The sequence below is a fragment of the Talpa europaea genome (assembly GCF_964194135.1).
Source record: "Talpa europaea genome assembly, chromosome: 10".
NCBI classification, from domain to species: Eukaryota; Metazoa; Chordata; class Mammalia; order Eulipotyphla; family Talpidae; genus Talpa; species Talpa europaea.
Window position 1 is genome coordinate 94,701,219 of NC_140077.1, and position 143,585 is coordinate 94,844,803.

General features: G+C 47.8%; 3 protein-coding genes across 3 annotated transcripts; 2 read left to right on the top strand and 1 right to left on the bottom strand.

The window, feature by feature from the left end:
* Positions 1–14,522: 14,522 nt before the first annotated feature.
* Positions 14,523–27,603, top strand: CHMP7 (charged multivesicular body protein 7; the record flags this gene model as incomplete). The annotated part of the gene is made up of 10 exons (XM_084245404.1): positions 14,523–14,821; positions 16,543–16,714; positions 24,278–24,463; positions 24,599–24,732; positions 25,574–25,622; positions 25,857–25,976; positions 26,281–26,379; positions 26,619–26,679; positions 27,139–27,318; positions 27,551–27,603. The coding sequence occupies 10 exons, from the start codon at positions 14,523–14,525 to the stop codon at positions 27,601–27,603; spliced, it is 1,353 nt and encodes a 450-aa protein (XP_084101530.1).
* A 9,244-nt stretch (positions 27,604–36,847) lies between these two features.
* R3HCC1 (R3H domain and coiled-coil containing 1) lies at positions 36,848–48,695 on the top strand (the record flags this gene model as incomplete). Its single annotated transcript, XM_084245567.1, has 10 exons — positions 36,848–36,905; positions 40,309–40,334; positions 41,953–42,080; positions 42,501–42,638; positions 43,302–43,352; positions 43,479–43,884; positions 44,923–45,095; positions 46,069–46,139; positions 47,357–47,452; positions 48,487–48,695. The coding sequence occupies 10 exons, from the start codon at positions 36,848–36,850 to the stop codon at positions 48,657–48,659; spliced, it is 1,320 nt and encodes a 439-aa protein (XP_084101693.1). The 3' UTR covers positions 48,660–48,695.
* Positions 48,696–50,559: 1,864 nt separating this feature from the next.
* On the bottom strand, positions 50,560–107,862 carry LOXL2 (lysyl oxidase like 2; the record flags this gene model as incomplete). Its single annotated transcript, XM_084245056.1, has 13 exons — positions 50,560–50,639; positions 51,363–51,474; positions 54,723–54,859; positions 55,995–56,110; positions 62,451–62,694; positions 64,737–64,899; positions 66,657–66,824; positions 71,106–71,257; positions 77,854–78,037; positions 81,167–81,389; positions 86,330–86,541; positions 102,346–102,521; positions 107,508–107,862. 13 exons carry the CDS (start codon positions 107,860–107,862, stop codon positions 50,560–50,562), a joined length of 2,322 nt encoding a protein of 773 aa, XP_084101182.1.
* Positions 107,863–143,585: the final 35,723 nt, after the last annotated feature.

A 143,585-nucleotide genomic window follows, 5' to 3' on the forward strand; every position in this document is an offset into this window, starting at 1 on the left:
GACACCAAAGCACATATCTAGGAAACTCAAAGAACACCATATAGGATAATTAAAAAAATATACACATAGTATACTCAATCTTCAGAGTATCAAGGAAAAAAAGAGGAAATCTTAAAAGAAAAATGAAGAAAAATATACCTGACCTATCAAAAAGGAAGATAGGAATTATATTGAGCTTCTTTCTCTTCAGTAACCATGCAAGCAAGAAGAAACTGGATTAAAATATGAAAGGAAAAACCCCAAACTATCTAGGAAGTCTGTTTCCAGTAAAATTATCCTTGAAAAGTAAAAGAGAAAATAAAAATAAAGTAAAATAAATTATTGAAATAGTTTCTAGTAGGCATGCCTTCCAAAATATGTTTAAAATTTTTTTTGGAAAGACAGAAAATTATATGAATCAGAAATTCAGATGTGCATAAAGAAAAGAAGAGCATTAGAGATGGAACAAAGGTAAATCAAAATATTTTATTTTAGTTATTCTTATTTGATTGAACAGATAACCGCTTGTTCAAAATAGTAATAGTAAGATGTATGCAGTGGTATAACACGTGAAATGAGTGAAAACAGTGTCATAAGGGATGGGAGAGAGGAGTGAGGACCACACTGCTGTCAGGTACCTGTACTACCCTTTTTGGTATAACATTTGAAAAAGAACTTGGATTAGTTTTAAATATATTCTGTAATCTCAATAAAGTACTGAAAAGGACTTTTAATAACTTTTTTTTTAATTTTTTTTTATAGAGGCATGTTTTATTTATTTATTTGTTTGTTTGTTTTGTTTATACAAGCACTGGGTACAGTCAGAAGCACGGGAGGGTGAGAGAATTCACCGAGCCAGAGTGGGGAGCAGCGCAGGCAGAAGGACCGAAGTACACTGCTGAGGGGAGCAGCGGGCGGCAGGAGAGGTCTGCGCGCCATGTGGGACCCTCCTCCGGTGGCCGGGGAGCCGCCGGGGATCGAACCAGCGCTGCAGAGGCCGCGGGCAGCTTCGCAACCCAGCGCTCAATCACTGCGCCACCGGGGAGGCCCTGAAAAGGACTTTTAAAAAGAAGTAAAACAGGGCCTCTCTGGTGGCACAAGCGGTTAAGTCTCAGCATTATGAAGGTGTCCTCAGCCACTGCAGCACGAGTTTGATCCCCAGCCAGGGAGCTGACCCACATGGCACAGCAGACCTCTCCTATCTTGCCTGCTGCTCTCCTCAGCAGTGTATTTCAGTCAGTCTGCCTGTTCTGCTCCCCACTCTGTCTCTGGTGAATCTTCTCATCCTCCCTGCACCTCTGGCCTGTACCCCAGTTCTTGCATGCATAAATAAATAAATCTTAAAAAAAAAAAAGGCTTACTTCTTCCCAACTGCCAGTTCTTCCCAACATGATGTAATCATTAAACACAATCCTGCTGTTGACAAAATGAAAAGAAAAGTCACAAAATGGGAGAGAAACCTTGCATAAAACATACCTGATAAGGGACTAGAATCCAAAATACATTAAAGTCTCTTAAAACTCAACAATAAGAAAACAAACAACTCAATTTCAAAAAGGTAAAATATCTGAGACACCTCAACAAAGAAGATATACTAGTTGCAGATAAGCATCATGTGTAATCTGGGAATTAGAATTTAAAACAACAATGAGGCAGCACTACGTACCAGTTAGAATGGCAAAATTCCAAAACATTAAATGCTGGCAAAGATATGGAGCAACTGTAATTCTCATTCACCATTGGTGGAAATGCAAAATAACATACCACCTTGGCAGATGATTTGGCAGTTTCGGACAAGACTATATATACTCTTACTCTACAATCCAGCAATTTTGATCCATAGCATTTACTCAGTTCATTGAAAGTATATGTTCACAACAAACCTGCACATAACGTTTCATGGCATCTTTATTCATAATTACCAAAACTTGCAAGCAACCAAATTGTTTTTCATAGGTGAATGAATAAATAAGCTGTGGTACATAAAAACAGTAGAATATTCTTCATTGCTAAAAAGAAATGAGCTGTAGAGCTGTAACGGGGGTCCCCAGGAAAAGGGGAGGTTCCAAGTTCCCTGTCCCACCCAAAGGAGGGTGGAGCTAAAGAGAAGAAGCCGCAGAGGAGACTAAGAAGGAAGGAAGCAGGATGGAGAGCCAGAAAGAGACCAGGAGGAGGCACATGGAGCAGAGACATGTAAAGAAATCGCACTTGCCTTTTGGTCGTGGACTGGGTGACACAGATGTGGGTGAGAGACCCGTGGGGAAGTGACAATGGAGGCTTTTGTCTTGATTTTGATTTTTTCTTTTCCTCCCACACTTGTCTGGTTGTTTCTAATCCTTTTCTGTGGGTCCCCACTGGGAGATGCTTTAGGCTTGTGACAGGCTTTGGGGCCTTGCTCTGGGCCAATCCTGCTTGGGTGGACTTTTACCCACAAGGGAATGGGTAACTTTGGGTGCTTGATTTAGAAACTATTCTTTGCCTTTCCTGTATTGTTTACTAATTGTATTAAAGTTCCTTTTCATTAAAGTCTCATATGTTTTGTGTTGATGTGGTGGATGGCAGAACCTATTTAGAGCAGGCAGATTTGTGGGGCTGAGGTGCCCCTCTTCCTGCCCTGTAACAGAGCCATGAAAAGATATGGTAGAAATTTAAATATATGTTGTTAAGTGAAAGAAGTCAATTAGAACAGGATATACATTGAATGAGCCCCTGAAGAAACACAAATATCAGATATTCTAGACCATGATTTTATTTTTTTTAAAGATTTGTTAATTTATGCATGCAAGAACTGGGGTACAGGCCAGAGATGCTGGGAGTGAGAGGATCCACTAGAGACAGAGTGGGGAGCAGAACAGGCAGACTGAAATACACTGCTGAGGGGAGCAGCGGGCAAGACAGGAGAGGTCTGCTGCATCATGTGGGTTGCTCCCTGGCCTGCAGAGGATACAACTCTTGCTGCAGAGGCTGTGGATAGCTTCACAGTGCTGTCCTTAACCCCTTGAGCCACCAGGGAGGCCCTAGATCATGATTTTAAATTATCTTTAATATGCTGAAAGAGCTAGAAGAAAACTCAAAGAACTGAAAGAAATCAGGAAACAGTATATGAACAAAATGAGATTAATAGGGATAGTAATTTTTTAAATAAACCAAACAGAAATTATGGCATTGAAAAATAACTGAATTGAAAAATTCAGTAGAAAGCTTCAAAAGCAGACTTGATCAGGCAGGAGAAAGCATCAGTTGAAGATAGGATATTTAAAATTAACAATTGTAAGGAACAGGAAGAAAACTGAAAATTTAACACAGCCTAATGATACACCATCAATTGTACCAATATTTGAGAAGCAAAGAAGAAAACAAATGGGAAGAAAAATTATTTAAATAAATATGACTTAAAACTTGCAAAATTTTAGGGAAAGAGAAGCTAAAAATCCTTGAAGTTTAATGAATTCCAAGTAGAATAAACCTAAACAGAACTGCACTGAAGCACATTATAATCAAACTATCCAAAGGCAAGGAGGAATCTCTAGAACAGCAAGAGAAAAACATTTATAACATGCAAGGAATTTCCATTTCTTAGCAGAGACCTTGCAGTCTAGAAGGGATGATATAATTAAAATGCCCAAAGAAAATAATTCTCAACTGAGAATTCTGGCAAAACTTTCTTCAAAATGATTGAGACTCACAAAAATTAATTTGAAATGGATGAAAAACTTACACATAAAACCTGACACCACAAAACTCCTTGAAGAAAACATAGAGAAGAAACTCCTTGACTTTACAGTGGGCAATATTTTTTGGCTATGATACCAAAAACATGAGCAACAAAAGCAAAAATCAACAAGCAGGACCGTATGAAACTAAAAACCTTCTGCACATTGAGAGAAACCATCAAAAAACCAAAAAGGCAACCTATGAAATGGGAGACAATATCTGCAAGCCATTTATAGGATAATAAGTTAATATCCAAAATATACGAAGAACTCATACAACTCAGTAACAAAAGAAAATCTAATTTAAAAATGGGCAGAGGAACTAAATAGATGATTTTCCAAAGATATCCAAATGTACATGAAAAGATGTTCATGCCCAACATAGTAATAATAGTCAACAATCCTGTATTATAAAGTTTAAAGTTGCTAAAAGATTAGCTCTTAGTTGTTCCTACCACACAAAAAAGAAATTAACATTATGTAACAAGAGAGATGTTAGCTAGCACAACAGTGGTAATCATACTGCTATATACAGTAGATGCACAGTAAATACCGTTTTCTCTCCCTCTTCCTCCCCCTTGTTTCTCATTTATTATCCTCTTAAAGGTTAATTTTTTCACTTCTCAATGGATTAGTGTGGACCAAATAGGGAGAACTCACTGGCAATTTCATGTTTGAGGCCAAAAGTTCCTCTGTGTGTATGTGTTGGGTGGGTGTCTTTGTTGCTGGGTGATAACGTTCGGTAATGTATCATAAGACTTTGTGGTACTGGCTCATTCTAATTCCACATGGCAATGAATCATACTGGATGTTTTTAGCCATGGGTGAGTTCCAGGATGATGAAAGTTCAGAGAAATTTAAAAAGGTGTAGGGAGGAAAGGGGTGGGACCAAGATCTGCTGCAGTAGGATGTACTCTGAAAGGGCGAGTATTGTTTGCTTTTCCTCACTTGGACCAGGGCCAATCTCTTTCTGGGTCCACTGCTGCACCTAATACTCCACCAGAGGTGGACCATTTCACAGCCTTTGATTTTAATTTCCACCTTTTAGGAAACGATAATCCTACATTTTGGGTACTAGCATGGGGTCTACAAGAATCAAGATCTTAAAAAATATCAAGAATGGATGTGGATTTTCTATGATGTAGAGGTTAATAAAATGAGTTAGGAGGCTTCCTTCCCCCTTCAAAGAAGGCTTTTTCCTTAGAAGAAATTCAGACAAAGAAGGAAAAAAAAAAGATATAGAAGAAAGAAAAAGATCCCACAAGGTCTTGAAGCTTGATGAAAAGGGGAACACGAGCATGAGAAAGAAGTGTTTCAGAAAGTAATAGAAGAGTGGGCCTCCCTGATGGTGCAGGGGGTTAAGTCTCAGCACTGCGAAGCAATCCACAGCCGCTGCGGCAGGAGTTCAGTGCCCAGCCAAAGAGCTAACGCACATGGTGCAGCAGACCTCTCCTGTCTCACCTGCTGCTTCCCTCAGCAGTGTATTTCACTCATTCTGCCTGTTCTGCTCCCTACTCTGTCTCTGGTGAATCCTCTCACCCCCAGCACCTCTGGCCTATACCCCAGTTCTTGTACTCATAAATTAACCTTTTAAAAAAAGTAATAGAAAAGAACAACAATTACAGTAAAATGGCAGAAGAGAAACTAACCCACAAAATAGAAGCCAACAATGAGAACCAAGAGGAACAAATGGCTGCCAAACTGGAGTGTTTGAGAAAGGATAAGTTCAGGGAAGAAGCACAAAAGAACAGAGACTCTAGAGATCCTGCTGATAAGTCAGAAGTTGGCTAATTTGTTCTAACTGACTTTCTTCTTCCCCTTCTAAATATCCAAAGACATCACTCATGGTTCAACGAATTAAATTCATTTATTTATTCCGCAAAAGAAGTCTTAAGGCTGTGTGAGGCACACAGAACACAGTCCCTGCCAGTAAGGAACTTAAGGTAGTCAGGGTGTTAAAGGACAGGGAGAGAGGCACCTCAGAGCCCCCGAATCTGCCTGCTCTAAATAGGTTCTGCCATCTGCCGCATTAAGACAAAACATACTCTAGTGTGTAAGACCTTCAATGCAAAGGAACTTTAATACAATTAGTTTGCAATACAGAGAAGGGGAAGAATGGAGAAGAATATAGTTTCCAAGTCAAGCACTGCAAGTTACCCATCCCCTTGTGAGTTAATGCCCAGCCGAACAAGGCTGGCCCAAAGCAAGGCCTCTGAGGCTTGAAAACCTGCCACAAGTCTAAGGTACCTCCTGGTGGGGATCCATATAAAATGGGTCAGAAACAGCCAGACAAGTCTGGAAGGGAAAAAAAAACAAAATCAAGATCAAACTGCCATTATTAATCTCCCCACATCTGTTTCAACCAGTCCAGGACCAAGAAGCAAGTGCAGCTTTTTCACATGTCTCTTTGCTCCATCTGCCTCCTCCAGGTCTCCTTCTTGCTCTCCATCCTTCTTCCTTCCCCAATCTCCTCTCCAGCTTCTTTTCCTCCCTGCTCAGCTCCACTCTCCTTTGGGTTGAGCAGGAAAACTGGAACCTCCCTTTTCCCTCTTGACCACCCTGTTACAAGGGGGAGAGACACATAAACAGAGACTTACAAAACAATGAGAAACATAAAGTGATGGAGAAATGTAGATGGTTACAGAAAGATAAGGAGGGACACCTATCCAGCCTGGAGCAGGAAGGAAAGAAGAAAGAAAGACATCAGGAAAGGCTTCCAGAACATAGTGATGTCTGAACAGAGTATAAACAAGTCTGGCTTCTTCCCTATACATCTCATAGATTACGAACAATACATTTTTATGATTGCTTTTTTAGTCAAGTAATAACAGCTGTGAATCCAAGGATAAGTTTTAGAAATAATTGGATAATACATCATATTTCTACAAAATGATGAGACATCCCCAACAAAATAGGCAGGAGAGATGGCACAGAGGATGATGTGGCATTACACGGGTGTTGCAATGTATGAATGCTCTGTGATGTTTGTAAATTATGGCGGCAGTGAGGCTGCATAGGTATCTGACCAAAAACGTATGGGGGCATTGGTAAATAAACAGTTCTGCCACAACATGTGATGTTTAGGTGATACTTTGTTCTTCCTAGAACTGAAGAGCTTCTGCCATCACTCATACATAGCACAGTAGATAGTACATTTGGGATCAGGGTGAGTGCTAGGAAAAAAACCCCTCAAGATCATAGCATTTAATTGAAAGAGGAAGAATCTGGAAAAAAAACCCAGCTTGTTTGAAGCTATTTACTAACAGAGATGAATCAGAATGCAGGTCTACACCACTTATTCATTAAAAAAAATGGGGTGATATCTAAGTGCCAGGCTCTGTGCTGGGGACAGAAAATAAAATGTAAACTCATTCAATGATACTTCCTTACTAACCCCCAATGCAATCTACTGCCGCAAAAATGGAGTTTCACTCAAAAATACTTCAGATGCATCTTCAAAATGTTACATAAAGACTTGTATGTAACATTGCCCTCAAAATAACTTACTAAATTCAAAGATACCTCTGGTTATTAACTAATTTTGAAAGTATATAATATCACAGATGAGTTTTTAATGATTGTTTGTGCAAACTGGATCCCAAAATATGGCACATTAAAAGTCTCTTTGTTACCATTATTTGTTTAGGAAATGAAGTTACTGTCTAGCCAAATTTCTAGTCTGGACTTTGCTGATTACAATGCCAGCTTTCACTTAACATGTTCCTCTGTTTTCTGATTTTATCGTTTGCCACCATAAACTAGTATTTAAGTCTAGTGCTTGATAAGATTCAGGTTCAACTTTTTTTAGAAAAATACTTCATAGGTGGCTCTGTTTATTTCCTAGTGCATTACTTCAGGAGGTAGATAATATCTGGTTGTTTTTCTTTTTGTGGTGTTAAGATTAATTAGCAGGTGTTGTCACTAATTCATCTATTCTAAAAAGTTAAGGGTGCTATGTTAGTGTTCAGAAAAGACCTTTAAAGGAAGTGCTTTTGAAGCTGTGACCTAAGGATAAAAAAAGAGTGTTGGAAGAGTAGAAGCAGTAGCAGGTGGAAGTGCTGAGGTCAGAAAGAGCTTGCCATGCATTCAATCACCCTTCTCAGCTTTTCATTCCATTCTCCACTACTCCCAGTAATTTTCCAGTCTCCAAAAGGTGAAAGTGGAGAGCCCTCTCCCTAGAAGTGTCAGGAACCCAGTGGCACTTTCTGGTACAGGTTACCATAAGTGTATAATTGCTGCACCTCCCCCTGCAGTGTCAGGGCGAGGTTATGCTTGCATTTTTCCTCAGGATGCCGACTCCCCTGTCTGGATCCCGGACAGACTCATCTGCCACTGCCCACCGGTCTCGAGCACGAGCCCAGGTTCTCCGTCATCGACGGAAGATGGCGCGCTTGACGAGGAAAATGTGTCATCTTCAGCTCCAGCGGGAAACTCCCAGCTGCCTTCCAACATGGGATCACATAAAGGCCCTCACGACAATGGCTGAACATCTAGTTCAACAAAATAATGCTCCACGCACAGCCACATCAATTTTCCTGGCTATCATGGCCATCTTGGCGACTCAATCCACGCCTGCACAGTCGGCCCACTTTTGGGCTTATGTACCCGAGCCACCTTTTCTTCATCCCGTTCCCTGGACTGAAAATTCTGCCATAAAAGTTTACATCAATGACACTAACCTCCTTCTTGGGTTAGCTGATTTTCACCCAGAACATATGGTTTCTTCCCCTATTGATTATGAGGGTTTCTCTGATGACCCTCCACTCTGTGTCTTTACCAACTCTGTATCCCTTCCCGGTTGTATGATGCTACATTATGTTTCCATGCTCACTGATGCACCACCTCTTACCCCTCCGGAGAACCACCGCACGGACAACAGAGACCGTGTTGTCTGGGGCCTGACGTTTATGGCTTTGGACCAACTGACGGCAGACAATGAAATCCGCACCTTCTCCTCACCATCCTTTACTCCCCCTTTTCCCAACTGTGTTCAAAAATACCGAGATGTTGACCAATTCTGGGATTCCCTTATTTCTTTTTTTTTTTTAATTTTATTTATTTATTTGTTTGTTTTTTGTTTATACATGCACTGGGTACAGTCAGAAGCGCGGGAGGGTGAGAGAATTCACCAGAGCCAGAGCGGGGAGCAGAGCAGGCAGAAGGACCGAAGGACACTGCTGAGGGGAGCAGCGGGCGGCAGGAGAGGTCTGCGCGCCGCGTGGGACCCTCCTCCGGTGGCCGGGGAGCAGCCGGGGATCGAACCGGCGCCGCAGAGGCCGCGGGCAGCCTCGCAACCCAGCGCTCAACCGCTGCGCCACCGGGGAGGCCCAGATTCCCTTATTTCTTACCCAGTCTGGCTACATTGTGGTTTTTCTCAGGCAATGCCTATATCCCCTCTCAGGTCTCAGTTTACTGTGTATGATTTTTCATTTGCTGTTCCAGCCTTTCACTACAGAAAGTTTTCTGTTGGATGGGTACCACCTATGTATGCTTTTCATCATCATAATAAGACTTATTTCTAGCCTGAACTTTTTTGCCTTTTCGCTGCTGTTGATACCGTTCACTTCAAACAACCTGGATACAACACAACCAAAGTTCCTGTGCGTGCCTGCGTTGGATACCCCTTTGCTCTGCTCCTGGGAAATGTTTCATCCACACGTATCCAATCCCGCAGGAACTCTTATTCTATCCAATGTTCGGGTTGTGTGGTTACTAATTGTATTACCCCCTCTCTTGCTCGTCTATATCCTGTGGTGGTCTTGCTCAAAAGACCCTCCTATGTTATGTTACCTGTTGATTTACATGATATGCCTTGGTATGATAATACTGCCATGCAAGTTTTAGATGAAGTACATGCTCTTCTTCGTCCCAAACGTTTTATTGCCACCCTTATTCTAGGCATTGCCGCTCTGATTTCCTTAGTTACCTCTTTAGCTGCTTCCTCTGTTGCTTTAATTCAGGAAGCTAAGACAGCTTCTTTTGTAAATGACCTTACCAAAAATGTGTCCATGGCGCTCGCAATACAGCGGGACATTGATTATAAGTTAGAAAGAAAGTTAAATGCTCTGGAAGAAATTGTTATTGCTATTGGCAATGAGGTTCAACTTCTCAAACAACTGTCTACTCGTTGCCATGTTCAGTTTCGTTTCATTTGTGTTATGCCTTTACATTATAACTCTTCCTTACATTGGAATCTTACCAAACATCACCTATTGGGCATCTGGCAAGACAATGACCTTTCTCATGACCTTTCGTTTCTCCAAGCTGAAATTTCTGCTATCAGTAAGTCTCATCTGCACACTTCACTTTCCTCCTTTGCTCATTCTCTAGCTTCCACTCTCCAATCTTTGACTCCTACTCACTGGTATTGTAACAGGGTGGTCCCCAGGAAAGGGGGAGGTTCCAGCTTCCCTGCCCCACCCAAGGAAGGGTGGAGCTGAGCAGGGAGAGAAGAAGCTGCAGAAGAGACTGAGGAAGGAAGCTGGATGGAGCTAGGAGACCTGGAAGAGGCGCATGGAGCCTAGAGACATGTGAAGAAACTGTGCTTGTCTTTTGGTCGTGGACTGGGTGACACAGATGTGGGTGAGACCCGTGGGGAGGTGACAATGGCAGCTTTTATCTGGATGTTGATTTTGCTCTTTTCCTTCCGGGCTTGTCTGGTTGTTTGTGACCCTTTTCTGTGGGTCCCCACTGGAAGATGCTTTAGACTTGTGGCAGGCTTTGGGGCCTTGTTCTGGGCCGATCCCATTTGGATGGAGTTTTACCCACGAGGGGATGGGTAACTTTGGGTGCTTCATTTAGAAACTAGACTCTTTGCCTTACCTGTATTGTTTCCTAGTTTTATTAAAGTTCCTTCCCATTAAAGTCTCATATGTTTTGTGTTGATGCGGCGGATGGCAGAACCCATTTAGAATAGGCAGGTTTGTGGGGTTTGGGCTGCCCCTCTCCCTGTCCTATAACAGTATCATCTCGTTCTCTCCTTTATTGTTCTTTCCCTACTGGTCCTGCTCCTTTGTTTACTCCTTCCCCTCTGTGTCCGCTTACTTCACAGGTCCATTCATCGTCTTCAACGAGATATGTACGCCTTCCAGCTCCGTTCTAAAAACAAAGGGGGACCTGCTGCACCTCCCCCTGCAGTGACCTTTAGGGCTAACCGTCCCTAGGTCCGGCTGGGCAACCAGCGCACAGGGGGAGAACAGCAAAACCCTACATACCTGCTGCACCTCCCCCGGCAGTGATCTTTAGGAATGGCTTTCGCCACGGTGCCTAGGTCCGGCGCGGGGGGGGGGGGGGGGGGGGGGCACACACACATACACACACACAGCATAACACCCTGAAGCAGAGGAAGTTCAGCGGAAGTTCCCTGAAAAGGCAGAAGCTTATCAAAAGATAAGGACCACCCAGAACCACTACAAGAATGCTAAAAATCTTATCCCGTCTTTCTAGAACTACAAACTTTAATCCCTTATTTGTCTTTCTAAACTTCCTTCTTTCTTCTATAATGGTCATTGCTTGTTATGTAGATCACCTCCCTGATGGTGATAGACTGAGCCCATGAGCAAGCTAATTTCATCGATATTCATTCCTGTGCTTTTGGAAAACATATATATATACTGGTCACAAACTCAAAGAAAATTACACTCAGATTTTCACTCTTGAAGAGTGTCTGTTTGTCATTTCTTTCGCCGACGCCCTGACCACCCTGCACGCTTCTCTCAACCCTGAGGTGGCCTCATCGTCTACTGCTGTGCTGGTCCGCGGCATATAATTTTGCTCTCCTGGAAATGCTTAGGAGAAGTATTTTTTTTTTTTTAAGAGTTATTTTATTTATTTATTTATTTATTTATCCATACAAGCACTGGGTACAGTCAGAAGCGCGGGAGGGCGAGAGAACTCACCAGAGCCAGAGCGGGGAGCAGAGCAGGCAGAAGGACCGAAGTACACTGCTGAGGGGAGCAGCGGGCGGCAGGAGAGGTCCGCGCGCCATGTGGGACCCTCCTCCGGTGGCCGGGGAGCAGCCGGGGATCGAACCGGCGCCACAGAGGCCGCGGGCAGCTTCGCAACCCAGCGCCCAACCGCTGCGCCACCGGGGAGGCCCAGGAGAAGTATTTTTACTTAGACTTAGAGACCTAGGTAAGAGAACAACTGGTTGTCTCTCATGACAGAAACCACATGACAGCATGGCAGAAATGTACTGATTAGGGTATAATTTGTTCAAATCACAAAAATTCACATTTTACAAATTTACTCTTTAAAATTTACAAATTATATGTAATTCTTTTCTGGAATGTTCTCCACTAGACTAAAACAGTAGTGGTTCTACTTTCTCTTTTAAAATTGTGATGTACCAAAACTTACCTCACAGGGTTCTGTCAAAGTGTATCTTGGTTTACAAGCCAGACATTAGTTAAATTAGGAAGGACAGGGGCCTCCCTGGTGGCACAAGGGGTTAAGAACAACACTATGAAGCAATCTGCAACCTCTGCAGCACGAGTTCAATCCCTGGCTGACCAGGGAGCAACCCAAATGGCGCAGCAGACCTCTCCTGTCTTGCCCACTGCTCCCCTCAGCAGTGTATTTCAGTCAGTCTGCCTGTTCTGTTCCTCACTCTCTCTCTGGTGAATCCTCTCATCCCCTGCACCTCTGGCCTGTACCCCAGCTCTTGTAATGCATAAAAATAAATAAATCTTCAAAGCAGGAAGGACAGCTTTGAATCAGCAATGTGCTAGCACAATAGAGAAAAAAGTTCAGTGTAAACTTAATTCAAATTCCATGTTTACAGCGGTGACTGGGCTTTTTAAAAGGTGAATAAAGGAATAGGATTAGGGTGAGGGGGTGCAGTAGAGCCAGGTAGTAAAAATGACAAAAAGCAGAAGGGGGAATTGGTCCCCATGAAACTCACTGTTTGCTAACTGGCACTTCTAAATTAGGCTCCTTCTTTTCCACAGAGGTTAGGAGACCAGTGCTATCTTCAGGCTTTGGTTGCAACAAATGGTAAATTTTTTGGACAACCTTGAGTTTTCTTCCACAGATACTTTAAGGGAAGTAGGGTCATCCTAGGGGAGAGGCTTTGCTCTACTAGAAACTATGCGTTTGTTCAAGTCTTCCTAGGCTAAAGTTGACAGACCCAGTCAAGAAGAGCACTCAGAGGACCCTGTCTAGAGTATCCTCAATTGTTAAGAGCAGCAAATGAGATAATGACTGTGAAAGTGCTTTGGGGAATATAACACAAGACATCAGACCATCAGTTGTTACAATCACTCATAAAATCAATCACATCCCTTCTCTTCCTTCAAAATGCTTATTATAATTCTCCCTTACATTGAGTTATAACTACTAAACAAACTGTCACCAGGATAATCTACACTACACTAGGTAATCTACATCCAACATAGTATTGTATTTCCTTCAAACAACCCTATTAGGAAACATTAGTTTACAGAAGAGGAAACAGGCTCAGAAAGGTTAGATACATGATCAAGGTCATACAATGAGTGAGGCCATATTTATAGTCAATGCAGGTAATTGTTACCTGGTTCCATTAAACAAGAAACTCCTTTCAATTTATAAAAGGTTAGATTAAAAGGGAAACAACTTATTCCTACTACACTGGACATGTTCATTACATAAAATTTTTTGTGAGAAAAAAATTTTTTGTGATAATCTTATCGCATATAGGCCCTCTCAATCTAACAAGATAGGAAGGGCACAGGTCAAGTTATGTCCCTTCAGTTTGTGAAATGTCAGCCCTTGTACCAGCCCTTGGAGAAGTAAGGAACAAGACACAGAATAGTTGATACTAAACTCTGCTTTCCAAGAAAGAGTTCAACAACGATTCAGCAGATCCACAATGAGTCAAGACAAGCTGGGGTCTCAGGGAAGAATAGAATTGAGCTAGATCTTAGGATACTGGTGCTGAGAAGGAAACTGAGAACACCATTTTAGATAGGAAGGTGGGAAGCAAGAATTTATCTCTCTCTCAAAATCGCTATATACGCTTGAGCGACCAACAGTTCTATTCGCTGGCATTATCCTGAAAGGCAGCAACGTTCAAAGTTAGGTCTGAAGGGCCCCCCCTCCCTGGTGGCGCAAGGGGTTAAGGCCCAACCTATGAAGCTGTTCGCAGCCACTGCAGGAGTTCGATCCCCGGCCAGGGAGGTGACCCACGTGGCGCAGCAGACCTCTCCCGTCTCGCTCGCTGTTCCCCTCAGCAGTGTGTTTCAGTCAGTTTGCCTGTTCTGCTCCCCACTCTGTCTCTGGTGAATCCTCTCGCCCCCCGCACCTCTGGCCTGTGCCCCAGTTCCTGTATGCATAAATAAATAAATCTTAAAAAAAAAAAAAAAGAAAGAAAGAAAGTTAGGTCTGACGTAAGAACCCCTGGGCTAGGAGCGGTTTACTGCGATGGTTGCGGGAGTCCCTGCGCCCCTAGCGGGACTCTGCATTTCCACCATCTGAAATCACCACAAATCAGGGGCGTCATCGCCTGCCTCTCTATACTGTTCCGTCAAACTCTATGATTGCTGGGGGCGCGCCGCGCACCTACCGCCGCGCAAGACCGACTGGTCTTTCCGCACAAAGACTGCGGGAAGAGGAGTCGGCGCAGGCGCTCTGAGGCTCCCAGAAAATCGGGTCATCGTCCCGCCCCCTGGCGAGGGGAGCACCGCTTGGCACATGCTCCGTGAGGCCGCCCAGGACTTATTTCACGCTGGCGACGGTGGTGACGTAATGACCGAGGAGGCGGTGGTCAAGGAACGGAAGCCGGGAAGGAACTAGGGCGGAAGGGGACCAGGGCCGGGGTTGTGTTCGGTCCTTGGCGGGGCTGGGGTTCCGATGTGGTCCCCGGAGCGGGAGGCCGAGATCCCGGCCGGGAGAGACCCCGCGGGCCTACTGCCCCCCGAGTGGGAGGAGGATGAGGAGCGCATGTCCTTCTTGTTCTCCGCCTTCAAAAGGAGCCGCGAGGTGAACAGCACCGACTGGGACAGCAAGATGGGCTTCTGGGCGCCGTTGGTGCTGAGCCACAGTCGCCGCCAGGGGGTGGTGCGCCTGCGTCTGCGGGACTTGCAGGAGGCCTTTCAGCGCAAGGGCAGCGTCCCGCTGGGGCTGGCCACCGTGCTGCAGGACCTGCTGCGGTGAGGGCGGGCCCGGGCCCGGGCGGGCCGGGGTGGGGGCGGCGCCCTGAGGGCAGGGACCCGGGCCTGTTCTGACCCCGCACCGCGCCCGGTCGCGGTGCCCAGATGAGCAGGTCTGTTTCTAGGAAACCAAGACGACCCGGAGGCTGGGTTAGGGGGTAGAAAAGGAGAGGGGACACGGGATATGGGAGATACTGGGGCCATAGTCCTATTAGATGAGGCTCAGATGGTAAGAGAAGCCAGCCTGGCACAGGTGACAGCGATTTATCTGGGCTGGAATCCTGTTATGTAGTTATTTTGTAGGGGTTAGAAATTTGAATTACCCCAGGAACAGCTGGTTCATGAAATGGGATTTATTGAACTAAGGGAAATGAGAGCTAGGAGGTCAGTCCTGGGGAAGAGGCCTTTAGGGGTCTTGGTAATAGGTTCTAGCACAAGTCCTGTGTCTTGTGCCTATGTTGGCTTGTTGGTGGCACAAGCTGTTTGCATCAGATAAGAGCCCAGGAAGAGGGGTGAGGTCTTTAATGCATCTTTTGGTGCTTGAGAAGGTCCTGTAGGTGCGATGTGTGCAACAGGTGTGTTTTGGAGGTACCTGAGGCTGCACACACCATTTTATCTAACCCATCGGCAGGATCTCTGTCTGCAGTGTCTGTCAACATACTTGGGATTACAAAACTAGTTAGAGGTAATGGCAGGGCTGGACCCCTGGTCTTCTGATTCTAAACCATTTTCATTTCAGGTTGTCTGTAATACTGAGGGCAGCCTAGTGAGCATGTGCCTCCCTCCTATGGGACAACGAAGTCAACTTTGTTGCATTTCTTCAAGTTTGCTTCTCTTCCAGTACTTGGCATTGGCTGATATGCTGGATACCCCTTTTGGACGTTTCTTTTTTCTGAGAAAGTGTGCTGTGGAGAAAGTTGTAGTTCATGCCTGAAGTGGAGAGCATGGGAGACGGTAGCTGAAGAAATCAGTGAGGGAGAAAACAGCCTGGGCTTTCTTACTGCAGCAGGACCACCTACCACTGCAATCTAGGAACCTTGATATCTCCATTTCTCCTCTCCTCCCTGCTGGCACTACTGACTATCCCTGGTGCTTGATTGGGTCTGACACCTGAAAAATTTCTGAGGGAGATATTTCTCTGGAGATGCAGCATAGCTATTACTTAGCAGCTTTGGGGGCAAATCCTGGCTATGCCACTTGATCTTGGGCAAATTATGTGCTCTTTAAACCTTAGTTTGACCAGTTATAAGATGATGAGTGTAACTAGATTTATTGTGAGGTTTTGAAGAGATATTTCTTATAGCCCTTAGCATAGTGACTGGTAAGCATTTAGTACATTTCACCAGTACCATGAAAGGATTATATCTTGTGTCCACCCTAAGTAGGAATAGCTTCTGTAGCTTCGTGTGCCTCTGTAGTATTAGGGGAGAACTTGTGTTTTGGAGCCAGCCAGTTCAGACTTAGCCTCTCTCCTTACCCTCTCGGTGTTCTCATTAGCTAACCCCCGAACTCTGATGACACATCTGTCTTTCCGAGAGGTGAGGCTTAGGGCTGGAACATCAATAATGCTGCTTATAGTAGCTGGCGCAGGTAGGTACCTATTAAATGCTGTCTGTGATGATGGTGGTCAAATCCCTCTTTGGGGGTAAGGAGGCAGGTGGGAACTAGAATAGGACATTGAGTTAAACCTACCACATACCCTTCTCTTTGTTTGCCTGCAGTCGAGGGGAGCTGCAGCGGGAGTCAGACTTCATGGCCAGTGTAGATAGCAGCTGGATCTCCTGGGGAGTTGGAGTTTTCCTGCTGAAGCCCCTCAAGTGGACTCTCTCCAACATGCTGGGGGATAATAAGGTTCCTGCGGAGGAGGTGCTTGTGGCTGTGGAGCTGCTTAAGGTAGGTGCTGAGAGGGGAGAGGTCTGGATGTCATCTGGCGTGATGACAGCATCCTCCATGTTTCTGTGTGAGTTTATCTGACTACTTCTGTACATTGTTTAGTTGTTTGTTAGTTGGGCTTTGACACATTAAGAGTAACCCTTTTTTTAACAATTGTCAGTAACATTCAGTTGATTATTTTCAATATTTATAGGAATTAATGAGAAGCTAAAGTTTAGAAAATGCTTTGCCTTCTGTGGTTTACTGACAAAATTTCTTAGGATTTCTGAGGACCTTGTGACTTTGAGCTTTGTCTTCTCTTAAATCAGCAGACTTGGCTCTGATCTCCTCTATTCTTACTTACTTCCATCACTTACTTCCAAGATACTGCAGGCCCTTGGTACCATCATGCTCTCCTGGTCAGCTTCCTCTTGGCCTATGTTCCCACCCAGCCTAGTGTGTACAACTGGTACTGCCTGCCTCCCTCGCTGGTAACTTCAGCTCTTGTGTAGCTCACTTAGTCCGCACCAGCGACGCCATTAAATCAGTACCTTAGATCAGTGTGAGGTCTGCCATCCCTGTTGGAGAAAATCACCCTGTCATCAAGACTGGAGTCCCTCTTAGGATCCCCAACTTTAGGAGGACCTTCAGAATCATACCACAGCCCAGTCTTGTCCCCTCCCAGCCCCTCATAGTGCCTTCCATTCTCCCTCCCTTCTGCTTTCTGCGGTAGAATCTCCTAAGTTAATGCCTTCAATTTTCTGTTGTTGCATCTCTGATTTAACCTTCTCTGAGCTCTTCCTCCTCAACAAGTTCAGAGGATGAAATGTCTTTCCTCTAAACCACTTGTACTCTGGAATCTGTCCTTACCCTGCTTGTCCTCTTAGTTAGCCTCTTGATCTGTATAGTCCCTCCTCCTCCCTTGATGCTCTCCCCCCTCAGCCGCTAACCCACTTGGAGTATGACTCCTTTCACAGTATGACTCCTTTGTGGGCCCTGGGTCCCTGCTTAGTTACTGCTCTGTCTCTCTCTCTCAACCCTGTTGTCACCACATACTCTTTATCCAATACAAACCTGCTTCAGCCCTAACACCAACAAAACTGCTATGGATGAGGGTACAGTAGCCTTTAAGTATGTGTTTGCACGTGTGTGTGTACACTTATGTATATGTTTACAAAATTGACTGAACACCAGGTAGCAGAAGTATGCTGCAGACAGTAGGTATTTTTGAAACTTGCAGGCCAAGTCCAATCTCAGGACCCTTGCATAGCCCTGGAAGTTTCACACAGGTGGAGCCAGCTCAGAATCCTTATTCCCCCATGCCAAGAGGAGCTCTACTTTCTCCTCACCTCATCAGAGCCCTACACACACTCTGCCTCAGACTGTGGAGAAAGTCTCCAGAATCTACCAACTTTTCCCTTTCCCCCAGGAGTTTTGACTCAGCAGCATACATTTCCTTCCTCCTCTCCCCTCATGCCCTCTCTCTCCTCCCCATAATACAGTTATTTCCCCCACCCAACAGCCTTACTCCCTAGGCTCAACCATGGTCCCCTAGAGACTCCAGAATATTTGCTTGGTTCTGGGCCAAGGGCCGTTCCTCTTCGCAGTCTTTGACCTCATGTGTTCCCCACCTGGAGCAAAGGGAGGTAGATCCTTGTGTCCCCACAGATCACCTTTGGACTCACAATCTTTTTTTTTTTTTTTTTAATAGAGGCATGCTTTATTTATTTGTTTGCTGGTTTGTTTGTTTGTTTTGTTTATACATGCACTGGGTACAGTCAGAAGCGCGGGAGGGTGAGAGAATTCACCAGAGCCAGAGCGGGGAGCAGAGCAGGCAGAAGGACCGAAGTACACTGCTGAGGGGAGCAGCGGGCGGCAGGAGAGGTCTGCACGCCATGTGGGACCCTCCACTGGTGGCCGGGGAGCAGCCGGGGATCGAACCGGCGCCGCAGAGGCCGCGCGCAGTTTCGCAACCCAGCGCTCAACCGCTGCGCCACCGGGGAGGCCCTGGACTCACAATCTTTTGTGAGCAAAGGTAGAAAGAATGTGAGTAGGGAGGAATTACTTCGACCTTCCAAGAACCAACAATAAATTCTGACAGCAGTGTAGTCTAATTCTATTTAGGTGGAAAAATAAATCTAGCTCTGCAGGGGCACTGTACTGTTAAATATATAACCAGTTTACATCACTCAACAGAACACTTAACAATCTCATTCAGTGACATCTGCTTTCAAGTACTTGGTGACTTCACCGTGTTCTTCTGGTATGAGGACATGTTTATATGCATGAAACTAATGGGATATTTTTACAAAATGAAGAAAGCCTGCTTCTTAGGTAAATTGATTTTCCCACGTCTAGAGTCAGAAAGCAGTCAGTAACTTTTTACTTTATTTGAAAAGATGCAAAAAGATTAAAATTGCCCATTATTTTGCTACTTAAAAAAATATATACAGGGCCTCCCCTGGTGGTGTAGGCAGTTGAGCGCAGCTCTGTGAAGCTGTCTACAGTCTCTGCAGCACAGGTTTGATACCCAGGGAGATAGCCACATGGCGTGGCAGACCTCCCCTGTCTTGCCTGCTGCTCCCCTCAGCTGTGTATTTCAGTCATTCTGCCTGTTCTGTTCCCGTTCTGTCTCTGGTGAATGCTCTCATCCTCCCGCACATTTGGCCTGTACCCCGGTTTATTTATTGTATGCATAAATAAATCTTTTTTAAAAAATTAAAAAAATATATACAATGAAATGAAATTTCCCTTCTGCTCACCATTTCCATCTCTGTGGATATGTTCCCTTCCTGTTTGCACCAGTGTGTGTGTGTGTGTGTGTGTGTGTGTGTGTGTGTGTAGATGTATATTTTATTATTGATCCTGTCCAACTCCCTATCATGTTATTTTCTATTTTATTTTCTTATAACTAATACTTTCTGAAAATCTTCTTTGTTTACTTGTTTTTATTTGTCCTACTTAGAAGGAAGACTTTCCTTAGGCTCTGGAACACTGGGAACAGTGCCAGATACATAGTATACAGCCAATAGATATTTTTTAAGCAAATAAATGAATATACAAACGTATATATACATATATACTCCTTTTTTTTTTTTTTTTAAAGATTTATTTATCCATATAAGAACCAGGGTACAGGCCAAATTCACGGGAGGGTGAGAGGATTCACCAGAGACAAAGCAGGGAACAGAACAGGCAGACTGACTAAATACACTGCTGAGGGGAGCAGTGGTGAGACAGGAGAGGTCTGCTGTGCCATGTGGAACCCTCGCCGGCCAGCCAGGATCGCACCAGCGCTGCAGAGGCTGTGGACAGCTTCACAGCGCTGCGCTCAACTGCCTGCGCCACCAGGGGAGGCCCTGTACGCCTTTGTTTTCCAGGAATGGAATCTTACTTACTTGTTAGTCTGCAGCCTGATTTTTTTTTTCTTTCCATTTTTTAAACTATATCATGACCAATGTCGATCGATTTCATTCTTTTGGATGGTTACCAAATAATCTATAGATACGCCATAATTTACAAAATAGTTGCCACATAGATGGGCATTTATGTCTTTCCAATATTTGTTAAGAAGAAAAATTCTGGGCCTCCCTGGTGGCCCTGGTAGTCTCAGCACTATGAAGCCATCCTCAGCCACTGCAGCAGGAGTTCAACCCCCAACCAGGGAGCTAACCCACATAGCACAGCAGACCTCTCCCGTCTTGCCCGCTGCTCCCCTCAGCAGTGTATTTCAGTCAATCCACCTGTTCTGCTCCCTACTCTGTCTATGGTGAGTCCTCTCACCCTCTCGCACCTCTGGCCTACACCCCAGTTCTTGTATGCATAAATAAATGAAATAAAAATCTTTAAAAAAAAAGAAGAAAAATGCTACAATGAAAGTCATGTTCATATATCTGTGTACTTCTTTTATTTTTATGCAGTTATTTCCAGAAATGCATATGGACATTTTAAATTTTAACAGAAATTACCAAATTACACTTTGATCAAGACTACATTAAAGTGGCCAATCCCCCCATATCCTTACCGATATTGTCTTAAATTCTGCCAATTTGATGCATCAGAATAATACGTCCTGCTTTCACCCATCTATTGGCTCTTCCGTATACTGAGTACTCTCAGAGTTTTCTCTGCTGTCCTGGTGTCTCCTTTGAGTTTCAGATTTGTATATCTAGTTACCTATGGTATGGATCTTCTTGGGTGTACCTTAGGCAGCAAACAACATGTTCAAAATAGGGACTGTTTTCTCCTTCCTTTAAAATAATGTTTTTCCTTTTGTTTCCTGCTGTTAATTAATAACATCACACACACCCACAGTTACTCAAGGCAGTTCCCAGGAGTCACCTAGACTCTCCTCTCTCCTTCTCCCCATACCTAGTTACCATGAGCTGCTAGTTTCACCTTCTAAATTTTACTTGAATCCATCCCCACTCTGTCCCTGTTACTATTACCTCTTTTACTTCCTTATAGTCTCTTGCATATATGGTCTCCCCACCTCTGAGCCTCACTCTTACAATCCATCCTTTCACAGTTGACAGCTAGATCTCTCTTTAAAAAAAAAAAAAAAAAAAAAAAAAGATTTATTTATTTATTTATACAAACATTGGGTACAGTTAGAAGCATGGAGGGTGAGAGAATTCACCAGAGCCAGAGCGGGGAGCAGAACAGGCAGACCAACGAAGTACACTGCCGAGGGGATCAGCGGGCGTAGCAGGAGAGGTCTGCGTGCCATGTGGGGATCGAACCAGCACTGCAGAGGCTGTGGGCAGCCTCGCAGCCCAGCGCTCAACTGCTGCGCCACCAGGGGAGGCCCTAGATCTCTCTTGATCTAGCCGTGTCATCTCCCTTCAGTAACTGCCCACCATGTGCAGAATAAAGAAGAAAATACAGGTTGTCTGCACCCATGAACACCGTATTGACTCACACTTACGCTGCTGCTCATGACTGTCCCTCTTCCCGGGATTCCCTTCCGTCCCACTTCACTTGGTAACTTACTTACCCTTCAGAATATTGCCCCGCAACCCCTTTTTTTGCAAGCAACCTCTGAACTCCTTGGTATTCCTTCCCTATATTTTCATAGCTTTCTGTGTAAAAGCTTTTTAATATGAGGTAATCCCAGTTGTTTATTTTTGCTTCTGTTTTCCTTTCTGTAGGTTTGAGGCTCCAACGATATCATTATCACCGATGTCATGAAACATATTGCTGTTTTCTTCCATATATTTTGTGGTTGCAGGTCTTATATCCAAGTCTGTTAGCCACTTTGAATTTATTTTTGTGCATGGAGTTAGAGAGGGATCCAATCTCATTTTATTACATGTGTCCATCCAGCTTTACCAGGACCATTTTGTTAAAGAGACTTTCCTTTTTCCATTGCATGGCTGTGGCTCCTTTTTCATGAATTAAATATTGGTGTATATGTGGGTTTATTTCTGGAATCTCAAGTCTGTTTCAGTGGTCTACTTTTATTCCAATATCATATGTTTTAATTACTATTGCTTCGTAGTATGATTTAAAACTCAAGAAATTTCCATTTCTCTCCTTTTTTCTCAGGATTGCTTTAGCTATTCCAGGTCTTTATTCCATATATATCCTATTTCCTTAAATAATACCATTGGTATTTTATGGTCATTGTATTACGTTTATATATCATTTTTGGTTGAAGAGTCATTTTGACCAAATTGTTCTCCCCATCCATAAAATGTCTTTCCAACTCTTTATGTCTTGTTCTATATCCTATAGTAGAGTCTTGTAGTTTTTATTGTCTAAGTTCTTCACCTCCTTGGTTAGGTTAATTAGGTATTTAATACTTTTTGATGGAATTTTCTTTCTTTTTCTTGTTCTTCTTTTTATTTATATAGAAAAATGCAACAAATTCTTGTATGTTAATTTTGTCACCTGCCACTTTGCTGTATTCATTTATTGTGTCTCATAGTTTTTTGGTGGCATCTTCAGAGCTTTCTACAGACAGTAACATATCGTCTGCAAATCGTGTTAGTTACACTTCTTTATCAACTTGGGATTCCTTATTTCCTGTTGCTGTCGGATTGCTCTAACTAAAACCTCTAATAATAAATTAAATAGAAGTGGTGACGGTAGATACTTGTTCCTAATCTTAAAGGGAAATCTTTCAGGTTTTCACCATTAAGTATTATATTTTCTGTAGGTTTGTTATGTGAGGCTTTTACTATGCTGAGGTCAGTTCCTTTTTTTCTCATGTTGTTTAGAGTTTTTATCGTAAATGGATACTGAATCTTATCAAATGCTTTCTCTCCATTTATGATATTATCATACAATCTTTACTTTTATTGATGTAATGTATTATGTTGGTTGATTTACATATATTAATCCATGATTTACATATATTAACCTATTTACATATATTAACCATTGATAATGATGTATATTCTTCATTATGTATTGCTGAATTCAATGTGCTGGTATTTTGTTGAAGATTTTTGCATCAATATTCATCGGGGTATTGGTCAGTCTGTAGTTTCTTATGTTGTTTTAGTCTGATTTTTATGTTAGGGTAGTATTGGCATCATAAAATGTTTTAGGGACTGTTCCTTCTTCTTGGATTTTTAGAAATAAATTTGAGCAAGAAGGGCATTAGTGCTTCTTTAATGGTTTGATAAAATTTACTTATAAAGTTGCCTGGCATTGGGCTTTTGTTTTGGGGGGAGATTTCTGGTTACAAGTTCTAGTTTCATGATTGTAATCAGTTTATTCCCCTTTTCTGTTTTACACTACTTTAATCTTTGTAAAGTATATTGTTCTAGAAATTTGTCCATTTCTTCAAGGTTATCAAATATATTAGAATAGTTATTCATAGTAATCTCTTGTGACCCTTTGTATTTCTATGCTATCTGTGGTACTTTCTCTGCTTTCATTTTTAATTCTGTTTAATAGTGTTTCCTCTTTTCCTTCCTTTGTTAGTGTAATTAGAGGTTTATCGATTTTATCTTCTCAAAGAACCATCTCTTATGGTCCTTAGATTTCTGTTTCATTTGTCTCCACCTTGTTATTTCTTTCCTTCTGTTAACTTTGGATCATGTTTCTTCCTCTTCTGCAAGTTGCTTTAGGTGTGATATTAAGTTGTTCATTTGTCTTGAGACTCTACGGATTCAGTAATATTCCTTTTTATAGCACTGCCAGTGGCATAAAAATGGAGAGACTAGGTTTGGTAGGGAATTTAGATGTAATGTCATTCCCCCACCTCAGCTTGGTGATACTGGCCCAGGGTCATACAGCCTGGGCTGAAAACCAGGCCCTAGGCCTTGTCCCTGGGCCTTTCTGCCTCACCATGCAGCCTCATTCTGCCCTCAGGAACCATGTCTGGGGCAACAGCCCAGATGAGAGGGCACACTCAGAGCTGGCTCCTAGTAATATCACGTACCTCATTTCATCCATCGTCTCCAACCTCTCCTCCAAGTTTTAAAAAACACAAATCCTTTTTCCTTTTCCAAAGCTGCTACTTTAGGGAAGATGAGGTCAGTACCCCCTGCCTTAGCTTTTGTGTGGTCGTAGTTTTGAAGCACTGGCAGTGGGCAGCGGTCAGAGCTGAAAGCACATTCTGCTTCCCTGCAGGAGAAGGCTGAGGAGGTGTATCGTCTGTATCAGAACTCCCCTCTCTCCTCCCACCCTGTGGTGGCCCTGTCGGAGCTGAGCAACCTCTGTGCAGGCTCCTTCCCAGATGAGAGGACCTTCTACTTGGTGTTGCTACAGCTGCAGAAGGAGAAGAGAGTCACAGTCCTCGAGCAGAACGGGGAAAAGGTATGGCGGTTGAGTGGTTCACTCCTTGACTCGTGATGGTTTATTAAGTATACACTGACGTGCCCGCCGGCACCTGTGCCTGGGGATTTCTCAGCATTGGTGGTAGGGGCAGCAGTAATTTCTCCTGTCCCTCAGATTGTGAAGTTTGCCCGGGGGCCACATGCCAAGGTCTCACCTGTCAACGACGTAGATGTTGGGGTGTACCAGCTGATGCAGAGTGAACAGCTGCTCTCGCGCAAAGTGGAGTCCTTGTCCCAGGAAGCAGAGAGGTAACTACCCCTGAGCTGAATGTCCCCTGCGCTCACCCTGGCTGGTCCTCAGAGCCAGCAAAGCGTTGGTGTCTGTGGGCTTTTTTTTTTACATATTATTATGATTTTTTTTTTTTTACTAATTATTAAAATACTAATTACTCAGTGTAGCAATCATGGAAAGCACAGACTATCACAAAGGAGAAAAACTGAACTGTAGTTCTTCCCCCAAAGATTACAGTTATCGATCGGCATTATGAACACTTCTGTGCCATTATCCATTTAGCTGGTATTTATTGAGCCAGGCCTTGTGTTGGGGACTTAGGGATACAGTAGTGATCAAGACAAGTCTCTGCCTTCCAGAGGCCTTTCTGAAGTATTCCTGTTCTTCCCCTGATGACTGTGCAACGTGTCTCTGCTAAAGACATATCAACTTTTCTGAGAAGTAAGATATAGGACATTGAAGTAGAATGTGCTTGTTGAGTCCATCTTATCGTGGGAGAAATCCTCCATTGCTGGAAGGCAAAGGGATATATCTGAAGTCATTGCTGGTATTAGGAACTGGCTCCCTATTTCCTGGCTCCCAAAGTGACACTGTGTTTTAAAGGTGCCTCCTTGGCATGTTCTCGCCTTGTGGACAGTTTATCATTAGTTAGGTTGCCTTTCCCAATGTAGCTGCCCAGGCTGTGTCTCAGCTCACTGCAGAAGTTTGTAAGTGGAGGGTTGGGAATCTTTTTTTTCCCATTGGGTGGACAGGATGTAATCCTCCAATTTCAGTGACTCTTTAGGGCCCTGTCACCGCCCCCCCCCCCACTCCATCCGATGGCATAGTCATCTTGATCGCTGTTTCTTTGTTACATAGGTGTAAAGAAGAAGCCCGCCGGGCGTGCAGAGCAGGAAAGAAGCAGCTGGTGAGTCCTCTCTGTTCCACTCAGGTGTGTGCCTGTGCCGGGCTGGCAGGGAGAGGTGCCCCAGCAGCTCTGAGAGCAGCCTTCTTGGAACTCATGGGGAATAATCTGCAGGTGGCTGAGGCACTGTGGCTTGGCACTGAGGTCTGGGACTGGCTTGTCATCTAGGGAGGGCTGTCTTCCTTGTTCCTTCAGCCTACCTCGTCTGACCCTGACCTCCTCTCCATGCTCCCTTAGGCACTGAGGTCTCTCAAGGCCAAACAACGGACGGAAAAGCGCATTGAGGCCCTGCATGCCAAGCTGGACACTGTTCAAGGCATCCTGGACCGAATCTATGCCTCCCAGACAGATCAGATGGTAGCCACTGCCCCTCTGCCCCTTTTCTTGGCCAATATCCCCAGCATGTTCTGCTTATCCCCACTGCTGAGGCTTTGTTGTTTGAAGGAGGCCAGGTTCTTTCAGGATGTGCTTGGGATTACCTTCGCCTCTTCTATTGGGAAGTTTTGGCCCCAGTGGGCATGGAATGAATCATGTGTGGGTGGCAAAGGATACCCCAAAGCTGTCTTTTGAAGGTGTAACAGTATTGTGTTGCCAGACGTTCTTCATGCCAAATGTTCTTATAATTCTGAAATTCTTCAGGATGATTCTGCTTTCTCTTTAGGTTTTCAATGCCTATCAGGCTGGGGTAGGAGCACTAAAACTCTCCATGAAGGATGTCACAGTGGAGAAGGCAGAGAGTCTTGTGGATCAGATCCAAGAGGTACAGAAAGGGGCAGGGGAGGGAAACCTATAGAGGAAGGCATTTGGGGACAGATGTGACCAGGTTGCATGTCCTCTTTCCTCAAACTTGACTTTTTAACCATGTGAACTTGAGGAATCTTTCTGTGATTCTTCGATCCCGGCACATTACTTTGTAACCCTGAACATTGGGACCCAGAGTCTTTGAGTTCCACAGAAACACCATTCAGAGTTCAAGGCTCTGTGCTTTTTTTTTTACAGCTGTGTGACACCCAGGATGAAGTTTCTCAGACTCTGGCTGGTGGGGTAACTAATGGCTTAGGTGAGTCCGCAAAGTTACTGTCTCTTCCTAAGCGGACGTTGTTCCTGTACGTGATAGGTTTGATCCGGGTCTGCTTTTCCTGGTGCGGGCTGTGCTTTCCTTCTCCCTCCCCTCCTGGGCTTACCAAACGCCATCATTGGAGGAACCTGCCATCTCCCTGCAAGATTGTATCGATGACCCCTTGATGTTCCAGCACGCCTTACACAGGCTTCTGACTGGAAGATCTTTCTTCAAGGGCGAGGGAAAGCAGGGGCCATTCCAGGGGTTAGCAAAATGCCTCCCTGATGACTGAGCTCTGAGAGTGGAAGCAGAGCACCTGCTTGAAGCCACCCTTTCCCTCCCAGCCAAGTGATTTTGTTGTAACCTGCCAGAGGTCTGGGCATATTTTGTAAAGTTGAACAGGGTTTTATTAACCTCAGTCCTGGCCTTATGTGTCCTTATGTCATCTTTTCTTTCCAGATTTCGACAGTGAGGAACTGGAGAAGGAATTGGACATCCTTCTTCAGGATACCACCAAAGAACCTTTGGATCTGCCTGATAACCCCCCTGAGACGTTTCATACCAACAGTGTGCCTAACCCTAGGATCTCGGACGCTGAACTTGAAGCTGAACTTGAGAAACTGTCCTTATCAGAGGGAGGTACGAGCTGTGTTCCCAGGGCTGCTGCTGGCCATGTGACCCTCTGGGTGAGAGTGGCTGGCACAGGGCTGATGGGCCCCAGCCCAGTTACTCAATGTGCCAGGGTACCGAAACCCTGTAAGGGGTTTGAGGATTTATTATTTATGTTAAGACTCACTCCCTTAAACATTGGGATGCTTTCATCTGAAAGACTTCCCTGGTGTGCAGTGCTTGTCATTTCTTCTCCTTGCAGGTTTGGCCCCAAGCAGTAAATCTCCGAAAAGGCAATTGGAACCGACTCTCTAAAGCCATTGTAGGACCCTCAATTGAAGGACCCTCATGTAAAAGAGAGACCAGGCTTGTGTTTGTGTACATAGTTATTTAAATGAGAAACTTTCAAAACTTGTTGAAGAGGAGGAAGGAGAACCACTCTGATTTATCTGGATGCTACCACTATCAGCAGGACAGATACAACTTTCTGGAAGCGTGCTCCTCAGGCTTGCTCCCAGCTGGTATCATGGACCTGCCTTCTCATCTTTATAGTGCCACAATTTATACAGTCCTGTGTGTGACCCGTCGTCTCTCATAGCCTGCAGTTCTTGCCATTGGCTCAGTTAGGTTTGTCTTCACCCACCAGCTTTGTTCCAGCCAATGAAGGTGAAAGATTTGCAGCTTTGCCAAATCAAAGTCAGTCCTCCTCCCTTAGCCCCACTGGTTTTTAGAGACATTTATTCTGTCTGTGAGGTCAGTTAGACAACTTGTTCCGGTCCTACTCTAGTTGCATTGGTAAAAAAGAAGAATGAAAATTAAACAGCTGCCACTTTATGGAGAAACACACAACATAAGCTCTAGGGTCATTCTCAAATTCTCCAGGTATTCAGAAAAAGAGGTCGCCCCTAGGTGTCTGGGAGTCCTCACAGCTGGTGGCGGGGCTTGTGTGGTTGCGGATGCTACTGTCTCTTCCATCTTATGCAGAAGAAGACCTGACTGGAAAAAGGGTTATTCCTGATCTTTTGAACTTGAATGGAAAAGCCCAGGTGACGTCAGGGCCCCAAGTGTCAGAACCCCGTATGATTTTTTAGAAAGGCACAATCTTTGCCTTGCCCCCATCATGGAATAACTTAAATCTTTGTATCAAAACAAGCTACACAACAACACACCTCCCCTTGAGCCTGGCACACAACAATGGCTTCCTTGTTTGAATTTCAAAAGCATTTTACTTTTTCAGTGTCGCCCACTGACAGGGCAGGGAACCAAGCCAGGCTGTGCAATAGAAGCAGAAGAGGTGGCCTTCTGCCATGTCTGCTGTGTGCTTCCCTGTCCTGCTCTCACCTGTCCTGCCTCCTGAGCCCTGCCTCCCTGCCCCCTTTGGTGAACTGGGGAGGGTGGCATGGGGGACAGACAGAAATGGGTCTGAATGCTCTGGCAATGGGGAGAAGCAAAGGCATCAGCCACGCTGCACCTCTGCTGCCCCAGTACAAATGTTCCAGCCTGGGGCCCCTGTCCTTCCTGCTTGAGGGGGTGTAGAGCAGAGGAGGAATTTGCTCCAGGACAGGAGCATGAATCACTGTTCAACAAATCTCTCTCCCGCTTTCCCTTGGTAAACTGAAATATTGGGGTGAAGAGAAACAATCACTATTTTTTCTTTTTTATCTGGTAAAAGAATTAAAAGAAAAAAACCAAGTGCTGGTCCCTGTCTCTTCTTAGATTGTACACAGTTTCTTGTTCCATCGTGGCTGCCCCCCTCGTGCCCAACATGTGCACCTGGGTCCTTTGACTAGAGGCCTCGGGACAGTGTTGAGTAGCTTCACAGTGTGACTTCTGAGCTGCTGAGGTAAAAGCTAATTGAGTGCTCTTGTGCCGATGCTGCTCTGGGGGAGGATGTGTTCTTTGAAAGGCCTTGATTTTTGGAGTGTACTATTGGTTTTATTCTTTTTCATAGTCTGTTGTTTTTAAGTGACCCAATTTCCCCTGCCCATATGAAAGTACCATGTCTTAGTCTGGCACCAGCATTTACTCAGCACCTGCTACTTACCTGCTGTTTACCACGTCCTGAGGGGAGGCCAGCTCAGGCTGAATGTACTTAGCAGCAGACTACCTACCTGCGCTGGGTAAGTCACCAGGTGAACCACCAGGATAGGACACCACAGGCCACACAGAGCAGAGACAGTTTGAACAAAGTGGAGACAGGCCAGGTTCTCTGAGGGAGGCATGTTGTTGGGAACCCCACTCCCAAAAATAAGCCTCTTGCTTGCTTTTACTCTCACTGTCCTGAGCTGCTGAAGAGTCCTTGCCTAAATGTTTCCGCCTGGTTTTTTGCTGTGCTACAGGAAATGCCAAGATGTTGAGTCTGAGCTTGGATCAGAGTGAGAACAAGGAGCTGCTCTCTGGCTGTATTTTCATCACAAGATCCCCACGTGGGGTCGAGCCAAGCTTCAGGAGTCTCCTCTGGAAGAACCAGACTTAGTTTATTAAAGAGCTGGAGGGTTTTCAGATATGTTAAGCTACATTAGGACCAGATGAATCCAGACACTGCTCTCTGGAAAGTGAAGTGCCCTACAGGTTGCAGATAAAGAGCTAAGAAGTTCAGAAAATAGATAGTGAGGTTGGTGGGCTCAGGAAGAGCCTCACTGTAGGGATGACACCCAAGTTTTCATTTCCCTTGACTATCTCTTGGGTATTAAGAATCTTGTAAAGCAACCTAACAATTTCAGAAATATGCATGATTTTGTGGGGAGCAAGTAGGGAAAGCATCTGAGGTCACATAGAGAATCAGGAACTAGTTCTGTCTGGGAACCTAGCTTAGTTCTAGTTCTCACCACTAAGCGGTGTATGACTTTGGAAACGCAGCTCATTTTTCATCTGTAAAATGGAGCAAACAGATAAGATGACTCCTGAGATTCTGATGGCCTTAGTGCATTTATGTGCGACCCACTTCTCAAATCCCTGTGGCTCTTGATGAGTCAGAGCAGAGCCACAGCAACGTCAAGCCTGGAAGGGCGGCTGGTTACTGCTAGCCAGGGACAGCATGCTGTTTGCAGAGAGCAGGGGTGGGAAGAGTGAATTTTGGGAGGGGAGGAGAAAGGTAACGTCTCGGAATGGCCCAGTGGAAACCTCTGAAAGGGTCTCCTAACCTGGGACCCAGGACCTGAGTCAGCACTGAAGTGACACCATTGTGAGAGGGATGAGGAGGGTTAGACTGCAGTGACAGCATTGCCTGCTTGAAGGGGTGAAAGCGAAGCCTGAACAGGCCTGGGGAAGAGATCAAAATATTCTGGTTCAATCTGCTGGGCAATCAGATTATTGATCTGCTGGCATCTAGGCAATCCAAAAGAGAGAGAAACACCAAGCTGTCAAAAAATATGAGGCCATACCTCCCCGGTGGCGCAGCTGTTGAGTGCTGGGTTGGGAGGCTGCCGCGGCCTCCCTGCCGCCCGCTGCTCCCCTCAGCAGTGTACTTCGGTCCTTCTGCTTGCTCTGCTCCCCGCTCTGGCTCTGGTGAATTCTCTCACCCTCCCGCGCTTCTGACTTTACCCAGTGCTTGTATAAATCAATCAATCAGTCTTTAAAAAAAAAAAGACTACTAAAAAACTAGAAACAATAAATCAGTACAACAAAGTGGCAGGCTACAAAATCAATATACAAAATCTGTTGCAATCCTATATGCAAATGATGAATTAGAAGAGAAAGAAGTGAATTAAATGATCCCATTTAATTACATCAAAAAGAAATACTAAGAAAGAACAACACACGAGTGAAAAACCTATGCAATGAAAGACATTATTGAAAGAAATAGAAGACACAGGAAATGGAAAGGTATCTGTTGCTCATGGATTGGAAGAATTAGCATTGTCATCATGGCTGTCTTACCCAATGCAACATACAGACTCAGAGGCATCAAGGCTAGGAATGCAGGTATTGCAAATAAATGTAAAATTATGGCTGGTGGAGGGGGTGGAAATGGGTTCTTGGCTGCAACACCCTCCAGACACTGGCTGGACACCAAGTCTCATTTAGGGGGAGCAACTTTTCCCATGAAGTCTGCCAGGCAGAGCCTTTGTAATTGCCTATCGTCAGGCCTGAAAGATCACACTTGGGATTTTGGGTTCTAGCCAGACTCCTCACTGGTTGTGACCTATATGTGGGCATCTTGCTGAGGGGTTGAATGAGGCCGAAATTCAATCAGGCTTCGCTGCCAAGCTGTGCACCCAGGCACGGAGCTCTGTCCACCTGGAGGATGGAGTACCTTCTTCTTATTCACACAAAGGTACCATATGGGCTGATGATGGCTCTGATCACATTAACAGATTAAAGAATTAATACTTTACAAAGTATTCAATAGATGCAGTCGAAGAATGTGACAAAATTGACATTCATTTATGATTTAATAAAACTAATAAGCTAGAATTAGAAATTCCCTTAACCTAATGAAGTATATTTAATACAAAACCACAGAAAACATCATATGTAAAAGTATAATCTTGGAAGCATAATTTCAAATTAGAAACAAGACAAGAATACTACTGCACTAACACTAAGAACAAAGTAGAAAAGTCACTGATAATACCATCCACAACAAAGAGTGTGCAGAGAAAAAGAAATAATAACAGCAGATGAGCAAAACATTTGTAAATAAAAAATACACAAGACCAAAATCAGGCAACGTGAATGATTATGACAAGTAAAATAAGCTGGGATGCAGACGGGTAAATGCCACAGGATCCCATCATAGGGTGAATCTAAGATAGCCAAATTATAGATCGGGAAGGTGGTAGCCAGAGGCTAGAGGGAGGGTGAAAAAGGAGGTTTTAGTTGAAGACTACAGAGCTTTGGTTAAGCACAATAAATCCTAGAGATCTGCACAGGCTAGCGCCTATAGCTGACAATATTGTATACTTAAAATTTTGCTAAAACAATAGGTCTTCTGCATGAAATAATAGTAATTATAATAATAAAAATATAAGATGGCAGGGAGAAGCCTTTGGAGGTGATCTCATTTTAACTTAATCACCTTTTTAAAGGCCCTGTCTCCAAATACAGCCGCATTCTGACCTTCTGGGGTGAGGACTTCAACATATAAATTTGAAAGACACAACTCAGCCCATAACAAAGGTTTAACTGCATATAAAGACAGGAAGCTGGCATCAGAAGAAATCTGTTTCGACATTTACATTTACGTTGTAGATGGAGCCACACATTCCTAAAGGTTTAGGGTGAGCCAGGAAGAAAAGGGAGCAATAAAAGTGACTTATACATGAGTGTGTGGATGTCAGTGCCACCTACCAAGATGGTGAAAATTAGGGTGGAATAAACTTGAAGCTTGACTCAGGATGGAGCCTCAAGGCTTTTCAGATTTCAGGCTCTGCATAAGAAATGAAGCCCCCGAAACCAAGACAGTAACTAGTGAGGAAACAGAAGCCACAAACTTGTAGTATCTTGGAAACTGAAAGAACCAGCATCAAGATGTGTTGATTCTCGCCATCTCACATTTCTCAGATTCATCCTGATCTCCACTCTAAGCTGAACACCCAGCCACCCTGCCGCTGTCTGGTGGGAAGCAGGCATGGGAGCTCTCCACCCCACCTGCAGGCGCAAAGGGATACATCATTTGCAGGAGTATAAAAACAATAATAAAACCAGTTTGCTTTTTATTATCACCATGTGCTGACTCTTCTAACTCTTCTAGACAATATGAGTGGCAAAAAACTTGTCTGTGAAAAAAAATTATTATTTCAAGTTCTGAATAATTCGTGTGGTTATGTAAGCCTCAAATGACACATTACTACTTATCCTTTAATAAACCTTGTGCTTGGAAGTTAATTCTAGAAACTTACAGTGATCTATTAGGCTCACAAATTCATATTCAAAGTAAGTTCTTAATGGTTTGGAATCATTAAAGTTTATTTTAGGTGTAACTCCTGTTTCAACCACTTTGATAATACATATTCTTATGTTTAAACAGTAGATTAAAAATCAGCCAGAATAGCATAGTAATTGCAAAGCAGAGTTACAGTAATTATGTCATTCTATATAATAAGTTGGAATTTTATTTATGTTCAAAATTTAATACTGTGAAAGAGTACAAGCTGGGTGGTACAATATTTTTGTTTGGTAAGTGCAAATTTTAGTTCAAATGTGGAATACGAATTTATTTAAGTTGAAATTTAATTTTGAAGTGTTAATTGTTCTTAAACTAAAAAAAAAAAATCAATGACTACTTTGTAATGATCACAGAAAATTATTTTGTTGTATAGAAGAGGAAGGTGTTAAAAAATAACCTGCTCCCTAAATATCAAATACACTATATAACAACAAAACACTCAGTATTTCACCTTTGGGTATAGATATAACAAGACAAAGCTTGCTATCTCCTGGGGATTTCTATTCTTTGTATTTGAGCAATTTGTGAGGACACAAAAATCAGAGTTTCTTCTGGACAGTGTGGAGAAACTCTGGATGCCAGTCTGAGGGACATATCAGATGAAATGTGTCAGTCTTACATTAAATTAACTGATACTCCATCTGTATTTTCAAAGAAACAGCTCATTTGTGGTGTTTTATTTTACTGAGTTTCTTTTAATATTTTCTTTTTTTTTCTAAAACCATAGAAAGTATGGGGGCCTCCCCGTTGGCGCAGCTGTTGAGCGCTGGGTTGCGAAGCTGCCCGCAGCCTCTGCCGCGCCGGTTCAATCCCCGGCTGCTCCCCGGCCACTGGAGGAGGGTCCCGCATGACGCGCAGACCTCTCCTGCCGCCCACTGCTCCCCTCAGCAGTGTACTTCGGTCCTTCTGCCTGCTCTGCTCCCCCCTCTGGCTCTGGTGAATTCTCTCACCCTCCCCCGCTTCTGACTGTACCCAGTGCTTGTATAAATAAAACAAACAAACAAATAAATAAATAAAACATGCCTCTATAATAAATAAATAAATAAATAAATAAATAAATAAATAAAATAAAACCATAGAAAGTAGCAATTTCCAAATATTTCTCTCTCCTCCCCATAAAAGGGGGCTGGTTGAATTGGAAGAAGTGGAATGGGGTGAATTGGAGAGTTGAATTCTGGCTTCCAGCCTAGTGTGACCCAGAAATGGTCATGTTTCCACATGTGTCATTATGTTGGGGGCTAAGCTATAGTGACTCAAAATCCACATGTTGAAGCTCTAACTAACCTTCAGTACCTCCGAAAGTGACTGTATTTGGAGATAGGGCCTGCAAAGCGATGATTAAGTTAAGTCAGGTCATTAAAGTGGACTCTGCCCCAGTGGCTGGTGTCCTTATCAGAAAAGGAAATCAGGTAAAGAGATACCAGGAGCACATGTGCCCAGATAAACAACCAAGTGAAGAGGAATCAAAAGGGCAGCTATCACCAAGCCATGGTGATAGGAGGAGCTACACCCCTGCCAGCACCTGGATCCAGGATGTCCAGCCTCCAGAACCGCGATAAATAAGTTTAAGTTCTTGAAGCCCTCGGTCTGTCATATTTTGTTATGACAACCCAAGGAAACTAATATATCCATGTGGCACTTGTTTGACTGGAGGATTCTGTAACTAAACTATTGGGGAGTTACAAGAATAAAATAGAGAACAGACTTTGAGACCGTTCCTCTGGGTTTGAATCCCCAGATCAGTCGTGGGTCATTTACTGAATACTGGGAGTCCAATTTTTATGGCTGTAAAATGGGGTAATAACCAGTACTTCGAGGGATTGCAATGGGAATGACACAGGGTAATGGTTGGAAAGTGCTAGGTCTAAGGAAATATCATGAGGATGCTGAGCTGAAGCACCCCCCAGTACCCCTGGCTATGTAAACACTACTTTAGCTCATGTAATTTAAATCCTGCCCAAGTGGATGATACTAGGGAAGATCAGGAGATAGGAGATTTTGCAATTAAGGGGGGGTCATTTTTAAATGTCTGCTGAGTTATGACAAGCAACATTATGAGACATTTTTGAGTTGAGTCTGGGTAACTAAAACAAAGTCTAGTGTCTGTTGAGGGTCAGGTGCAGGCACCTCCAGGCCTGTTGAGGAATGTCCAGTCTGCTCAGAAAAGCTGCTTTCTGGAAGGCGCTGGAGCAAAGGCCCTGCCCAAAGACCACCCAGGATTGAAACTGGGCCCATCATGGCTCAACTAACTTTTCACCGAGTTTGCTTGTCCTTGGATCAGTCAGAATTCAAGTGCCTGACTTGCATAGTGGGCCACCCCTCACAATTTGCTGGATTTCTAACTGTGATTTGTATAACTAACCAGAGTGATAACTCTCCACCTGCCTTTTCTATGTGGGTGTAAGTCCTACCCACCCAGGCAACTCATTGGATCATGTCTGTCATGCAGTCCTAATAAAACCCCAAATAAATGCTTACATTTTACTTTTATCTGTCTCCATTCTGAGGCTACAATTATAGAGTTGAAAAATGTTGCCACATTTGCATGTAATGATACTTGAATGACTTGGAAAGATTAAAAAAACTGTTTATAAAAATAAAATACACTTACACATATATTATAGAATTAGGCATAGTCTACGTCACAGAAAATGTATATAGAAGTGGAGAAGCTGAAGGAAACAATCCATAATGAAACCACTTAGAGATCACTGCTGCCCACTTTTTAGTATATTTTTCTTCATTATTTTTTCCTTTTTTGAAAAAATAGATGAGATGGGGAATAGAACAAGCAGAATGACTGAAATACACTACTGAGAAGAGCAGGGGAGAATCAGGAGATGTCTGCTGTGCCTTGTGGGTCAGTTCACCGGCTGGGGATCGGAACTCGTGTTTTTACCCCAGTTCTTGTATGCACAAATAAATAAATCCTTAAAAAAAAAAATAGATGAGATGGATTTTTGGTCCATGTTTTCCCACTTAACTCTGAAACATGGGCACTTAACTATGCCCTTGCAAAGTCCTCATATTATTTTTCCTTCTGTTTCTTGGATCCCACTGAGCAACACGCTCTGATGTGGGAGGACCTTGAACTGGGGAGGTCAGATCTAAGTTTGGAGGTGGACCTGCCCGCGTATGCGGAGTCGTGTCTCTTAAGGAGTCCCTGGCTCGACCTTACAGGCTGAGATGAGGGGCTGAGACAGGCAGTGCGTCCAGAAAGCACCTTACCCAGCTGGGTTCCTACCACTCTGGCCCTTTAAGAAGGCGCTGGAACTCGGCCAGCCCGAGGCGGTGGTCTCCGGGGAACTGAGCGGCAACAGACACCTGCAGAGATTTGAGGGGGCGGGGAGACTCTTCGGCGGGGTGGCTCACCAGGAAGCCAACCAGGTAGACTGGGGACGGGGGAGGAGGGATTTCCTGCAGCCTTCCCCTTCCTTACATTTCTGGTCTACATTTCTGGAAAACAGTTCTTGCTTGTGGGCGTTTCTTCCTTGATTTCCCTGGATTTTTAGGTGGAAAAAATCCAAATATTCTCCCAACAATGATAATTGGATCTTTTCAAGTTCCCAGCTTTCCACTTTTATTTCATACTTTGCTGGCACCACTAAGAAAATGGTAAATAACAAGGGGTTAGTGTATATCCCGGTCATATCCCAACATCAACGTGGTATGGCCATTGAGTGTTTCCCCATTGAGTTAGATATGGTGTTTCATAGAGTTGTTCCAGGTATGAGTTTAGTAATGAATAAATAATGCTATCTTGCATTTTTGATCACTGTTAATGCTTATAATGTAAATCAATCTTCCTATTTGTGGGTTGGCTATAAAAAAATAGTGCTACTTATATCACATCTTTTTTGCCTATTTTTAAAGTTTTTTTTTCTGTGTAATATTTTGCTGTATGTTTGGTGTTTCCATATAAGCCAATGCCCCAGGCCTCCACCAGTTACTTGGGGGAAATGCTGCCTGTTGGCTTGGCCACTCAAGAATGCATTCTGGACTTGAGGCCTAATCTGTTGTGATATCAGTGCCTTTGTGTTTACATTCTACAGCCTTCCTTTCCAGAGTTACAATATTTGTATACCATTTTGTTGTATTTTGGTTGATTAAATGTTTAAGTAAGTTAGATGTTCATGGCAAGGCTTTCTTTTCAGTTTGTGTTTATTTTGATTCATCTTTTTGTTGTCTGGATTTTTGTCTTCCGGTAACTTCCAGGAAAAATAATGCCAAAACATAACTTAGAGACACTCCACCAGTTGGGACTGAACCACAAGTACCCCAAGGAGACAGTCATGGCGTCAGTCGTAGGTTCAGTCTTACCACTGAAAAAAGGCAAAAATAGAAAAAATATAAAAGGATTTATATTTAAAAAAGGGGAAAGAGGGGAAGGTGCTAGTTTAGGAATTGAGGTGTTTCTAGTGAAGGTGATTAGCTGGAGGCTTTCGCGGAGACCAGCCTAGGCACTCTGTTCTGAGGTAGGCTGACTGGGTCACTAGAGAGAAAACAGTTAATTGTGGATTTTCCAGAATGTCTTGTGATTTAAGCTATGCAGGATATGTGGCCGACTCTCTGAACAGTGTCTGCCAGTGTCCTTCTGGCAGCTGTGCCTTGCATGGCCTGGGGGATACCATTTCCCTCAGCAGAATTTCTTGGGAGTTGGTTTCCAGAGTCCTTGTCTATTTGAAAGATTTTCCTGTTATCACAATTTTAGGACTTTCTGGTCTTAACATTTTCCTTTTAAAATTCTATGGATACTGTTTCATTTTCTTCTGGTATACGAAATCTGTAAGCCACTTGATTTTTTTCTTTGTATTTGGTCTAAATATAGTTGTCTTTTTCTTTTTTAATGCCCAGAGAAAATGATTTTGCCCTGATGCTTCAGCCCCCCACCCCCCAAAAAGAATAAACCCTTTCAATCTGTAGATTCAAGTTTTCTGTTGTTTCAACAGAATATTGTTGAAAATTTTTAATTTTTTGTTCCTCTTTCAATAATTTAGTTTTATCCAAAATATCTAATTATAGATATGTTGAAACCATAATGTAGACCTCTGTATTTGTATTTTATTTAATCTCTGAGTTTTCCTTTGAATTCTATGTGGTCTTGTGAGTTTTTCATGTCTGAAAGTACCTTTTTACAAAAATTTCTTTTTTTTTTTCTTTTCTTTAAAGATTTATTTATTTATTTATGCAAGCACTGGGTACAGTCAGAAGCGCGGGAGGGTGAGAGAATTCACCAGAGCCAGAGCGGGGAGCAGAACAGGCAGAAGGACCGAAGTACACTGCTGAGGGGAGCAGCGGGCGGCAGGAGAGGTCTGCGCGCCATGTGGGACCCTCCTCTGGTGGCCGGGGAGCAGCCGGGGATTGAACCGGTGCTGCAGAGGCTGCGGGCAGCCTCGCAACCCAGCGCTCAGCAGCTGCGCCAACGGGAGGCCCTCACAAAAATTTCTTAAATTAAATTAGCCTGAAAGCAACACATTTAAATATCTAGCTATCATGTTTTCAATTTCTATCTATAAATATTGTAATTTTACTTATGTATCTAATATATCTTGTAGAAATTAAAGCAACTTTGATAAATTCAAAATGACAGTATTTTCTGAACAATTTTACTCATATTTATTAAGTTTAATTAACCATTGACTCTGAACTTATATATCTGATTTTATTTTTATTAATTCTAAATTTTTATTGAGCAGGAGTCACATGCAATTTTAAGAAATAATACAGAGGTCCCACGTACCCTTTATAACCTTTCGTCAAAGGTAATTCCTTTCAAGTTGTAGTATAATATCACATCCAGGATTTCGACAATAATACAATCCACCAATCTTATTCAGATTTTCTTATTTTACCTGTACTCATTTTAATGTCTGTGTGTATTTGGTTCCATATAACTTACTACATGGGGTAGGTTCCTGTATCCACCATCAGGGTTGAGGTGTAGAACTCAAGGATTCCTCCTTTAGTATCTTTATCAGATAATTTATCAGATAAGTTCTGGCAAACACTTCTTTTTTTTTTCTTTTATATATTTTTTACATCATTCTTAATTTTTGCACAATGTATGCTTTCTCCTCTCAGGTGTAGCCCCATGAAATTCCCACCACCAGTTCACCTGTGCACCATTACCATAGTCCCTTGTGCTATTTCCAACCATTTTGATCCTACTCTCTCATTTCTGACCTTGTTTTTTTCATTGAGTCTCTGATCTTCCTAGCATGTGGTATTGTGAGTTATTTTTGATTGAATCCTGGACATCTTGGGTGTTATAAGATTCTGGGTCTTACTAAATTTCGGTTGTCGTTTTCTTCCACTCTAGCAAAGGGATGGGGGAATTGCCTTCTCACTGCCAAATAAGGATCAAAGTCTGCTTTTTACTGTCAGGTGGGGTTTAAAGTGTAGGTTCCCTAGTCAGCTTCCATACATCTGAACTGGGGGCTCCTTATTACTTCAGGGCAGAGGTACAAGTTCTGGCTGTCCATGAGGCCTTCACATACACTTCCAAGGCTGGGAGGGGTAGAAGTACCTTCCTGCTGCTCTCCATATAGCCTCCACTGGCACCATGGGGTGAGGTGGCATCTTGCTTGGTTGGGTAGTCATCACAGTTCTCTGTCCACTGGGCAGCCTCTGAAACCACAGTAAGCAAAAAGTAGGTGGTGCAATAGACTTTACTGCTTTTTGTTGTGTTTCCTCACCTCTTAATGGGTAAGGCCTAGCCTCACCTGCTGTCTCTCCCTGAATGTATGGGCTGGTGTGCCTTGATTTCCTACCCCATGTAGGCCTCCCTCCAAGCCCTCCACTAATGGTATGTGTGGCATGCTTTCTGTCCAGCCTCTAAGTTACTGAAGATGGTGTGGTAGACATGGGGCTGGTGGGCAGCGTTTCTCTGTGAGCAGTCTTTTTACTGAGGCTCTCAGAATAGGTTGAACATTTCTATCAGGGGCCAGTTCTAAATAGGTGGGGATGTGGTTTGTGTGCTGGGATTTTTTTTGTTCCTCTATTTAGGGGTGAGATAGCCATGTTGCTGAGAAAGTTGGGCCTTGGTTTTCTGAGTGAGCATGCTGTTTCTTGAAGGTTATACCTGATCCATAGCTGCTAAGGGGGCTGACCGCCCTGTCTTACACCTTCAGTCAAGGACACCTGCTCAGATGAAGCAGTGAGTGTGCCCACTCAGCATTCTCTCCAGATCAGCTCCTGCTTCAGTGAAGCCACTGTGGAGAGTGGGCAGAACTGTTGGGGTTGGAATTCAAGTGTGTGCCCCATCCTTCCTGCTGCCCATCTCCCCCCCTCCCCCCACATCTCCTCCTTCCAGGGCCTGGATCCCCTGTGAGCAGGGAGAGGGAATCTATCAGCCCTTTAGAATCTCCTTTCTCAACCATGCCCAGAAAGTAGGCTCATGTCTTGACTCCCTGAGTTCCCTATGCACTTAGTTTTGCGTTCATTCTACGTCCTTTATATCATGAATGACTATGTGGAAACATAAGTTTTTGTAAATGGATAATGCCCCCTGCTTTTAAAGAAACACTGAGGAAAATTGCAAGAAAGCAAAATACATCTTAATTTTTCTCCACTTTTCTGTTCCTAAGCCTCTTCTCCTAACCAGCTTTTTGAGATACACTCTCCCCCTGACGTCTCCTAACCAGGCATCCCCCGCCCCCCATGCCTCCCATATCCTACTGCAGGGTCTGCTCAGACTGCCCCACCCCTCAACTCACACCTGGGTCTTAAGTGCTATTAGCTTAGGGCCCTGCTTTGCTCTGGGCTTCTGGATTCAGGATGATCAAGGGCTTACATTTTAGCACCTTTCAGGGAGCAGAAGAATTTCAACCCAGGTCTAGACTTTAACAGCCGGATGACGCAGATGCCTGAAATGACAAGAATTTCAAGCTCCATTTCAGTGGGAGTGGGAGTTATTTCTGGATGTAGGGGGGTAGTATAAGATGATGACCTGCAAATCACCATGTTGGTGGCTACCTCACCCAGTTACCCACAAGGCTAATAAACCTTGCTGAAAACTGGGCTTCTTTGCAGGTTCCATCAGCGAGGACAGTGATGGGCAAGAGAAATGAAATACCCGGTGACCAGGGACTTCCTCCCTCCTTATCCCCATGTGATGTCCCTAGGGAGGGCGGGGGCTAGTAGACTGGTAAATCTGACTCCCCGAACCCCCCGCATATAGCTGCCCATGGAAAATGTTGGCTGAACTCAAGTGATCCCGAGGGGGCAGTGTGTAATGAAGGTCACGGGGAAAATCAAGAGCGCGCTTTTTCTACTTTTTCTGCGATGCCTCCCCCGGGCTGCGCGGGGGCGCTGCGGCCTCGCCGGGTGCCCGCGTTCTCGAGCGCGTAGGGGAGCACAGGCTTCTGGAACCCTCAGAGCGGCGGCGGCGGGAACCAGGGGCGCAGCGCGGGTGAGTGCGGGGTGCGAGCGATGGGTCCCCCAGCTCCCGCCTGGTCCTGCGTCTTCCCGGCCTCCGGCTCTGCGCCGGGGAGGGGAGATCGGGGCCTGGGATCGGGAAGAAGCCGGAGCCGCGCGCCCGGGGGCCCCCTAGTCCGCGCGCGCGCCGAGGGGTTGACGAGCCCTGGAGCAGGGCCCGGACTGCCTTGCCTGAGGACCTGGCACGGCCCCTCCCCGCCGAGGCGCTGGCCTGCTCACTTGTGGCGGAGAGGCCTGGGTCGCCATGGTCTCCAGGACCCGCTCAGCACCGACGTTGCGGCGCTGTGCGTGGGCCCAGAGTCTGTGCTCTAATCTCTGCCCTGTGCACCGCCCCACAGGCTCTCCCACCTGTCACCCTGGCCCTTATCTGCTTGGACGGCGTATTCCTTTCTGCAGCTGAGAATGACTTTGTGCGCCGGATCCAGGAGGAGCTGGACCGCTTCCTGCTGCAGAAGCAGCTGTCAAAGTAAGTAGGGTGGGGGGTTTGGTGGTGGGGGGTGGGGGGAGGTGGCGGGGCTGTGACTGCCACTGCCTCTTTTGCTGCTGGAGCCCCCGCCCCAGTGATGCAGTGGAAGTAACTGGTTGGCAGCTGGCTCTGACTTTTAACCTTTTAGGTTTAATAACCTGCTCTCTGGCCTTTTCCAGCTGCATTTTTGTCTGTGTAATTCTGATCATCATCTGGAGCCTAAAGGGGCCCAGCACAGGGATGGGGGTGGGGCCAGATGCTGCCTGTGATGCTCTCTATGCTCTGGCCCTCTGCAGTTGACTGAGATCCAACTGGGCAGAGGGAGCCAAGTGTTAACACCCTTTAAGCTTGGACTTGACCTGGTGGGGTCCAGAGGCTGCACCTGGAACCCTGCTCAGCACCGTTTCCATCCCTTCCCAGGGTACTACTTTTCCCCCCACTCTCCAGTCGTCTCCGGTACCTGATCCACAGGACAGCAGAGAATTTTGATCTTTTGAGCAGCTTCTCTGTTGGGGAGGGCTGGAGAAGGAGGACCGTCATCTGTCACCTAGACATCAGGTGTGTTTACTGTCCTCATGGAAAACCCTCAGTGTTGCTTGTGGGTGGTGGGGTGAGCTGGTTGACCTGTGGGAGGGAAGAACTTGTCCAGAACTGGAGTCAGATACCCTCAGGCTGTTGCCTCAGTTCTTTAAGGACAGTCAGTGCTGCCTTTTGCTTCAGCAGTGGAATAGCTGTGCATTGTTTGTGAAATTCATTTAGCAAATTCCACTATGTACGTTGGACAGAAAGAGAGGCACTTTAGAGAGTGGGCCTGTCTGACATTCCTCTCAGTAAGCTTGTGCCCCAGACATGCCATGGAATGTGAAAGCATGTCTGAGCCTTCATTTGTCGTTTCCGTGTGCATTTCACAGGATTTTTTTTATAATGATATGATCCTTGCGTTTTAGATAGTACTTTATAACACAGTTCCAGAATGCAAGCATTACATTACCTGGTGTGTAACCAAAGACCCAACTGTCTTTAGTACGGTTTACCACCCTGAAGGGGCGCTGACTGCTTTGGGCTTGTTCAGAGGTGGCATTCAGCCTCCACCATGATTCCCTCTTTGGATTTTCCTAATGCTGCCTTGAGAGCCTCGTGCCTGAAAGGCAGGTGGCTGCAGTGAACCATTTCCTTGGGGCCCAGACACTGCTCTCATCACCTCTCCTGTTCTTGCTCCAGGTTACCCAGTTCAGACGGCCCCTGCCGCCCTCCTGCCTCCCAACCTGGCAAGTACCGAGGTCCTCGGCCTGCCTCAAACCAGGCAGTAGCTGCTGGGGCCCGAGGGGCACGGACCGGCCGGTGGCAGCGTGGACGTAAGCCGGACCGGGCTTTGTATGTGCCTCGGGTGCTACGCAGGCAAGGAGAATGGGCCTTGGCGCCTACTCCAGGGCACCAAGGAGACGCTCCAGCTGGTGGGTTCGTGGAAGAGCCTGGAGATGTTGGTGCTAGCGAACCCAGTTCTGATCAGGAACACCCTGAGTTGATGACTCAGGCAACAGAGGACCTAAAGGACCCAGGCCAAAGTTGCGAGAATGATTCGCTGCCGGACCCTGTTGGCACTGAGCCCCCGAGGCCTGAGGACCACTCAGGGATGGGAGACAGGTTGGAGACAGTCACACAGTTTGAGTCCGGTCTGCAGCTCAACGTGGAAGAGGGGACAGGAAGTGAGTTGGAGAAGAGCCTGGCAGCGGAGGAGGAGGAGGAGGAGGAGGAGGGGCCAGGAAGCTGCTCCGAGGATGATTGCAGTGAACTGATGCAGGAGGTGATGAGACTTTTAAGCCTGGAAGAGGGAGGGTGGCAGTGAGGTGGGTGTGGCTGTGGGGGACCAAGGGTCATGGTGTGGAGGGGCCTGATGAGCAGGATTGGTGCAGGGAGGATGCTCGCCCAAAGGAGTCAGGGCTGAGAGAATGGAGGGGGGGAGCAGGACAAGGAGTCAGGAGAATGGATTTGGGCCTCAGCTTCCCCATGCAGGAACTCTGGGACTGTGGGCAGGCCGTTTTGCTTTCTGTAGTCTCAGCTTCCCCAGCTGGGAAAAGCAGGCAAAGATAAACTCCCCAGGTCACAGGGATAGTAGGCACATGTATGTCGGCTACAGACTCTACAGCGTTTCTGTCAGTAATGGGCCGCGTAGACGACAGTGGTCCCGACCAGGTCTGCCGTGCCTCCTGGCGTGTGGGGCTAGGTTTGTGTAACTACACTTGCTGGTTGCACAGTCACCGAAGCATTTCTCAGAACGTGTTCCTGTTGTTAAGTGACACCTGACTGTCGATGTTAGTCATGAAGATTACTCTTTTACTTGAACTTCTGTCTTAGCAAGCCTTGTTTCCTTGGAATTGTGTCTGTTTCCCTGAGGCTGGCAGTGGTGTGCGCTGGGGAGGCTGGGCATCTTTTCCTGCTTTCTAGATGGATGACAGAGACTGGAACAACTTACTTAATTGTACATCCTTAGTAAGGGAAGGACAGCTGCTGGGCTGCCCAGCTCTGTCTCTTGCTGACTCTAACTTTGGGCAATGTGACATAACTCTTTTGACTTAGTTTCCCCATTCATAAAGCATAAAGTATGTAGAACAGAGCTTTGAGGACTCTATGAAACAAAGTGTGTGAGGGCCAGTGGGGACTCTGTAAAAGTGAGCTGCCTCTTAAAACTTCTGCTTCTCATCTTCCGGCTGAGTCTGGGGTCCGGACTCCTGCCCCATGGGCGCTCTTCCTGCCTGGAGCCCACTCCGCTCGGTGTGGTTCAGAGTGGTGGTTAGGAGCCATGTTGTACAGCTTCCTCACTGAAGCATCTGGTTTCTCTCAGATAACGGACAACCTGACCAAGAAGGAGATTCAGGTGGAGAAGATCCATGTGGACACGTCCTCCTTTGTAGAGGAGCTGCCTGGAGAGAGAGATTTTGCCCACGTGGTGGAGATCTATGACTTTGAGCCTGTGCTCAAGACTGAGGACCTGCTGGCAGCATTCTCAGAGTACCAGTGAGTGCTGGCAGGCTTCGGGGAGGCAGGAGAGGCGGGTGCCACCTGCTGGAGAGGAGCTAGGACTTCCCTTTGTAGTGGGGACACTTGCTCACCCTCCCCCATTGCCTAGTGGCCGCTTTGGGCTCTGCTTCCTGGGCAGCTCCACCTGCTGGCCGTGACTGCAGAACAGGAGGGTGGGGTTTGGGTTGTAGACATGTCCAGAGGCCCTAGATCTGGCAGTGCCAACACAGGGTGGCAGGCCTCTGTCCTGCTCGGGGCATGTCCACGTGTCTGCCAGAAACTGGTGGGGACCTTTGTCAGGATGTTGGATGTGGGCAAACCACCCCACCCCCTTGCTCCATGTCCCCTCCACTCAGTCAGTCAACAGACAGGGCCATCCTGTGTGGAAACTATTTCTGGTGAGAGCTGGGCTTGACGGCCCTGGGGTGAAGTCAGGGTGGAGATAGGAACCAAAGGGATATATTGGAGAAACGTCTTCTGTTTCCTCAAATTACTTTGCATCCAACCTTGGAAAAAACAGCTTCCCCTCCCCTCCCTGGGCCTGAATGTAGGGAAGCTGAAGGGACCGCTGGGGAGGCCTAAGGGGTGCTCCTTTCTTTCCTGAAGGTGTGGGTAATGCCCCCCTGACCCTCCCCCCGACCCCTGCACATCAGTCCTCTTGTTTCCAGCGCTGGACCCCATGCCCTTGTCCTGGCTTGGATAGCGGCTCTGTGAGGAACCTTCCCGCACTCAGCATTACCCACTATGATCTCCTTGAGTCCTGGCTTCTTCAGGTCTAGGCACGGGACTCTCCTATCAACAGGGGCGAATCATATGGTGTCTGAGGAAGTGTCCCTCCTTTCCAGGGGAGGTGGGCGCTTGTCTTGGCTCACAGGGTTGGAGGCTTGGAGGTGGGAGGGGACTTCCTTAGGCAGGAAGGGTTCAGCCTATTTGATTGCATAATCATTCTGTCTTCTCTTCCTCGGCACAGAGAGAAGGGGTTCAAGATTCACTGGGTGGATGACACGCATGCACTTGGCGTCTTTCCCTGCCTGGACTCAGGTAACGTTGCTTCACGGTGGGCTCAGCCCTTCCTCTGACTGCTCCTGAGTGAGGTGGTTTCTGTGGGTGGTTGCATCCCATGTCCAGGATGCAGGTGGTCTGCGGGGCTCACTCCCAGCTCACCTATTCTAGATATTGAGGGGGAGCAGAGCAGCTCTGAGCTAGGAAGCTCACAGCCTTTCCTCTTCCTGTTACTGCTTTTAGTTCAAAGGATCCTATTCGGGTAGGTGACATGTACTGAGCACATGAACTTCAACCTGTTAAAATAAACCATGTGAAAATGCTGTTTTTATGGGACACAAGCATTCAAATACTGGTAATTCATTTGGTTCAAGTAGATACATTCTCATTCAGCTTTTGTTGCAGCCTTGGGAGCTATTCAGATAACCTCCATTTTACAGATGGGGAGACAGGTTTTTCCAAAATGACTGTGGTCTATGCAAGGTTTTGATGCCTCCTGGTGCAAAGCTCTAACTCCAGTGCCCCTTCTCCCTCTGCTACCCCACTGCTCACTTTGGGTGTCTTTATAGAGTAACCACCCACCCCACCTGGCTGGGCTTCTCAGAACCACCGCCTCTGAACACTAGAGCTGGGAGCATTCACAGCTAATGGGGCTCAGTGCTCAGGGAACCCTGAGGTTTCAGGGAAGGGGGATGGCATGGTGGGGCCACCAAGTCCAGAGACACCGAAAGGGGAGCCGAGAGGATGCCCAGGGCCATAGAAAGGGGCCTTGGTTGCCACTCGGTGGCATGAGCCAGTCATGTCCTGGTCTTAGTTTCCTCATCTGTAAAAGGGTGGGTTCACCTTAAATTCTGCCAGCTCTGACATCCTTGGGCAGTAGCCTAAGTGCTTCACAGCCCACAGCTCAGATCAGGGAGGGTCTGGAGGGGGAGAATTTTGAAGGTGGGGGCCTGCTTCTATCAGAATTACAGCCTTACTGCTGGGGCTTCTGACGTGCAGGCCGGGAGCATGGAAGCTGGCTGCTGCACAGGTTTTCCATCTGGGAGCGCAGGTGTTCCCTGGCACAACCTTTGGGTTGTGGGGTCGAGGCGAGCTCATGGAGGTCATCTCTTGGCCTGCCGGGGTGGTGTCAGGGAACCCTTTCCTGAAGCTTTGAGCACGCTCATGAAGCAGCTGCATCAATTTTAGGTGGTAAGCTAGTTTTGGGGGGTCTCACCAGGAGGAGAGGATGGTTCCAGATTACTTTTTCCCCACAGCTGCTGAAGCACTGGCCAGGGAGTTCTCAGTGCTCAAGATTCGGCCCCTCACACAGGGAACCAGGCAGTCGAAGCTGAAAGCCCTTCAGAGGCCAAGTAAGACCACCTGTGTGGGGAGGCGTGGGGGTGGGTGTGGTTTGGCGGGGATGGGGGGGTTGTAAAAGGGGTTGAGGGGGGCTTCCTCTCACATTTAGTTCCACTTTTTTGATTCTCTGCTTTAGGATTCCTGTGGTATACAGTAGTCAATAGGGTGCTTCTACTCCCCAGGGGCGTGGGGTTGCCGAGGAAGGAGGGTCCCATCAGGGAGTGCTAAATCCTAGGTGCTTTCTTCTGGATGTACCCTCCCTTCACACCTCTTCTGTTTTTCGGGGAGAGGCTTGCTCTTTTCTGTAAGACCCTGGAAATCAAATTTTGCAGTAGGGTAACAAGAGCCTGGACTTTGGGGTCAGCCCTAGGTGTGATCCGGGCTGTCACTTTAAGTTGACCTTAAACAAGTCACTTGATGCCATTGAATTATTTCTCTTTGTGTAAAATAAGCAGATGGTACAGAGTAGACTCTGTACGAGAAGAGAATAGAAGAGCATGCCAGGGCAGACCTGTCTGGAGCAGTGAGGGGCATACAGAAAGTGCCAAATAAATGAGAGCCCCTCCCCTTTCCTCGTCTCATTCCAGAAAGTTTGATGGGGGCTTTCAGATGCCAGTTTTCCATGGCTGCATAGTTACAGCTGCCAAAACTGACCTGGAAGAGACCCGCTGAGGCTGTCCACACCCTCGTGGATTATATGGTCTTTGTCCTGGACTTTTTGGGGACAGTAAATAGGCCATCAGTCCAGAGTTTCTAGGCGTCCCATCCTGACTTGATTTCCCTCCCAAAGGGCCCTACAAAATGGGGAGGTTGACAGAATTCCGCCCACCCCTACCACCGAAATTAGGTGGGCTTAGGAGGTGGCAGGGCTGGGTTAGGCCTCCATAGGAACCAATGTGGAGAGGATGGACTCCTCTTACCAGCCTCTGGCCACACTCCAGGACACCTGGGCCTTGGGCAATGGCTCTGATGCTGTGGTGTTGTTGGGAGAAAGGCAGCTGCAGCCTTGAATTCAAGTCCCCACATTGTGGGGCTTTCCTTTCAGAGCTCCTGCGTCTGGCAAAGGAGAGGCCACAGACAAATACAGTGGTGGCCCGCAGGCTGGTGGCCCGGGCCCTGGGACTACAACGCAAAAAGAAAGAACGGCCTGCAGTCGAGTGTCTTCCTGCCCAAGTCCCTGAGAGCCCAGCCAGCCCGGATCCGAGCCCTCAGGCCTGAGCTGGTGCCACACCACAAGCCTTTACAGACACCAGAACAGCCCTGTGCTATCCACGGGGGTTCACTGAGAGGTGTGGTAGGCTTTTAGTTTGGTCTAGTGCCAGAAGTTGAGAAAAAAATAAATTTTTTTAAAAATGTTATGCGATTTCTTTAAGATCTTCAACTGTGGGACACTAGGGGGTGCTGTTTGTCTCATTTTAGACATGGGGCTGCTGAAGAAATGGGTCCCTAGGGGACTGCCTAGGGGATCCCAGCCAGGCCTAGAAGGTGTTTTTGCACAGAACCTACAATACAGGAGGTATGTTGCACCTGTTGTGTGACCCCTGCCCAGACCCCCCCAACAAGTCAGGTAGCCTAACCTGCTGCCATGTGGCTGCCCCACTGGGTGCCAATAGCAATGCCTAGGGCCTGGCCCCTGGACCAGTCCCAGCCTGTCTTCCACTGTGGGTTGCAACAGGGCTCCTGGCAGGACTACACGTGGACACAGTCGGGGTGTTGTTGGGAATGCTTCCCTCCCAGGAACACCTGAGGTGAGAGCATCTGAGGACAGGATCCTAGCATGCTCATCTTGAAGACAGGGTGGCCCTGGGCGTTTCTAGGTTCTCCTGGACTGCTCTGACTTGGAGGCCACGGTGTGCCCTTGATCCTAGCGGGAGCTACCGTGTTCCTGGGAGTGGTTGTCTTGGTGTTTACCTTCAATGTGGTCAGCCCAGAGGAGTCCTGCTTGGCCTGTGCCTCTGCTCTGCATCACCGGCCCTTCCCTGCCCTTTGAAAGGGAGGCGTCCTGAGATGGTTTAAATCTAGATGCCCCATCTAGCCCTAGTACAACGGCTGAACACCCTGATAAATTTCAGTAGATCACGAGAGTTCAAGGAAGGCTGTGACTTGTATGTTTGTAAACTTACGTGACTTGCCGATTTGCTTCCCCCAGTGGGCAGCTGCTCCTCTGTGGTATGTAGTGAAGGAGCCCCCCTGGGAACCCCTCTCTGCAGGAGTGAACACTCCCAGCTAAAACAAGAGCCCTGCTGCTCAGAGGCTTGGTGCAGGGGGTTCAAATGAAACACAGATGCATATCATAAGTCTTTTATTGGAAGTTTCAAGTATGTGTAAGTGTCCATGATGACGCATGGTGTTTGGTGAGTGTCCTCATCACCCAGGACTGTGGTTATAGCACCGCTGATCAGTTACCCACAATTGGAACAACAGAAAGATGAGTCACTTACATAGGTGAGTTGGTTTTGCTTTTGAGCTATACTTTCAAAGGCCCAGATGCCCAACATGAAATGCCACGAAAAACACTTTGTGTTTCAAAGTCTTGCAAATAGAATCATGGTATCTTGAAAAATAGGAGCTGGGGACAGGGGTGAAGCACCAACTCTGAGCTCACCTATTCGTATATGTGAGTAAAGTGGAGTTGAGTAGAGGCAGTTTGTTTATCTGGAAGAGTCTAGATATTCAAGTTTGCTGGAGAGGCCCTACGAGGAGAAGAAATGGAACAGCTGGACAACCTTGGGTTGACGAGCTCTCCTTTGCCAACATGTAACTCAAGAGGCTGGGCCCTCCTCATCTGTGGTGGCTGGGTGGGTGGTGTCATTTTCAGGGCAGGCTGTGGTATGGCTGGGACAAGCTGATGACAGCCTTGCCCCTGGGGTCCTGGGCAAGATGGCCCTTGTGCTGTTCCCACAGCCCTGTGGATGAGCCCCAGCCCCTGCAGGCACCACATGCTAGGCAGCCACCCCCAGAAATGTCAGGAACAGGCTTCTTCTGAGCTTGGGTGAGCTGCGTAGGTGGAGAAGGGGCAGATCAGGGCTGGGCAGGGCTGGTGTGGCATCGGGCAGACTGCAATTGCTGGGGAAGGCATTTGCTCGGTGGTCTGAAGCAGGTGACCATGTCGGCTCCTTTACCATGGGGAGAGCTGGTTATTTGTGAGTCCACTGTAGTGTTCAAACTTCTTTTCTGTCTCTTCACTGAAGGAACCACCTGAGGGCGGGGGATTAGGAAGAGAGTTTGTCAAAGCAGATGCTAAGCCCGCCAAGCTAGAGGAACACCTGTCAACTTCAGGGTCCTGGGGGCCACCGCCCTCCACCAGGTGACCTGTAAAGGATCACCTCTATATGAAGCCATCAGGGCAGCAACAAGGGGCTGGTCACATCTGGGGCTGGGTGCAGGTCAAGTGCTCTTTTGATGCTGAGAGAGGGAGTGACAACATAGAATGTATGTCTCTCTGCCTTGGCCAAGGCTCAGGGCCATCACTTCGACGGCAGAAGAGAAACCCTGCCTCCCCTTTTGTTCTTCAGATTGTAAATGCAAGTAGTCTCTCTACTGGGCACCAGAACCAGCAGTGGCTCATTAACTTTTAGTTCCTGACAGGAAAATGATACACAGCCCACAAATTGCTGATGCCCACATTTTTGAGGTCACATGCATAATGAGGTGGTGGCCTCAGCTCCAGCTCTTAAATAACTTTGGGTTCTGTGCCGCCCTCTCTCCTTGGCTGAGCTGGCCGTGAAAACCCAGCCTCCATCCAGGCCTGAGGTGTCTGCTTGTGAAAATGGGAGGCCGGCTGTGCTCCCTAACCCTTCCAATCGAGGAGGCTGCTCTGTTCTTTAAGAAAGTAGGGCAGCTCCTGCCTGTCTCCTGCAGGGGTAGGCTGCGGGGAGCCTGGCAGGCTGGGGGGCAGCGCTGGGGGTGCCAGGGCCTTACCTATGTGGCAGTTGTACATCCAGATGCGGTGGCCATCGTAGCGGGTCCTGCACTTCATGATGTTGTTGGTGTAGTCAGACTCTGCAACCTCGTAGTTGGGATTAATGATAACCTGGGGAAGAATTGAGTCTGAGGAGCTTGAGAGTCTTACCTGGGGGTGGGGGGTTTAGAGGGAAACCTACCCCTAAGACCAGCCCCGCCTCCAGAGCTGGGTGTTCTCATGCCAGGGAACTTGGGGGGCGCTGTGTGCCAAGAGCCACTAAGGGCAGATCTGGCCAGAGACGAGGGCAATAAGGCAAAGGGGCAAGGCCTGTCCCATGTTCTTCATACATACACCCTCTACCAAGGAGGCCCTCCAAAAGGGGTTACCGCTCCTGCGGTAACCCTAGGAGGCTTGAGGTTGATAGAGTAGCATGAATTGGGGTCTGGGGAGCCACAGAACAGGCTGCTGATAGGAGTTAGGAGGGGCTAGGGAGCAGAGTGCATGGTAGGTGGGGACAGGACTTGGTGTGGGCAGTGTGGGGAGAGTTACCTGGGCCCTGGTGTCGCTCTCAGCCTCTTCAAGCCCTTCCTGCCTGGGATCCACGGGAAACAGCCCATGCATCCCCATGCACCCCTTCCTCTGTATTGCCCCACCTAAGAGGGTGTAGCCCAAAGGAGCAGGAATAGGAAGGGTCATCATTTTGAGAGGGTTTCTGTGACAGAAAAGGGAGATTGGGGCAGAGAAAAGGCAAGGGTGGGAGGTGTGAAGAGGTAAGAGTGACATTTGGAGCTGAGGGCAAAACTTTAGAGGTCATGTGTTCTGGGCCTCTCAGGACCCTGCTGCATTGGGGGGGGGGTGGTTTGACCTGGGGCCAAGGGCTGCCCTAGCGAGTGGTGATGGGGGCAGCTGAGTAATAGAGGAATGCTCTCCAGGTTTGGGGCCCTCAGGAGCCTGGACATGACACTTTGGCTGGCTTGGACGACCAAGATGCTGTGGGGAACAGGCCAGCATGGTCCAGCCCTGGGTACTGCCCATCACCTGCTATTCTGGGCAGCCCTTGTATGGCTCTGCTTGCCAGGCCTGCTCTGGGCTGTGTCCCAGGAGTCTCTGCTCCTTCATCTGAGGAGAGTAAATATCCCAGTCCTGAGGGCCTTGCTTTGCTTTGCCTCGTTTCCACCTGCCAGTTGCTGTCCAGTCCCCCAGCCACACCCAGCTCACAGTGGGGGTCACACACACTGTGCCGTGAAGCCTGTACCGCTGCTTGACTTGGATCAGCTCACTAATAGCCACACCCCAAGGGAGCCCCCACGGTGCAGCCCTGAGGGCAGGACTAGGGGTTGAAACACATCATCTCTACAAACCATCCTACTATCATCTCTGAATCTTGTGAGGATCTGTAGGAAGTGGCTTTAGTTTCTTAGATAAAAGATCTGCTGTGACTTCGGGAAATGGTGAGGATGAGGACAAGCAAGGCCATCAGGAAAGGAGCCCACTGAGCCCTGCCTCTGATCCCCGGGGCGCAGGCCCTCTGCCCCGAGGCCACTTCCTCAGTCCAGCTGTCTCCTCCCTGCGCAACTAGTGGTGTCCGCACTTGGTCCACATGGGAATGGAGATGGCCAGTGAGTCCCAGTCCAGGGCTTTCATGCATCTAAAGCGCTGTGTGTGTGTGTGTGTGGTGTGGGTGTGTCTCCCCCAAGGGAAACATTCTTTTCCATTAATCAGAGATAATTACATGACCTATTGAATTAATTTGCTAATTGTATAGTTTAGAGGGTCAGGAACACAGAATGTAGACTTGATGTGGCCTGGGTTTGCCGAGCTGGAAAATGAGGGTGATAGTAATGCCTCTTCGTCAGGGACTAAATGAGACAGTGCACGCACAGACATCTAGGCAGGGTCTCGCCATTGTCAGTCTTCAATGAGCCGTAGTTATTGAAGAGACGGCGTTTGTCAGAATACATGCATCAGATACATACTCACCCAGAGAAGTGACAGCCAACCTCAAAAAATAAGCCACCACACACTGTGTACCTGCCTAGAGACACATTCGTTTTTAGAATAAGAGCCCTCTGCCCTTGGGTCTCTTTGAGCCTGCGGTTCTGGGCATGTGGCTGGAAGAGTTTGTGGCTGTCTGATTTCAGTCTCTGAAGCTGCACAGGGAAACTTTCAAAGCCACTGAGGGCAGCTCTCTGCAGGTGTTGGTTCCTCCCAGAGCTGTATGTAGGGTGGGGACCATGGCCCCGGTTTGGCTAAATGCCCCCTTGGGAAAGCAGTCAGGGTGGAATGACACATTTCTGGTCACCCTCTTTGCCACCCAGCTGAGCAAGCTTAAAAGCAAGATGGGTGGGGATGTGGGGAAAATGAGAAAGCAAAAAGTCTCTGCAGCAGGAATGCACCTGTGTACCAGAAGGAGCCTAAGATTAGGGTCCCCCTGGTCTCCCCCACCAGTCAGTGCCCAGATTGGCGCACACAGCTGTTTGCAGGAAGGTGGGAGGCCGAGGCCCCCTGGTTCCTGCGCAGGGCTGGTCTTGTGCTTGGGCAAAGTAGAGACCCTGAGAAGTCCCCGGAGACACAGGTGCTTCTCTCTGGACCCTGACTTTCTACCATTATGGTATGAGTTATTTTGCCTTGAGGACTGTCCACTCTGCATATCCTTTTATGAGGCAAACTTCTGGGAGAGGCAAGTTACAAACACTTGCCCGTGAATGGCTTTTTTTTTTTTTTTTAAAGATTTATTTATTTTTATACAAAAACCGAGATACAGGCCAGATGTGCGGGAGGGTGAGAAAATTCACCGGAGACAGAGCGGGGAACAGAACAGGCAGATTGACTGAAATACACTGCTGAGGGGAGCAGCGGGTGAGACAGGAGAGGTCTGCCGCGCCATGTGGGATTCTCGCCGGCCGGTCAGGATCGAACCGGCGCCGCAAAGGCTGCGAACAGCTTCACTGTGTGGCACTCAACTGCCTGCGCCACCAGGGAGGCCCGTGAATGGCTTTTTATGAGGCTGCTTTCAGCTTGACAGCATAGACCAAGGCAGGGGGAGGGTGCTGGGACTCTAAAAGCAAAAGTTGCCTTAGAGTCTATGGAATAAATTTCTGGCCTGAGCACCAGATCTGACCCGCAGATGCATTCTGATTTATAAGCACCAGTTATTAACTGAATGGAGTGTGAATGTCTCGGGAAGGGGCCCACAGGCCTCACCCACTCAGGTTACTGTGACAGAGCAGAGGGCTTCTGGGTATGGGGCCCCTGCACTTGAGACAGCCTGGCCTCGCATCTGTTTTGCCTTTGGGCACCAACAGGAAGGAGGCACCAACAGGAAGGAGGCCCCTCCTTCCATCGGCAGGTCCTGGAATCCCCTCCCACCTGCTCACCTGGAACACGTAGTCTCCAGGTGGCACATCAGTGATGTCCACCCACTGGCAGTCGATGTCATGGCGATACACATCCCAGCAGCCCATGGTGATGCCTTGCTCACCGAAGTTGGCACACTCATAACTCTTCTGGATGTCTGCAGGCAGGCACAGAGGGAAGCACAGTCACCAAGCACCTGGACCCCCTGCACAGTCCTTTGCTCTGACCCTGTGCCATTCCTCCCACAGGGTGCAGGCACCCTGCTGGGCTGCCTACAATCCCACCCCAGTATCACACTTCTTCCCTGAGGGCCCCCAAGCTCTGTGTCATCTGGGCTCAGCACCCCATCCCCACTGCACGGGTTTCTGATCTGCTCTCAGTGAAATCCCTCGTGGGATTCCCCACCCGACCCCTTTCCTCCCTTCAGACCTGGGCAAGGCCCTGCTCCTCCACGAAGCCTTCCCTGATCACTTTGGTCCATGCTGACCTTCCGCAGAAGTCATTAGCCTGGGTGAGAAGTACATATTTTTTCTGCAGAAGCTCTGGTGTTTGCTGTTTAGCTTAATTTGGGGGTCATCTTGCACCCCTCTGGAGAATCAGCCCTTCCTGTACACTTGGGTGAGATGTCCCTGCCCCTTACTGGCTCACTCCTTGCCTGGCAAGTGGGTGCTCAAAACCCATTTGCTGTGTGTCTTGGCGGCATGTCAGGGCCAGCCACATCACTGACTAATTGACCACACATTTACTGAGAGGTTGCCATGTCTGCGCTCTCCTCTAAGCACTGGGTCTACCAAGAAGAACCCACGTGTCTCCCCTTAAAGGGCCCAGTGATAGCTGGAGGGCAGGTGTGCCCAGGTGATTATAGTGCAGGCGCCTACCTGCTATGGGCAGAGCTCTGCCTCTGCCTCGGGGGGTCCAGAGGGCCTGGGAACCCCAGAGGGGGGTCACTGGACCTGGGACTTGAAGGGAAGAGCCTGTGGGGGCAGGGTACTTGCCGCCCTCTTGGCAGCCAAGTGGGAAGGGACTGTGTGTCAGGCCCAAGGGTTTAGGCCTCCCCAGGGAGACTGTGCAGACCCACCAGTCAGCATGACTCTGGGGGATCCGGGTGCCTCTATAGACATGTTGCCCACACACCAGCCCCAAGCTGTAGCTGTGGAAGGCCCCGGTAGAGAAAGGTCATGTGAAAGTCATCCGGGCCAGGACCAGCGTCAGGCTTGTGCGCTGGGCCAGCGGGCAAAGGTATGGGAGCACTGGAGTCAGTTTGAATCCACCTGCCCCCCACACAAAGGTACCTCCTTCACATTCCGTGTCCTCCAAGCAGAAGCTGGCTTTGTGGCCCTCTGCCACCTTGGTGCCATTGAGGCTCAGCAGGTCATAGTGGGTGAACACTTCCATGCTATGGTAGTGCCTGGGGGCGGAGAAAGCACATGAAGTCAGTTTCTGGAGCAATGGCCTCCTGCAAACAACTTCCTGGCTGGCACTTTGCCTCTGGGCCACCTTCGGCAGTGTGGTGCAAAGGGGTGGCTGTCGGGGACAAGGCAAGATGAAGGCAGGAGTGGCAACTGTGTACTGTGAGTGTGGGTTGGAGGCCAGCCACTCACCTCCAGAGGCCTCAGCCTCTCACCAGCTCAGGGAATAGTCATGATGTCCAGTGTGGCGTCACAGGAGTTAGTGGGATGAAGTAATAACACAGGACCTGGCGTGCAATAAGCTCAACCAAGGAAGATATTTTCAATAAGTGCTTTTAATAACCCTCCTGAGTGCTAGGGGCTCTCATGGCCCCTTCCTGTTTGGTACACTTTCTGCAGATTAATAACATCAGTTTTTGAAATTTAAAAGTTGGAATATGGTAGGGAAGGAAAGAGAAGAGAAAGAAGCAGGTGTCTGGAGCGAGGGAGCAGCAGGGAGTGCAGGCAGAATGGGGGGCCTGGGTCCTTGCAGATTAGGAGGGGAAAAGATAGCTCTGGAGGTGCTCTGGAAGGAGGGGTGAGTCATTCCTTGGAGAGGGTTCAAGGGAGAGGGGCAGGCTGTCCCTGTGGGCTCAGGGAGAGGAGGAGGGGGCAGCTTGTACAACCTGGCTGCCCCGGCCAGGCTGGCTGTTTACACGATCGATGTCCATCTCTGTACTAGCGGGGAATTGAGAACAGATGCAGGTTCTGGAAAGGAATGTGTTTGGTTCGGAATAATCAAAGGGAGACGTGGCTGGTGTGTGTCACAAGTGCCTGCAATTGCCTTGATGACGATGTTTGGGAAACTGAGAAATCTGGAGACCAAGGTGCCATGGCAGGGGCTAGAGAGTAGCAGCTTTTATGTACGAGTAACCTGAATGGCATCCTCAGAAAGAGGGAATGAGCCACCACTCTCTGGGGGACCACAAGGGTGGAAGAGAAGAAATGCCCCCTACGGGCTACTGAGAGGAGCACTTACAACTCTTCCCTTTTTATTATTTTTTCAATTTTATATTTTTTTACATCATTTTTCATTTTTGCACAATGTATGCATTTTTGGCTTGGTTATAGTCCCCATACAATTCCCACCCCTACCTTGTTTTGATCCTACTCCCTCCTCCCCACCCTGTAGTGTGTCTCTGGTTTGTAGCTGCTTGTTGATTTTGATTGTTACTTTATTATAATTAGTCTTTTTCCTGGTTCCTTATTTAGGTTTTCTAGATTCCTGCTATGAGTGAGACCATCTGGTATTTTTCTTTTTCTTTCTGGCTTATTTCGCTGAGCATGATCCCTTCCAGCTCCATCCATGTTGCTGCAAATTGCATAAGTTTATCTTTTTTTGATTGCTGAATAATATTCCATGGTGTATATGTACCACATCTTCTTGATCCAGTCATCTATTTTTGGGCATTTGGGCTGTTTCCAAAGCTTAGCTATTGTAAATAGTGCTGCTATAAACATAGGGGTGCAGGTGCCTGTAGGGTAAAGAAAATGTCAGGCTTTTCTGCCCTTCCGCCATCAGGATAGATGATGGATCCTTGTCCTGAATGCATGCCTGATGGCGGGCACCTGGAATAGGGTGTGGGCATAGGTAGATAGGATTCAGCTGAGCTAAGACTGTGCTTTTAAGGGCGGCGTCACGGGGACGCCAGCAGCAGCAGCAGTAGAAGCAGTAGAAGTAGAAGCCGAAAGAGAAGCCGAGAAGCAGCAGAACGAACGCACGAGAGCCCAGATAGAGTGCAGACTTGCTGGGGGATGGGAGGCCTGCCAGCCTCCCAGCCCCCCAGCCAGCACCCCTGCCTGCCATATGCCTGGTGAACCCCAATAAAAAACCTGCAAAACTACTGAGGACTCTGACTCCTCCTTTACCCGGTCTGCATGGGATCAGAAAACCTGCACTGTGCCCATTCCTGCCCCTTACAATGCCCTTTTGAATTAATGTTTCTGTATCCTTTGGGTAAATACCTAGGAGTGGAATTGCTGGATCATAAGCAATCCATCTTTAGCAGGTTGAGGAACCTCTACATAGCTTTCCATAGTGACAATGCTTCCCTTCTGAGGACTCCTAGCAGTCAGAGGGTGCTGCTGTCACCACCTCAGGCAGCCGCACTCCCGGTATTTCCAGGTCCCTGCCTCCCACCCCTCCTGCGGTGGCCTCCGGCTCTACTGGGTGAATGAGTTAAAAATCAGGCCTTTCACGCCCTCCCACCACTAGCCTCTACTGTGGGCACCTGTGGTCTCGCACGCCTCCTAAGTGGCGAGGATGCCTGGGGTCGATGGACGTGGGTGTGGGCACGCGTGCCTATGATTATGGACACCTGGACCCAGAGAACACAGGACATGCGCAAGGGCAAGTGCGGGCACCTGTGCTGAGGGGCAGGCGATAAAAGGGCAGCATCACTCTGAGCCGGGAAGACGACGGAAAAATGCAGGGAGAGAGCTGGTCCGTCCCGATTCAGCATTAAAGGCCTGTAAAAATCTACCAAAGACTCCAAAATTATCCTTTCATCTGCAAGAACAATGAACCTACCCGGCCTGGGGTGGCTGCAGAACAGGTCCCACTCCTGGAACATGAGCAGAGTGAAGAAGGGAATTGAAAGGATAGGTTTTCTAAGGGGAAATTAGAGGCTCTTTTTCCTTTCCTCCTGTGTTTGCTTATTCTAAAAATAATGTCAGAAGTTCCTAAGTTGGGCTTCCCCCGGGTCACTCATGTTTCTGGGGAAAAGGCCGGGCCAGGGCCACTGAGAGCACTCACAAGGACGCATTCTGTGGCAGCTCAAGTGATGACTTTGAAAGAGTCTATTTTGGCCTCTTGAAGGGGCAAGATGAGACATGAGGTCTGACTCACTGCCTAAAACATGTCTGCGTCTTCAGAGAGGGGCTTATGTTACCATGTTTACTGGCTGGAAAGACTGAAGAGAAATAGGTTTATGTTCTGCTGTCTAAACAATATTCAGACACAACCCACAGACGGCCTGTTGTGAGGCTGACCTTCTCCCGCTCCTCCTGCTTCCTGTAGACTTGATCTAAGCCTTCCCGAGCTCTTAGTTTTTCCCCTGCACACACGGGAGGGAAAGAGCTGGTCTGGAGCCTCCAAGCTCTAGCTCGCTTGGGTCCTTCCCGGAGCCTCCTTGCTTTACTTCTTGGGCATTAGTGGGATCACCGCAGGGGCCACTCCCTCCCAGCAGGCTGGCTGTAGAGCCCAGGGCATCTCCTCAGCACCCACACATGCTCCCCCAGAAATATAGAACATGGGCAGTGGGGGGGGGGCATCTTGGGAGGAGGGTTTACTTCCTCGCTCCAGGCTTTGGAAGCCTAAGTGGGTGGGGAGCGGGAGGAAGGGAGAGGCTTTGGAAGGCTTGACCCCTGGGGTAGGGAGAGGGAGACTCTGACTTCGAAAGACATCCCTAAACGCTGAGAGAATGACCTGAGCTGGATGGAGGTCACTGTAACCTGGAGAGAAGGAAGGTGCCAGAGCGCAGGGTTCCGAGACAGCACCTTCGAGTAGGGCATGACCGCAAAGATGCACGGGAGGTTTGCTGTGTCCTTTGTTATCTTCAAGGGCCCAACTGAAATCCTCAATCTGAGAACGTGTGCACAGTGTAGAGATGCCCGCACATCTTCCCCACTCCGGCCACATGATCCTGGTGCCTCCACACTGGACAGTCCTGGCCGCTCTCCTCTGAGGTGGGCACAGTGCTCTGTTCCCATTTCAGAGACTACTTGGGGGTGTTTTTCAGTGTCTGGAGGGGCTGCCCTACCCTGCCTTTCCCATGTTCCAGGCAGCAAAATTGGCTGTAATGAGGGCCAAAAATTGGCTTGTGGAGGCCCCATAACACCTGGGGTGTGGGGGCTTTCACCAAACACGGGGACTGCTCCGCACACAGGGAGACGTGCAGTGAGCAGCCTCCCCTCTGTAGCAGTGCCGACCTGACATGGACACTGCACCTGTGCTGGGTCCCCACCTTCCTGCTCCCAGCACCTATGCCGTGGCTCCCCCAAGCCCGGGACTCAGCTGGGGCAGAGCGCCAGGAGGGGCAGGGCAGCTCTGTGCCCACGCGCAAAAGGGCCCAGCTCCGTAAGACCCCCGCCAACACTCTGACCCAGTGTGTGTGAGAGCGCGGGACACTGATGCTGGGGGCATTTTCCTCTGTGTCTGGTTGGCGAGAGGGGACCCCTAAAGGAGGCCATCTTTGCGTCTCACCTTAGGGCTTTTGAAAAACAGCTTGTTCCTCATTGGAGCATCAAATAATTGGGAATGATAGTTTTTCCCTTTCATGCTAATTTGTTCCGTGTTTCTCAACTTTGGCTCTGCAGATAGACTTCAGATTGTCTATAAAATTGGAAGATTGTCTACTGAAATTGGAAGTTAAATCTAGAAATTTTTTTTTTTAATGGAGGAAGAATCAGGTTTCACCAGATTCCCAAAGGAACTCTACAGAGGTTTGGCGCTAGGGGCCCTGTTGAAAGGCCTCGCGCAGAGCCTGGAGAAGTATCCAGGAGCTCTGGAGGGGGGCCGGGGGCCCCTTTTATGTTCCCTGGGTCCTAATGACCATAGGCACTTAGTTATGGACCAGGAGGGGGAGGCCTGAAGCATTACATGCTCAGCCAGCGTGTCCTTACCCACCCCTCCCTCACCAGAGACTGGGATGTCTGCACCCAAAGAAATAAGAGGCCACAGAAGAGCAGGGTGGGGTGTGGGGGGCGCTCCAGATCAGAGGAAATCATTCCAAGAAGTCACCATGTGTTCTCTTAAAGAAGCGGCCATCCCGTGGAGAGCAAGCACATATGATATCTGGGTGGACCACCATTCGGAGGGCGGAGATGTAATTACCTTCTACTTATAGCCCAGGAGGCCGCGTCAGCCTGGCAGGCCAGGCTCTGCCCACTGTCCCCTCAGGAAGTCAGGCCAGGATGCTAACGATTCTGTCTTACTCTTTCCTCCCACCCCAAAAAAGACCCAAAGACTCCTTGACTGATTAGGACTTTCAGAACATAAAGGGAAGTCAATGCCCCGAAATTCTCTCACAGTCCTTTTGAAACGGGTTGAACACTCTATCCCGAAACTGATTTGACTGTGACCAGGTCATAAACCATGACATGCAAAAGCAGCCAAAGGCAGGTTTCTGATGGATCCAGAGGAAGTAATGCAAAGAGCAAACACTTCGCAGTCGACAGGGTCGAGGTCTGTGCCCTGTCCAGCTTTGTGTATCTTGGGGAAGTCACACTCCCTTTCCCATGAACGTGAAGGTCCCCGTGCCTGGCACTTAGAGGAGCAGCTAAGTGTTTGCTCTTGTCTCCCTAGCAGTGCCTACCACATTTAGAGCTGGAAGGACACCTGGAGACCAGCCAGACACAATCACCAGGTGATCTTGTTAAATGCGGACTCCAGGCCTATGGTGTGGGATTCAGCCTTTTCAAGGCCTCACCTTGAAAAGCAGGGACATAGTGCAAAAACTTTGCTAGACAGATGCGCCAAAGTCCAGGACCCCTCAGGGGCTGCTGCCCTGCCTTTTGGATAGTGTGCTCACTTCTCTCCCTCCTGGCTAGCTCAGGGCCGAGCAAAAGATGTGAACAAGCAGGAGCAGTGGGTTCTGGGTTAGAGTAAGAATCAAGGTAAAGAGGAAACAAGGAAAGAAAAGGAAAGACAGAGCTGTAAGGGTGTCTTCTGCTGCTCTGGGGAGGGCAGGTGCTCGCATTTTGTTTCTGTTCTGGCCCAGGATTTGGAGCCCTGGATCAGCCTGTCTGGGGGTGCTCGAAGGCTCCTGGTGAGGTAGCCCTGCTGATCTGACATCACACAACTGGTTAGAGGTACAGATGGGTTGAGGGACCAGGCCTCATGATTTCTGGACCTACAGCTTTTGTTGCCACACCGTCTTCCTGAGGAAATTTAAAATATACACTGGTAATTAAAATATTTCTAAATGACCTTAAAGTCCAATAATTGCAGAACCTTAAGTGTCCTATAGGATATGAACTTGCTGTGGACATACTTGAAAACCACTGACTGAAGGAAGAGACCGGGCACTCCAAATAACATCTGTTTGAGTTTGATACTAGTGATAACGGAGGCAAGAAAGCATGCACTCAGGGAATGGGTGGTGAGCGGGAGCTGGCCATGCAGAGTGGCTTCAGTGAGCATGGAGGGCAATGTGGCAGCCCCAATTCCCTCCAATGCAGGACCACCCTGCCCGCTGGACTAGGTGGCCTCTCAGCTCTCTGGGCGACCCTGTGGTTCTGAATCTCAGCCCTGCAAGAGGTGGCTGGGGCACCTTGGTGGTGATGAAGGGGAGGGCTTACCTGTGGCAGTCATGCCAAATCCACGCATGGCGACCATTCTTGGGCCGGAAGTCTGACTGGCCGTTGTTGTGGATCTGGGAAGAGAAGCGGAGGAGCCGACGGTAGCCTGTGGTGGGGTTGGTTTGGGCGGCCGAGGCTGAGAGGCAGTTCTCCTCCATGGCACACTGGAGCATGAACATGGGTCGGTCCTCCAGGTAGGTGCTCTGCTGGACAATCTCTGCATTGAGGACCAGGTCGGGGGCGGCTGGGGAAGAGAGACATGATGTTGCGGTAAGACAAGAAATTCCCCCATTACACACCATTCCTAAGTATTTGCTCTTGATTCCTTAGCTGGGACAACCACCCCACCCCACCACCACCTCTGCCTAGCTCCGCCTTCTGGAACAAGTTTCAAGGGTCAAGCCTGCCTGGAGGAACACACCCCACCTTTTCTCCCTTCCCTGAGAGTCCTCCTGACACCTCTGTAGTATCAGTGCTAATGGGCAACTGGAATCTGGGTGAGGGCTCTGTGCAGGCTCCTACTCTTAAATGACTGCAGATTTTACATAATAAAAAGCAAACAATAACGTGAACTTTCCCTCACGGAGGGAACAATCTCAATAACTTAGCCTGATTCCTCAGGGAATGACAAAAATATATTTTCCAATGTATGTTATACTGTATATAGATTTTTGTTTTAAGTATGAAGTCTGCTAATTCTGCTTCCCTTAAATACATCTTGGCATATTTCCTTGATAGTAAATATTCATTACAACATTCATTTCATTGATATGTAATATTTGAAAAAAAACCCTATCTCATATTTTTAGATTCATTGGTTGCTTAGAACTTTTCACAGTTAAGAATAAAGCTGTGATCAACATTCAGCAGTAAATACGTGTATGTAACTATTTCTTTAGGATATATTTCTATAAGTGAAATTGCTGGGAGAAGGGGTTGCCTATTTTTAAGGCTCTGATACATATTGCCAAATTACCTTCTTAACAGGTTCTTCCAATTTCCACCCACATGGTTGCTCTACATGCAAATTTTCCTCAGATGCATCTTTTGAAACCAGCTTGATTTATTCAATTAGTACACAGCACATAGCAGGTGTTAAAAAAATGATGCTGCAATCTATGTTTACTAAATTCACAAAAATCTATGTTTACTCGAATTCACAAAAATGTTGCATATGACCCTGTCATCCTTCTTTGTGGCTTGTAGATTGTGAAGTGAGTTTGGTCTGTGAGTGTGGCTTCCCTTCCTTCCCCAGAGCCTGGAGCCTACCTGAATTCTCTAGTCCCCTCCCCAGGGTCCCCAGGCTGCGGGGAGCACAGTGGGTTCTTAATGACAATACACAAGAGCAGGTGGCGACAGTTTCTCGTGGGAGCAAGTCCACCTAAGGGGTTTGGTGTGGAATCCAAGTGCAGGGTAAGGTGCACATGATGGATGTGGACTGGGAGTGGACACTGTGTGGCTCCCACTTCTGAGAAGTATTTCCTCTCCCAGTGCACACCAGGACACAGCATTGCTGGTGCTGAGCATTCTGGACACCTGTTTCTAGAAGGTGTTGTGTGAGTCTCATTGGTTGTCTGTACCCAATAGACAGTCCCTCAGCTTACCTCTGAGCTGAGCAAAAGGGTCTGGAGGGGGCTTTCCTCTTTCTGAAGGGAGGTCAGTCTGCCCCTAGCTCTGGGGTCTTAGGGGAATGTGGTCAACACTTATTGGGTGGCCTAGGAGCTGTGCTCTTGGCATATTACGTGGACTGGGGCTTTGGCATCCCTGACATTCAACACCCTCCAGAAGCTCACGGAGGCCTGCATTCACCACCCATCAGCTGAGTATTACAGCGAATACTGTTGTGGGCTTTCTGGAAGCGCTATGACGCAGACTTTCTATTCTAGCAGAAGAGACAGAGAGAAACTCTATGAATTACTTCATTACAGTTGTGACAAGAACATAAAGGAGAAATAAGGGGCACACGCCGGTAATTATATATAACAGGGGGATCCACTTTGAGAGGTTATCGGGAAGAAACTCCTGGGAGGCAGTTACATTTTAACCGTTCCCTGAAGGATAAGCAGAGATTGGATGCAAAAATCTCAGGGGTGAGGGCAGTGTTATGTGGTTGGGGTGGGGTAAGTTCCTCTTGCCCCTAACTCTTCTCACCTAACAAGAATTGATCTCTGCTTTCCTGTTTTGCTCAGCTCATGGCAGAAGCCTGGAACCTTGAAGGGTGTAACCAGTGAGGTGCAGTCGCCCTGAGCCCAGGGAGAGGGTAGGAGACAAGCCCCAGAGACTCACTTTCTGAACAGGCGACTCCAGCGCCATACTGCACCCCACCCAGGGGGCAGGCCACGTCCTCATCCCGGCGGCAGTGTGCCAGGGACAGCTCTGTGCCCGAGCACTTCACTCCGCTCATCACCACTTTGTTGGCATAGATATTTCCTTGCCAGTACCAGGTCTCCTGGAAAAATCAACAAAATGAAATGACTGGTACATCACCTTGAATTTTCGCTTTCTCATATTTTATCAACTTTAAGCCTTACAAAAAAACCAAGGTTTTATGATCCCATTTTTTTTTTTTAAGCTGGAGATAGTTGAGGCACAGAGTTGCTTATCCAGGTCATACAGCATGTTGGTGGCAGAGCAAGTGAGAATCCAGGTCTTCTGACCCTTGTACTTGTATTCTTCTGCCTCCCCTTGGGAAGGACAGCTAAGGCTGTGGTTAAAGGGTGCATGTCAGGAACTGCCAGCTGGCACCCACAACTCCTGTTGCCTGCTTCCTCGCCACAACCCAGGGCAGACATTATTAATCAATCTTTCCTCTAAGCCTGAATGTGAGCCCAGAATCCTTCTCAACACCGTGCTCCATGAAGACACTAGCCATTGGCAGGAGAGAAATAATCTCTTCACAATCATCAACAGTTAGTTTGATATTCACACATCCTCCTGGTTCTGTCCTACCTCTCATCCACTAGAGAGAAAACTGGGGCCCGCAGAAGGGACAGGGTGTGGAAGCAATGGCAGATTTGGAACTGACGTCAGGTGCAGAGCCATTTCAGGTCCCAGCTGAGACTGAGGTATTTTAGGAAAAAGCTTCGGGGGAACAAAACAGCTGACAAGCATTCTGCTAGGAAGCACTGCTTTCCCACTCCCCTGGGAGAATCAGCATGAGCAGGGTTAGATGCTCCCTGGCCCTGGGAAGCTGAGCTCACAGGGGGCACAGGCAGCAGCATCAGGCCTGCCCTTCTGGAGGCTCAAACTCAGGTCTCAGTACCACCCCTCAGAGCCACGGCACCTCCCCTCAGAGCCACCTGGCCAGGCAGCTGCAGGGGTGGTCAGGCTTAGCAAGGTGTTCCCCACATCTCCCTAAGAACCCCCTCTCCCAAGTGGGCACTGCGTCCAGGAGTGGGAGTCAGGATTAGCAAAGTAAGATGAGGGACTCCGGCCCTTCCCTATTCTGTGAGAAGCGTAGGAAGGTGTTTAATAAGGATGCTGAGGAATGGGACTATTTGTTCCTTGTCACAGGGAGGAATCTGGAGGTTTGAGGGTGGCTGTAGGTCACAGCTGGTGGGGTACAGTTGGGAACAGACCCCAAGTCTCCTGTCTTCTGCCCCTCCACCCCCAGCATTTTAACAATGTTCCACTCTGGGGGTACACTGTTCCCTCAAAGTATAAAGTCCAAATGGCAATGAGGGTTTTTTTTTTTTTTTTTTTTCCCGCTGATGTTCAGACCCAGCTGCCTTTGGCTGCGTCACAAGACAAGACTTGGGGGTTCACTGGCCTATCAACAGGAGCGTGCATGAGCATGGCTGCCCACTAGGAGACATGTCCCACCCAGAAAGGCCTCCAAGGGAGAAAGCACAGGCATCTGGGGTGCCAGGCCTTGGACTGGGCAGTCTCCACTGCTCTGGAGGACTGGGTTGCTTCCCTCTGAAAAAGGCACATCAGAACACCCCAGGATTCATCTCTAGCCCAGAGTGAGTCCCAATGCACAGAGCTGAGGGGACCCTCATTCTGCAGCAGGGAAACGCAGGTAGATAAAGGGGATCACGACCTGCTTAAGGCCCAGCTGTGAGGGGCAGAAGTGAGGCCAGGAGGAAGTTTCTGCCTCCAGGTCTGGGCACTTTGCCCTCTACCTCCTGGGTGGCTGGGGAAGGTCCGAGAAGATGGGGACTGAATAAAGATGGATGGAGAGTGGGATCTGAAGCCACTTCTCACCTGGAATGCATTGCTGGCGAACCCCAGGCCCAGCTGCCGACAGACCACCATGGCCTCCACAATGCCCCAGTTCTCACCACACACTGTCCCCCATACGAGGGATCCATTCCTCTCTGCCAGCACCTCCACCCTGCCCTCGTAGGGGTTCCGGCCTCCGTTCAGGCGCAGCTGTGAACGGAAAGGAAGGCATAGTCACAAGGAGGGTCAGAGGGGAGCTCCGCCACGACTGTCATCAGCCCCGCTTCCCTCAAGCCCACCAGTCCTGCTCAGGACACAGTCAGACTCCACAGCGTGGCTGAGAGCTGACTGTGTGTTCACATGGTCTCACATACTAGTTCTCCATCCACAGGCACTCTAGGGCCTGGCCATTATGACCCCACTGAGCCCTGAGCAGAATCTGCCTCTGTGCCCCTGCTCCCCAGGGGCTCTTGAGCCTATCACTGCGGGGAGCTCTTAGAATCAGACACTTGAGAGGATGTAGTCAAGGGACTCTAACATGTGAGAACTCCCCAAGATTCCTTCCTGGGCCCTTTTCTTCAGCCACACTCTCTGCTCAGTTGGTTCCAGCTCCTGATCTCCCCAGCCCCGCCCCCTGCAGTCCCATGCCGTCCTCTCCATCCAGAACTTTCCTCTGATGATGACTGTATATGTGAGAGTTTCACTTGGCACTTTGGAAGCCCCATAACTGAACTGTCGTGTCTCTCTTGAAATCCATGCCCCATCACTTACTTACTTCATTTCATTAAAGGTACAAACATCTACCCCAGGGGCCAGCAAACTTTATGAAAGGTTAGGTGGTAAATATTTTAAGCTTTGTGGGCTGTATGGTCTCAGTTGTGAAAGCTACCACGGACAATGCATAAATGGTCGGGCATAGCTGTGCTCCAGTGAAACTGTACTGCCAGCCAGCAGAACGGGGGCTGGCTTGCAAGCTACAATCTGCTGCGACCGAATCTATCCTGTTACACAAGCCAGAAATCAAGCCACACATGGCACCTCCCTCTCTTCCCCACATCCTGTCAAATTGCCCCATGGATTCATCTCCCAGGTCTCTCCAGTTCTTTGGCTCCACTCCAGCCCACTCCTCCAGGGTTCTCCTAGGCACTGTCACCTTTGGTACAGCCAGGCCTCCTCACCTCTTGCTGCCTCCCTGGGGTTCACGGACCCATCTTTGAGAACACCCGATCATGTGCTCCTGCTTAGAGCCACTGCTCTGTCCTCCTAAACCTTATCATGTCTTTCTCAGCCATCATCTCTGACCTCCAAGCACACGGGCCTTTTCCCCATTTCTGTGGTTACCTAACTTTCTTGACCATGTCACACAGTAAGTCACACTAGACATGGGAGCTTGCTGTGCTAGGCTGTTGCTGCTCATCTTTCTCATTCCAAAGACACTCCCCCCTCACTGGGACCAGTATCCACTTACACATTCTAGAGCTTCCTATTCATTTTCTTCTTCGCAGCCATGACAATTAGAATTAAGCTAATTTACAATCTATTTAATGTCTGTCTTGATAAGCAGACCAGCCTGCATTCTAAAGCGAATGAATGTATCAGGAGCTGTGGATGATGAATGTGGCTGCACATTGACTCTGAGGCAAGGAAAACATGTGGTTGCCAATGGTGAGCTAGGGCCTCCCCAAGTCTTCAGGCTTCCACCAAGGTTCTTCTAGGAGTTGGCTTGGAGTGGCTTCTGTGGCAGATGTAGGCTCCTTTGCTCTGAAGGCTGCTTAAAGGTACATGGGGGGCTTTTCTCATTTCTAGAGAAGACTGGAGGGCACAGGCATGAAGTTCTAACACAGCCTAGGACTCTGTTTTCCATTCCCAGGGCCCAGTCTGGGGCACCAGCATTCTGGGAATTACGTAGTCCTCTGACATCAGCTCCAATGGAACCTTTTGGAGGCCTTGGAGCCAGGAGCCTCTGGCCTGCACCCGCTGTACCTCATCGCTGGGTGAGGATGCCAAGGAAGGGCAATCCTTCTCAAAGTTTCTTAAAACAACTCAGACATTTGCCTTTTCCTATTCCCTTGGTTCTCAATGGCAGCAGTACAGGGTTTGAAAGAAGGGAGTGAAAAGTGCAGGCAGCTGAATTTTTCTGAGCACGAATAGGGAAAACAAAATACTTCCAGCCAGTGGAGTATGGCAAGGCTGCTTGGTGTTTTGATAAGGCTGTGGTCAGCCAGTCCCACACCTAATTTTGGAGTTGGGGGGTAGGAGTTGTGGTAACTCAATCCAGATGTTAATGTGAACGGAAGAATGGCGCTTTCCAGCTCACATTCCACACAGGGGCTTGGTTCAGCCAAGGGCAGCCCCACAGTTCAGAGGTGAACTGGAGGTCATCAAGAGGCCAGCGTCCTTGGGCGGGTTTGTTCTGAGAAACCCACCTGCCGTTCCCACAGCCTTTTGGCTTTGGGTCCTCTCTCCCAGCAGCGACAGAAATCAGGCTTTTCTGTGGCTGGATGGACTAAACCATCCAGTTCCAAGTCTGTGACCTTTATTAGCCACTCAACAGAAAAGACAATTTCCTAACAAAGCATGTGTGAGTGGGAAGCTGGGAATCATCTCTCTCACCTCATTTTCAGAGGAAGAAAATGACCTCTCAAAGAGACTAACTGAAGAATTAGTGAATGAGTGATTGTTATGAACTGTGCCTCCATCCCCAAATTCACATGCTGAAATCCTACCCTATAACTTGACTGGATTGGAGATGGGGCATTTTAAGATGTAATTAAGGTTGAATGAGGTCATATGGGCAGGGCCCTAACCCACAAGGACTAATGTCCCTGGGAGAAGAGAATAGACACCAGGCATGGGGGTGCACAGAACAAAGGTCATGGGAGGGTACAAAGAGGGCCGCCATCTTTGAGCCAAGGAGAAAGGCCTTAGGATCTTGGACCTCCAGCCTCTAGAATTATAAGAAAAAACATTTTTATTACTTATGCCACCCAACTGTGCTGTTTTGCTACAGCAGCCCCACTAAGTTAAGACAGGGCTAAAACTTGGGTGTCTGGGTGGTTCTGCCCAGTGATGTTGCTGGCACCCTATGGTCTACTATGGCAAGACCACTGGAACAGCCAGGGACATTTCTTTCACAGATGACGGTCCTATTTCCTGCACAGGGGATGGAAAGAGCAAACCCAGAGGGAACACTCTCCCTTGTGCTAATTACCCCCTGGAGCTTGAAGAGTCCTGGGAGGGTAAGGGGCATCTGTGCTGGGAGTGTGGGGACACCCATGGCACGGGTGGCAACACAGCCTGGCTCAGCTCTACCAACCACAAGATGGTTCTGGAAACTTTACTTTCTTTGGTTTAGGTCTTTCATTTGGTTTGAAAACCCCACTCCACCCTACTCTAATCTGAAGTGTGTATGTGCTACTTGATACGGGACCTCTGACACGTAAGCTTTGCTGCTCTAGGAGGCTGGAAGGCTGCCAGCAATCCCAGATGGCAGGACTTCCCCACAGCTGTGGGCAGTATCTTCGCTCTTGCTCACCACAGCAAGTGCACAGCCTCGCTGAGGGCTGTTGTGCCCTCAGCCCCATTGGGCAGTGAATTGCATGAGATGTGTTATGGCTGATCCGTTCAGCATGACAAGAAAAGAGGGACCCATTCGGCAGGACTTTGGCATCAAATGTGCTCAAAAATCACTGTCAGAGCAGAGACCCAGCTTGGGAACCACCCGGCACCCCCATGTGTCCACATTCACTCATTTTAATAAACATCTCAGAGGCTCTTTGAACCTGCCAGCCGTGTGCTGGACGCTGCAGAGCACCTCACCATGCCAGCTGAGTGGAAAGATGGATGGGATCTGCTGGGGGCTGCTGTAGGACTGAACTGACCTCAGCAAGAGTAATTCTTCTCGTTGGCAAGTTAGGGGACACAGGTAGGTTTTGAGAGAACCCGAGTCAGGAAGGGAGGGGGGCTGTCCCTCTGACTATAATGCTGTTAAGTTTCCTTTTCTTTCCCTTTACCAAATCACTGTCTTCCGCCCCAAACACTGACTATACTGAGCTTACATGTGCGTGACCTGCAGAACTGCTGTGGATGTGACTCCTCTGGGTCCTTAGCAAGGGCCCTTGCCCATGTGTCACAGGCACTGGAACCTTATGTCCTCGCAGAGAGGACAGTCGAGATGACACCCCAGTTTAGTCTCAGGGCAGGAGTGCACCCAGTGGATGACCAACACCTGCTGCTAAAGGTGGTGGTGATTCCAAGTATGTCTTCTCATTTGGCACATTGACGGAGTTAGTAACAGTGAAGCAGCAGGGTCTGCAAGTTTTCAGAGCTCCCTACGCAGGGTCCGAGCACTTTGGGGGCTCCCTAGGCAGGGCTGAAGTGCTTTGGGGGCTCCCCATTGCCACCTGTTGGAAACTGCAGCATGAAGCTACCTAGATTATAGTCTCTGGAGCAGCATAACACATAAGACAGTCTCACGTCTGGTGTCCTCACCCTTTTCTGGAAGCCCATGATAGGGATGTTACACCTCACACCAGCATCTTCCTCGTGGTTACAGCCCTGAGACTCGGCATTGAACTTGCAGTCTATAAGGGACTTCTCATTTCCAGTGCACTCAATTTCGTTGAGGTGGATGGGTCCTATCCCTGGTGAAGGAAATGAACACATGTTATGAAAATGTTTGAAGAACACTGTCCAGAATTAGCAAGGTCCAGGTAACAAGAACACGCCTGTCCCATCTTCCACACTCGCCTAGCTGCCTCCCTCGGCACCTCAACAGTCTAGCCCTCTTCTCCCTGGAGACAGCTGGGACTCACTTCTTCCATAAGAGCAAACACAATTTGCCACTAACTTTTGTATGACCTTGGCCAACTCACTCAGCCTCTCTGAATATTTGTTTTCTCGTGTAATGAAGGAATTGGACTGGCAGACACCTAAGTTCCCTTCCCAGAGTTAACATTCCCTGAATCTAAGTCACTGTACAGTCAGGATCCCCACAGGAAACAGATGACATAGCTAAACTGAATGATTTGACTTAGAAAAGAGAGATTTTTAAAAATAAAGGTATGGGCAGAGTGCCTGGAATCACAGTCACAAAGCACAGAATTTAGGAGCTGACAGCTCCGGGGCACAGATCCACCCCTGGGCTTGTGGGGGCGGGGAGGGTGCCACCTGGTAAGAGCTGTTACACCTGATGATGGGAAACAAGAGCCCCAGGGATCCTGTAGGGAGAATAAATACCTGGCCTTTTCCCTCTTTCCACCTCCTCTCAGCCACACTCTGTTGGCCACACCCAAGGGTCCCTCCTGGGCACTGGACAGTGGGCAAGGGTGGAGGGTGGCAGTGCAAAGGCAGATGGAGGACATCCAGGCATGATCTGAGGGAAGCGTGCAGGGAAGCTTCTCTCACAGGTGCCAGAGAAACAAGGGGGAGTGCCTGGCTGTTGGGGAGAGAGAATTTCCAGCCTGGCCAGCATTCAGTTCAGCTCACAAAACTCACTCTCCTCTGTCTAGCTCAAGAGGACCAGTCTCAGGCCACTTGGATTCCATTTTGGACTTTGCCCTCCCCTGACCCTCACCATACTCCTCTCCTTCAGATTCTGTCCCTTGGCAGGCAAACATGCTCAAATCTCCCATGGATGGCTCCCCACACTCACGTTCCCTCTTGCCTGTCACTTGCTCTTCAGGATGAACTTCCTGGAAGAGTGGGTTGTGTTTGCTCTCTCTACTCTGTGGCAAGTGGTAGGGTCTTCCAGGGGCTTCTCTGCCATCCCTCCCTGTCTTAGGAAATGGCAGGTCCATCTGTCATCCAGTCGCTCTTGCCAGAACCCAGAGGTCATCTTTGGAACCTCCTTTACTGCTGACAAGCAATCGGTCACCACATCCTGTTCTGCTCACTCTCTCCATCGGAGTGTTTGTTTTTCAATTCCTGCACCCTGTGACACTAGTGCAGCCCTGCTATCTCTCAGTGGGGTGAAAGCAACAACCCCTCATCTCCCAACTGCTCGCTTCTTCCAAAATACTCTCATGTGGCCGCGCAAGGGATTTTTAATGCACACTGAACCTTATCATTCCCTGTATCAAAATCCTACAATGACTTCTCATTGTACTTAAGGGCAAAATCCAGAGTCTCCAAACAGACTGCCAGGTCCTGTGTGATCTTTCCTCCTACTCAGATCACCTCTGGTTCTCCTTCAGGCCCCAGCTCGGAAGCCACGACCGTGAAGAACCCCCCCGGGGCTCCGTCTAAGTGGCCCCTTGTGCAGCCTCTGTGGGCACCTGTGTCATGTTGCACCCAGGCGGCTATTTGTTCAGTGTCCATCTGGCCAGGCTGGAGGCCCCACAAGGGCAGGTACCATGTCTGTTCTCCTTTTGTGTTCCCCACTGGTGCCTGGTAAATAAATAGCAAGTGCTGCAAATAGCATCTGAATGGACGTTTTGATGTCAGGGTGCTGGTCGTATGGCAGCCTCTGTGCTCAGTGTTGGGGGCGTCCAAATGAATGACAGGTCCTGCTGAGAAGAGCTCACAGTTTGTGGGGGAAGCAGAAGCTTCCACAAAAACTTATAATATCATGTGGAAAATGATAAAGATGGAGGTGGTTGTGATCTGGGGGGCTCTGTTGGAGAGTTTGGAGACGTCTCTAAGTTCACAGAGGCCAAAGCCACTTCCAACAGCAACCCGTTTAGGAGGTACGAGCCAAGTTTCCACTTGCTTGGACGCTTCGTCATGTATGAATTTCCAATTCCTTGGGATTTTATAAAATTCATAAAAACACATCAGTGACTAAGGCTGGCAGTGACGCTGGACTCAGAGTGGAAAGACTATGACAAAACAAATCCTAAGCAGGGGCACTTCAGGGATTAAGATGGGCACAGAAATGGGCATCAACCTCGGATCTGAGCGTCCAGGTAGATGACTGTGAGAATGACAATGATGATGATGGAGATGGTGGTGGTGGTTGGAATGATGGTGTTGGTGGTGGTAATATCTAATATTTGTCGAGTACTTACTAGGTGTTAGATTTTGTCCTAAACACATTGTACGAACTCACTGAATCATCACAACAACCCAATAAAATGAGTAAGCTGAGGATCAAAAATTATGTAACTGGCTCAATGGAGAATTCAGGATTCAAACCAGGCAATCTGAGCCCACAACATGGCTTTGCTGTTTCTGAATCTCATTCAGGAGAACTGGAGGAAATGCTACTCTGTGAAGGAGCCGAGTGTTCTTGGATAGAGCTGGGTGGCAAGTGGTGTAGTGTTCTCCTCTAGGGCTGCTCCCTCTGCCTCCTGCCTCTGGAATACCTGCTCCTTTCTGGCCCCTAAACAGAAGCCTGGCTTCAAGGAGCACCTCCACCTCCTTCAGGTTCACCTTGTCTAACCAGCTGCACCATTTACTTCTCACACCTCTCACAGACGAGGCATAGAGCTAGGCTATCAGCCTAAAATTGGATTCAGCCTGAGTCTCCCTGGGAAGGGATGGGAACTTTCTGAGTTCTATTTTCCCTATGGACAAAAGGCAATGATATCTACCTGCAGGAGAAATTATAAAGACTGAATGGGACAAGTATGTCAGGTTACCAGGGGCTCAGTAAATGGTAGGTATTAGTGTCAGCATTGCTTCTTACATATCACCACTGTTTGCTAATGTAACTTATCTTTGATTGGGGTTATTTCTTATATTCCTCATTTGACCCGAGCTCCCAGATGATGAATAAAAATTTGTGGAAAAGTCAACTCTCCACTCCAGAATTCTACCCAAACAGTATTTGATGAGTGTCTATGGATTTCTAGACTATGGGGTAGCAGGAGAAGAGAGGTGAATGTAAGAGCCTGCCATGCTTTAGACTCCAACTGATAACTGGTTAGTCTCCTGCTGGCCTAACTTATGTAAACTTATGTGACTCAGGCTTCTGGGGATGAGGGCCCTGAAGGTGGAGCAGGCACACTCAGGGTGCAGCAGGAGCAGGCACAGATGGGTGAGCCAGAGCGTCTCAGCCTCTCCCCTGTACCACCCAGCTCTGTGTGAGTCATGTAGGCTGGGAGACGTGTCAAAGGACACTGGTCTGAGTGTCCAGTGGCAGCACACCCTGGAGTGTCTCTGGGCTCCTGGCTCATTTTTGTAACCCCAGTTTTTTCTTATTCCTGAGTTCTGGGCCATTTCCTCAATTGCTTATGATGCCTTGCCCACCTGCACTATGGCCTGACTCTTCTACTTTATACAAACCTGAGCCTGGATGACCACAGGTCTGGGACAGGTGCAGGGTCCTAGGGAAAAGCCATGCCCAGCCTTGAAGCGATATTCTGAACTCTGGATCCACAGTTTACAGTGTTCTCAAAGCACTGAGTAGATAGGTAGAGCAGAAACAATGGCGTGTTGTAAAGGTTAGTATTGTTTCCAGAAGCTTTAGTTTTATGTGCATGGTGCGCTCTATCAGGCATATTTCTTATCAGGACTACAGGCTTTAAGGCCACTGGACTGGGCTGTCCCTGTCTAATGGGGCAGCTTTTGGTCACAGTGAGTGCTTGGAATGTGCCAGGCCAGATTGAGATGTCCTCTAGTGTAGAACGCATCTTGGATTGCAAATATTTAGTCCAGAAAATGTAAACTATCTCGATTTATGCTGATTACATGTTGCAATCATAATGTTCTGGGTATATTGGGTTAATGAAACTATATCATTAAAATTAATATACCTGTTTTCATGTATTTTAAATGATATGTGTGGCTCACATGGTATTTCTATGGGATGGCACAGGTCTAGTGTTGAAACTTCTTCAACAACTTTTCATGTGGCAAGTCCTACTTATGCAACTGGAATGCATTCCTTCAGTCTTCATAAAATGAATATCCTTGGGAACGATGAGCTGAGAACAGACTCAGCACTAAGGACAGAGATAAAAGACACAGGCCTCTCTTCATGCAACATGTAGTCTTGGGGGAGCGGGTGTGCAAATAGCTGGGTCAAGATGTGTACAGGGTGTCCCAGATCACGAGCAGTGCCTGACTCTGGCCCGACACCCATCCCAGTGAGAACAGCAGATCTCAGTGGGTCACAGGAGGCTGAAGCCAGAAGGAGAACCAGAGATCAGGAATCCAGCTACCTTGTTGATAGTGAAGAATCTGAGGCCCAGAAGGTTGGTCAAGGTCACAGAGCAAGTAGGTGGCAGGGTCAGGCGTAGGTCCCAGGAAGCTTGGCTCTATGTTCTGCCCGTCAGCCCCTCACAATAGGTGTGGTCACTTAATCCACCAGCTAGAGCCAAGACTAAGGGAAGACCCCCCTGCTCTGAGACCTGACATTGCATGTGGCCTCCCTCCTTAGTCCACGGGAGCTGACCCTGCCCAGCACAGTGGAGATAACAAATCATCCAATGGCGCTTCAAGTGCAGCACTGAAAATGCCAAATGTCTCTTTCTCCTGGGGTTCTGCAGGCTAGTGTAAGTCTTTGGTTGCTCTGGGCAGCAAAATAAGTAGGTCAAATAGCACACGCCCGAGACCAACGGAATATCTATGTCATCCAGTGCTTATTTACTCCTCAGAATGAGTGGCCTTTGTCTTGTTGGCCTTTGGAGAACGCAAACCAACACCTCAGCCATACAGTAAAATGGGGCTGGGGAGTATTAGATCCAAGGGGCCCTTTAAGAGTTCGCCATTTCCAGGGGCCTTGTCATGTAGCATAACTGAAGCCTCTGGGTGGCACGATGCAAGATGAAAGCCCACCCTAGACCCCCAGGCTTCAGTGCAGACCCAGGAAATCCTGGCGACTGGAGAGCAGAGGCATGTTCTGAATGTGAACAGGGCAGGCATATGGGGAGAAGCAAATCTGAGAGACAGAAGACGTGGGTACAGTCTTTCTCTGCCACTAATTATCCAGGTGACCTCACATTCCTGAGTCTCACATTCTTCATCTTCTGGATACATAGCCTTGAAAGGTCCATGCAGGAGGCTGGAATGCAAAAGCCTACCGGAAGCCCACCTGGGGGGCAGGAATGCGGATACCTGCCTGGAGGACTTAGACAATGAGCCTCCCCTCTCCCCTACGAGTCTCTTCTCAGACAAAGAACCTCTACCTGCCCCACGAACCTTTTCGTGCCCTACAAACTTTTCCTGCCATACGAACCCAACTTCCCAACTTCCCACCTGACCCCTCCTTACCCTATAAAACCCTGCTTCCCCCTAACAACGTGCGTGGCTTCACTGACCCCCACCTTGGGTCGGTGAGGTCCGCCCGGGGCGCAATAAACTTTCCCTTCCTTTGAGAAATGTAGCCTGGCTCTCTTTTTCTTTACCACGCCGAACCTTTCAAGCCTGAGGTCCTCCCTCCAGGCCTGGCTATGGTTCCAGGCCTTTCTCCATTCACTGAACTGTCATTTCCGCCAGGCTATGACAAACGACCTCACAAAATTCCTTTCTGTAGGGTGATGACCTTGTGTCTGACAATATGAAAACATCCTCTTCCCACATGACACCACACACCCCCGCCCCCTCCCAGCCTTGGTGCCCTCAGCTCACAGCAGTGTTCCCTGCTGCTGGTCAACTCTGAAAAGATTCCAGGAGATGCCTGGACATTTCCTGTTCAAGCCTTTTCTCCAGGAAGGGCTGGGCACTCACTGGGCTGCAGACTCTACTTGGGGTAAAGGGTCCTCCTCCTGCAAGACTGGGCTGGCATGGAGGGGTGGGTTCTCGGGGCTGTCTGCTCTGTTGTCAGGCCATGTTAACAACTCAGCTCTCTGTGAGTGACCCCCTGAGAATCTCCTACACTTTTGTTCTTTACTCAAATGAAGGATTGGTTCAGTAAACTTAATCAAAATCAGAGCCCTCTCCATGGCATCCCATGGCATGTGGGGAGGGACTTCGTGTTCTCAGTCTCTCACGGCAAGGACAGAATGTTTAGTGCTGTGCCAGAGTGGAAAACGAGAAGACGTCTGGGATCCTCGTGCCAGGAGTGGTCCGCAACCCAGTCACTCGGGGGTCCTGGCTCACCAGCTGCTAACATGTGGGCCTCCCTCAGACATCTACTCTGCTCTCTGGGTCTCAGCTTCCAAATGCACAAGATAGTTCCCTAAGGCCTTTCCTGCTCTGATGGTCTGGGGAGTGACTTTGAATTGTTTTCAGTGAGCAAGAGCTGCTTTAGTGAGAGGCAAAGCAAGGGCCTGAAAAGCACCAACCAGCTAGGGACTGAACTTCGTAAGCCAAAAGCCGTGAACAAAGGCCACATGTCACCCACCCCACTCCTTACCTTGCCCCAGCCGGGAGCCGGTGATGGCCTCTTTGGCACTCCCAAAGCCCAGCTCTCTGCAGGCCACGCTGGCAGATACCAGGTCCCACTTGTCGTCACAGATGGTTCCCCATTCTCCATTCTTGAGCACCTCCACGCGGCCCTCCCCGAAGTTGGCACCACCTCTCAACCGCACCAGGGGTTGCTGGAGAGACACACGTTCCTGCTGAGTGCAGAAGCTGATGCACATTCAGCAGGCAGTCAATGCCCACTCCCCTCCCTTCCTCACCACCCCCTCCAAGCCCAGGCATCCAGGCTGGGAGTCGACACTGCTGGATTTGTGGGTAACTGAAGGGTGTTCCCTCTGTAGGAAATTTTGTCCTAGACCACTGGGGAACCCACTGAGGACCCTCACTAACCTGTGCTTGGTTCAAGGACATTACCATTAGCACCTCATCACTCCAGAACCTCAAGCTTTAGAGTTATAGAAAGAAACTCCAATGTCTACAGATTCCAGATGGATTACAATTCTGCTGTTAACAGAGAACAGGAGTCTAGCCCTGCAGGAGACTGCACGGCACTAAGCAGATCACTGTTTAGGATTCTACTCTGTGTCCACTGGGAGGCAGGAGAAGACAGGGGGCTAGAGAGTGGGGCCTTTCCAAAAAGGCCATGGCTTTGGGAACAGGTGCTGCAAGAGGATGGGGCGAACATCCTGGTTAAGATCAGTATCTGTCCTGGAGCTGGGCTCACCCCCTCCTGTTCCTGCCACTCCTGATTCGACTGAGGCCAAATCTGCCTGACTCTTCAAAAGGTGCAAGCCCATGAGATATGTAGAGAGGATGTGTGGTTGCAGCTTAAATCCCCTAGTAGTTCTCTCACAGCCTGGGAGCCTTAATTGCCTTATGGGGTTTATTTAATTGCACAGAAGTAAGTCCCACTTTCCACCAGCCTTGTGACCATACTCACTTTTGTCTTACAAGGTGGGAGTTGGGTCACCTGAATCCATCTGCCCAAATTCCATTTTGCAGCAGTTTCTGTGTGCATGCATGTACATGATACATGCATGTATTATATGTATATATGCATATATAAATACACATGTATATGCATGCACATGTCTGCGTGTGTTGGGTGGGGCACCTAGAAGGCTGTAAGCTGAGTTATTGCTGATACTCACTGGACTCAACATAGGTGGGGCAGGTGACAGTGCCACTGTTTTACGTGCACTGGATCAGGCCAGAGTCATTGTTCTATGCAGACCTTTGCCTTCCCCAACAATGGTGGGATATGCAGACCTGGTAGGAGGTGGTATTTTTCAAGTTTTCAGGAGGACCGCTTTGAGGGCCAAGGCATCAAACAAGAATCTGTGTCTCCATCTCCAGCTGAGGGAGGTTCCTACTCAACCACATTCCCTCCCCTGCCAGCTGGGCCTTGTGGCTGGTCTTGGCAGGGAGGGGTGCTGTGACAATATCCAGATTTATAGGCCTCAGGCCCTACCCAGATCCTGGCAGTAGGGGGAGAGAAGGCAAGAGAGACAGGGGTGGGTGTAAAATACCCAACAGTTTCAGGAAACTTTATTCTCGTTTTAGACAAAACTACTGGTCTCAAGCCCTGTTTGCTATAGATAGATCTTGACCTCTCCCTCTCCTAACCTCCCTGTCCAAGCTGTGTATCTGGGTGCAAGGTCCCCTTCCCATGCAGCAGACCATCTGTGCCCAGAGATCAATGTAGGCAGAGTTCCCAGTAACCTTATTCCAGCCTAGCAGTGGCCAGGGCGACTCATCTGGCCTCAGAGGAAAGCAAGAAACTAGGGAAAATGTGATGTAAGGCTTTTTTGCTCTTTTTAAAAATTGGTTTGGTGTGAACTTGATTCCTTTGCTTTGAACCACAGAGTAAGAGGAATTCCAAAACAGTAGAATCTGGCATTCTGGATGACACACGAGGAAAACTCAGGGGCTCAGGCTGAGGCTGTAGAGAGGGTGTGGTCATCAAGTCATGGGGCAGGGAGTGGTGGAGTTACTGGGGTGGGGGCTGTGTCCACGTCACCCATACGATGGGCAGTCAGGTCTGTGCACTTTGGAGGTTCCTGTGGGAACCAGCAGGGGAGGGCCGAGTCTCTGCCAGAGGTGCCAGCACAGCACTCTCAATAGTTCCCCTGGCCTCTGGCTGATGGCTGGGCTGGCCAAATGCGTTCACTTCACTCCTTTTAAGTCCGTGAGAACGACACCCAATGTGGGTTATCTGGTTCTTGCCCTGGTTTTTTTCCTCTGCCCTTTCCCAAAGTGGGCCTTCAGGTGTTGATGGGAAGGGGAGACTGGACAGGGCAAAGGGGAAGATGGTGGGAGCAGGGGGAGGGGAAAAGAGACAGAATGAGCCAGTTGGTTGGGAGGGCCTGCTACCCGCCGCCTGGACCAGGCCTGAATTACAACTCCCCCCTGTTGTATCTGACTCAGAATCGTTCCCCAAACAAATGATCAATTACTTTTTCCTAGTCCTCCCTTTTAACTTCCCATGGGCTAGTCCCGCCCACCAGCCCATATTAGAACTTTCCAGAATATCACAGAGACCTTGTGGTAGATACATGAAAAAAGAAGGGCTGTGATTCCTAGGGAAGACAGGAGAGTGTATTTCTCTTTTCAGAGGCTGCGTCTGGTCATGTTTAGGAGAATCCACTAGCCCAAGAAATCAGTCAAGTGAAGTAGGGGTGTTAGTTTGTGGGAGCAAATTATCAACATTTCTTGAATATGCTCACACATGCTTGCACACTCACGTGTGCACCCACAGGTGCTGGCTCACACACATGCAGTGACTCACGGGTACAGGTGACTTAGACACGCAGGGGCAGGGTTTCATTTTCTGTCAGGTGAGAGCTTTTTAACCCATTTATCCTTTCTGTTGCAGAACAAATGAGAACATGTTTGAAAACATCTTCAGCTGGTTTCCTGTGATTTTCAGAGCCGTGGCTCCTGTCTGGCAGCTTTAGAACACTGCTCTCTTTTGCGAATGGTGCAGGGGCACAAAGTATCCACCACCCCCATTCTGAGCAGGGTCAGCAGCTGGTGAGGGCACAGAGCCTGTGACAGGTCTGGGGGTGCCCTTCTCTCCCAGCTATTTGTCCTTAACAGATGGGTCTCAGGCGTCAGAGTGGAGCGGCAGAGTGGAAGGTGAGAGGGGTTGCTAATGATTCATACCTCGAGGTGGCACCTATTGGTGAGGCAGGTACCCTCTAGGGAAGTGCCTGAGTTAAGGTCACTCTCCTCACTCTTTCGGGGGTCTCTGCCTGTTGCCCTACCTGCCACCCTCATCCAGGAGCCAAGAGGCCCATCCTCACCTCAGGCTTGTAGGCTTTCCGGAATCTTGAGGGTCCATCAGGGCTGAAGACCTGGCCAGGCACACAACTCACCACAGCCGGCAGCCCATTCTCACAGGTAACATTCTTCACTGGGTCCAGTGACACCTGAGGGCCCAGCTTGCAGCTGGAGATGTGGGCCTCCATGCCTGAGCAATTCATAGAGAATGGCCAGTAGCGCTGCTTCTTCCGGGCGGCAAACATCCTGCAGAGGGTGGAAGGGGGCAGGTGACCAGGGCATCCCAGCGCCCACCCCTTGCCCTTCCATCTAGCACCAGCCACTTGCCCTGGGCCTGCCACTCTGCCGGCTGCTGGGGACCTGGCAGTGACACTTGACAGACACAGTCCCTGCTTGTGGAGCTCAGCCCTGCTTCACAGACAGGGCTCTGCAGATGCATCTGCAGGCACTGAGCTTGCTGGGCTTGGGGAACGGGATGGGAGGCCACACAGGCCTCCTCCCCTCAGGCAGTTTACATCCAGGGAGGACAGGGCTGACTCAGCATAGTGGGACAACACAAAAGCCCATAAATACCAAATGCTGAAAAATAAATCTAAAGGAGATGCGACCCCTGTTCCCAGGAAACCCTCAGTCCCAGGCCAACTGGATGGCTGTTCATCTGTCTCTCCAGAGCATCTCAACATGATTTATCGCTCTGTTTTTTTCCCTTCACCAGTGAGCAGTGCAAGCGGATTGTTAAACTTTCTCCCAATGATATGCAAGATTAAAGGTGAGAAGCAATAAGGACAGAATCTAATGACCCCCACTCGCTGAATTAAAGTATGATTTACTTCTTGGTGGAAACTATAACGGTGATGGCATTTGGCCACAGACCATATTTTCATCCAGGGATCAGTGAGGCTGCGGTGGTCTTTACCCCCTATTCTAGGGCAGTTTTTAGCCAGTATTTCATATAAAGTGTTCCTTTTTATATTTTTTTGGAAGTCAGAATATGGATCAATGAGTTTAACTTGTAAAGCACTTAAAAGAGAGCTCAGCACACAGGAAGAGCTTGTTTTCATAAAATAAACCAAGTGTCATGTTCCCCAGAGGAGAGGAGAGGGAGGGATCCCTGTGGTTGCAGTGATAGGGGTGACTTAAAAGACAGTAGGGTTTGAACTGAGCCCTAAATGATGGTGAGCCTAAGAGGAGGAGGGTGGAGAGGATGCTCTGCCTCTCATGCTGTTCCCACTCTTTGGGGTCTAGGTGCCCATCTTTTTTTTTTTTTTAAGATTTATTTATTATTTATACAAGCACTGGGTACAGTCAGATGTGTGGGAGGGTGAGAGAATTCACCAGAGCCAGAGCGGGGAGCAGTACAGGCAGACTGACTAAATACACTGTTGAGAGGAGCAGCGGGCATGGCAGGAGAGGTCTGCGCGCCATGTGGGACCCTCGCTGGCGGCTGGGGATCAAACCGGCGCTGCAGAGGCTGTGGGCAGCTTCGTAGCCCAGCGCTCAACCACTGTGCCACCAGGGGACACCCCTAGGTGCCCATCTTTTCTTGCAGAACTCAGTGAAATGCCAGAGAGAGCCAGCCAGCATCACTGCCAGCTGCCCTGTAGCCGGGCCTCCCAGGGTCAGAAGCCTGGTCCTGAACCTGTTGGCTCAGCAGGACTGGAGGTTTGCTTTGTCTCCAAGTGAATGAGATTTGAATATCATGGAAGGAAAAATCCTACAGAGTCACCAATATTTTCCTTAACCAAAAGCCAAATCTCGTAACAATTCAAGTGTACCTGTGGGCACAACGACACAAAACCTTTGCAAAAGGGGCTATTCTGGAACGCCCATTGTGTGTGCTCACCAGAGTTACAGCCCGGAGCAGAGAACTACGCAAGAGAGCTATTAATAAGCCCAAGAACCACTGCCTTTCCCCACTTCCTGTCCAATCCCTGCATTGGGAAACACAACCCCTGGCTCGTTCCCCACGACACCCCGTCAGGCAGGCGAACACACTCTGGATATCAGCTGCACAGGGTTGGTCAGATCTCACCGGCCTGCCTTGGCGCAGGAAAATCCTTTTGCTTCCAATTTTCAGTGACCACCACCCTCTCCCAGGAACAGAGGTGCTGAGCTCTTAATATAGCGCTAAGCACCCACTGCAAACACAGCTGTCCCAGGGCTGTGCTCCTGCCTCCCCAGGCAGCCCTGCTTCCCTCTCACATCAGCTCACAGGAATGCGCCCTGACCTTCCACAGGCCTCCCTGTGATTCACTCCAGATAGCCCCCAAGGAGGCAGAAATACGAGGCCCTGGGACTGTGGGTGGACAGCCCACTCCAGGCCTGGTGATTGGAGGGCTGACTGGAATTAGGGGACAGCCTTTGTGGGGTGTCTGAGAAAGAGGTATCTAGCTCTATGGCTGTGTAATAGGAAGAACCCCGAGCTGGAATGTTTCTACTAAAAAGGAAAAGTCCTAATGACTCTCCCAGCCAGGGAGGAAGCCAGATTGTGTGGAGTCCTTGCCAGCAGCCGAGGACGTCCATTCCAATTACATATTCTGGACCTGGGGAAGTAACCGCAGGATGGAGTCAGGGACTCCCAGTGATATGGTCCTGAGCCAAAGCCCCACTGCTTGCCTGACCCCAAAAGCCCCTACTCTGACTGTAGGCTCAGTGATGTTTTGGGTCTCGTGGCATCAGCCAGTTCAGAGCCAGGGTCCAGCAGTGCCCAGAGTTCTGAGGATTTCCCATCGCTTACTTTCTCCCAATGGATAGTTACCCTGGTAATAGCTTGTAGGTCTTTTGGGGAATGCTGGGAGAAAGATCAATGGGCTACCTTTGTGGCAGTGTACCAAGTTCCTTCCTCCAGGGGACCCGGCCTCCTTTCATTCAGTGGGGTCTGTGACGGGCTCATGTCTGGGAACCGATTGACAGGCTATGACTCTGCTACACGATTCATGTTAGATCTTTGTTCTCTTATCCTAGAACTTTTCAGCTTATATGGATTAAGTAAGAATGTAGTAAACTTCCCGTCTATTTAATTTCTAGAAGCACTGGGATTAATTAGCCAATGCCACGGACTGTGCACGTCCAGCTGCCCTTTGCTGCTGTGACTCTGCTCTCCACTACGGTGATGCCCCTGCTTTGCCTTTGGCAGTTGAATGATGCCACTTGTATGCCACCACCCTCCCCTGCTGACTAGTAACCCCCCACCCCCATGCAGAAAACAGCCATCAGGGGGCCTGAAGTATGCCAGACTCCCTCACAAATCGACCCCCGACATCATGCTAAGTCTCCTGGACCCTCCCAGGGTGGGTGAGCAGGTCTTCAGGGACAAAGAGCTCTGACCTTCCCATCTCCCCAAGCTTTGGAATCCCTTCCTCTCAGGGGAAATGACAGGAGACTGGGCATTTCCTCCTTGCTTCTGGCAGCCACATTTTGGTCCATGTTTCAGCTAACCAGGCAAATTGCTAAGAGTCCTTCCTAACAACCTGAGCGCCAACATTGGATGCTGAATCTCTGCTTAGTGAACTTGCATCAGTCAGTCACTATCAGTGTTGGCATCCTGTTTTACATTTAAAAACTGATGACAGGCTCCTGGTCCAGCTCACCCCAGAGAGGGAATGCTTTAAAAACATTTCCTTCCTAGAGTGAAGTGTCTCCTTGGAACACTTTGGCAGTTGAATTGGAATAGGGGTGCCAAACACCCCTGCCTCAGGGGTCCAATGTCAGCAACAGCAGGGACACACTGTGGGACACATGGAAGATGAGAGGGAGACGGGAAAGATGCCACAGGAGGCCTCAGGGATGTGCAGGAGGAGGCCCTTTGCTCAGAGTGGGTCTGGGCCCCCCAAGTCTGTTGCCGCTAATCCACAGGCAGACTGAGGGGTTGCATTGAGTGGCCTCCGAGGCTGCCCCAGGGCCAGAGTCCCAGCTCTCTGCCATCAGCTTTCTAAGCCCTCTGCCATCTCAGCCCTAACAGTACCACCCACACTCAGAAACTCCTCCCAGCATGTGTCTATTTTGTCATGTCAGCTAAGTCCCTGATACGACAAATGCAAAATGTCAGAAACAAGAAAGATGGACCTCCCTGTCCCTCCACACCATCTCCAGTGAGGAGGAACTGCTTTCCAGTGGAGTCTGTTCACCATCCCCGATCTTGCCAAGAATATCACCCACCACCACCCTGCATGTTTCCTGGCTTTTGAAGCCTTTTCCTGTGCCCATTTGAAAAAAAAAGAAAGCAAAGCCACAGACTTAGGGGTTGGGAGCAGTAGGAATAGGGTTCAAATCCAGTACTTGGAAGGATCACCTAGGGCACAGCTGCCAAAACTGAACTGATCCTCCTCAAAAGCAGACGGACCCAGGGCCATCTGCAATTTTGGAGCTGGCTGAACAAGCTTCCTGCTGCCTGGATTCAGGGCTGATGGCAGCTTTCCCGGTCTGAGCTGAGACCTGTGGTCAGGCTGGGGACACAGGTGACACCAGCGGGGTAAGGAACCTGTCAGGAGAAGGGTTTGCTTTTCTTGGCTCCAGTCAGTAGGGGAAGCTGAGAAGGGGTGCCCAGGGAAGGAGCTGGCCAGTTGGGGGGAATTCTCCCAAGTACTCAGGAGACAGACTTCCATTCCCAGCAAACAGGAAGACCTGGATCATGTCTGAGGGTAACTGGGGGTGAGACTCATCACTCTGATCACACCCAGGGGTGTTGTGAGCATGCCCAGCTGGGTGTCAGTCCTCACCCAAGTGGTGGGCTGGGGCTGGGAACAAAGGCAGCTGGACCAAGGCTCTAGTGGGATGCAGTCTGCCCTGCACCCCTGCATCTGGAGGAGGAGCAGCGGCTGGACCCGTCTCCTGACTCAGAAGCCCTCATTCTCCTTTCTCCGACTTGAAAGCTGTGAGTCTCCACTAAGAGAGCAGACCCTGTAGCCAGACACCTGGGTTTGAATCCTAGATCCGGGAAGGCAGCCCTCTGCACCTCACCTCTGCCATCACCCTCCCTCACTGCCCCCCTCCTCCACTTGGGGGCTGTCTCCCACAGGAGGGTGAATTCCTGAGACATAAGTTGACAGCAGGCTTGCTGCAGGGACCTGATGGGCCCCCTACATTGGTGGCAGGAAGGAGTCCTCTGGTCTAGGACCCGCTGCAGCGCTTCCTCTCTGCGGTGGCACACACGAGCCCAGGACGCATGGCCGAGCACAGCTCCTTACTTGTACACTTTGGTGTTGTAGGTCTTCTCCCCGGGGAAGCCAAACATGCCGCAGACCACGCGGGAATTCTTGGCTGTCCAGTGCTTGTCACAGATCTGCTTCCAGGCCTTGCCGTCTTTCACCTCCACGTAGCCCTCTGTCACTGGGGTGCGCTTGCGGAAGGTGGAAAGGATGGCTCGGATCCTGATGTCTTCTACCTGGATGTTCAGGTTCTGGAAGGAGGAGGAAGATAGAAGGAGTCACCTTCCCGGTGTGGCCATGGAGAGGCACCAAGTGTCAGGGCTCTAGGCCGCCTCTCTGCTGGCCTGCCTCTACCCGCAGGCCCTGAGGGGTGCTCATTGAGCATACCCCAAAGGCCACAGTTATAACTTACTCTGTGTGGAGCTAGTGTAGCTGCAGGGACCCAAGGAGGGGAGAAGGGTGACCTGGACCAATAAGAGAAGGTTGGGGTGGAAGGAGCAGGCAACAGCTTCTCTGTGTTTGATCAAAAAGATCAGAGAGCAGGAGGCAATAACCTCCTCCTACGGGGATCTCTGAACAAAAGCCTAAGAGAGAAAGCGTTCTTCAAATTTCTGTTTTATATTAAAAATAATTTGGATTTTCCATTTCACTCCAGAAGTGTGTGTGTGTGTATTGTGTTGTCTCCTAATCTTCCAGTAAAAATGAAGTTTCAGGCTTATGAGACTCAGATCCCCTGAGACCAGTGGCACCATCTTGCCTATGACCTTGCACCCCCTTGGCTAGCATTCCTCAGTGAGCAATCCCCGGAGAGCGGGCAGGGAGGAGCTGTGTGCAGGGTCTCGGGGCTACCTAGCTGGGAAGGGAGTCTTGGGGTCTGGGGGTGGGGGTGAGGGGGCCACATGGGATGAACAAGAAGGGAATGCTTTGCACCCCTTGGAAAGTTCCTTCACACCCCCACCCCACACATCTTTCTGTGGCAGTGAGTAAAAGAAGCTAGAGCTTGGCAGGAGGAAATGGGAGATGCTGGCATGGGGAGTTCCTGCCCCTGCAGCCTGGACTCTCCTTAGAGATGAAGCTGCAATGTCACTGTTGCACACCTACTCCCAAGTCCCAGGGAACTGCTAGAAGGCCAGGATGTCCAGAGGCCAACCCTAATGAGAGCAATGCGGGCTTCCCCAGAGTTACAATAACATATGCATTTCCAAGACTCATCCAATAGGGGGAAGCTTCCTCCAAAACCTCTCACTTCCAGCCCCTCCTCATTCTGCCCCTGCCTCTGCCCTATAGGGCCACCACTAGCTCTGGAAAGGCCCCCTGAGTCCTTGCTCTGCCTCCATCCCCCATCCATCTGCCACAGAGCTGACCACCAGAAAGTTCTTTCTAAACCACAGAGCTAAGTCTGTCCTTGGGCTAAGGGCTCTTTGCCTGTGTAGTGATACCCAAATCCCTTAGCGAGGAGCTCACATCCCGGCATGACTGTTTCCACATCCACCTCCAGGTCCAAATCTACACCCCGATATTATGAATTACAGTGCAGAGCCCCACTAAGTACTTCCTATGCATTCTCGCAACCAATCCTCAAACAACAGGCAAGGTGCTTTCCAGCAATTCTTATCCCCATTGTACAGATGAGAAACTGGTCAAACCATCTCGCAGGGCCACCTGGTAGCAGGAGTGCCTGTGAGGCAGTGTGAGACCTCTGAGCTAGGCCAGGTGGGGAGAGGTGGGGCTGGGCAGAGGGCTGGCAGGGAGCCCCGGGCACCCAAGTGTCCCAGTAACTGTCCAGTCAGGATGCAAATGAGCCAGCAGGCAGAACGGGACCATTATTCAGGTGCCTAGGGCGTTGTGTCTCACCACCACTGGCTTCCGGGTAGAAAGCCAGGTCCTGCTTTGCTGGCCCTGTGAGGTGGTGGAAAATGTGTGGGCCAGGAATATTTGGCCCTGGTGCCTTTCCACGCCGAACGGAAGGAAAGCCGACAGTGGCAGGATTCTGTTTGCCAGCTTGGCTCCTGGATCCCTTACAGCCTCCATTCAGGCCACAGGCCTTGTGCCACCAAGACGCGTGGACAGGGGCGAGCCCAGAAAGGGCCTGTGGGCCAGTGCTGCCTTCCTCTTCCCACCTTGGGAGGCAGCAGGCATTCCAGGGTGTGGTGTGTAATGCCCAGAGAGAAAGTTACCCCTGTGGTGTGAGCCCTGTGGCTTCACAGGGCAGGTAGGCGCTGCCATGCCACCTCCCTGAGGGAGATGTGAACCTCATACCCCCCACCAGGGCTGACAGGAGGAAGCTGGCAGGTGAGGGGGTTCCACAGGACACAGTCTTAATGCAGCAGGTATTTCCCCTGCAGAAGTGTGACGGCAGGGGAAAGCCAGCTGGGCCCCTGGACTTGGAAAAAGGGGCTTAGAGAAGAGAAAGCATTAGGACTAGGTGTCATTGTCCTTGTTCGTCTCTTCGACAATGGGTGCCAGGGGTGCGTGTCTATATGACTGTGTGTGTGTCTGAGTGTGGTGAGTGTATCCCGTGGTCTCTGACTGTGTCCCTGTATCAGTATATGTGACTCTGTGGGGATGTCAGTATGCCTGTTTGTGTGTCTATGTGGTGAGGTGTGTATGTCAGGGCTGTGTGTCTGGCATCATGGGGCTCTCTCTATATGTGGGGTATGTGTCTCTCTGTGCATCTGTGTGGAGGAGGAGAGGTCCAGGGGGTCTGATTCCCTCCACAGGCCTTGGGAAGCGGTCAGGGCAGGCTTTAACATTAGTTGTTCCTTCAAAATGGATTATCTTCTGTTCTCCCTCCACAGAAGCAACTCCTTCCCATTCTGTATGCTCAAATTCACTTTACTCATTCACTGATTCATTCATCCATTCAACAAAGCTTGGCCTCCCCCTGCTTCATGGATCCTGACATGCTCACTCCCTAAGGCCTTATCATGAGGTCTTCTCTGATTGATTTATAAGTTCAAGGGCCCTCGTTATCAAATACCAATTCATTAAATGTCAGACTGTCCACAGAACTTTACTTCCTTTCCCTCCCTCCATCCTCGTGACTACCGGAGACAGCTAGTGGTATCCCCAAGTTTCAGGTGAGAGATGAGAAGACTTGGTGAGGTTTTGCGACTTCCCAAGTTCACAGAGCCAGTAGTATGTAAACAAGTTCGGACTCCAGGCTTGTGCTCCAGACTCTGAGTGGTCCTCATTCTCCCACCCACGCCACACCCCATATGTATGGGGTTGACCCACATGGGCAGCTTCTGGGTGGTCCCTCCAGGGCCTGCCCAGTCTGCTCACACTTGAAGTCCACGTTGGCCACCCCAGAAGCTGTGAGTCAGACCAGCGCGTACGTGAGGGGAGAGATGCCCTCACCACCTCAGCTCCTGTACTTGGGCCAGGCCTGCAGGGAAGCCCTCGTGGTGCCCATTCAGCACTCGCTGCTCACTGCTGAGCTTGTGGCTGCTCAGAGACATCTTTGTAGGAAAACACATGCATACCACATAACTGCCTCCTTACTTCACTGCTCTGGAATCCCTTCCATAACCACAAGTGCTAGGATTTTTTTTTTTTTTCCCCAGAAGTTCAACCCAAAAGAGAAGATTTGAAACACTAAAGCACACACACATTTTTCTTTTTTAACAAGGAGCTCTCTAGACTGGCTTGTTTTACATTAAGTCGAGAGCCCACAAGCTGGTAATGCACATGGCATGTTTTAAACTCAAATCAAAGTCTGAATGCTGACCCTCTTGCCAGAGACAATAGTTCACCCAAATATCCATAGCTGCTTCCCAAGGAATCCACAGAACCTTCTGGACTTGTCCTACTCAGGACTCATCCCATATCCCTGGGGGCCTGGGTCTCTGGGAGTGGTTATTGCTCCCTTTCCAAAGGGAAAATCAAGGTTCATTGAGGCCACGACCTGCCCTGCTTCAGCGAGGGGGTAGGTAGGTGAGAGGAAGCTAGAGAGGGAGCACCAGACAGGGACTGTGAGCTTGTACCTAAACGACATTTCACATTTGCAGCATCTGTGAATGACTTGCAAATTCCATAGTCTGGGGCTGTGGCCAATGAGGAAAAATGACCAATTTGAAAGTCTAAGAGGAGATTGCATCAGGGAACAATACGGGGGCAGCAAGCAAGCAAGGTGACAAGAAAGCACGTCACAATTTGTGGGGTGTGCAGCACCAGGAGACCCCCCCCTTCCTCAAGGCACATCTGCAAGGGCCAGACCTTAACCCAGTTACACTCCCCTCCATGCTAGAAGCAGTCACTTCCTATCAGTGCTGGGATTCCCATCTGAGAAGTCAACTCTGTCTGGTGGGGGGCCACGATGGGGAAATAAAGCCAGCATGCCAGCATCCCAACCAGAATGTACACTGGTTACTTCCACAGCCTCGCCCACCCCGTGAGCCCCTTCCTGCTGCTACTAACAGCTTCCTGCATCCTGTTCTCAAAACCCCCAGCTTGCTTTATTTGGCTATTTAAAAAAAAGTCCATCCATAAGGAGATCCACTTTCCCTTCTGCCAGCTTGGCACCTTCCTCAGCTCCTCGAACCAAACACATTCGTGATGCCCCCAATCCTTCTTCGTTTCACTGTGTGAGGCTCCCCTCTCCCAAGTTACAGACCTCAAGCCTCAAGGGCCATCTTTCCTCTCTGCTCCTCACTCTCGGAGCCCGTGCTGCACGGGGACACCTTTGTCCCCATCACATTCCCACTTCTGTTTTCTAGTTGGGTGCAAGATAGTCGTGAAAGTAAAAGAAGCCATTAGGACCTTCGTCTCCTGGAGCCCCTGAGTGTGTCCTAGGTCCGGATGAGCCCCTAATGCAGAGCATCTCATGCCCCACGGCACACTCATCCACCCTGATCACGTGTATTCCGGGATCTCAAGGTCCCCAAAGTCCAGGCTCTCAGTGAAGAACCTTTGTAATCTGACCAGCTATTTCATTTCTTCCTTTCCCTTCTCCCAGTCAGTGAGCTTCTCTCACCACATTTAATGCCAGCACCCACGTGGGGCAGCTCCCTGCAGTTCTCTGTCCTTCTCTCTAGGGATCAGAATCTCATTGACCTTCAGGGGCAATTTCATTCATTCATTCAAAAAGTAATGATAGGGCCTCCCTGGTGATGCAGGGGTTAAAGACAGCGCTATCAAGCCATTGCCAGCCACTGCAGCACAAGTTCGACCTCCGGCCTGCCAGGGAGCTACCCACATGGCGCAGCAGACCTCTCCTGCCTCGCCTGCTGCTCGGCTCAGCAGTGTATTTCATTAGATCTGCCTGTTCTGCTCCCCACTCTCTCTGGTGAATCCTCTCCCCCCCTGCATCTCTGGCTTACACCCCAGTTCTTGTATGCATAAATAAGTAAATCTTAAAAAAAAAAAACAACCAAAAAGTATTCATAGAGTGTGACTGTGCCCTCGGCACCATGCCAGGCCCTTGACACACAGGTCAAGCAGACAGGCTAGTCCCTTAGTCACTCAAGACAGAGAAGGAAGAGGCAGCCCCCTCTCCTCCACAGCCCCCTCCCCAATTATCACAGGATAGGATAATTTGCTTTTTGCACCACTCATTTAGTCCTTGGTTTCTACTGACTATCTTGCACTACGATTTACCTTTCCACGGGCTTTTGCTGCCTCATTGGACAAGGAGTTCCTAAAGGGCAAAACTGTATCTTACTTTTGTATTACCCATGGCTCCTAGTGCCAGACACATAGTGGGTCCTCAAAGATTTTTAGAATAAACCAATAATACTTTTAAAAAATCCAATAACAGGAATTGGGCTTAGCTAGAAACACTGGGCTCCTAAGCCAAAAATTTAATAAAGCCTCCCTTTATTCTTTGTTTAACGCAAAGTAAACAGCTATGCAGCGTCTGCCTCATTTCCCAGCATAAGCGTGGCTTGTGTGACTTATGGACAGACAAGGAGAGCGTCTGCGTTTTATCCACGTGTTCTCTTGTCACTTGAGCTATTCAGCACTCTCCCTTTCCCCCTTGAAATCTGATGCTAATAAATAGTTGTTGAACTGGATTAAAAGCTGATCTGACCCCCGCCACACAGTTAGATGGTTTAACTGAGTGGGTATTATCTGTGAACAGCACGGGGCATGTTGCCATACATACAAAGGTCTGGCTGCACATGTAATGGTCTCCTCTGATGATCAAATAAGGAATTCATTGCCACTAACATTCTCCAGCCACTCTAGCCAGATGAAAGAGCGGAGGACTGTGTGACAAAGACTGGCTGGGGTGGAGGTGGGGGCGCAATGGAGGCCTGAGGTCATGCTGAAAGCACCAAAGGAAAAAGCCAGTAGTCTGTCTGGTCCCTCTTCCTATAAGTCAAGAGCTCTGCACTGCTGCTAGAAAACCGAATGCTCTGTGTTTCATTTTCCAATTGGAAAGTGCTGGGGTAGGAAACAGAGGCTGTTTCTTTGAGAACAGGCAGGCCCTGCTGTCCACAGGAAGCTGGCAGGACACCTGCTGCAGCAGCCAGTCCCTCTGACCCAGCAGGGGTGCTGAGATCACAGAGCATGCAAGTCCTGGACCAGACCATCCACCACACCCCAGAAGGGGCACCCACTATTCCTCATAGCACTCATCCCCATGGTAACAGAGTCTGTGAAACCGTCTTTCCCCACTACTAGACGGTAAGCTCCAGGAGGGCAGGACTGCCCATCCATTCATCAATCCATCCTCCCATCCCTGCCAGTGCCTAGCAGAGACTGTGCTCAATGAAAATGTATCAAATGGATGAACAATACAGCATCCAGTTGCCTTACCAACAGCCTCCCAGGGATGGGATCATGCTGAAGCCAACAAAGGGGAAAAAAACCACCAAAGAGGTGAGGGATTCTAGGCATTGGCCTGTCCGGTTGGGCTGAGGTGATGTAAATGAATCACCTGGCCCCACTGCAGGGCTGGACTGGACGCCACCTGCCCTGCTCTAGTTACATCAGCAGATGACTCTATAGGAAGAATCCCCCCAATCATGGCAGAGAAGATTTCTAAGGCTCAGCTCAAAGCCCCACTTCTTCCATGTAGTCCCCACCCCTATCTCGCCCCATTAATCTCTCCCTTTCCAAAAGGCCACACAAGTTACCATCCAAACCACACTGCTCAAAATCTGAGTACACTCTGTCCACTCACTCACTCCATCTAAAACAAGTTAGAGCACTACTGATTCATTTCTTTCATCTAGCAAGTATGTGACTTCCTTGTTTATCTCATCTCACAAACAATTATGATGGTATTTTTACTTTTTAAAGGATTACCTGAACTTGCTGGCCAACACTCAGACTCCCAGGTTTGCCAGATCTGCCCAATTTCAAATATTTTGTTCTGTTTGCCGCACAAATACCCTTTTGCTTTTCAGATGCTGTGACCTAATTTTTGCTGGGAAAAGAAAAGTGAACCTTAACAGGACTTCTCTTGCACCCCACATGGAGGATGCCCTCATGGAAATTCTCAATAAGGAGAATCAGGAGTTTTCATGGAATCATGGAATGTTAGCACTGGTGGGATCTTACCCATCCTGGTCCCTAAGCTCCTTGTGAGCTGGGAGAGACAAACCAGGAAAGCTACATTTTCTGGCCCAGCTTAACAGCTCAGCGAGACGGGGTCAGAAGCAGTGGGGGCTAACCCCCATGCTTCACTCCAAAGAGTGGGGCCAAGCTGCCCACTTGCTACCTATCTCTTTTCTTAACCATACAGGGGTCCCTCCAGCATCCTGTGACCATCTGGGAAGTGGGTCTACACTTAGACTTGGAGGACCACTGCCTTCTACATTGCACAGAAATGAAAGCACACCCTTTTCTTCCTAAGCCACCCAGTGGAATCCGGGGCATCTAACCGAGGGATGGTCTGAACGCTTGGTCCGGAAGTACCCAAACGTTTTTAGAGTTAATCTCTCTCTTTTGGGTTCCAGGCCTCCCTCCCCATAGCCCCCAAATGCTGGTGAGATAAAGCTGCTGCTGAAAGGAAAACCTGGGAGCTTTTGGCAGCTGACTGTGACTAATAAAAACCTGGACTCCTGGAATTTAGAAAATTCACAACAACCCAGTCTCTGTGGCTGAGAAGAAAGGGCTTTTTCAGGTCTCGTCACTCATGCAGAAGGTGTGAGAGCACAGAGAGGCAGGCTACCATAGTCTCCCGGTTTGTCTCTGTTTCGGTCTGTCTGGCAGACCTACTGGGCTGCCTGTTGTCACAAAGGGGAAACTGAGACTCGGGCCCCTTGAGGGATAGGCGACACCTAAATCTCAGAGTCTGGAGATTTCCATTTGTTTCTGGTAGCCTAAAGGTCCTTGCAAAAGACCCTTTAAAAAATGGGTAAAGAAGGCGGTGGAGAGGTGAAGAAAAGGGAAAGCCCTCTGTGTCCCTGATCTAACAACACAAGGCCCCAGCCCAGCCTGTCCATGAGCACATGACTTAGCAATGCACCCAGCTGCCAGCTTAGAGAGGCTTGCTCAGAGGGGCATCTGGTTTTGTAATCTCCCCTTATCTAATGCTTTTTCCAGTGCATCCACTGCCACAGACAGGAAACACAGCCTCTGGATTTAAGGCCTCTAAATCCTGGGAGGTTTGTTTGGGGCTGCTTCTGAGGGCTAAAAAAGACCAGCTCATTTAGACCCAACAGTATTTCACATTATATTATTTATACCTGCTGACCTCTCTTTAAGAAACTTTTGAGGACTAAGACTCATGTCCTTCATATCCAACCAAACTGCTGCTTCATAGTGGGGTGTCCAGAGACCCAGGAAGGGCCGGTCACTCTAACACAGCTCAAGTCCCAGACTCCGCTGGGACAGTCACGCGGGTCATGCCTTCAACGCGGGAGTCTGAAACACTACACAGCACGATGTGACACTGCAGCCTCTCAGAAAAGGGGGAGCTGAGACTTTGCTTGGTGAGTTTTCTGGATGAGCTGAGCCAAGGCTGGTGAATCTGCAGCAAGGCTAACCTATTTAGTAACACACATTATAGTCTGAAAAGCACTTTTACAGAAATCATCTGATCTTTTTCCCTCCAGAATATTTAAAACTACCTTGTAAATGATGAGTGTGTGCCGTGTCATCCTGATGGCAAAACCACTGCCACTTTGGATTACATACTGTTGTGGCTGGAAGGGGCTGGATTCTCTCACCATAATGAAGACAGTGGACTTGCCCAGTGCTCTGGCTGCTGGCCAACAGGTAGCTCAGGATCCGGACTGTGAACTCTCCCTTGGTGGGGTCATTCATATGAAGAAGATGCACTTTTTCCTTTTTATGAAGTGTCAAGGATCCCCCAAGGATGTCCCAAGCAGATGGAGGAGCCCACAGAAACAGTTAGCTCATCAAGTGAAATTCCATCAGCCAGCCCCCAGGGCTCAATGACTCATGCCTCTGGCATCCCAGAGTGGGATGAACTTGGTCTAGACTGAGGCAGAGTTTCTTCCACTCTCTGCCTAGGGAATTCCAGTGTGTTCCAGAGAAGACATACGCCTGTGAGGGTCATCTCTATTGGTTTGTGATCTGTCCCAATCCCCAAGAGTCAACAAAAATGAATGTTACGGAGCTGCAGAGTAAGGGTGGGAAGAGATAAGGAAGCTGCCCTCATCACATTCCTTAGTCCAGTCATTTATACCGGGGGTCACAAGACATGGAGAAAGCATTAGCTGATGCTTTACTTTGACCACACTTCACTCATGACCACTTTTGAATTTACGTACTACCCCAAAGTGGGGGAGTCAAGGAAGGCAGACAGAGAGCCAGCACCCACACTGGCTATCTGGTGGCACACACACTAGCCAGCCTCCTGTGTGTGTGTATGTGTGTGTGCGTGTGCATGTGCGTGTGTGTGAGACACACACACACACACACGTGCGTGCTGCCAATTCATGCAATGGTGGATGCTACCTATAATCCCATAGTGGGTACCCCCTTCATGGGCTGGGCACATTTCCATGAATGTATCAATAGATAACAAGGAAACTTAAAACATGCCAAGCAGCTCGTCCTACTCTTTCCCTGTACAAGGATCTGGCTGCAATATCCCTGGTCCAAAGACATCCAACTCCTGCTTGAATCACTTCAGTGACAAGGAGGGTAACCCCTCCACCTCGGGACAGCCCTCAGTGGGCAGAGTTTACACTGAACTGGAATCGGTAGCCCATTGCCTTCTCATCCACCTCAGCTCTGAGGGTCAGACTTAATCATAAGCCTTCTGTTCCATGGCAATGCTTCAAATATTTGCAGAGAACCAACATGGCTTGTCTCATATTTCTCAAACAATACATTCACTCCCTCAAATAATATGGTTCCCAGACCTGTCTCCATCCTGCTAGATCTTATATTCATCCCCAACATGTTATTGTCTAACCTATTATTCTTATCTGAGGTCTTTCTGAATCTTCATTCCATAAAGTTATAACTAAATATCCTTTCTTCTTTTGTCTCCTATAAATGTTATCAGTAAAGATTTTAATCTTCATGTAAATTTCTTTTTTATTTTATTTTATTTTTTTGTGGGACCCTCACCGGTGGCCGGGGATCGAACTGGCGTTGTAGAGGCTGCGGACAGCCTCGCAACCCAGCGCTTGACCGCTGCGCCACCAGGGGAGGCCCTCCATGAAAATTTCTGATACATGATGGCAAGGTGGGAGCAAAACTCTGGGATACATGAGTTGAAACCACCTCTGTGTTCACAGTACTCATCAGCAGCCCTGTGGGTATCATTAGTCAGTGCCCTGTGACTCCTCTCACTGCATAGCCACCAAGCCTACATCTCTGCCTTGTGTCCACAAATATTTAATAGGGGACATTTCTTAAGCCAAGAGGAATTATTCCATGACTTCAGACTACTGACATGAGGTATTTTGGAAAAACTTCTCAGCATCCCACAAATATCCCCAGTAGGTGGTCTGGGTGGCTCCCTACCCACTCTGCCAGTAACTTGGCACTTTAACCATGAAGTCCTGAAATGGAAGAATCCCCGGCAACTCACAAAAGTTCTCTTTAGGCATCCTAGGATCAGGGCCCATTCATGACCTTCTTTCAGAGGATACGAAAGGAAAGAGATTACAGGGATCCGCTCATCAAATGACAGTTTCATGGTATCTGTGGCTGAACAAGAAAACACCCAGTCTGGGTTTCAGTAACCAGTCTGATTTGTATGACAGTAAGACAGAAGCCTTCTAGGAAAATGCCACGCATGGAAGGGTATAGAAAGCATCCCACCCTCCAAACCAGATGATCCCCTGGGTTAGCGTAGATTCATTTCAGGTCTGAGCTCCTAACCTTGGAGTGACCTTGTAGCTTTGCCCATCGCATACATCTTGTCTTCTCCAGTTCTATGGGTTAGAGGACAAGAGTCACATTCTCTTTCCCTAATGGGGTCCCAGAGGGTCCCAAACCATGACGTGTTCACAGCAGGCACCCAAAAAATGTCCATTATCAAGACAGATGATAAGCTTTCTTATGATGGAATCTTAGCCCTTTCAGAATAAGCAGTAACTCTCAAACATATATACTTTTGTCATTTTTCTGCCTCATTCATCCAATTAAGTTTTTGCTTTGATATAATCCACCTCATTTCCCTTTCTGAAGCTAAGCATTAGAATTGGCCCTTAGAAGGACTTAGAATTGCCACTCATAGAATCCTTTTTCCATTTTTTTTCCCCTAGTGAGAGATGAGTCCTCTTATTTTTCTAACCCCAAAGCCACTGATATTTGGCCCACTTTCTTTAATTCAAGGCATCCATGACTTTCTATTGCCAAGAAGCCCTGATTGTTGTTTGACAATCCAAGTGCATTATCCTGAGGCTCTCTGGTGAACAGAGGTCCCTTAAAGATGCTACAAATAAGCTCATTGTCCAATGGGCCAAGGCAATGGTATGAAGGAATGATTTGCTTCTATGTGCTTCTCAGTGCTGTTTAGTTTGATATTTTATCCTGGAAAATTCTTCACCTATGGGTCTAATAATCTGCATTCCTGGGAAGAATTTGGAGTTGGATATATAGTTCCCATTAGTTACCTAGAATTATTTCTATTGAATACAATGATGAATAAGGGGTCTTATACTCTAGGAGCATCCAATCTCACTGGAAAGATTTATATATAAAAATGCATGTTAATTATTCCATATAAGGTCATACAAGTAGAGATGGAAAATAGGAAAATGGGTTGGACCAATCCACTCTCCAAATCATAAGCTTCATAAACTTCATGGCAAAGTAAAGTTGCTATCTGTAACTAGACACTAAATAAAGCAATTAACTCTGCAATAACCTCCTCCAGGTATCCTAAGTAAAATAGCAGCCGTTCAAGAGGGTCAACTAGAAGGGGTCTCATCCTGCCAGCTGGAAATCCCTTTCCATGCTCTAATGCAGGTTTGGACGCGTTCCCAGGGCACTCAGCGTACTCTAGGAACATATGAGAAGAAAGCAGGACAGTGTGAGTCATAAGGGGGAAATGTAAAGACCACAATCTGGGCAGAACTTCCTCTGGGACCCAAATATGGCAATTTCAAGCATCCCCTTTCTTCAGCATTAGTCCTGGGGTTAGCTGGAGGCTAAGTCACAAGGAAGGCTCATTGGCCTAGGTGCAGGGCAGGTCCCACAGCTTCAAAAACCATGACATCAATGTGGTTTTTTTGAGGAAGGAGCCATGGCTACCTCCTCCTCCTGTCTTACGTTCCATAAACCTTGCACAAAAGAGTAGTGGAATAAATTTTTATTAATTTCTGTTTGGGTGGAGAATTTGTTGAAAAGGTAAATTTGAAATTTAACTATCCAGAAGAGTCACATCCCTTATCCATTTCCAAATGCTGACTTGGGCCAACTTTGCAACATCAGAATCACCTGAGAGAGTATTAATATGTAGCCGGTCCCACAGTGGGAGACTGTGATTTGGTAGGTCTGGGGCAAGACTCTAGAATCTGCATTTTTACAGTTATTCTGATCCCCTGCTAGATTTAGAAACAACTGTCATGCTATAGACAGCTTCTGAGAAGGTCCCAATGGTCTGATAGGATCTTCTGTATAATCCCCTCCTATACTGTACAGGGTTGGTCTTTGTGGTGAACTGAATTCAGTGGAAATGATGGAAAATCACTTCCGAGATTAGCTCATGAAAGACTGTGGTTTTCTTTTGTGCTCATACTCTCTCATTCCCTTTTGAATCACTGACTCTCGGGGAAAACAACTACTAGGTCTTGAGGATTTTTGGGCAGCATATGGAGAGATCATGTAGATGGAAACAGAGGGTTCCACCCAGAAATAAACCCACACTTATGTGGACAGTGAATCTATAAAAAAGAACCATGAACAAGCAATGGAGAAAGGAAAGTCTCTTCAACAAATGGTGCTGGGAAAACTGGACCACTAGCTCACAAAAGATACAAAATTTAACTCAAAATGGATGAAGACTTAGAAGTAGGACATGAAAGCAAAAAAACACATAGAAGAAAACAGTAAACCAATCTACAACGTTGGCTTCAATGGTGTCTTTGGGGACTCGACTCCACAGCAAGGAAAACCAAGCAAGAATAGGACTGTATCAACCTAAAAAGGTTTTGCACAATGAAAGAAACTATCATTAAAATGAAAAGATGCCCTACTGAGGAGGAGAAAATATTTGCACATCATACATCTTACAAGGGGCTAATGTCCAAGATCTACAAAGAACTTAAACAACTCAACAAGAAAACAAGCAGTCCAATTAAAAAACAGTCATGAAAATGTTGGCGAGGATGTGGAGAAAAAGGAACTCTCCTGCTCTGCTGGTGGGAGTGCAAAATGGTCCAATCACTATAGAAAGCTGTGTGGAGATTTCTTAACCTACTAAAGATGGAGCTTCCATATGATACAGCAATTCCACTCCTAGGTATTTACCCAAAGGACACAGAAACATTAATTCAAAAGGGCACCTGCACCCCTATGTTTATAGCAGCACTATTTATAACAGCTAAGCTATGGAAACAACCCAGATGCCCAAAAAATAGATGACTGGATCAAGAAGATGTGGTACAAATATACCATGGAATATTACTCGGCAATCAAAAAAGATAAACTCATGCAATTTGCAGCAACATGGATGGAGCTGGAAGGGATCATGCTCAGCGAAATAAGCCAGAAAGAAAAAGAAAAATACTGGATGGTCTCACTCATAGCAGGAATTTAGAAAACCTAAATAAGGGACCAGGAAAAATACTAATTGCAATAAAGTAAAAATCAAAATCAACAAGCAACTATAGACCAGAGACATATTACAGTGGGGGGCGGGGGGAGGAGAAGAGGGATTAGGGTCAGAAAAAGGGGGTGGGAATTGTATGGGGAATATAACCGAAATGAAAATGCATACATTGTGCAAAAATGAAAAATGACGTAAGAATTTTATAAAATAATTTATAAAAAAAAATAGTCATGAGAGCTAAACAGACACTTCTCCAAAAAAGACATACAGATGATCTACAGGCACGTGAAAAAATGTTCATCATCTTTTATCACCAGAAAATGCAAATCAAAGCCAGACTGAGAGACCATCTCACACTTGAGACCATATCAAGCGAATGGACCACATCAAAAAGACCAGAAACAACAAACATTGGTGAGGGTGTGATTTAAAAGCAGCCCTGGTATACTGTTGATGGGAATGTAGACTGGTCCAGATCCTATGGAAAACCGTTTGGAGATTTCTCAAAATATTAAAAGTAGGGCCTCCCTGGTGGAGCAGGGGAATGCAGCACTATGAAGCTATCCGCAGTCACTGCAGCATGAGTTCGATCCCCCGCCGGCCAGGGAGCTGACCCACATGGCTGACTCCTGACTCACCCGCTGCTCCCCTCAGCAGTGTACTCCAGTCGATCTGCCTGTATTGTTCCCCACTCTGTCTCTGGTGAATCCTCTCACCCCCCACATCTCTGGCCTATATCCCAGCTCTCGTATGCATAAATAAATAAATCTTTAAAAAAATATTAAAAGTAGGTCTACCATCTGATCCAGCAGTTCCAGAATGCAAGAACACTATTTCAAAAGGATACCTGCATTCCTGTGTTCACTGCAGCCCTATTTACAATAGCCAGGTTATGGAAACAACTTAAATGTTGTTGGTTGGATTGGTGGATTAAGAAGATGTGGTGTATATACACAACGGAATTCCACTCAGCTATAAAAAAAAGATAAACTCTTGCCATTTGCGACAACGTGGATGGAACTGGATGGCATTAAGCTAAGTGAGGTAAGTCAGGAGGACAAAGACAATACAGATGATGTCACTCACATGTGGAATATAGAGAAACAAAACAAAGGGTCAGATAAAACCAAACCAAAACGGAACTAGGACTCTGACTATAAAACTGAGGCCATCAGAGGGAGTGGGGTAGGAGGCCAAGGACTAGGGTGGAGGACTATGAGTGCTTTGGTGGTGGGTGTGGGGTGATAACTTACGTCTGAAGAGGTGCAAACCTGTACCTCTGAATCATGTAGCGCTGTAAACCAAACTTACTTCAGTTAAAAAAAGAAAAAGAAAAAAAAAAGATATAGATATAGCAGATACCCAGAAAGAAACTAAATTCTGCCAACAGCCACGACTCAACGCAGTAGCGGGTTCCCCAGCCCAGCTGACATCAGTGATGGCGTGAGACCCAACAGAGTCAGCTGGCTAAGCTGTTCAGAAACTGTGTCAGATAACAACTGTTTGTTCTCTGAAGCCGCAAAATCTGGGTGTAATCTGTTACACAGCAACTGATGAGTAATACATTTTCCAAGCCCAGAAAACAAACTCCTGCCCAGCGTGCAGAAAGCCTTTCGTGCCACCTTTCCTGCTTCATTCCACACTTCCAGATTCACACTGTCCTGCTGAGCAGTACCTGCCTGCTCATCCCATTCACCTCTGTGCCTTTACCCAAGCTGTTCTCTGTGTCTGCCATGTCCTTCCCCCATGGATGGTGCCCACTCCTCCCCTCAGCAGCTCCTGCTCCAAATCAAGGTCCCCCTCCTGAGTAATCATACGCACTTCTTGGTATGAGTGGGTGCAAAGAAGTTAGGGGGTGAAGGAAAATAGTCACATGAAGGAGTTATCAAGGGCACATGCTTGCCTCTATGTGGTTGATCAGTGAATTGTCAAATTTGAACCCAGGAATCCTTTTGTCGCTGCACACCACACCCACATCTTCTGTGTGCTTGCAGTCGGTGACACCCCAGCCATTGGAGGAGCAGGCTGCGAGGGTGGCCTCTTTGCCAGTGCAGTGGACATTGTCCAGCCAGATGGGTCCTGCAGGGAGCAGAGAAAAGAGCAATCAAGCACCATGTTAAGGTAAATGTGAGTCTTTAGGGGCATCAATGTCTTACATGGGAAGAGAATTTTCCTCTAATGTGGGCAGTGGGATATGGCGATTGGTGGAGTCTTTCACACATGGAGATAGTGCATCTAGCTCTAGGCCTTCTGGATTCCCCTTGGGGATGTGGTGGATGGAACGTGATTAGGATAGAAATCAGGTTTAAGCCTGGAAGTCACATGAGTTAGGGAGAAGAAAAAGGACTTTCAACACTTAGCAGGGTTTGAATGCTGGTCCAGCCACTTAACTGTAGGACCTGAATTTCAGTGATACAGGATCCAGAGGTATTCAACAATGGTGATGATGATGATTTTAATGCCCCCAAGGAACAGCATTCACTTCTTATGCCTTAACCTGATTGGCACAAAGGACCCAATTCAGCAAGCAAGTGCCAGAGGGTTAACCATACTAGGGTGTCACTCCTGCCTACTGGAATAGGTACTACCCAAAGACAGAAAATAACAAGTATTGGAAAGCTGTGGAAAAAGTGCAACTTTGTGCACTATTGGTGGGAATATAAATGGTGCAGCCTCTATGGAAAGCAATTTGACCATTCCTCAAGAAATTCAAAATAGAATTACCATATCATCCAAAAATTCCACTTCTGGGTATATGCCCCAAAGAATCAAAAGCAAGGTCTCCAAGAGATATTTGCATTACAGGATTATTCACTATAGCCAAAAGGTAGAAACATAATCAATAAATTATGATAAATATATAAATATACACACACACACGGGTACACACCACACTGGAATATTATTCAGTCTTAAAAAGGAACTTCAGACACATTCTTCAATACATTGTGCTAAGTGCAATAAGCCAGCAAGAAAAAGATAGATACTATTTGATGCATTATATGAGATATCCCGAGAAGTCGACTTCATGGACACAGAAGGCAGATGGTGGCAGCCGGGCTGGATGGAAGGGGAAGTGGGGAGTCGTAGTTGAATGGGTGTAGTCTCAGTTTTGCAAAAAGAGAAAAGCCTACAGATGGGTTGCACGACAACATGAACAGAATTGCTGAACTGTGCAATTTGCTATATGTCTTTTACAATTTAGAATTTTGTAAGGTGTTAGAGGGTTCTTGAATAATGGTTTTTATAAGTGCCGTGACAGAATGAAAGGGGAAAAAAAAATCAAGTGTTTCATTTTTCTCCTGGCTCCCTTTGGGTCTCTGTAGCACAGGAGAGTCAGATGACCTGGAGTCAAATTCCCACTGCTTCCTTCTTGGGACTGGTCAACTGCTTACAAGACCTATTTCCCATTTCTGAGGTGAAAACAATGATACCCCACACAGGTCACCAAAGAGAGTCAGTGAATAATGAATGTTCAACCTTCCTTCCCTCTGCTTTTTTCCAGTAAGTCAGAAAAACATTGAATTCCACTGCTTCCAGAAATGCTGCAGGAGAAAGCAGATAAAGACACTCCCATTGTAGAGAAGAGAAAACTAGGGAGCACTGGGGCCCCTTGAGGTCAGGGAGGATGCGGGGGTCAGCCTCCTGCCTATGAGGTACCCCTGAAACATGTCTACTTGAGGAATAGCTGGTCCGGTCTCAGATGAGGGGCCTCAGAAAGACTATGGGGAACAAAGAGCTTACAGAAAACATCTGGGCTGAGGTTTTCCAACTGGTTTCTCAATTTGGCCTAGTTTCCAAGTCGTCAAGCTCGGCTGAAACATATGCTCCCTAATCGCTTGCCGTTTCAACAACAAACCGATGTTTGTCTTGTTAAGTACTAGCAACGGAAAAGACCCTCCACATTTGAAGCGGGCCTCTTCCTGGAAACACAGTGCATCAAGGCTGCTGAAGGGCAGATCCTGCAGGCCTGCTCTACTTTTTGATAAAGGAACACTTGAAACCAGCACCTTGCAGTGCCAATGGCCCTAAGCCACCCCAAGGGCTCTCCCCTGTGTGGCATCAATAATCTTTTCTGTATTTCTGACAGTTACTTTTTCTTAGGAGACCGAAATGCAAATTTCCACTTGGCCCAGGCTAGAACCACTGTGTATGGTATACTTATTCGGCCTGATTTCAAGGCAATTTTTTTGGCTGCACGATGCCTATCAACTATGGTCCTGGTTGCAAGGCCCGGCTTTGGGGGTCTGCCTGCCGGGATGCAAGCTGGTTCTGGGCTCGGGGCTGCTAGGAGAGTGGCACTGGCACAGCTGGGCTCAAACCCAGGGCACAAAGAGCCACCCAATCAGAAATTATCAAACTCCACTTTACTCTGTCACTCATTTACTCCAAGAAATGTCTCTCCTGATGAAAGGGAAAGAAGGCATATCAGGGCCTTTAGAAGATAAAGATCACAGCTGAAATTCCATTTGAATGCCAAAGTGTTCCCCTGGGCTGTGGTGGCAATGAAAAGTGTTCAAGTGAGAATCCTCAGGGCCCACTGGCTTTGTTCCTCAAACCTGAAGACATAAGGGTGATCAGTAGTGGAGTCAGAACTGATCTCAGATCCTGAAGAGAGGTAAAGGAGACCACCTTCTGAGGCCCACCTAGAGGGTAGAAATAGGGTGGCTGTCCCTTTAGAGCCCTCTAATAGGGTCCATGACTTCCCTGAGCTCAGAGATGTTTCAGGAAAGGGACCTGCTGACAGGCGAGGCTGGAAAACCCAGAAGGACTGAGGGTGCCCACCCAGGCTTCATTACAGTCTGAACTTGAGAGGAGCAGATGACAGTGAGGAGGGCCTCCTCCCAGCTCAGCAGCCACCATCCCCCTTCGGCAAGACTTGCTGGTTCAACCCCATGGGAGCAGACCCAGGGCATATTCCCTGGTCACTATCCACCTATTTTTAATAACCTCCCACATCAAAATGAATAACTCAGTGCCCACCATGTACCATGTACCCAGTGCTAAAAATTCTAAATTGACGCTGATGAAATAAAAATTCACTTATATTTAAAAGTGATGTAAACCACTTTATATGGACAGCATAATCATTCAAGCTCTGGAGACAGGACTTTAGTGATTTTTAGCATCTGTGTCTCCCTTCCTCTCTTTGGTATTCCTTTGCCAGGTCTTGATGGTTTCAAGAGCCACGCATACCTTAGCCTTTACTCACTGTATGTCTCCTCTCTGATGAATTTCCGCTACCTACCTTCAGTCATCTCCCAAGGTCAGGGCTTAGATCTTGTCATCACCAATAATTGCAACACCTCTCCAATCTCCATGCCAGCCCTCTACCCTTCATCCACCTCCCCGCCCCCACCAGCATATTCTTCGTATTGCAATCTCAACAGGGACCCATAATTAATCCATTCTAGCAGCTTCCACAGCCCGTCACCATCTCCCTACCCAGTTTGGACCCTGTGGACTATATTTCTAATTTATCCTTTTCACATTCCCTCTTCTCCCTTGAACTTTCTCGCTTTATCAACCCGGATGGCAGTCTGCACCATGGCAGTCTGCACCAGGTGAACCCACCTCTCCAGCTGCCTCATGCCTGCTTCTGGGCAGATGAATATGGGATGGGGAAAAACATACCTACCTGTGTCATGACAGGTAAATTTTAAGTTTGGGAAGAAATAAAGTTGTCACTGAAAAAAAAAAAAAAACCTCATACACATTGGAAAGCACTAAATATAATTAGGTTTAGAGAACCTGGAATAGAAAATATCTATCTGACGTTATCCCTGGATAGTTCCAGTAGCAGAATAAACAGAGATGTGGAAGTATGGAGAAGAGTCTGGAATTTTTGTGAAGAAGACAGGAAATGGTTTTAAAGGCCCCACATGTTAACTCATCTTTGCTGTTTTTGCTCTTGTCACTGCTAAGGGACCCAGAGCCAGTTTCAGACAGAGAACATTCTACTCGAAGCGTGGTCTCTTAATTCCATTACTCAAACAGGAAATATTCAGTTGCACAGAAGTGAGACGTGTACAATGTCATTTCCTTTCTACTATAATTTTCTAGAATAACAGAAAGCAAGGGTTGGAGGAACTGTAACAATGATCTCTTCCAATGACTCCCAAACTTGGCTACATTTGTAATCACTTGGGAAGATTCCAAAGTTTTAGAGTCTCAGACTCCAGTCCAGACCTTTCCAGCTGGACCAGTGGGGGTTAGTATTCTCAAGAGATGGTTATATACTTGGCGGGGCATGACTCTGTTAGCCCAGGATGGGTTTGGTCACCTCTGCAGCCAGACTCAGGCTAAGCAGCAGCCCTGCCAGGTGCAAGAGATACTTGCTTTACTAACTTGGAGTTGGGGGGACTCTTAGCTCCTGGATCTGTTTTTAAATATTTCCCCTCACACTTAGGGCCATAGCTCTGAGAGTTTCAGTAGTTCTTAGAGACTTCAACTTCCATGCAGGAAAACTGAGGCTGAAGAGGATAAGGGTCTTCCTCTAAAGCAACAGTTAGGTCAGCACCAGGCCTGAAATCAAGGTTCTGGGCTCCAACACCCACCCTCCATCAAAGCACTTAATAAAATTATTTTTTTAAAAAAAATTGGAACTTGACAAGAGAGGAAAGACTAGGCCAAAGGTGAAAACCTCAAAGCAACTCTGCATAGCCAAGGTGGAAACAGCAAGTCAGCGTTGTATGAACTCCGCACAGGCAGAAGGGCGGGAGAGCTTGCCTACAGGCAGCCTTGGTGACATAGAGCAAAAGGTACACCTTGCCGGGAGTGACTCGGGGAAGCAGAGCTGAGCACAGATTGCCTGCAGCCCCCACCAGGGACCACCAACGGGGGCTGGGAAGTCCAGGGCCACACAGGAGGGCTGGGCACTGTGCTCCTCCCTAGCACCCCTCTGCTCCAGCTCCCTGCACAGACACAGGAGGTTTCGCAGAGGGCGTATTATCAAAATTCACTCTTGACAGTAACCATAGCTTGCTTCACCAGGTCGCCATCAGGTAAGACTGTTCCCGGGCGCCCTGAGGGCCATCAGCACGCAGTCCAAGCACAGGGTTTTACCTTCCCCCTTGCCATAGGAGGAGCTGGCGGTCCAGGACTTGGCCTCCACGTAGCCCAGCTCACGGCAGACGACGTGGGCGGCGTGGATGGTGAAGTCGTCGTCACACACGGTGCCCCACTGCCCGTTGTAGTACACCTCCACCCGCCCCTCGCTGTGCTTCCTCTTCTGCCCCGCCAGGCGCACCTGAATCTTGACGATGTCTGAGGGCACCTGGGGCCGCTGGTACTCGGGCACGGGCTGCTGGAAGTACTCAGGGTAGTGGGGCCAGATCTCGTACTGTGCCAGGCTCAGGCAGGGGAGGAGGGAGAGCACAGCTAAGCAACTGCAAAGGCGGAAGCCCCCACGCCTTTCCATCCCTGCCCTCTGCTGGAGGCTCTGACCGAGGGGCGGGCGCTGGGCAGCTAGGTGGGACTGGCAGGGGTTCCTGGAAGAGAGGAGAGAGGCAGGTTAGAGAGTCCACAAAGCCTCCTGTGGTCCCACAACCCTTTGTTTAATATGGAAAGTTCTTCACCTTCTAGACTCCAACCTCATCTTCTCCCACCTGGCCCTTCAGCCAAAGAGATCCGTGAATTCCCAGATCTCTGAAATGTTTTTTTGGGGTAGGACTCCTGGCAGGCAACAGAGTCTACCTGAACTTCATTTGAGAAGAGTTTTGAAGAAGACAAATTTACAGAGGTGTGGGCAGAGCACAGGCGAAGGAACGAAGGAGAGTGTAGACCCCAAGGCTGGCAGAGAGGAGAGCCCGCCCCTCACAGCCTGCAGGACCCAGAAGAACATGGATACCAGAACAGAGGGACGGGCCACTGCTGGGAGCTCTGGTCTTCAGGACCCCAGCAGGGAAGGTGGGGAGTGAGGGGTGGAGTAAATACCTGACCTCACCAACCTCTGGGCTTCTAACCTTTTTTTGATGCTATTTGTTGGGCAAACCCAACCTGAAGCCAAGACTGTGGGTGGAGTCCATCCAGGTTGGCTTCCTGGGGCCCAGCGGGTGGTGGAGAGGGAGGACAGGAGGTCGAAATGGAGAGCAGAGGGTGTCTAGCACACCTGCAGCTCCTGTGAAATCCTACCCGCTTCATGCAGCCTTCGACGGAAGCACCTCGAGATCCTTCACCTCAAAAAGCTCTCGGGTGTCACTGGAAATCCAGCCATTCCTATCTTCAGACACACAGACAAAGCCAGGAAGTTGGGGGGTGGTCTCCTGTGCTAGCCCCCTCAGACCACAAGGAACAAACTAGTAAGGAGCCTTTGAAGGGAAGCATCATGGCCTCCTCTGCCCTAGCCATGCTGAGTCAGCCCAGGTGAGAGCCCAGGTGAGAGCCTACGTGAAAGAAATGGTGAGCCAGTAGGATGAGTTGCTCCTGTCCTATTTGAATAGGGGGACTAGTTCGTGTACCGGGAAGCCCTGTCCAAGCCCAGTACACTGACCACCAGACAGCTTGATAGACAAACTGTTAGATCCTGACTAATGATTATCCCACAGTCTCCTGGAGGGAGAAGGTGGAGTGTCCACAGTCACAGCTGGAATGTAACCCATCTGCGCATGCCCAGGTGTAGCCCAATCCAGACCAAGCTATGATACTGCTCCCCTCCCCGTCTCATGTCACACTCATCTTCCTGGATTCTCCAAGAGCACTGGAATGGCCAGCGTTCAACTTTTTAATCTTTCCTAGAAAAGAGTGCCTGGATTTTTTGCTTATTTAGTGGAGTCTCCTCCTACCCCTTACTCTGGGGGATTATAAAATATTAGACCCAGATGCTTTTCTCTTTCTTTTAAAAATAACTTTTATGAGTTTTTTATTGTTGTTTCATATTGCAGAAGTTATACAAGCTGGTGATAAAAATCTGGAAACAAATAAAAGGAAAGAAAAGAATTTGCTATCCGCTGTTAGAGGTAACCATCAACAGTACTGTGGTGCACACCTTCCAGTCTTTTTTCCTGAACAGTTTCTTTTAATAATTGGAAATGTTTTCTATATGCTGCTTTGTAAATTACTTTTCACATGTAACGGTATGACATAAACATTCTACCTCACTGACTATTTTTTTACAAGATTTTATTACCCTATATTCAATCCTATGTTTGCACTATAAGACTGAGTCATCTTATTGCTATAAACATTGTTGAAAATATCCTTGTAGCTGAAACTTTTCAGCTTTGGGATTAATTCCCAAAAGTATAATTGCTTGGTCTAAGAGTATGTAAAAAGTCAACACTTTTGCAAAACTACTACTGCTCCCCAGAAAGTGTCAATTTACAGGCCAGCCAGCCATATGTAGGATTCCCCACAACCTCAAAAATTCTAACTATGGCCTTCTTTTCAAACCTTTCTCCATCTGATAAGCAAAAGAGGTGTTTTATTTTAACCGGTGTTTCCCCTATTACTAGTGAGGCTGAACTCCCCACGCCCATGCTCATTGGCCACCAGTATTTTTGTTGGAGATATTCTCTTCCTGTTTTTTAAAAGTGTTTATCTTTCTCTGATTGCTTTGTACAATTCGATTTTTCACTGACATTCTTCTAACCCTCAGGAGCGGAAAAACTGCCAGACAGAAAAGCCTATTCCAAAGCAGAACTTGGGGATGGACAACAAATACCCTGAGGTTATGCCCCTGCCATCTGTAGGGTCAGGAATGGGCCACTGAGCAGGTTTTCTGATCCAGCAGACCGGGTAAAGGAGGAGTCAGAGTACTCAGTGGTTTTGCAGGTTTTTATTGGGGTTTACCAGGCACACGGCAGGCAGGGGTGCTGAGGGGCCGGTAGTCTGGCAGGCCTCCCAGCCCCCAGCAAGTCTTATCTCTCTCTCTCCTTCTGCTGCTTCTTTCTTGGCTTCTCTTTCGGTTTCTGCTAGCGTCCCTATGACACCACCCTTAAAAGCCCATTCTCAGCCCAGGTGAATCCCATCTACCTATGCCCACACCCTACTCCAGGTGCCCGCATCATCTATCCTGATGGCAGGAGGGCAGAAAAGCCTGACATTTTTCCTTACCCTACACCATCCTTCTTCACAGGGGTGCCTTCAGTCTGCCACCCTCTTCAGAACAGAGGCCTTGCCTGCTCCTCTCAAGCACCCTTTAAGGTCCTGCACTTCAACTGTGGGTCAGGCCCCAGCTGGAGCTGCCATTCCCCGCCCACACAGGCCCCAGGGCCAGCACCTGTGAGCCCAAGAGGACTTGGGGCATGCATGCTTCTCGGGTGACCAGAGACCATGCATGGCCTCGGTGACTGGCCATTTCCAGCCTGGCCACAGCCCTGCTAGAGCCACTCAGCAGGCCCAGCTGCCTTCTGCTGCTCTCTCCACGAACCAGCTCTGGTCAGGATGGGGCCTACCAGGCCTTGCCAGGTTCTGTGGCAGATGTCCCCTTTCTGCTCACATTGTTCTGGTGGAGGAGGTGCCTTTGGTGAAAGGGTGGGGGGAGACTAAATTAAGCCCCGGGCCTAACACAGTTCCTGGCACATGTTGGGTGTTTAATAACAATGGGTTGGATAATGACAGGGTAGTGATAGCTCCCAGTAGACCCATCCTCATTCCTGGGGGAGGTGGGGGAGGCGCGGAGGGGGCTCAGTAAACCACAGGCCCTGTGAATAAGAGTCACAATTTTGCTTATCAACAACAGCACAAAAGCACTGGGACAGAGAACTGGGCAGAAGTTTGAACATGTGTGGTTAAGTTGGCACATGGGTGGGCTTTATTACAACTAGAAAATAGTATTTTGAATGTAAAATAGACACTGGATTCTGACCTGTGATAAAATGTATTCAGCTAATGAAAAACAGTGGCAAAGCAGAGCAGAAACCTGATTATTTCATTCTTTTCCCTGGGATGGGGAGCCCCATCTTGGTCCCCTGTCTCCCCCAACCCCAGCTCATCCTATAGAGCCACAGCTTTGATCTGTCTTGAGTGCTTATGTGAATTCTCAGTTGGGAGAACTCAGAGGGGAGAGTGATAGACTTGCAGTCAAACCTCCAATGAGAAAGACCCCTCCCTATGCTTATTGCCCTGTCTACAAATAATGTCTTTTATACACGTTTCTTCCAGAAAGGATCATTAGGACATATGGAAGCCATTTTTTTTTCATGGAACAATTGCAAGGTTGTTGACTTACTTTGATAACCTGTGAACTTACCCTCCTAGAGCAGGGGATTAAGGTAAAGGGAGCAGAAAAATGTCCTTCATTCTTGTCCCACAAGAGTGGAGAGGCTAGGATGACCTCCTAACTCCTGCGATCCATCTCCTTGGTCAGTTCACAGAGTCATTAAAAACTGTTATGTAAATAAGAAGTAGTAGCATGATACTTAATGAGTATTTACCTAAGCATGTACTATGCAGTCAAGTAGAACTAGCTGCTGTGGGAGGGACATGAGAAATGGGAGAGGCATGAGAAATGGGAGGCACTCACATCACTACCGGCTGGTCCTAGCTCCCCACACAGAATGTAAATTGTGTTCATTATTCTCACTGCTCTCCTGGGTTGGCCCTATCTCCATCTGGAATGGCAGACTTAGTAGGTGAGAATTTACTCAACCCCTAAATAGTGTGCTCAGACTATGGGTCATGGACTTGAGAGGTCTGTGTGAGTTGGAGCAGAACAGAAAGGACCATCCAGAAGGGAATGGGTGGTGCCATGGTCACATGGTAAGGAACAGCAGGGATTGAACCAGTGTCTCCGAAGTTCAATCCAGGACTCCTCCCACATCAGCACAGATGTCTGGAGAGACTGTGGAAGGAAGGTAGCCTTGAGCAGGGCTGTGAAGAATTAGGGAAAGGTGGAGACGTGTGGGCGAAAGAAAACAACGACATTACAGCAATGGATGTGGGAATGAGCAGTCAGTGCAGGGACAGGAAAGGGATGATGTTTGGAAAACACTGAGAAAGAAGGGCAGGTGGACACACTCTCAGAGTAGGAGAGGTGTTCCGCCAGCAAGTGCACCACATTTTACTTTACAGGTGAATGAAAGGGGAACTGAGAGTTGAATAAATTGACCCGTGACCAATAAATAGTTCAATGGCTGATACTTGTTAGTCTCCACGTGACCTTCCGATTCGGCCTCCTACAGCAGGCTGTCTGTGCTATCTCCTCGTTCTGACTCTAAGTCAGGTTCCAAGTTCCTGGCCGAGGTCAGCTTGCAGGGGACAGGGCCACAAGATGCACTGAGGGGCTGTGACAGGAGCTGAGATTCCTAGTCTTACCCGACCCCTGCTGCTCCCAATCTCCACTCCTCAACTGTGTCATGAGGAGGTGGGCTAGGACAGAGAAGCCAAGAAAATGTCAATTTGTAGGTTAAATTCAACCCACCAGTGACTGCATCAAGACCCAAGAGGCAAGAGTGTGGGCAGGGGCTTGCGGTCTGGGGGTGATTAGGGGGTGGCAGCAGATCTGCTGGGTATTTGCCATTCTGGACTCTGAACACACTCTTAAGGACCTGCTGGTTCTAATATTTGATGAGCCCAGAAGTCCTAAAAAGTCCCTGATGAGGAGACTGATTTTACAGATTGAACTGTGTCCCCCTTTTTTGCTCCGGTTAGTCTTTCTAGGGGCTAATCATAATTATCCCAGTCATGATTTTGCTAAGAAATCTCTGTAATGCTTCCTCCTTGGGCCTCACCACAGCCAGCCCATGCTCTGCTGCTGAGTCAAACCCAAATACAGCTCTGACACCCTCCGTGTGTGTGTGTGTGTGTGTGTGTGTGTATTTCTGCTCTGCTCCAGGGCTGCTACACCCACATCCAGTTGCTCTGAGCTAATGAGTGTATGTGTGTGTCTGTGTGTGTCTGTGTGTGTGTGTTTATTTCTGCTCTGCTCCAGGGCTGCTCCACTCACATCCAGTTGCTCTGAGCCAATGATTATCTTACATTGATTGGCCTCTTTATGGTGCTTTCGAAACAGTGCCACCCTATGATCACAGGTCCAAGGGCTAGTGAAGCAGATGACTCCTCCATCTTGCATGTGTGGGGACTCTTGTCTCTTGGCACCCCTTCCTCCTGATACCTGTTGGCACCACTTGTCCCTGAAGAGGTGACATCAGTATCTTGGAATCACAACACAAGGGTCTGAATCCTGTTTTCACCACTTCCAAACTCTATTGATTTGGAGGCAATTCATTTCAGAAAGAGGCACCGCCTCTTTCTTACAGGTGTGTGTAATGATTGCATGAGCTTATGTGGGACTCCCTAGCACATAGCACAGACCCATTCTCATTAGTTTTCTTTTTTCCTTCCAGCCAACTCAGAGCCCCTGACTATGAGACTCTGCCTTGCAGACAGTAGGAACTCAGCAAATACTTCTTGAATGTATGGATATGCATTCCCATTGATATCTCTGTACACGATCAAAACTACCTTTTTTCTTCTGATCTAAATCAAAAAGCCAGGAATTAATTGATCATATTAAGGAATTGACGACATTAAGGAATAACTATTTTCCCATCTTACTTTTAACAAGGAACTCTAGCTATGAATTCTAATTGGCAAATTTGATATATTTGGCAACACTGGAAGTAAGGGCAATAGGATTTTTTGTGAGTAGGTGGACCTTCCTTGTGCCCATTAAGCCAGCTGATGTGAGTGCTTGCTTATCTCAGAATTTCTGTGTAATGAAGGGGGGATGATGGGGTTACTTAATGGAATGAAGACACTCTGGGATCATAAAATTTCACCTAAGCAAAATCAATGTGTTATCTAGACAGGAGTGAGGGTCTCAGGGGTCTCGGGCTGAACCTAGGAGAGCAACGCATGACCCAGCCCATCAGGCAGATTTCCTAGGAAATGTGACACTTCAGCAGCTACACGTTTGCCCTCAAAGAAACAGGCTTCCAGCTGAGGGTGGGCATTATGTCCAAAGACCCCAGCAGGTCTGGCGCTCTGAGGGGCACCCTGCCAGCAACTGTGTCTGCAGCGCCCCCAGCCAGGCCCCCAGGGAACAAGTTCCACATCCTCTGAGGAGCAGTAATGTCTATCTTGCTTACTTCCCACAACCTTGTAGTGGGGCTCAGGAAGCGATGGGGCCTGTGCATCATCTCCTGCTTCATGTGGACTGGGCACCCAAACCACACTCCAAATCCAAACAGATGCCAGTCTCAGGCAGGCAGAAAGAAGGAAGGTTTATGGAGATAGCTCAAGAAGCCCCACCTTTCAACATGATGGTTTATTAGAAGGTGCTGAAGGCAAATGAGCTTATGTTGGAGGCTTGGTCATTAGGCTGCAATTCCACAGCAGTTGCTCCATCTGTGGATGTAAAGACTTTCTTATTCTCTGCCTGTTTTATGTATTCACTCACTCACTGCCCACCTTGTTCTGAAAGGGTGACCTCTGTTCTGACCCAGCAACCTCAACACCATGTGGGCTGGTGTTGAAGGTGGGATTCTACCAAGAGAAGTTGGATTTTAAACAGACTACATTTACTAATTACTCATTCTATCTCAATTATTGTGATTGGGTACCACGGTGAGTTCATACCTGTAAAGGCTTTTTAGCATTTCTCAATAGAAACACAATGCAAGCCACATTGAAAAATAAAATAAAATTGGTGAAATTAATGTTAAGGAGCTATTTTATTGAACCTGGCATATCCCAAATATTATCATCAGTATGTAATCAACATAAAAACTAATGAGATATTCTGCATCCTTTTTTTCAGTAAGTTTTTGAAATCTGGTGTGTACATCACACTCACAGCTCATCTCAGCTTGGACCAGCACATTTCAAGTGCTCATTGGCCCCATTTGAACAGCACAGCACCAGGAGAGATTCAATCCCTATTTCTCTGAGGAAAAAAACCAAGGGACAGAAAGGCTATATGATTTTCCTACAGTCATGTAGCCAAAAGTGATCGAGCTTGGATTTGTATCCAGATAGCCAGATACCAGAGTTAATACCTTTATTCCCTGATTGTCCTTATCTCCGACCCTGAGACAAGCTCACTCTGGTATTTCCAGCATTGACCTGAGAGGTCTGTTGAGAAGACTGCTTTGGGTTAAAGGATGAGTCTCAATAAGAAATGTACTAAGGTCCAATAATTTAAAAGAAAAACTTGCATTTCGACTTGGATAAAAAGAAAGAAAACTAAGCAGAAATGAAATGTGTCTCTTGACTTTTTGGTGCCCAATCTTAAACCAGTGTGGTAAATGTCCTCTCTACCCTTCTGGACACCTGATGATATCTGGATTGATGGAAGGCAATTTCTCCCATCTATTCTTTTACAGAGGTTTTTATTTCGTTAACAAATCCACAGAGCGTGGTGACACATCCATCTGATGGGAGAGTTTTCGGACATTCCGCATTCACCTTTGAAGGCCACCAACGTCACCAAGAGCCTAAGAAGAATCTGCCAGTGAGTTTGCATCACCAGTCATGATGGAAATTCCAAGAGCATCCTCTACCCTGAAGGCAAGCCAACTGGGTCAGCAAAACACTCACACAAACCAAACCAAGCTCAGGTTTCCCCAGCCTCTGCAGGCACGCAGAGGAAAGTTCCATGAGAATAAGGTCCCCCTTGGAGAGCTTCCTGTTAAAACCTCATCTGAGTGAGGTCTAGGAACCACCGCAGCAGATGGTCTTAATTATTCACACAGTTTGGCTCAGGAGTGGATCATCATCAGAGGGTTCAAGGCAAGATGGCCAAGTGGCGCAGTCCTTGACTAACTGATTAAGAGCCTGTGTGTGCCGAAGAAAATTGGCTATGACTGTAGCTTATCGGAAAGTGGCATGTTATCTCCTCCAGTATTTTCTCACTGGCTAAGCAGTTGAGAACATTCTTACATTCAACTCAATCCATTCAAGGTACAATGTTCAACAGCTGACGCTAGTATCAGCTTTGTGGATAAGAGGCATTGTGCCTCCAAGAGGTGTCTGGGCCAGAAGGAGAAGCTTCCATCACGTCACAGGGACAAAGGACCCCAAGGATTCCCATCAAACAATAGCAGGATTCTGTTCAGCTTCTCACAGGGCCTTTAGCGACCCCTGCATGCAAGGACTGTTCAGCCAGCCTGCACACTTCCACCTCAAAGAATGGGCTGGAAGCACTGTTGGCTCCCTAATAGCAGCAAGGACTGCTAGTCATCTAGAACTCCTGGTTCAAATCCCATGTCTATCACTTATTAGCCTCGTTACCTCACGTACTCTCAGATTTTCAGACAGGACTCTACTGCACAGATAAGAGGGGGAAACACATTGTAAAGATCATACACTTGTACTTAGTGCACTTAGCAAAAAGCCCTGCTCTACACAAGCTCATGCCCATTACCGTTCTCCTACGGCTTGACTATCTGGGGCACACAAACCTCCTGAAGACACTCTTGGGAATCCAGCATCATGTGACTGGCTCCGCTGTTTCTGCGGCCCCTGGGGTGTAGGGAGAGGAGTCACTCCCCGCCACACTTGCTCCACATCTGCGCTCTTCACCTCCTGATAACCTTCCTGCCTGCGCCAAGTGGAAAGCATCGAAAATACATGGTGCCACTGCCAGCCAGGAGCGGTGGGCCTCAGTGCCGTGGGCACTCGCCCAGTGGGGCTGAACAGCAGGGCACAGAGCTCAGCTGAATTCTCTCACCCGGACAGAACACTCTGCTTGCCATCTTCATCAGATGTCAGCATTCAGATCGGGGGTCAGGGGTTGGGGGGGGGTCTCCTTCATCAGACCCTCCCAGCCTGGGATTCCTGCTTGACCAGCAGGAGCGATGAATGGCCCTTATTCACGGTCCCTGAGCGCTCACCAAAGAGGCTACCCCAGGCGTGGTCCCCATGCTGCTCCCACCCCACAGGGAATACATTCTTTTGTGGAGGGAGGCTGTCCTGGGTGAATGGAGCGTGCTCAGAGAATGAGGGAAGCAGGCGGGACACAAGGGGCCCTTCTGAACCACCTCAGACAAGAATGCAGACTTTGACACCAGGCTGGGCCAGGGCTGGTCCTTCTGGCCCCTGGCCAAAGATTCCACCTCGGTCCCGTCTATTTCTGGCCACGGAGCGGGAATGTTCAGGGCACGGTGAGATGGTGAGAAGGTAGGCATACAAAGCTGATTTTTTTCAGCCTTCAGAAAGAGGTCTTTGTCAGGCATAATTTGTTGTGACCAATTGGGGTTCCCCACAGTCCACCTCCGGCTGTGGGTGGATTCTCATTTTGACCGGACTGTTTCCTGGGGCGGCTGGAGGTTTAATTTCAAAAACTGAAATGGGCCTACTGGATTGGGCCTAGATTGGATCAGAAAAGTGAAAGCCAAATACATTGTGTCTGTAAGAGACCCATCTTATCTCTACAGCAGGTGGCCCATAAGGAAGGGACAGGGGAAATATGAAGCGAGGGGTGACCTTAGGTTCAAGTTAGCTCACACCCAACCCCTTAAAAAATTGGCAACATGATTTTACAGCAAGAAAATGTAATAGTTGAGAGAATGGGACCTCCCTGGTGGCGCAGCGGTTGAGCGCTGGGTTGCGAAGCTGCCCGCAGCCTCTGCGGCGCCTGTTCGATCCCCGGCTGCTCCCCAGCCACCAGAGGAAGGTCCCACATGGTGCGCAGACCTCTCCTGCCACCCGCTGCTCCCCTCAGCAGTGTACTTCGGTCCTTCTGCCTGCTCTGCTCCCCGCTCTGGGTCAGTGAATTCTCTCACTCTCCCTCGCTTCTGACCGTACCCAGTGCTTGTATAAATAAATAAAGAAATAAAATTAAAAAAAAAGATAATGTAATAGTTGAGAGAACACAGCATCACTTGTGGGAATGGTTTCAGGTTCAACTCTGACTTCTGTCAATGGAGAAGGGTTTTCGTGGGCTACAGAAGTAATATTAAGTGCCCAGCACAGTGACTGGCTCACGGGGATGGAGTGGCAACTATTAAAATCATAAAACTGAGAGCAACTGAGAAAAATTCCAGGAGTTTCCACCTAGGGTCCACTCTTATACATCACTTGGATAACAGGTTTTACCCATACTCCCAGCTCGTCCCACACCCATCCTCTCAGACACAGTTTGCTCAGTCTGACAGCCAGTAGCCAAATAGGTCTGCATTTCCATGCCACGTTGAGGGAGATAAAATCCATAAATAGGTAGGAGGAAGAGAACAGAAACTAGGTCCAGCATGGAAAGGAAAGCGATGCAATCACTGCAAACACGCTGGCTTCCGGCAGGAGAGATGGAGTTAGGGGGAGGCTGTGCATGCAGAACCCTGGAGGGGAGCTGCTGAGAGTTGGTCCAGGCACAGACAGGGAGGGTGGGGGGTCAGACAATTAGGGGTAAAGGAAGAATACCAGGCAGAAGGTGGAGCTCTGGGTGGGAGGGAGTGTACAAGCAGTTTTTCAAAAGAGATGATCCCTCAAAAGCCATTAGGGGGCCTCCCTGGTGGTGCAGCGGTTGAGCGCTGGGTTGCAAAGCTGCCTGCAGCCTCTGCAACACTGGTTCGATCCCGGGCTGCTCCCGGCCACCAGAGGAGGGTCCCACATGGTGCGCAGACCTCTCCTGCCGCCCACTGCTCCCCTCAGCAGCGTACTTTGGTCCTTCTGCCTGCTCTGCTCCCCGCTCTGCTCTGGTGAATTCTCTCACCCTCCCACGTTTCTGACTGTACCCAGTGCTTGCATAAATAAATAAATAAATAAATAAATAAATAAATGAATAAATGAATAAATCTTAAAAAAAAAAAAAGCCATTAGGGAGGCACCTCCTGAGCTCATTTCCTAAGTGACATCCTCCCCAGGCCTCCTCATTTAGTGTCCCTCTTGCTTAGTTCCCTAGTTATAGTAGAACTTGCGCTTGACTTTGTGTACATGGTCTGTGTCTCCAGAAGCTTCTAGACCAAGCTCTCATTCAAGTTATGCACCCTGCACCAACAGTCAGTTCTTCGGGCCTGAGCTCATCAAATGAGAACAAAACCTGGAAGCCCCAGCAAAGGAAGGAGCAGCTGGTACACAGACCAGTCACATCTTTGTCTTGTCAAGAAATGTCTGGCTACATGGGGTGAGGGAGGGATGGGGTGGGGCAGAAGTGCTGTTCTGAAGTTCATTAAAAGCCTGTGATCTGGGATTCTGTCCATAAAAGCATTGCTTCTTCCAGAAACTCAGTGAGTAATAGCAGCAGGCACCAACCGCCACATCACCAGTGCTGGCCAGGCTTGGCTGCATGATGCCAGCTGGTACTGAGTCAATAATAAGCATTCCTGTAGATGATGCCATCCAGAGAGAGACCCACAAGTTCTCGCTCTTACTGTGGGGGGCAGACTTTCACAGCTACCTATGGTGCTGATCATAAGTCTTTACTGGGCTTCCTTTTAAGAATGATTCCAGGACTCTTCCTGCATCTCTGAACATGGCATAGCTCCCACTGGCAGCTACAGGATGCCTCCCTCCACTCCTTGGCATGACCACATGAGCTTCAACCCACAGCCCTGAGCTCTAGCCAGAATGACGTGTGTGTGGTCCCCCAGGAGACACCTGCTGCCACATTTCTCTGCCTTTGGATATGTTGTTCCCTGTTCCAGGACATCATATATTCACCTCCTGAACATCCATTCTTTGTTTAAGAATCAACTCAATGTGTATATAAAAATCCCAAGGAATCTACTGACAGACAATTAGAGCTGATAAGAGTTCAGCAAGATTATAGGATATAAGTCGAGATTATAAAATTAACTGCTTCTATACATTTTCAAAGAATAATCCAAAAATGAAATCAAGAAAATAACTCTATAATAGCATCAAAAAGAATAAAATACATAGGAGTAAATTTAACAAAAGACTTGCAAAATTTATACTCAGATAATTACAAAACGGCTGAAACTAAAGATCTAAATAAATGGCAAAATATGGTATATTCATGGGTTAGAAGACTTGATAGTGTTAAGATGAAAATACAAATTGTTACACTGATTCATCACAATCCCTATCAGAGTCCCAACTGACCTTTTTGTGGGAATTGATGAACTGATTCTAAAATTCACATTGGAATTACAAGGGACTCAGAATAGTCAAGACAATTCCAAAGAAGAAGAAAAAGTGGGAGGACTCACATTTGCTGACTTTAAAGATACTACACAACTAATCCTGCAGCCTTCCTGATTATAAATTGTGTTTTTCAAACACCTTTTCCAAAGCACCTCATGGTAAATAAAATCAACACCCAATTGGAAGATCATGAAGTGTGGATGAACAGCAGTATGCACACATAAAATGTGCTGCAACTCCACAGCTTTGCGTTTAAATTTCTGCTCTCTGGGTAGTGGCCTGTTCTTAATCTTGGTAGTAGTTAGAAGGGCATGTTCATTGTGTAATGTACACTCAGAAGAGTTATTTGTACATCATGTCCGTACTAGCATTGCTTTCAATAAGCAAAGGGTAGAAGCAAACCAAATATCTATCAATGGATGAATATTATAAAGTAAATGTGATCTAGTCGTAGTGGAATATTATTCAGCCCAGAAAAGGAAGGAAATGCTAATGCATACTACAGCATGGGGGAAACTTGAGGGCAGTGTACTAAATGAAATAAACTAGTTATGAAAGGACAAACACTACATGATTCCAGCCATATGATGTACTTAGCACAGTCAAATTAACAGAGACAGAAAGTAGAATGTTGGTGTCTGGAACTGGGAGAAGAGGAGGATGGAAGATATTTAATAGGGAGTTTTAGTGTTTAAAGGGGACAGAGATTCACATTGGCAAGATGAAAATGTTCTAGGGATGGGTGGTGGTGATGGCTGCACAACAATGTCAATGTACTTAATGCTACTGAATTGTACACTAAAAATGTTAAAATGTTGAGTTTCATGTTATATATATTTGACCACAATAAAGGTAAAAATGTTTGTCCAGGTGTATGCCTAGGATTAGTGCCACCTTTTACCTACATACATTGTTTCCGGCAGAAAAAATTTACTCTAAAAATGTACTTCACTTAATTTTATATTTAAACTTGTTTTAGGAAGCTGCTTAGAAAAACCTTTCTTGCTAGGTCTTTTAGTCCTGCAGGCCTCTGGAAAACTGTATTTATCCCAGTGCATGGAAACCAGGACAAGGTGGAGGGTAAGGAAGGTTCATGGATCCAAGTTCAAGAACAGCAATATAAACAGAACGAGGAAATTAGCTGTTCGTAAGTTATCAGCATAAGCTACCTTATAATGCGTGTGCTGTTTAGGCAAGTGACACTTTTTTTAGAAGACACTCTAAGCATTATGTTGGCAATATGTCAAGGAGGACATGGGGGGCTGGCCACAGGACATCTCAGGCCACTGTGTCTGCTGATCTGACAGATTCTAATAGTAAAAAACGAAAAAGTAAACATATCACCAGTGTAATGTTGTGATATAATTTTAAAGGTATTCCAAGAGCAAGGGGACCAAAGAACCTAGGACAAGAAACACTGTGATCTCCTCACACCCTTATCTGCCGTCTTCATTCTTGCTTTACTCTGGTATTTGCCACACACAACCTGCCTGGTGGGCTTCATTGTTTCTGTCAAGGGAGGTGCAAAAGAGTTTTCTAGACTCTGGACAGCTCTCTTATCTAAATTGTCACTGGCAGACTTTATCACCCTCACACAAGTGGCTATTCTGGCAGGGTGGCCCAGCTGTTTACAGACACTCTGATGCGGGGGTGGGGGCTGAGGGACAGTGCCAGGAGAGGGTGTGCTATCCCTGCTGAGGATGTGCCGGCACTACAGCAGGAGTGCAGCTCCGAGGTGATGAGGGCAGGAAGGTCTGAAACTTCCACTTAGCCCTGCTGCAGACTTTGATGATGAGCAGGGCACCGCCTCAGCAGAGTCTCTATAACTGTTCGCCTCTCCTCTCTCTGGCCCACAATTGCCCGTCCCGCTGGTCATGGGTTTAGTGGCTTCATCTGAGGCCATGCAGCCCATCCAGGGTCCGCAGTGCAGGGGTGTCTTGTGTGACACAGTCTTGAGACTGACCCTGAGGGCCCTTCTCCAGAGGGAAACGAACCAGAGTCATTACACATTGTTCTTCCCAGCCCAGGCACGCGGCACCTCCCAGCCCTCCCCAAGCTATAAAAAGGCAAGAAGCAACTGCAGCTGACATGAAATCACCTAGAAATTTTACCTTCAGGGAGACAGCCTGTTAGTTAAGGGGGAGAGAGAGTGTATGGTTACCAGAAGATAGTGAGAAGACAGTGTGATTTATGGGTCTAATGCTTTGCTCCTTTTGAATTCCTTTTGAATAATGCGATGGCTACTGTTTCTCTGTTCCTAGTTGGTAGTTCAACTGAGGATCAATTACTCCTTGTTTATATGAGGGAAATGAAAGTAAGTGCAACAATCTAGGAATCTAGTCACGAAGAGTCCTTTTCCCCACACAGTCAACCAAGGAAGAATTCTGACATGTGTCTTTAATAAAATGTAAACATGATTTCTTTAGCACCCCATTTCAAAGCAAAGAAACACAAGTAATGAAAATGCTAAAAGTAAAAAGCTCTGAGGTTCTATATCCTCATCAAAGGCAGAATAAAGTAAACAAAGGCCCTCCGAGGGAATCCTTTCTCCATCATAGAATTTATGAGCAGCCAGATGCCATGTTCTTTGACAACTGTTCTCAATGGCATTTCCTTCTGGGGTCTTTGTCTCTTCCAGGAATGCTAATCATTTCACTCATCCTACTTTTAGACCTAGGAGACTAGAGAATGTGGGTGAAGGATGCTTCTTAGTTTAAAAAGGGCCTTCATACCTGGAAGGTAAGCTGCTTTCATACAGCTTTACAATAAGTTGGGAAATAAATTGAGGATTCCTGATTTTGCAGCTGATTTATCTCCAGCGCCAAATGTCACTAAATATTTACACAAGAATGGTTGATAGCAGGTGTACAGGAAGTGATAAGTTCAGGATGAAGCCAGAGCCAAGATGAACTCTGCAGAGCTGATAGACCCTGTGTAGCACAGAAGCAGAAGCATCACTGCCCGGGAGTGAGGTGCTGGGTCAGTCCTGGTTCTGCCAGTTGCCAGCTATGCCATCTGGACAGTTTACCTGTTTTGCCAGTTTACAATGAATTCAGTAATACCCACTCCACTCTTCAGTGTGATTATGTAAGAAGCAAATGCCACAGTGGACAGAAGAGTGGTTTGAAAACAATTCCATATGATGTGAATATAAAATATCAAAATCAACAAAACTCAGATCACCTCTAGAAGGCATCTGGGGGAAAACTGGTGAAAAAATTTTGAATATGGACTAGGTATTAGATCATACCATAGAATTATCTTTAATTTTCTCAGGTGTAATAATAAAATCCTCTATTTTTAGAGATGACACTGAAAAACCTAGGAGTGAAATGATTTAGGGTCCAGCATTTTCTTTCAAATGCTTCAATGAAAAAAGGAAAAAGAGAAATGTTTGGCAAAATGTTACTAACCACTGGAGTTGGGGGAGAAGCATGTAGGGTCTTCCCACTACTTTTGCACATACTTGAATTTTTCAAAATAAAAATAATTTTTAAATTATGCAGAACTGCCTAGGACATTAGAATGCATCACTAATGGCCATTACAGAACAAAGACCATCCTGCTCCCGTCACCAGGCCCCTTGTACAAGGTCATTCAGAAGTCAGATGACTTAGTCACAGTGAGAGATTAACAATAATTAAATAGAACAATAATAAGACACTAATAAAATGTAAATGAATGTGGTCTCTCTCGCTCAATATTTTGTTCTATATATTTTTTCTCACCACAGCTGACCAGTGGCCACTGAAATCAGGGAAAGGGAAATAAAGGGTTACTGCAGAGGGACAGGATCTCCTGTCTGCCATGGTGAAAATATCAGCCTGTAATGTCATGTCTGTTTCATATTCCGTTTTGTCACTTAAAACTTTTGACTTTAGACCAAGTCACTTTTTTTTAAAAGATTTTTTTATTTATTCATACAAGAGCTGGGGTACAGGCCAGAGATACAGGGGGTGAGAGGATCCACCAGAGACAGAGCGGGGAGCAGAACAGGCAGATTGACTGAAATACACTGCTGAGGGGAGCAGCGGGTGAAACAGGAGAGGTCTGCCATGCCATGTGGGTATCTCCCTGGCCAGCCAGGAATCAAACCCATGCTGCAGAGGCTGCAGAGAGCTTCACAGTGCTGCGCTCAACCAGCTGCGCCAAGGGGGAGGTCCTAGACCAAGTCACTTTTAACACAAAATCTCAGAGAGACAAACAGACATGCTCATAGACACACTAAGACGCGAACCCCTTGGGTTGGTGGGGTGTGTGCCACTGGCCATGAGTTTGATGGTCATTCCAGGGACAGACACGATGGAGCAGGAAGGGGAACTGGACAAAGCAGGGGAAGAGATGAATCATTTAGCTGAGGCAGGCTCCATGGAGTCAGTCACTGACCAGGGAAATGAACACTTTGCCTTTGTCCCCATTTCTTACCACTAAATATACAATACACCGTAAATAACCAAACAATTTCACTAATGGTGACAAATGGGTTTCTGGGGTTCCAGGATACACTGGCAGTGGTGCAGGGGAGGGACTTGGAGTAAAGGATGTGGGTCTGCATCCTCACACCGACTAACCCAGTGGCCTGAGTTCCAGCACTTTCCCTCCTCAGCAAAAAGAAATAGCTGGATACTAAGATCTCGGTTCTGATTTTAGAGGACGAAAATAGCTTGGGCCATGTTTCTGATTTCCATGCATGTTTTCTGCAGGACAGGACTGGAGGTTTTCTAGCCATATTAGTAGCTAAGTGCCCTGACCCCCCACCCCCTACCCCCTCTATTTTTTAGGTGGTATTTGTAGCTGCCAGTGGGGGGTGACAGAGAAGGAATCTCTGGTTTTCTTCTAATCGCTCTGTCCTGGCGCTCCGCCAGAGGGCCCTCGAATTTGAACGCGGGCGATGGGGCGATGCGGGGCAGAGCCCAGTGGCTAAGGCGCTTGCGTAAAGTCGCTGGCATCGAGGACAGGGCACCTACCAGCTCTGTACTAGGATTAGCCCTACCCCGTGAGATGCGGCGTGCACCGGGAGCTACTCGGTGCCGGTTCTTTCCTACTCCACCACCTCTCGCTGATAAGAGCGAGAGGGTTTCCTAGTCCCAGAGGAGCCAGAACCACTTGGGAGGGAAAGCTTGGGGACCGCGCCTCTTCTCCCACCGGCCTCAGGACGCTCCTGCGCCCGGTTGGGTCCCGCAGGCTAGGGAGAAAGCCCAGTTGAGGCAGTGGATGCCAGAGCTCCCGGACTCAAGCCCATGGGTCTCCATCCTGAGTCTACACAGCCCTTCGCGCTGCGCATCCCCACGGCTACAGCCGAGGGGACACTCCAACGTACCCCCAGCCCCCCGAGCGCTCCACAGGCTCAAAAGCCAGAACTCCCTCCGCGCGCCGCTGGCCCCGCGCCGCATCTCCAACGCGCTTAGCGCGCACCGAGGCTCGCCAGCCAGGCTCTGTCCCGCTTGGCCGCAGGCGCCCTTGGCGAGCTGGGAAACCCGCGCCCCGCTCCCCCGGGCTTGGAGGCTGCAGCGCCTCGCCCGGCTCCGGCGAGTGGGGCTGGGTGGGTCCGCGCGAGTGGGGAGGGAGGTGTGTGCGTGTCCTCGCACCTCTCTAAACGGGGAGCCTTCTCCGTGCGCGCCGCCGTGGTCCCGGGAACCCCAACCGCAGACTGAGAGCCTGCCCCGCGGGGAGCCCGGGGACCCCGCGAAGACGCCGGTTTTCCCCGCGAATGGCGGTGGGGAGGGGGAGGCGCAGGGAGCGGGCGCTCTTACTTGGCAGCTGGGGTCCGCGGCGGCTTGGGGGGACTGGTTTTCCGCGGCGGCGGGCCCCTCTTCGCGCCCCCAGCCCGAGCGGAGCCGGCGAGCCCACTTCTCCAGCCGTGGCAGAGAGCGAGCTCCAAGTTTAGGGAGCCACGGCTCAGCCGCTCCTTTACTGTTTCCCCGGTACTTTTAAGGGGAGTCCAACTGCAAACCCCTCCCCGGGCCCACCCCCTTCCCTGAAGGCCGCGGCCGCAGCAGGCCCGCCCCCCCGGGCACCTTTTGTTGTAATTCGAGAGCCGCGGCTCGCGCGCCCGGAGACCCTGCGGGGGCGGCTGCGCGCCGGCCTGGCCGCGCCCCTGACTCCTCGCGCCCAGGTTTCCTGAGCCCGAGAAGCTGGGGAGGGGGTTTTCCTCCGGGAGATTCCTCTACCCTACACGCACCCTTCCCCGCCTCCAGCCCCCACCCCGCGCCGCTCCCAGAATTTAACCCTTCCATGAGCTCATGCAGAGAACCCGGCACCGGATTCTGGGGGGCACATAGTAGACGCTCAATAAAAACGGAGGCATGAAACAGCTGCAATCCTGACTCCCTCTCCCGGGTTTCCCTTCTCTTCCCTCTTCCAGAGAGAAAACATTGAGGTAATTATTCTAAGTGAAATAAATAAGTGAAATAACTCAAATTACAGGATGAGTTCAGTCATATGCGGAATAGAAACAACCAAAGAAATCAAACTGGCACAACAACAAAAATGACCTGGACGCTGGAAACTGCAGGGGTTACCAAAGGGGGGCTGAGGAGGGGACAGGGGGAGGGGAGGTGGATGAAGCATGTGCACACGTTGAGGTGTGAAGTTTTACTCCCCAAATTAAATCATTATGTAAACATATGGCAAATCGTAAAATTTGATTTTAAAAAATTATGAAGAGAACATGGTTACTTGAAAACAAGCAGCCCATTTCTGGGCTGTGGATCACTTCTATGACTTGGCAGACTTAAGCCTCACTCCACTATGCGCATCTGTTTTCTTCTCTCTAAAGCTAAGGCTTTGGGGTCACTGACCCCTAAGGTTTGTTGTTCCCCCAGGGCAGAGCCAGAATGAAGAAGCCCCAGATAAAGGGAACTAAACAGGACACAGCTAAGGGGAAGTACAGTGCGGACATTGAAGGTGATCCTCCTTGCTGGGTGCTCCACCCACTCCCTAGGAAACCCACAGCTCCGCTGAGGTGGTGGCTCCCAGCTCACCCTCCAGCTCAGCATCTTTCCTCCCCATCCACTTATCAATTAGGTGGCCTCCAGGACATCCCCGTTTGGCTTTCTGGACAATCCCACGGCTACAGCTAACCTAACAAGCCCCAAATTTAGCATTACAACCCACTGCCCACTCCAACTCCCATGTAACAGAGTGGTCCCCAGGAAAAGCGGAGGGTGCCCCTCTCCCTGCCCTGTAACACTACGAGCTCCCAGGGGCAGAAATGAGGTTTTCTCAGGTGCCTCCCCCTTACCAGCCCCCACCGAATCAATGCCCTGGTCAGGTGGGTGGTGAAGGAAGGGGTAGGGGTGGCACCTTGCTGTGAAACTGTCTAGTATCTTGATTGTCGAGCATGTATGTTCCTGTACGACTGATAGAGTTGTATAGACTTGATACATCCACACAAGTAAAATAGGAGAAATCAGATCAAGATGAGTGGAATGTATCTATGTTGCAATCCTAGTTGTGAGCTTGTCCTATAGTTTTGCAAAATTCACTGTTGGGGAAAATAGAGCAAAGTGCACAGATCTCGCCGTAATCTTTTATTTTTGCAACTGCATATGACTCTACAACTAGCTCATTAAAAGTTTTAACAGGGAAAAAAACCTCAAACCCCACAGTGGCTCCAGGCCTTCATGGTGTACTCTGAAGCCCAGATGCAGGCCCTAGGGGCCCCCAGAGGCACTGCCAGTCTGCCCATCTCCCAGGCACATTCCCACCTGGCCCCCTTAGTCCATACTTGCTATTATCCACTCCTGCTGTTTCACACCCCAGAGCCTTTGAATATACCATTTCCTTGCCTTTTCCGTCTTGCAAGTTCTGGTTCTTAGACATCTCAGTTGGTTGTTGTGTCAACCCCCTACCCTGTGCCTGAGCTCAGTAAATGGTCAGGAAATAGCAGCAAAGCTGAGCCTCTCCCCCTCCCTTTCTCTGAGCCCTTTAAGTCCCACCCTTTCTGCTAAAGCATAAACCAATAAGGTATAAAATGAAGGAAATTAACTTTGTAAATGAGGTTTTATCTGATTATGAAAATACTACTTGTGAAAAATCCAGAAAATATAAAAAGTATGAAAAAACGTGTCACTCCGGTGTCCTATCACACGTCGGTAAACACTTAACATTTTTGGATTATATCCTCAGGGCTTTTTATAATCAAATTTTATAATTTAAAAAGTATATTTATAGAACTATGTATTTATAGAATTATGTAATTTCAGGAGTACAGCTTCACAACTTGACTTGTGCATAGGATTCACTCACCTACCACCAGAGCTTGCTTCAGGGTATTTTTAAAACCAAGTTGTAGATAGCTTTTGAATCCAGCTTTTTTTTTTTACTATGTTAGTTTGAGTGTACTTTTCAATGTACTTTTTAATAGTTTTACACTATTTCAGTGTCTCAAACACTCTATGCCTCTATTTTAGATATCAAGTTGTTTGCAACTTTTTACTAGTATGAATTATAGCATGACAGTGATCCTTGGAAAAGTAAAATTTATTGATCACCTACTATGATTCCTATTATATGACTCACTGTTACAGATAAGAAAACTGAGCCTCAGAGGGGCTAGGTAATTTCTCCAGCGACACAGAGCAGACAAGTGGTCAAGTTGGGGTAACTGAAGGGTACCTGCCCCCTCCTGCAAGTACCAAATGGCCACATCAGATGCTTAGTAAGTCCATCTGTGCCTCACTCCCAAGAGAAAATGAGTATTTGAGGCTTGCACAGAGTAATTTATTGGTGCAATTTTGTTGAATTGAACTGAAGACCCGAGAGAACATGCCAGGAGGGAAGGAGACCCCTGTTGTAGATTAAGCAAAATGATGACTATGTGCTTTCTGTTTATAATTCCTTATGTGCCACCTCCTCTCCCCAGGATTCAGAGCACATTTCTGCAGTCACAATATAGGGGTTCAGGGCCTCCCCTGGTGGCGCAGCGGTTGAGCGCTGGGTTGCGAAGCTGCCCGCAGCCTCTGCAACGCTGTTTCGAGCCCCCGGGCGCTGGGGCGCCAGCTAAGGGTCCCACATGGCGCACAGACCTCTCCTGCCGCCCACTGCTCCCCTCAGCTGTGTACTTTGTCAGTCTGCCTGTTCTGCTCTCCACTCTAGCTCTGGTGAATTCTCTCACCCTCCCGTGCTTTTGACTGTACCCAGTGCTTGTAAAAATAAATAAATAAATCTTTAAAAAAAATAGGGGTTCAAGTTCTAACTCTACCACTTATTGCTTGAAGGCAACTCCCTGCCTCATTGGTAAGAAGCACCTCACTCAGAATGTTTCTGGAGGAGAAAAAGGGCCAAGTGCACACACGTTCCTAGAACAGTCCCAGCCATGTGTCTCTGTGCAGTAAACCTAGTGTTTGGCATCTGCTCCTGCTGTGCGCAAGGCTGCAGGGTGGAGGGCATTGTACAGCTGCTGACTGTCTGTGAGCCAGAGCTGCAGACCCCACGCAGCCAGATGGAGGCCAGGAGGCCATGGGAATTGCTTCCGTAGAGCACATTCCCAGGATATGACGACAGAGTCAAGGGTGTGGACTGTTCTCTCTCTTTCCTTTTTCTTGGCTCTTGAGTTTGATTGCCAAATCATTTTCCTAACAATCTGAGCATGTCCCAGAAAGCAGAGCGTCAGTGAAGACCCAGCAATGTCCTGGCCAGTCTTCGCTCCCATGCAGCACTTCCCAAGTGTCCAGAAATTGATAGACGCAAATTCACAAATAAAAACAAAGAAAGTTGGGAGACAGGCAGTAACTAGCACTATGGGAAAACTAGAGTTGAGTAAGATAGAAGGAGAAGGAAGCATTGGGCACTAGTAGTTATTTCACCCATGGTGGCCTGGAAGCTCCATCAGACAGACAAGGTTGCACAGGCAAAGGCTGGGAGGAGGAACATGAAGGCATTGGGGGTGGAAGACCGTCATCTCCCCTTCTCCCAACATAAACACAGCAATTTACTTGTTTCACTCCTGAGCTATGATATGGATCACTTTCTTCTTGTGTTACAGGTGTTGACATATTCTGCGCATCTCCTTTATAGGACTATTATCCGGCCTTTATGCAGAGAAACCTGGAGCCTATCACTTTCATCTCTGTAGTCACCCTGGAAGCCAGCTATCTGCCTGATCCTATGGCCCGCCATCATGCTATTGAAGCGGAAATACTTGAAAGCCTGTAATCCACGATTAAAGTAGAATTAATCTTAGTGGGTATTATTAATGATTACACATACTAACAAAAGGAGAAACTAGTTTAAATCCATAGAATTGAAGCGTCAACTTGCCTACTTGTTAAAGTAAAAGGGGGACAAACCTACACTCACTGAACAAACTCTGGGTCGGCCCAGTAGAAAAGGGTCTTGGAATGTGTGTGTGTTAAGGGGGTGGTGGTCTGCATCTGGGGGAGGGGCTTGCGGTTAAAGAAGTCAAGTTGGTCGAATTCGTCATGTATTCTAGGTGTCCCGTGTTGGCTAGAGATCTGCCAGTCTACTACCAGTAATCAGGGCTTCTCCTTGTCAGGAATCTGCAGTGTTTTAGCACAACCACCTTTGAGGAGTGGGGACACGTTATAGAGAGAAGGGGGTCAAGTCAGATTTCCTCCTAGACGGCAGCACCGCCTAGTGGATCACGTCACGCTTGCACTCCTCAGGGTCGAGTTGTGACACCAACATTTCGAACCATCAAGAAATTTCCGAGAACGTTTGTGTTTATAGATAATGAACAGAAACCGAGAAAGCTGTCTATTAGACCGCAGTCCTCCGTGGGTAGCAGCAGCGCTGAGAGCAGAGCCAGATGAAAGTCTTTGAACCCCCAGGAGAGCCGCAAATCTGCTCAAAACACACAATTGTAAACTGCAGGTGTGCGTATGCAGGAAGTGGTTAGGATGCCTCCACCTTTTCTCCAGGAAACACCTGCTTCTGTATTTTTAAAGTATAACTCATTCATTTAATCTGTTTTCTAGGCTGGAAAGTCATTCATTAGAGGCTGAATTCCCGCCCTCACCCCTAGCTCTTCCCTTACATTAATGTCAGTCATTAACAGTATGTCTGAGGGCACAAAACAGCTTATCTCTTGGAGCACAAAGCTGTTTATGTCCTTCTCTAATGAAGAAAACAGGGAAAGACATCCTTTGCTTTCTGCAGAAGAGAAAATTCAGTCTAGGAAGGCCATTGTCCCAAGATTGACCTGCCATTTCTATATCAAGTTCCAGCTTCTCAGCCCTCTGGTAAATTCCGGTGCTGGCCCCTGTGGGGTTTGGGGCAGCCTGGAGGCGCCCAGTGTCCACTGCCCTTGCAGGCTGAGAAGGGCAGGTGGCCTTTGAGGGACCTACATGAAAGTGCGCCTTTCTCTCCTGTGGGGTCACTGCCACGAAATCCTGCTGTTAGGAATTAGTCCCTTTGAATGAATATCAGCAGTGTGCTTGTGCTTGAATCTCAAAAATATTATGTTGATACCCTCCAAAAGAAATCTAGCACCAGAGTAACATACTGCTCATCTGGAACTCTGGAAAAAGGCAAAACTAAACTACAGTGACTGAAAGCAGATCAGTGGTGACCTGGTGAGCTGAGGGTGGGGGTTGCCTGGGAAGGAGTAGGAGGGAACTTTCTGGGTTAATGAAAATAATCTATTTCTTGATTGTGGTGGTGCTTACATTAGTATATGCATTTCTCCAAAACCCATGGGAAACTCACTAAAACGCGTGAATTTTATTTCTGTAATTTATTCATATAAATTATGCATTTGTGAATTTATTTATGTAAATAATTACAGAATAAAGTTGATTTAAAACTTAGTTCTTTGCCGCCTCCCCACCCTGACTTCCTGTTTTAAAAAGAAGGCAGTTGAGGGCCTCCCCGGTGGCACAGCGGTTGAGTGCTGGGTTGCAAAGCTGCCCGCAGCCTCTGCAGCGCCGGTTCAATCCCCGGCCACCGGCGAGGGTCCCACATGGCGCGCAGACCTCTCCTGCCGCCCACTGCTCCCCTCAGCAGTGTGCTTCGGTCCTTCTGCCTGCTCTGCTCCCCGCTCTGGCTCTGGTGAATTCTCTCCCCCTCCCGTGCTTCTGACTGTACCCATTGCTTGTATAAATAAATAAATCTTTAAAAAAAAAAAAAAAAAAAAAAGAAGGCAGTTGGGGAAGGATAATCCCTGCTGAAGTATGGCTGAGTGCACAGAGCCCGAGCCCCCTGCTGGGTCCACACAGCCTCCACCACCTGCCAGCCTGCAAGCTGAGCAGTGACCTGACCCCCTCAGCCTCAGTTTCCTCACCTGTAAAGTGGGGAGATGCCTGAAAGAACTCCTGTGAGACCCAGGTGAGTTCAAGCACTTGCAGTGCTTGGGGCATCAGCCCACACCCTTTACTTTTAAACTAGTGTACATACGTGGAGGTGACAGGTTAAACATGATCATTTCAAGTTGACTGCATTTTCCTACTAATTTTAGTTCATTTTTTTTTGTTTTAGGCTTACAGAAAAATTAAACAGAGAGCATTTATGCAGAGAGTGCCCATGTACTCCTTCACACAGTGGATTTCCCCTATTAGTAACATCTTACAGTATATTGATTTATTTGTTCCAATTGATGGAATGAGGTCAGCAACATCACTTACTAAGGTCTGTAGTTTACTAAAGTTGGAGTTCATTCTTTGTGTTGTGCATCCTGTGATTTTGACAAATGCATAATGACTTGTATCCACCATGACAGTACCACACAGAATGCTTCACAGATGTAAAAATCCTCCGTGCTCCACCTAGTCAGCCCTCTGCCATCTTAACCTGAAAACCACCTATCCTTTTATTCTCTCCATAGTCTTGGTTTTCCCAGAGTGTCATGTTGTTGAAATCATACAGCATGTAGTGTTTTGGACTGGCTTCTTTCACTTCACAATATGCTTTTAAGGCTTCTCCATCAAGCCTTTCCATAGCTTGATAGCTCATTTCTTTTTAATGCTGAATAATAGCCCATTGTACCAGTTTATTTGCCCATTTGCCTACTGAAGGACAACTTGGTTGCTTCCAAGTTTTGACATTTATGAATAAAGCTGCCATAAACATATATGAAGTTTTTTTTGCATGTAGACAGAGCTTTCCTTTCACTTGGGTAAATACCAAAGAGCACAGTGTGGTGTCATGTAAGAGTATCTTCAATTTTAATGGTATGTATGTACAATGGAATATTATGCAGTCTTAAAAAGGAATGGAATTTTGACACATACTAACACATGAGTGAAAAGTCAAGGGCATTATGCTAAGTGAAATAAGTCAGTCACAGAATGACAAGTGCTGAATGATTCCACTTATATGAGGTACTTAGAGTCCTCAAATTCACAGAAACACAGAGTTAAGTGGTAGTTGCCAAGGGCTGGGATTGGAGGGATGCAGAGTTATTGTTTAATGTGTACTGAGTTTCCATTTTACAAAATGAAAGGGATGGAATTATAATATGTCGTAGACAGGTCTGGAGACAGATGATGGGAAGGTTGTACACCTTTATGAATGTGTTCAATACCATTGAACTGTATACTTGAAAATGGCTAAGATGGTGAAGATGGGCCTCCCTGGTGGCTCAAGGGGTTAAGCACAGCACTATGAAGCAATCCACAGCCTTTGCAGCATGAGTTCGAACCCCGGCCAGCCAGACAGCAACCCACATGGTGAAGCAGACCTCTCCTGTCTTGCCGGCTGCTCCCCTCAGCAGTGTATTTCAGTCAGTCTGTCTGTTCTGTTCCCCACTCTGTCTCTGGTGAATCCTCTCACACCTCCCACCCCCGCCCCGCATCTCTGGCCTGTACCCCAGCTCTTGTATGCATAAACAAATAAATCTTAAAAAAAAAAAAAGACGGTGAAAGGGCCTCCCGGTGGCGCAGCAGTTGAGCACTGGGTTGCGAAGCTGTCCGCGGCCTCTGCAGCACTGGTTCGATCCCCGGCTGCTCCCCGGTCACCGGAGGAGGGTCCCACATGTTGCGCAGACCTCTCCTGCCGCCCGCTGCTCCCCTCAGCAGTGTACTTCGGTCCTTCTGCCTGCTCTGCTTCCTGCTCTGACTCTGGTGAATTCTCTCACCTTCCCGCGCTTCTGACTGTGCCCAGTGCGTGTATAAATAAATAAATAAATAAATAAATAAATAAATAAATAAATCTTAAAATAAAAAAAATAAAAAATAAATAAAAAGACATCTCCTGTTTAAAAAAAAAAAAGATGGTGAAGATGGTCAACTTTATGTTACATCTATTCTACCACGATGAAAAGTATTGGGGAAAAAAAATAGCCCGATATCTAACAACAAGGGTACACAAAATGCCAGATAATTAGGGGTCACTGGGGGAGGGACAATCAATACAGGCTGTTGTGTGTGTGAGAGCACAGTATGTGTAGTTTTGTAGAACCTGCCAAACTGTCTCCCAGGGTGGCTGCCATTTTGCATCCTCACCAGGGATGGATGAGACCCCCTGCTGCTCCTGGGCTCCCCAGCATTGGGTGTCCTCAGTGTGTGAGCTGAGCTATCTCACTAGCTGTGCAGTGCTATCTCATTGTTGTCTTAAACTCTACTTCCCTGGGGACCTAGACATGGAGCATCATTTCCTATACTTATTTGCCACCTGCTTCTCTAGTTTGGGGAGGTGTCTTGCAGATATTTTCTCCATATATTAAATTGAGGTTTTTTTTTTTTTTTCTTACTATTTTTTGCAAGGATTTCTTCCCAGTCTCTGGCTGATCTTCTTGTTGTCTGAACGGTTTTCACCAAGTACCTAGAGCATCACCTTGTCTTCCTGCGCAGGCCTCTGTGTGTGTGTGTGTGTGTGTGTGTGTACACGCATGCATGTGAGAGATGGACAAGATTTGGAGGAGGGAGGTGGTGGCTACTAAAAGTAAATAAAATTTGATGCATTCCTCCAGGAGCTTACATTGTGATTTGGGGCAGAAGAGCACACAGATATTAAAGAACAAGATGAAATTACATGAGATTATGAGATTCGGTGCCAAATGCAGGAATGCTGGAGAACCTCAGGGGGCTGCATGGAATCTGGGGTGAGGGGGGACCTTGTGAAGGGGAGAGGGTCTCTGCCTCCAGGCTAGGCCAGGTCGGAGTGACAGAGAAGGACACAGACCTGGGAAACCAGCTTAATATTTGCTCAAGGAGGAGCTCCCACTTCTGGGCCCTGAGGGCTGAGCATAGAATAAACTCTGGAAATTCAGCAAAGGCACAGAATGTGGGGCGGTGGGTTCCAGAAGACATTCTTACTCATCTTGTCATTATTCTGCTCCCCTAATTCCTACTTTCTTCCTCTACCAGGAATGTCTCCTGCTGAGAGGAGAGGGAACCTCTTACCTGGCAGTCATTTAGAAGGAAAAAAAGTAAAAAAAAAAACCAAAAAAAAAAAAACCCCAATAAACAAAAACCAACCTGTTCTAAATTTCATTCCCAGACACCTGACTTCTGCCAACTCTGACCACCTTGTCTCAAAGATGCAGCTAAAACAGGGAGGGGAAGGGCCAGACAAAAATGGAAGCTTTTCTGCAGCACTGGCCTGGCCTTTGGCAGGGCCCTGGCCCAGGCTGCGGCCCAGCAGAGCCTTGCCACTCCCAGAAAGCATGTGAGCCGCCTGCCCAGGTGGCTCAGGGTTGGCTGGGGACATAGCCTGACTGTTCCAGTCCCGCCACTGGCATTTCCGGGGCTCCCTGCCCAGACCCAGTGTGGCATCTGGAGGGAGAGGAGGTACGAATCCCCTCTGCCCACCAACCCACTGCTCTGGGGAGAGGGTCCAGGACCAGCCTGTAGGGACAGCTGCCATATTTTAAATGGCCTGCCTGCCAGGAGCTGGAGAGGAGGAAGCCATAGGACAGGGGAGAAACCCAAACCTCAACAGAGTTCCTCACCGAAATAGCAGAACTTTGCCACAGACTGAATTGCATCTGGCAAATTCATAGAGGACAGCCCTATCTTCCACTGTGCTGGGATTTGGACCTGAGCTTTGGGCGGTGATGAGGGTGAGAGGGTGAGAGGAGATCACTAGGGCGTGACCCTCTCGAGGGGATTTGAGGTTTTATAAGACGAGGAAGAAAGACCAAGCATCCCCCTCCCACTTCCCCCACCCCCCAAGTCATGTGAGAACAGTGGGCAGGCCACGGCCTGCAAGCTAGGAAGAGGGTCCTCACAGAAACCACGTCTGCTGGCACCTCCATCTTGGACTTCCAGCCCCCAGAACTGAGCCATTAATGTTTGTTGTTTAGGTGGCTCAATCTACGATCTTTTGTTACAGCAGCCTGAGGCCGACTGAGACACACCAGAGGTGCTTCCTTCCCAGGCCTCACACCCACAGCTAACTGGTTTTAACTGTCATCCCCTTCCCTCCATGGTTAAGCCTCCGCCTCACACACAGGTCTACTCATGAAGCCCACTGCCTAAGAGCTGTGTGAACACTGTCATGTGTCCTGAATGCCCCCTTCCTCAGCCAACGGCCTGACTGACCTCCAGGTGACGAGCCACCCCCCACAGAGCCACTCGTGTTTTGGACTAGCAGAGCTTCTCCAAGGATGGTCCAGGGACTCCTGAGGGTTACCAAGACCCTTCTAGGGAGTCTACAAGGTCACACAATTTTCAAACTTAAGATCTTAACTTCCTTTTTGGACTCTGGAGCTGGCATTGTGCCAGGATTAGCGGCACCACTTCCTCCGTGCTTGCCACCAGTGTCATGGAGGCTCCAGCACAGCAGGCCACTTGGATTCCAGTCCCAGGTTTCCCCTCAGGAAACGGGGCTTGACTTAGATAACAAAGGCCCTTCCTAGCTATAAAACTGGCATTGTTCTCTTTTCTCAGAATCTTGGTATTCCTTCTTATAGATTGAGAAATAATTATATCTTCCCAACAACATCACAGAGCTGATGAGAAGGTGAAATTTAATGTGGATGTGCTCTAAGGAGGGAAAATTGCTCCACAGTTATTAGGTGTGATTATAAAGAGAAGGGCAACCACGGAAGATCAGCCGCTGGGCCAGTGTTCAGAGCCCATTCCCAGCGAAGAGGCTCCTGGGTTGCTAGGAGACCATGGAGGGGGCAGTGCTCAGGCCAATGGTGCATCAGTCTTTGGATGTCCGCTGCTCTCACCACACAACGTTGACATTGGGAATTGGAGTCATTTTCCCCTAAAGGATCTCTGGAATTTCTGGGCTGTAGTTTTAAAAAAAAAAAAAATGCAGTTCCTACAGCTCAATATAAATAATTTCTGGCCATTTAGTCTTATTCTGCTAGTTTTTTTTTTTCCTTTTTAGCCCAATTATCTATCTTCCAGTTATTTATCATTTACCTATCACCATCACCATGAACCTTTTTGAATTCTGAAATATCACCTACATGCCAAAAGTGCAAATAATATAAATGAGATTAATGAATGAACTGCTATAAAGCAAACACCCAGTTCAAGAACTAGAATATTGGTGGCATCCCAGAAACATCCCCACAATCCACAAGCTGCTTGCCTCCCCATAATCTCTGGATGTCAGAGGGCTGAGGAGGGTGATCCATCAGGCTCCTGGCTGAACTACTTGTAGGTGCTGCCAGTTCCTAGCTGTATCTGACGAACAAGCATAAAAGCAGCCAAAAGAGAGGTGCTGGGGCAGACACAGGTGCTTTATCCAGGGTAGCTGACCAGTCACATTTTCACATCTTTTTGGTTTCCCACTGGTAGCTGAATTGAAGTAAGATCCAGGGGAAAGTCTCACGTTTATTATCTCTGTCCCTGTGAACAATTAATACAATGTCTTTCAGTTTTCATCAATAAAATGAGTACTTTTAGCTTGTAATTACCTGCAAAGGATACGCTACTTCAGAAGGGCTGCTCAGATTCTCAGAGAGTGAGAAGGTGAGAGATGGAGGAGGTAAGAGGAGAGGGGAAGAGACGGGAGAAGAGAGGAGGGTGCCCTCACATTCAGTTAAACAGCCTCTAGGTGGCAACATCTGATCAGGGGATGCCCCTGACCTGCCACTGGGGGCCTGAGGTGGTCAGGCTGCCTGTAGGTATAGGGAAGGGAAAGTCAGGAGTAAGACAAGGATGCCATTTTCACCACTTCTGCTTAACTTAGACCTAGAGATTTTAGCTAGAACTATCAAACAGGAAATAAAGACAATTCAAGTTGGAAAAGAAAAAAATGAAACTATTAGTACTCACGTATGATATATTATATGTTGGAAACAATAAATGGATAGAAGTGGCAGGTCACAAAATCAACATGTAAAAATCCATAGACTTTTTATATACAAACAACAAATAAAAATAAATCAAAATGAATTAAGAATATAACTACGGGCCTCCCCGGTGGCGCAGCGGTTGAGCGCTGGGTTGCGAAGCTGCCCGCAGCCTCTGCAGCACCAGTTGGATCCCCGGCTGCTCCCCGGCCACAGGAGGAGGGTCCCACATGGCGCGCAGACCTCTCCTGCCGCCCGCTGCTCCCCTCAGCAGTGTACTTCGGTCCTTCTGCCTGCTCTGCTCCCCGCTCTGGCTCTGGTGAATTCTCTCACCCTCCCGCGCTTCTGACTGTACCCAGTGCTTGTATAAATAAATTGAAAATAAATAAATTAATAAATAAATTTTTAAAAAAATTAAAAAATATATAACTACATTTATAATTATTTCTAAAAGAATTAAATACCTCAGGATCAACCTAAATAGGAGGTAAAAAAACCTAAGAATGAGAACTACATTATGTTACTAAAGGACTTGGGACTTTGATAGTGACAGAGGAGAGAGAAGGCTAGCCATGCTCTTGGATAGGTAAGTGGCAAGATAAATATGAGTAGAGGGGAAAAGAGGAGAGGATAGATATTGGGCTAAAAGGGAAGAATCAATATAATCAAAAAGACTATTCTGCTTAAAGTAAATATATAAATTTAACATAATCCCCATTAAAATAACAGCAATATTTTTCAAAGAAATGGAACTAAAAATAATGAAATTTATATGGAACCACAAAAGCCTTGAATTGCAAAAGTAACCTGGAGAAAAAAGGAGAGAAATGAACGTATCGGCGCGTCACCTGACTTCAAACTTTAGTATAAAGCAAGGGTATTAAAAACAACATGATAGGGCCTCCCCGGTGGCGCAGCGGTTGAGCGCTGGGTTGCGAAGCTGCCCGCGGCCTCTGAGGCGCCGGTTCGATCCCCGGCTGCTCCCCGGCCACAGGAGGAGGGTCCCACATGGCGCGCAGACCTCTCCTGCCGCCCGCTGCTCCCCTCAGCAGTGTACTTCGGTCCTTCTGCCTGCTCTGCTCCCCGCTCTGGCTCTGGTGAATTCTCTCACCCTCCCACGCTTCTGACTGTATCCAGTGCATGTATAAACAAAACAAACAAACAAACAAATAAATAAATAAAACATGCCTCTATAAAAAAAATAAATAAAAAAAAATAAAAACAACATGATAATGACACAAATACAGACATGTAGCGCAATGGAACAGAATGGGAAGCCTAGAAATATATCCACATACATACCGGCACCTAATTTATGACCACAAAAAGGGGAAAATGAATGGTGCTGGAAAATGGTGCTTGGAAAATCACACATAAAGAATGAAGTTAGATTACTCAAAATACCATAAACAAAGATAAATACTGAATGGATTGAAGATTTAGATATAAAATCTGCAACAATAAAATACAAAGAAGAAAACATCAATGATATGTTCGGACGATATCAACAACAAAGTTTATTTTTGGTGACCCACCCCTTGTGACAAAAGAATTAAAAAAAAAAAATCAGGATTACCTCAAGTTAAAAAGCTTACTGCCAGCTCAGCCTAGACGGCCACATTTCATTTGACTGGTGCCTGCTCTTGGTTCTTGCTTCTGGCCAAGCTGCCAGAGTCCAAATTCAGCCCCACCTTTTACTAGCTGTGTAGCCAAAGGCAAGTCAGATGGCTTTGCCATGTCTATCTTTCCACCTATAAAATGAGAATAATAAAAGCCACTCCTTCAGATGTGGTCTTCAGGATTATGAGCATTAACAAAATGCTTAGAACTGCCTGCCTGGCACATCAGAGCTACTATTATTTTATTAGGATAATTCTGCACAGGAATCACTTTCTTTTCCTCCAACGAAGGAAGGAGCAAAGCGGTGCTCCCTGCCCCCAGGCCCCTGGGCAAAAGGTGTAGCTTAGCTCACTCCATGTTTTCACCCCTCAGCAAGGATCGCCTCTTCTTTCATTTCACAAATATTTATGGAGCATTTGTTGTAGCTCAGACTCTGGAACAGACACTGGGGACACCACACTGAGACAAACAACCCAAAAATCTGTGTCCCCATGAGTCATATTCTGGTAAAGCCTCACAGGAACAAGACTGTAGCTTGGATGCACCATACAGCAAGGCAGGAGGGGTGGAGAGCGAGAGGGCAGAGGTGTTAGAGGTAGGTTAGAGGGGGCCTCCAGAGGAGAGCGAGGCACGAAGCACAGAGGTCCTGAGCCAGTGGAGCTGGAGCAGGGAGCTGGGGAGAGGAATTAGGAGGTGCAGTCAGAGAGCTGTGGAGCAGGGGGGGCACACTGGATAGGGCCTTGTGGGCCATGATAATTACTTCAGTTCTTCCTTTGAGTGGAATAAGAACAAATGGAGTATGAGCAAACCAGGTGGGTCAGGGTCTGAGTGAGCATTTTCAAGGCTGCCCTGTTGAGGAGAGACCACATTGGGGAGACTCTCCCTTGGCCCTGAACGGAGAGCCTGCTGGGATGGGGGCTTTCAGAACTCCAACCAGGAATCACCTGGGCAGGTGGCTGTAGTTGGTCACCAGTTTCATCTTTTATCCTCTTGTCATGACCACTCGGTGTGCCCGTAATGTCCATCTTAAAGTGCTCGATTGTCGAAATATGCACATCCTTATGTTCATCGAAGGGGAGCAGACTATGCCACCCCAAAATGTGTCACTTGGCATGTAGATTATTTTGGGCTAAAGGTAATCAAGACCCAGAAGACTCAGGAAAAACTTCTTCCTTTTCTTGACTGCCTCGAGAATTTACCTAGGGAGCCTGGCCCAGAAAGACAGCTATTACCAGAGATGGTCTTCTGTCTACACCACTTACCTACATGGGAGGGTGAACCTCTAATTACCAAACACCTACTATTACCTTGCTGTGAGTTGCCCTCCTCAAATTTTGATGCCCCGAGCCCCTACCCCATTCCTTAGATCAGGGTGGCTTATAAAACTCAGTTGCCTAATTTGCCCTTGAGTCTCATATTTTCATGGGGCTTCTGTCTTATGAAATTAAATGCTTCTCTCTGGTTAATCTGTCTTATGTCAATTACTACATCTGCGAAAGAACCCAGAAGGGGAAAGGGAAGATTCTTCTGTGTCTGCAGCATATACTGCTGTGTGCCTCACCTGTACATAAATGGCATTATTTTACAAATATCACTTTTCACTCTGCAAAGTATTCAACACTTTTAAAAAATCCATCCATTTTAGTTGGTTGTTTCTAGTGGCCGCATAGTATTCCATAGTGTCCATCTGCCACCTGTTAATTATCCACGGCTTTGCTTCTCTCTGACAACATAGCAAATAACATTGCCAAGAGCATCCTTCTGGGGTTGCCTTATGCACCCAGGTAGTGATTTCTCTGGTAAACACTGGATCTTGGGTGTATGCACAGTGGACTTAAAAGTGCTGCCAGCTAGCTCTCCAGACTGCCTGCAGAGATAATTTATGCACCAGCTGCAATACAGAAGTTACTCTCTCCACCTCACTGCCAACACAGTGAGAGGCTCTACACTTTCATTTACATTTCCCCAGCTCCTTCAGTTTATTTTCTTCTTATTAATCCTTCGGGCTGGCTCTACAACGAATCACCTATTAATTCACATGGCCTATTTTTTTCTTCTGGATTCCCTTTATTTTTTGGTTGTTGGTTGCAAGAATTCTTGTATAATATATAGTAATCTCTTTTCAATTTTAGTCACTGCAAACACCTTCTTGGACTTCCATCTGTAAGCTTTGACTGTGACGTCTGTTAAACCTTACTTTTGATATAGCTAAATCTACCCTTTCCTCACTTTTGAGAGAATTTAGAAAGAGACTAATTTTTAAGGACAGTTTATTATGAAAAAAAGTTCTGAAGCTATGCTTAATATAAGACAAAGATACAGGAATTCTTTTCTCTAAACCGAACCTACCAGGCCTGGGATGGCTGCAAAACACCCCCAATAAGCTTTGTGCTGGGAGGACAGAGTGGAAAGAGGCTGAGAGGCCTGGAATCCCATCTCACCCTTCACATCATGTTATAAGTAGCTTTAAAACTGCACAAAACAGCAATCTGGAAAGAAAGAAAATTGAGGAAGATTTATAGAATATTTCTTTCATACAAACCCTAGAAACCTAGAGCGTAATTTCACAACAGAACCAAATTTTGATTAGACTACAGCGATTTATGTAGCACTATGTGCTACAAGGTTTTTCCTTTTTGATTTGTTATATATACAGAAATTCAAGAAGTAAACACAGAGCCATAATGATCCCTTTTCAGAGGTTCTGGGATGGAACAGACATACTGATGGACAGCAGGGTCACGAAGTCTGAAATTTTAAATGTATGTATGTATTTTAAATTTTAAAATTTTAAATTTAAAATATTAAATCTGAACTTTAAGGGGACGGGCCAGGCAATTCCAGAAATGCTCTGGAATTTTGACCGAAACAAAAGGCTTTACAGGCTGAGTAGTCTACGAAATGTGTCTCATTCTTTTTGACTCTAGAATCTAGATAATAAATTTATGCCAGGCAGAGAAGGTGGACACTTCACAGGAGGAAGTGCTGAGTCCTGGAGAAAGTGCTGGCTCCTGGAGTCAAGGAGCGGAGGTCGGGTCTTCTCAAACTGGCCACTTCAGACTTTGATTGTCACAAAAGACAAAAAAAAAAAAAAAAAAAAAAAAAAAAAAAAGCAGTGTCCAAACTGCCAACAATAAAACTGAGTGAGAGGAGCATGTGAAATCAGTGAGTCAGCCCCACCCTGGGAAGGAGGAAGACCATCTTCTGATATCCGACCACAGGCCAAATTTCCTCCTTCTCCCTCATTCAGGAGACAAAATAATTTCCTTTTCCCTCCATATAATTGAGTTCAGGTAGTTATTTAACATTTTAGAAGGTTAGGAAGCGGAGCAGGGAAGAGAGGCACCGCGAGGTCGCAGGCGGCAGGGTTGCTGTGTGTGTAT